The 126,207-nt window shown below is 48.2% G+C and overlaps 8 protein-coding genes and 1 long non-coding RNA gene across 17 annotated transcripts; 5 read left to right on the top strand and 4 right to left on the bottom strand.

Annotated features, from left to right (window-relative positions):
- Nucleotides 1-19,397: 19,397 nt before the first annotated feature.
- Nucleotides 19,398-23,099, bottom strand: LOC136713542 (taste receptor type 1 member 2-like). The gene is made up of 5 exons (XM_066690660.1): nucleotides 22,832-23,099; nucleotides 21,909-22,610; nucleotides 21,563-21,781; nucleotides 21,189-21,306; nucleotides 19,398-20,353 (listed from the first exon to the last, which is right to left on the bottom strand). The coding sequence occupies exons 1-5, from the start codon at nucleotides 23,093-23,095 to the stop codon at nucleotides 19,434-19,436; spliced, it is 2,223 nt and encodes a 740-aa protein (XP_066546757.1). The 5' UTR covers nucleotides 23,096-23,099; the 3' UTR covers nucleotides 19,398-19,433.
- A 3,948-nt stretch (nucleotides 23,100-27,047) lies between these two features.
- tas1r3 (taste receptor, type 1, member 3) lies at nucleotides 27,048-35,017 on the top strand. Its single transcript, XM_066690661.1, has 8 exons — nucleotides 27,048-27,238; nucleotides 30,065-30,365; nucleotides 30,589-30,945; nucleotides 31,259-31,684; nucleotides 31,928-32,134; nucleotides 32,490-32,610; nucleotides 32,736-33,106; nucleotides 34,397-35,017. The coding sequence occupies exons 1-8, from the start codon at nucleotides 27,048-27,050 to the stop codon at nucleotides 35,012-35,014; spliced, it is 2,592 nt and encodes an 863-aa protein (XP_066546758.1). The 3' UTR covers nucleotides 35,015-35,017.
- Nucleotides 35,018-35,794: 777 nt separating this feature from the next.
- odad1 (outer dynein arm docking complex subunit 1) lies at nucleotides 35,795-44,378 on the top strand. Of its 2 annotated transcripts, none has more exons than XM_066691504.1 (15): nucleotides 35,795-35,888; nucleotides 37,002-37,090; nucleotides 37,568-37,664; nucleotides 39,282-39,471; nucleotides 39,604-39,729; nucleotides 39,883-39,996; nucleotides 40,214-40,281; nucleotides 40,385-40,572; nucleotides 40,944-41,078; nucleotides 41,219-41,301; nucleotides 41,415-41,583; nucleotides 41,773-41,936; nucleotides 42,042-42,145; nucleotides 42,461-42,551; nucleotides 43,102-44,378. In XM_066691504.1, the coding sequence occupies exons 2-15, from the start codon at nucleotides 37,024-37,026 to the stop codon at nucleotides 43,204-43,206; spliced, it is 1,701 nt and encodes a 566-aa protein (XP_066547601.1). In that variant the 5' UTR covers nucleotides 35,795-35,888; nucleotides 37,002-37,023; the 3' UTR covers nucleotides 43,207-44,378. The 2 variants fall into 2 exon arrangements, with proteins under 2 accessions (XP_066547601.1, XP_066547600.1); XM_066691503.1 differs by having other exon boundaries at nucleotides 35,796-35,888; nucleotides 37,565-37,664.
- A 248-nt stretch (nucleotides 44,379-44,626) lies between these two features.
- LOC136714181 (putative oxidoreductase YteT) lies at nucleotides 44,627-65,772 on the bottom strand. Of its 6 annotated transcripts, XM_066691506.1 has the most exons (16): nucleotides 65,560-65,771; nucleotides 65,224-65,367; nucleotides 63,565-63,636; nucleotides 62,309-62,501; nucleotides 60,371-60,455; nucleotides 59,960-60,033; nucleotides 59,277-59,336; nucleotides 58,813-58,920; nucleotides 55,770-55,826; nucleotides 55,549-55,679; nucleotides 55,141-55,195; nucleotides 54,827-54,919; nucleotides 52,720-52,854; nucleotides 52,506-52,607; nucleotides 45,615-45,779; nucleotides 44,627-45,439 (listed from the first exon to the last, which is right to left on the bottom strand). In XM_066691506.1, exons 4-16 carry the CDS (start codon nucleotides 62,399-62,401, stop codon nucleotides 45,314-45,316), a joined length of 1,284 nt encoding a protein of 427 aa, XP_066547603.1. In that variant the 5' UTR covers nucleotides 62,402-62,501; nucleotides 63,565-63,636; nucleotides 65,224-65,367; nucleotides 65,560-65,771; the 3' UTR covers nucleotides 44,627-45,313. The 6 variants fall into 6 exon arrangements, with proteins under 6 accessions (XP_066547603.1, XP_066547604.1, XP_066547602.1 ...); XM_066691507.1 differs by lacking the exon at nucleotides 65,224-65,367; XM_066691505.1 differs by having other exon boundaries at nucleotides 65,224-65,771.
- A 3,319-nt stretch (nucleotides 65,773-69,091) lies between these two features.
- Nucleotides 69,092-72,274, top strand: LOC136713416 (parathymosin). The gene is made up of 5 exons (XM_066690483.1): nucleotides 69,092-69,296; nucleotides 70,431-70,544; nucleotides 70,771-70,831; nucleotides 71,004-71,089; nucleotides 71,261-72,274. Exons 1-5 carry the CDS (start codon nucleotides 69,243-69,245, stop codon nucleotides 71,330-71,332), a joined length of 387 nt encoding a protein of 128 aa, XP_066546580.1. The 5' UTR covers nucleotides 69,092-69,242; the 3' UTR covers nucleotides 71,333-72,274.
- Nucleotides 72,275-74,054: 1,780 nt separating this feature from the next.
- Nucleotides 74,055-83,125, bottom strand: slc45a1 (solute carrier family 45 member 1). The gene is made up of 9 exons (XM_066691083.1): nucleotides 82,975-83,125; nucleotides 81,283-81,705; nucleotides 80,876-80,968; nucleotides 80,461-80,685; nucleotides 78,490-79,250; nucleotides 78,123-78,276; nucleotides 77,629-77,805; nucleotides 77,032-77,237; nucleotides 74,055-76,763 (listed from the first exon to the last, which is right to left on the bottom strand). Exons 2-9 carry the CDS (start codon nucleotides 81,695-81,697, stop codon nucleotides 76,500-76,502), a joined length of 2,295 nt encoding a protein of 764 aa, XP_066547180.1. The 5' UTR covers nucleotides 81,698-81,705; nucleotides 82,975-83,125; the 3' UTR covers nucleotides 74,055-76,499.
- A 675-nt stretch (nucleotides 83,126-83,800) lies between these two features.
- Nucleotides 83,801-92,353, top strand: prxl2b (peroxiredoxin like 2B). Of its 3 annotated transcripts, none has more exons than XM_066691462.1 (7): nucleotides 83,801-83,971; nucleotides 84,947-85,151; nucleotides 86,042-86,093; nucleotides 86,429-86,492; nucleotides 86,922-86,997; nucleotides 87,352-87,562; nucleotides 91,850-92,032. In XM_066691462.1, exons 1-7 carry the CDS (start codon nucleotides 83,909-83,911, stop codon nucleotides 91,881-91,883), a joined length of 705 nt encoding a protein of 234 aa, XP_066547559.1. In that variant the 5' UTR covers nucleotides 83,801-83,908; the 3' UTR covers nucleotides 91,884-92,032. The 3 variants fall into 3 exon arrangements, with proteins under 3 accessions (XP_066547559.1, XP_066547558.1, XP_066547560.1); XM_066691461.1 differs by having other exon boundaries at nucleotides 83,802-83,971; nucleotides 87,407-87,562; nucleotides 91,850-92,353; XM_066691463.1 differs by having other exon boundaries at nucleotides 83,804-83,971; nucleotides 87,444-87,562; nucleotides 91,850-92,012.
- A 664-nt stretch (nucleotides 92,354-93,017) lies between these two features.
- On the bottom strand, nucleotides 93,018-115,713 carry mmel1 (membrane metallo-endopeptidase-like 1). The gene is made up of 23 exons (XM_066691460.1): nucleotides 115,584-115,713; nucleotides 115,152-115,318; nucleotides 111,298-111,357; nucleotides 110,388-110,549; nucleotides 109,971-110,051; nucleotides 109,519-109,614; nucleotides 108,624-108,742; nucleotides 108,361-108,426; nucleotides 108,080-108,214; nucleotides 105,949-106,038; nucleotides 105,642-105,778; nucleotides 105,127-105,220; nucleotides 104,861-104,989; nucleotides 104,583-104,681; nucleotides 103,919-104,002; nucleotides 103,530-103,633; nucleotides 103,008-103,066; nucleotides 102,483-102,602; nucleotides 101,936-102,069; nucleotides 101,377-101,442; nucleotides 101,115-101,210; nucleotides 99,874-99,950; nucleotides 93,018-99,770 (listed from the first exon to the last, which is right to left on the bottom strand). The coding sequence occupies exons 1-23, from the start codon at nucleotides 115,643-115,645 to the stop codon at nucleotides 99,671-99,673; spliced, it is 2,337 nt and encodes a 778-aa protein (XP_066547557.1). The 5' UTR covers nucleotides 115,646-115,713; the 3' UTR covers nucleotides 93,018-99,670.
- On the top strand, nucleotides 103,627-115,220 carry LOC136714146 (uncharacterized). Its single transcript, XR_010805012.1, has 5 exons — nucleotides 103,627-103,725; nucleotides 105,928-106,107; nucleotides 108,053-108,199; nucleotides 111,650-111,753; nucleotides 115,087-115,220. It is a non-coding gene; the product is annotated as an uncharacterized LOC136714146 (long non-coding RNA).
- Nucleotides 115,714-126,207: the final 10,494 nt, after the last annotated feature.

A 126,207-nucleotide genomic window follows, 5' to 3' on the forward strand; every position in this document is an offset into this window, starting at 1 on the left:
AGCCGCAGAGAAGGACAGCTAATTAATTGGAGGCCTGATGGAGGGTCAGTGTGCATCTCAACAGCTGCAAACAAGGGCTATTCATTCAGCCGCTGAGCTCCGGCCCTGACAGCCCACGGTCTGCTGGAGTCGTTTCACCACACGGAGGCCGAGATGAAAGAGCTGCGCCGCCTTTGTACAGCACAGGCACCTTGTCTGAGACCGGGAAACCATTCCAGCGCAGCAGGGGAGCTTCCTGTAACCTTGGTCTGACTCTCTCCCCTCACCCCGCTGCTCGTTTAATGGGTCACTTGTTAGAGAACACAACACCTCCTGCAGCCTCTCTGTCCTGGAGCACAAGCTGAGTGATAAAAAGGCCACTTCCGTTTCGCTGTGTGAATTATTCCCGTGCTCAGTGTTGACCAGTGTTGACCAGTCTTCTGCTCCAGAAGGCGTGTCTGACTGGAAACCTCCACGACTTCCACATACACATGATAGCAGGGACTACAAACTGAAGATATATCCAACAGGACTGGACTCCTTTGTCAAATCATTCAAGACACTGCATGAACGGCATCTCATCTATAAACTCTTCACTGGACACCTATTCAAGCTTGGACCCAATCTAAGATCTCTTATGCTCCCATCTCCCATCCCTGGTCTCTCTTTGTAACCCTTCTGTTGCCTCTGCACTCATCCTCTTCTGGCCACTTGGCTGTACCTTCCCATCGCTCTTCCACCTTGCCTAGTCATTCTCCTCCCTTCCCCTAACAGTAAATAAACAGCTTGCAATGACCATTAGGAGTGCACCATGGGCAAGTTCTGGGGCTTCCTGTAAACCCAACAGCACAGACTCTACCCATCTCTCCCCAGACTCTACACACCATCATTTATTTACTATTCAAAGCTCAGGAGAGAGCCAATGGATTTGAATTAGTCTGATTAGTACACATAAACCAATGCCTTAATTGTCTGTTTCACACTGCCCACTACTTAGGATCAGATCACACACACCTTCACAAGATGTTATGTCTCAGTTAAATCATAAGCACACTTTGAAACGTATCAGATTGCAGTCACATTATCTGTTGTAGTCGCAGCATCTTGTTTTTTGCTTCCCTTTAACTTCTTCTAAATAAAACACTTTTTGATTTGCTGCCTAACCTCTTTTGCACATGTCAATTACACACTGTCTTGTAGAAGACAGCAGTGTAAATACTGTAGACCTCAGGGGCTGGAACAGAGCGTGGCTGATAGATGATAAAGGTGTGCCGCAATTATGTAAACAACCGGAACTTCCATTATTCCAGGAAACGTTTATTTCAATAAATCAGATTCCTCTGAAAATGGCACAGATGTAGTAACCGCATCCTACACAGGTGAAGAAGATGGTATTAATGATTTCCCAAAAGGGGAGCTCCATATTCCGGCAATTTGAATGTAAGTTTGTTTAAATAACTTCAACATGTTTGTAAGCAAGCTGGTGGGATCTTTGTAAGGAAGAAGCGGTTAAACAATCATTTGGGCAGGCTGTGCGTCAGATTCTGGTGGTGGCCTAGACCGACGGGCAATACCATGTGACGGGGGGGCTTTTCCATCTCAGAGTTATCCAGGGAGAGAGAAAAGACAGATCACCTAAAAAAAAAAAAACATAAACCCGAAATAAACCTTGCACAGCGTCCAGCCGGTCCCTGGCCAGGGTTCTGCACAGCTCACGATTAGATATAAATAGGCCGCCAAATGGAGGAAGCAGCTGTACTGTTAGTCTTGGCCTGCCCTCAACGTGCTACCTTTCACTGGCTCCAGTGTTTTACACCTCGGAGATACTGCATCATAAACAGCTGCTATTTCCGACCTGGCTCCTTGAGGAAGCATCCCTCAGCAGCTTGCGTGGATGAAGACCTTAGCAGCCCCCTCTCTGTCCCCTGTTAGACCGCACCTCAGTAAATCACACTTTCCCTCTGCTCTTTAGAGTAATGTTGCTTCTGCATTCTCCTGTTTACTGTGTTTCCATTAAAGTAGACAAAGACAACCATATCCTACCTGTGGAGAAGGTGCATCGGCGTAGAGCTACACCCCTCACAAAGGTTTACAGGGGGAGATTGTAGTTTTATCATTGTCGTGTGTAGTAAAGGGCAGTGCAAGCCTCACACATGGAGTAATAGCATGGTAAATGAGTGTTAAATTAAGGTAGACCATGTTAAAGTCCAAAAGTGTTGCACCTCCATGAAGGAGTGTTACGATCAGGACAGACTTGGAATGAAAACACAGCTTTGGGCGCCGGTACCCTATAACGCAAGTGTAACAACATCTGGCTGCATTTTGTAGGATCCGGGTGCTCTGGGTTTGGTGGAGAAGCAGCACAATGATGGTCTCACACCCACGCAGCTGCGCTCTGTTATTAAGCGTTTGTTCAGATTTCTTCTTTTTGTTCCACAGCAGTAAAAAAAAAAAAAAACAACATAAAGGATCTGTTCCCTGACCAGACTGGCTCCGGCAGAGGGCTGCAGTGTAGTGATGTCCTAAAGCTTCCCAGCAGGGGCGTGGGGACCTTATGGTGCCAAGACCGGACAAGATCTACCGGAGGGACCATCGAGAGGGTGACAGAGATGCGTTTCAACACATCGTGACAGACTGCGGGGGTCCAGGACAGGTCTGTCAGATACTGGACTGTACTGCAAACCAGCAGGTAAAAACCCTGCGCCCGAAGGGCTGGCAATCCATCGGTGTGTGTCTGCTTGTACTAAAGGCTTGCTTTGTCAGCACATTGAGAGGCGCAAGGCCAAACGGTACAAGAATAAACCCCCATCTGAAAAACAGTCGTCTGGATTTTTGTGTGAGGGAAAGAAGATATTTCTCGATGCCATACAGGATTACAGAGAACCCAAAGATAATTACAGTGCAGCAGAGAACTCTATCTCTGATCCCAGGAGATGTGGGAGAAGAATGGAAGTGTCTGCTATCGCGATGAAACCTATGCAGGTTGTGTTTCACTCCACAAATCCTGTACAGCATAGAGGCGCAGGAATATATCATTAATTAAAAAGGTATAATTTAATCCAATACACTATTTTCAACTTAGAAGGGCCAAAGCAGATTGTATTAGACGTTGTCAACTTATCTTTGTTGGTAGTGTCGTGCTTTTCAGTGTGTCAAGAGGTTCCAGTGTGTTCGCTCAGTTTAAGATGTAAAACGGTAGAAAGAGAAAGGGGGAGGATATCTCAATGCTGCTGGGGAGATCTGCGCTGCACCTCAGCTGAAAAGCCAGGCTTGGTCCTTCCCAACGCTCAGGAGACACACAGCTGTTGGAAAAGAGATACCTGGAGGAATCCCGAACCCAGTCACCCCACCATCCTATTTCTCAGAAACCCGGAGAGCTTCTTCCCGACATTCTACATTTAGTAATTTCCACCACCCACCCGGCCCACCCGCCAGCCCCGAGAGAGGGCCGAGAGCGTGAATGAGCCGCGGCAGAGAGTGAATGAACGGAGACTGACAGAGAAGCCGCTCTGAGTCAGCAGCTGCATTCCACAGGAGTCAACCACTAACATTAACCCTCCGCCCCCTCGCTCCCTCCCTCAGACACAGTCTCCTACTCTCTGCTTTCCTCCCTGGCGTTTCCCCCCTTCTGTCCCTTCTCCTCTCACCCTCTTCTTCTCTCCCCCCATTTCTGAATCAACATCCTATTCATCACGCCACAAGAATTGTAGGATAATAATAATAATAACAATCACAATAACGCTTACACACAGCGAGGGCCCTGTACGAGTCATTTTCCTAAAGAGAGACCCACTGATTGGAGCAGAACAGACAACACAAACACACAATCGCCACTGTCTGAAACAGCCATAGTGTTTCACCACCTGAACACATCAGCGATGCAGGTAATCCAGTGCTTCATGCTCAGTGTCGGCTGGTTAATACGAGTTAATAAGCCACGATTACAAAGAGGTCTGTTGCAAATCAGACTTATGTGGAGGAAATGAACTCATATCGTGGTACAGGTAATGCTTTTCTGTTTGTGTATTGTCTCAGGCAACCCCACACTGGCCTGCCCTACTGGTTCCTATTCTTCATGTATCGTAACAGACACCACATCTCAGCTCCGGCATGTCAGCCTGGCGGTGTCATCGGCCCGGCGCACAAAGAGGGCTCTGTGTCCCCCTTCAACTTCAGCCCGGCGGGTCACAGCAGGGTCACACTGAGCGAGCCGCTTTCCGACACCGTATCAAATGTGTTCGACTGGCTGTGTGTTTGTGTTTTCTGCATTGTGTGACAGATGTCCTTGAAAAGCAAGGAATAACAACAACACTAATGCTGCCTGACATAATACAGAAATACTAAAAGACACATTATTTGTCGTCGTCCCCAATGAAGTGTGGATCTGCCAAGGCTCTGTCAACATCCTGGATATCAAACTATAGACCTTCCCAAGCGTTCTGCGAAACGTTGGCCTGGCTTTGTCCATTGAAGAGCCTGATTGTAAAAGTGCATTTGATGTGGTGACAAACTTGCGAGGCTGTCATTGTTCAACCCTGATGCTGGATTGCTCCTCACCAGAGGAATGCAGCAGACACCAGCCTAGCCATGACTTCCCTGCAGGGCACGGAAGTGAATAAGGCACATTCGTCTACTCCCCTCCCTCCTAAGAAATGAATAAGAGAAAAGGCAGGTGACATCCCGGGCTCTCCTCCAATGAGGAGACAATGGCAGAGAGGCCTAAGACATGAGTCAGGGCCTTGGGCGTCACAGATGGATGCCGCTAGCCCTGGTCCCGATGTGTGACTAAACTGACCACAGCCACCGTGGCTGTAACCCAATCCCGGGGAGCCCACTCCAGCACTGGGGCTTCCTGTGAGTTTTTCCACACTACTCATCCCAGCCATAGATGTAGTAAATCACTGCTGTTCCGAGAAGCCCTCTCAAAGGCAATAAACTGTCGAGGGCCGTGACAGTACAACTTCTGCAACTGCCACTTGGCCCCCTGCCACCCCCTCTGACTCACTTTATTTATATCACATCGCATTAGGGTCCATTCTTCATTTCCCTGCTCGAGTGTGAGAGAGAGAGGGAGAGAGAGAGAGAGAAAACACTTTCCTGGTGACTCCAGCACCGATGTGAGAGCGGCGGTCAATGAGGCCTGGAGGATTGAGTGAGGAGGGCCGGAGGGGGCCACAGTCAGTCGTGCACCATCCGCCTGATGGACAGCAGGGGCTCTACTGACCTCCTCGAAGAAGATGAGGGCCAGTGGCACTAGAGGCGATAGTCAGACAGTGTGCTAATGATACCAGTCTAGATGGGAATAAGAAAGGAGAAGCTATTTGTTAAAAAGGTGTGCTGCTTCCTGCCCTGCCTGTCACACTACCACGTTTATGGACAGTCAGTCTTAGTTTTACTTAGTAAATATGAACAAATAATAATCCTACTGGTCTGCACACACCTAATTTAGAAGCCATGATATCATTTCTATCCTCCCATTTCATTTTCTCCCTGTGTTCACATGCTGATTTTTCCCCAACAGGTTTCTTTTTATTCCCCAGGTCTTTAAAGTGTCTCCGACTGGTTCTTCTAAGTGTTGCCAGCACGGTGTATAAATAGCTCTTTCATCCAGCGTGTGTCCAATTCGTTCTGAATCTATCCATGACAGATCAGTCGAACAACAGATGTTATAATAAGTGTGGAGGTTGGCTGTGAATCAGCAGTCAAATCAGGTCGTTCTTTCTCAATGCCTCCGATGCCTACCCCACAACAGACCTTTTCCTTTTTTGGCTACTGCTCATCGGGGTTGTGGTAAATTCCCCAAATTGACAAGCAGATCATTTAAATCACAATTACCACCACTAGGGATTGAGGCCGGCCATTGTGAGTGTAGTTAATTACTTGTCAGCATGAGTAATTGCAATCATTATTGACCACCTCCCTGAAACACGCCTTCCCACTACTCAGATCCCTCTCGCAGAGTCACCGAATCAATGGCATCCAGTCTGGGAAGAATTTATAAACATCACTCAACCACTCCGTCATTCCTTCACTACAACACTCAGGCACTGTTAATTAAGGAAGTATCCTCACATGCTCAACAATACAGATCCTCCTGCTCACACCCAAACTCGTTGATTACAAACTCTTCCTGTCAGAATAATAATAAATCGACATTCGGATTTATTCTCCCCCAGTGACAGAGATTATATTAATGTCCCAAAACTTTTAAAAATCACTACAACATGAACTATCAGACCTGTGGTCAGGCTGGGTGTGCTCTGAGGTTACTGTTACTTTCTGAATCAGAACAACAGCTGAGAGGAAATCTGTCACCGAGCCTTTGTCAGGAGCTAATTGATGGACCAATCATCACGGGTGTTGGAAGAGATTCCTGATGTGTGAATGGCAACATCTCTCCATGGTTACTTGGCATCCTCTGGGCTTGGCTCTCTGTGGGTTTTGATTAATGTTCGTTGAGTCAGCTGCAGGTGTTTTGCAAGGTATTTATCACCTTCTTCGTATGCTACTTTCCACTCTGTTTAATGACAGGCAACTCTGACAAGCCTCTTCACACGCAATGGCCACCCGCAGAAAAACAACAAAAACAACAGCTTCAATAATCATGTTCTTTCCAATTCCGTCCCTCATGTGTGACCAGGCTCAGAGTTTATGAACCCATTACTTTGACATCATTCGTCTCAAATTGGTAGAGCATTCAAACACCCCCAGGTGATCGGCCTGTCACCTAGTTGGGGCTGTACGGATCGGGCGTTTGGAGATGAGCTTGAGACACCGGTTCTAATTCAAGCAGGGGTGTGTGACCGCATAGATGATATGTCGGAGGATGTCCCCTGAACACGAGACTGAGGGTCTGTTTTTCCATGGTCTCTCAAAGTCAAATTTCAATAAGGAGAACGGGACGAGCAAATTCCATCCATGGAAGCATCTCTGATCTACGTCCGCGCCCATCTCAACCCAACAGAGTAAAATGAAGGTCTCTCTGGCCAACACAGCTGTCCTACTTTCCAATTCCTCGTCTGGATCCTGTCCCGACACATCACACATGGGAAGACGATGATAGGGATGGCTATGACAGCCACCGTCATTCAGCTCCAGGTGTTGCAATGTGGATATTCCTGTAATGTGGCTACCCTGTGACGTGCCGTGATTTCATTATTCACTCTGAGCTGCTTCAGAGGCGTTAAAGGATGATTGATTGATTGATTGATTAATTGTGGCATGCCTTGTCAAAAGAGGGCAGATCTTCCTTTAAACAATAATGCAACCAGCTGATTCAAGAGGATTGAGTCATCAAAAAATAAATTTGTTCCTCTTCATCTTGTCACATTAGGAGCATTCCTCCGCTCAATGCAGACTGCGGTCCTTAAGCTGAATATATGAACGCCCCATGCACTCCCACTGAGTTCTGATGTTGATCACATGTATAAACCCCAACCCCAAACCCAGTCTGTCACCCTGACCCTATTATACATGTGATTAACAGCAGAGCACAGATGAAGTACTTAAGGTGCTCATGTGTTATTCATACATCAGTTCATTGCATATATACACCCATTATTGCAAAGTGTGACCTCAAAAAGTGCATCAAACATTGGATTTCCTACAGGGACATAATTTAATGAGTAAAGAAATAACTGGGTCAGGCATTCCAGTTACAAATATGAGCATTAACTATTTGCAGTCACAAATAAGAATTTTAAAGGGAAAGACTGGGTAATGAACATGCCTTAAGCAGTGTATTTTAGCCTAACAAGGAGTATCACACTCCAGGATATTCCAGTTCCAAGTGGTTCAGTCACTCAGGGGTCAAATAATCAGTGTGGTTTAAACTGGGACCACCATCATCAAGCAAGTGGCCCCGGCGTGTCACACTGGCACTCGCCCACACGGTCTAGGGCAAAACAAGAACACACAGCATCAGCGTCGGGTGAATCGCTGTGGGTGCGAACAGAGTCTCGGTACTAGCAGCATGGGAAACCCTGTCGCCATCCCTCTCAGCATGCACTTCCCCTTTGCGGGCTTTCCGCCCAACCTTTCGGTCTCTCTTTCTATTCTGCTCCCTTTCTTTCTCTTCCTCTCTCACCCACTCTCAGGCCCTCAGGCTCCAGCTGTTAACAGCGGTGTGGGACGGGTGAACATGTTGCCAGCTGTAACTCGTCTTCTTTCAAATTAAAACAACAATATGTCGAAAAGGTAGGAGAAAAAGCCAGCAGGAAAGTTTACCTTTGCAACACAATTATGGTCCGACACTGCAGTGTTCATCCCGTGTGGTGAAATGCACATGCACAGGTAATGAGGGTAAAATCAATTTGTTCTATTAAACCGAAAGGTAACTGTGGTAGATGAAAACATATTCCCAGATTCAATATGCTTTACACATCTTTCTCAAGGAAGCATGTTACATAGATTATACAGTATATATATACAGTGAGGGGAAAAAAGTATTTGATCCCCTGCTGATCTTGTACGTTTGCCCACTGACAAATAAATGATCAGTCTATAATTTTAATGATAGGTGTATTTTAACAGTGAGAGACAGAATAACAGCAAAAAAATCCAGAAAAACGCATTTCAAAAAAGTTATACATTGATTTGCATGTTAATGAGTGAAATAAGTATTTGATCCCCTATCAATCAGCAAGATTTCTGGCTCCCAGGTGTCTTTTATACAGGTAACGAGCTGAGACTCTCTTAAAGGGACTCTCCTAATCTCAGCTCGTTACCTGTATAAAATACACCTGTCCACAGAACAATCAATCAATCAGATTCCAAACTCTCCACCATGGCCAAGACCAAAGAGCTGTCCAAGGTTGTCAGGGACAAGATTGTAGACCTACACAAGGCTGGAATGGGCTACAAGACCATCGCCAAGCAGCTTGGTGAGAAGGTGACAACAGTTGGTGCGATTATTCGCAAATGGAAGAAACACAAAATAACTGTCAGTCTCCCTCGGTCTGGGGCTCCATGCAAGATCTCACCTCGCGGAGTTTCAATGATCATGAAAACGGTGAGGAATCAGCCCAGAACTACACGGGAGGATCTTGTTAATGATCTCAAGGCAACTGGGACCATAGTCACCAAGAAAACAATTGGTAACACACTAACACACTACGCCATGAAGGACTGAAATCCTGCAGCGCCCGCAAGGTTCCCCTGCTCAAGAAAGCACATGTACCGGCCCGTCTGAAGTTTGCCAATGAACATCTGAATGATTCAGAGGAGAACTGGGTGAAAGTGTTGTGGTCAGATGAGACCAAAATCGAGCTCTTTGGCATCAACTCAACTCGCCGTGTTTGGAGGAGGAGGAATGATCCCAAGAACACCATCCCCACCGTCAAACATGGAGGTGGAAACATTATGCTTTGGGGGTGTTTTTCTGCTAAGGGGACAGGACAACTGCACCGCATCAAAGGGACGATGGACGGGGCCGTGTACCGTCAGATCTTGGGTGAGAACCTCCTTCCCTCAGCCAGGGCATTGAAAATGGGTCGTGGATGGGTATTCCAGCATGACAATGACCCAAAACATACAGCCAAGGCAACAAAGGAGTGGCTCAAGAAGAAGCACATTAAGGTCCTGGAGTGGCCTAGCCAGTCTCCAGACCTCAATCCCATAGAAAATCTGTGGAGGGAGCTGAAGGTTCGAGTTGCCAAACGTCAGCCTCGAAACCTTAATGACTTGGGGAGGATCTGCAAAGAGGAGTGGGACAAAATCCCTCCTGAGATGTGTGTAAACCTGGTGGCCAACTACAAGAAACGTCTGACCTCTGTGATTGCCATGAAAGGGTTTTGCCACCAAGTACTAAGTCGAAGGGGTCAAATACTTATTTCCCTCATTAACATGCAAATCAATTTATAACTTTTTTGAAATGCGTTTTTCTGGATATTTTTGTTGTTATTCTGTCTCTCACTGTTAAAATACACCTACCATTAAAATTATAGACTGATCATTTCTTTGTCAGTGGGCAAACATACAAAATCAGCAGGGGATCAAATACTTTTTTCCCCTCACTGTATGTTTTCTAATCAAGACTACCTGCCAGGTTTTGTTTGAGTTAAAGTCAGCAGGGGATTCTTGGCTCTCTGCACAGCATTCACTCGCTATCAACAAGAGCACTCTGCTGGCCTATGATCTACACCAACTGTTTTCTGATGTATGGAGAAGATCAAGTCACTTCCTTCAATGCACATGTGAAGGACAATTCAATATTTATATTTACAGCTATTGCATACTCTGTATCGTATGTCTTCTATATGGTATGGTGCTCTGGTTTTATTTCTACAGATTAAAGCTATTCATGGTTTCTACTCCACCTTGAATGTGCCAAATAAGCAACCTGCATACATGTATAAGTGACACTGAGGTGAAATACTACAGGTTTGGTTTATTCAATGTGCACCAGTGTGAAAAGACATTAGAGCTAAGCTACAGTTGTAAAAATAGATTCCTTTTTCCCTTTTAAACAGATGCCACCCCCCGCCTCCCTTGTCTTTAATTAAAAGTAATTAAATGAGTCAGATGGAAGACAGCTTATTCTTACTAATTATGAACTGTATTTATTATCATCCGGAGTATGAGCCAGGCTGACTCAAGGATGGGTCAGAGAGTGGCTCGGCCCCAGCAGCCTGACAGGAACCTCGCTGTCTGTCCCCACAGGGGCCAGCCCTGGCCGGGGGTTGATTCACCGCATCTCTGATAACCTACTCACCTCAGGAAACCAGAGTTCAAACACAGCCACATTTTGCACCCACTGAAAGCCGGAATCGGGTCCCTGAGGCAGTAAACCCCCCAGAGACAATACAGGTAACCACACGTGTGGGTGTTCAAGTACAGACCCGTGCTCTTTTGAGTTTTTGGCTCACGGACAAACCGATCAAAAGCAGAAGGTACCGTGGCCGACTTCTACGGCATTGAGGCACAGCAGCCATGGCAAACGTCCAACAGAAGGATAAATAAAGACTGAATAAGATTTAGATCCAAAAAACGTAACTTGTCTGACCATTAAAATGCTAGAATTCCCACCCACTCCAAAACATCAAACGCAAAACCGATTACTGGAGATCCCCGAGTACAGTCTGGTAGCTGCAGTCCCCTAGAGGCGTCTTGGCAGCGCTGTATCGGAGGGTCACACGCAATGGGGGCGCCATGACACCTGTACCCCCCGAATCATGCCTGAAGCCAAAAGCTGTGTCAAGCACCCCTCAGCCTCTTATATAAGCCTGGCCAAATTCCACAGCAGCCCTTCCTAGCAATCTCTGTCCTCCCTGTGGCACCAGAATGCCTTTCTCTTCTGCTGGGACGAAAACCACCTCTTCGGTCAAGCAGGCATTGAGATCTACAGATCTACGGATCAACGCAGGAATCCCAGCTATTGTCCCCTGATTCCATCCCTCCCGTTTGATCCCAGATATAAACTACTGAGAACAATGATTTCCTTTCATGTTTCCTCACAGAGAAATCTGATGTTTTCTTGTCTACCCTGTTCAATTCTATAATTTGTCACTTTTAACACTGCCAACGGAGAGCTGTCCGGTGTGTCACAATGTGATGTTCAACTCTTTTCCGAATAGCAGAGAAGAATACAAGACCTACAAGGACTGGCAATCTGCAGCAAATATCTTACCAGGTCCTCGGATTCATAATTGTGTGTGTGTTTTCCAACCTAGTAAAAGTAACCAATGGCAACTGATATATATTTTAAACGAAATCCAAACCGCTTTGGAATATCAAATTTTATCTCTTCACAGGAAAACCATATAGTTTCCACAGAGCTTAGTCATAGACCTGAAAAGGATGATTGCAGTCACCTGCTGCTTGTAAACACAGAAGCAGAAACCCCACAGTGAACGTGCAGACCCGGGCATGCTTCTCAAATGTATTATTCGTATATAAAACGATATCTGAATAATTACCTAAACCCTTCCGTATCTGCCTACAGCAAAAGCCCGCGACTGCAGTGACGCAAGAGGGAGGTTCGCATCTCGGCGGCAGGACAGCGTGTATCATTAGGAGGCTGCAATTAGGTGTTCAGTCTGTCACATTCCTCCCACGTTGTAATTATACAACAGACAGAGAAAAAACCCAGCCTGGCGAGAAACCATATCTGACAGCTCAGCACAGAACACACTATTTTTATTCTTAGACCTAACCGGCAAGCTCTGATTTGTATCACTGTTGCATAATGGAAACCAGACATGTCAATCTGTGTATCCTTCTAGTCTGAAGCGCATGAGAGAATAATAAAATGTAAATGTATGGAAATATTGGCCTGTCAGCATAAACACTTTGAGTTCCAGTTCCAAATACTGTGCTTTAACTGCGAGTATTATAATGCAAACTACAGCAATACCACTCCACAAGTTTACTGTGGTATCGGGCCAGTACAAAATGTGTCCTGCAACAGACGGGTTCAAGGGCAACACTCAGCCGAAGGGTTAAATGTAGCGCGTTGTGTCTCAATGTGGGGTGTGATGAGAAAAGCAATTGCTTGCACAACACAGAATTCGAGGGCCTTGGGACAGTGCACTCAGAGCAGCACTTCCTGTGCCTGCAGTTTGCACAGGGGCGATAACCTGAGGCCTCCCACGCAATGTGGACACAGCAAACATGGCAGGAGGACAGCGCTCGAGACAGCGGCCCCTGATCTGTTCTCCCGCGGTCACTGACTCCGAAAGGTGGGTGGCCCGGGGGTCAGGGGCCGTGGCTGTTATATCTATTTTGAAAATCAAATAAAGTGTAATCTCGGATCCCACGCCGCCTTGTTCTCCCTTGCTGCAAATGCACCGGCTGGATTTTTCCTGGCTCTCTCTACACCTCAGCACGTATTGGAGGGTGTCCACTGGTGCTTTCCTTCTCCCTGAGCTGAAAAACCACATGGGCTCCACTCAGGATAGCTTATCTCACATAACCCCAGCACGAGAAACACTCACTTTGGGTCCAGTGGCATAAATCCACCTCACTCTTCTCAACACATTCTCCCGCGTTTCTGCAGAATGAGTTTGTCCGTGAAACCCGTTCTCTGGGCCTTGGCTGCAATCTAGACAAGGGGGTGGGATAACGCAGCAATGGCCTTTCAGTTCCTTCTCTACAAGTTAGCTAAGACTTCAAAATACATTTCATTTCAACAAACATCTGGAGAAATAGGAGGTGGACAGGGCCAGTTACTGTGCAATGCAAATATGGTCAGTTCAGGGACATTAACTTGTTCTTATGCAGGGAATGTGGTAAATTGTTTGATGTAAGTGATGTAATGTGTAACTAAGAGGAACACTCCCCGTCTCCGTTCTCATTGGCTCACAGCTCACATCGGAGCTGCCTGTCACATACATGTTGAGCTCTCAGGCCCTAGTTGGGACAACACAACTGAAGTATACTTGGAGGACAGCTTTCGACTCGACTGGCCGGTACAGCTTGCCCTAGATTTTCCACCTCTATGTGCCGGAAAAGCAGTGTCTGTTTGCATTGCATGTGGTTTCCCAAACATGTATGTGGACACTGACACAGCCTAGAGTCCAACCACTCAGGACAAACTGTACACTCTCTTCTTGAAACAGTAGGTCAGGTTAGCCAAGGGAGTGACTGGTTTGTGATGCAATCTGCTTTCAGAAAAAACATGGCTTTGTGTGAGAGTGTGTGAGTGCGTGTGCGTGTGTGTGTTTGTGTGTGCCTGTGTGTGTTTGCTTTGCAGAAGAAGAAAAAACAAAACACACTGTGGTACAGAGCATGCCTAGTTCTCGTCTCCGAGTCGCCGAACAGCTGAGCACACTCAGACACACACTGGGCCGGAAGAACAGGTTGGACTGCAAGAGTCTGAAGCAGGAAAGGGCAAGTCAGGGTTCACCCTTTTGGGAGACTGGCAGAGGAGCAAAACACAGAAAAGCCACCGAAAGACACAATACTATTGCATTCCTGGTCCTCCTGCAGAAGAGCCTGAACCATCACAACACTGAAACCATCGGACTTCTACTACAGTAAAGTCCAAACCCAAGTCCTTATTCTCTAAACGAGAGAGATGTCATTAAAATAGCTTTGACTGGCGTCTTTCTACAGATACAAGATGAGGGTTGTAGTGATCCGATTGTGCAATTACTAATGTAACAACTTGTCTCACTGGGCCTCCTGATTTTCAAACAATGACATAGGGTCATTTTTAGGTAGTAAACATTTAATTTACAGTCGACACAGAAACCAAGAGGAGCAAAACTGTAAGCCAAAAAGCCAGAGACATCCTGAGTCACTTGGTGAACAGTTTTTTTGTTTACTCTTTTTGCAAAGTAACACATGCAGGTAGCAGGAAAATGTTAAAAAAAATATTATAAATGTACCTATAGATAGATGTATGTTTTTATATTTGTCCTCGTCCGCATCTAGACAATGTGTGGGAGTGAGAAAAAGGTAAACAAGATGCCTGTTTGGGTAATAACTACACACTGCACATTGTGGGTCAAATAAAAGAGACCACAACCACTCCTGCTCTCAAAATGAAGCCGTGCACAGATGGACGGAAGGAACTGAATCTCTTCAGTCTGAAACAGAGGTGTAAGCAGTTGTGCAGAGAAACACAGAGACAGTACAGTACAGAACGGCACAGCTCGGGTGAAGACGTGCGTGCAGTCACAAGCTTTGACACTGGACCCCCCTCTGACCACCACTGAGCTCAGTTTGCACATTGTCTCTGTGGCTTTGTTGTCGGGTGAGGAAAGTGGATCCCACACTCCCAACTCTCCCCCCTACACACACACCCTCTCCTTCTCGGCCCCCGAAGGAGACAGATCGCAAAACGTCCACTGGCAGACGATCCTGTCTTTTAGTATTCCGCAGACTGTCTGCCTTCCCCCTGCGGAGAGGCGAGTTAATAATTTGTCAGCAGCCCTGGCTTATCTGGCCGCTGTGTTGACAATGGGCTCAGTGTTTCTCTGCTCAGTGATGAAGATTAGTGTGGGGCTGATGGGGAGCCAGACCTGCTCGAGAAATTCTCAGGCTAAGGAGAGAGAGAGAGAAAGAGCGAAAAAGGAGGGGAAAAAAAACAAACCCTAATCCTATTTCTCTAAAAGGACCTTGAAAGAATGAAAAGTGCTTAGCCCGGCAATCCAGGGAGAAAGGAGGGATGGATAGCAGAGGATCACATGATATCAGCTCTCTCCATTCCCCAAACACACACACACACACACACATTCAAACACTAAGGCTACTCTGGGAAAGGGGAAATCAAATCCATCCATTTTTAAATTTATTTACTTCATGTAGATTAATCAAAATCTGAAATGCATGCATAAATCAATCTCGGGGAATGGGGGGTGAAAAACACGAAATCTCATTTAATGGCGAGAACATTTGTGCATATCATCGTTTTTAATCCACTCCTGACACACAAATTGATTTACAGCTTTGCATCATTTCACAGAAGCCTGGTGTTTCTTGTTGTTGGTAAACCTGTTGTATCTTGTTGTTACAAAAGCCATCAGGAGATTATTTATAACACCACTAATTACAGCCAGCACAAACAAAAAAGAAAGCTCTGGCAACTACTCAGAGAGGAACAGCCAGTAATGATATTCCGAGGGAGTATTATCTCAGTCTCAGCCAATCATCTTCACATCGTTCCTCAAGCCATGGCGGACTGCTGATGTAAGAGCCGTCTTTATTGACAGAACCGGCACCACAAACAAACAATAACGCCTCCCTCCCGTTTGGCTCTCCAATCTGTTCACGAGAACGGTCGGGAACGTTTGTACCGAGTTCGAACTCTTCCAGGGATGCAGGTACGCTGACCTCTCTTATCAGCCCCCCCCCAAGCTCGCTCCCACACTCTAAACCCTAAACCAAAAACGACATTTTCATCCGGTTCCCAACTGCAGACTTTTGCCTTAACCCCCTCGATGAGAAAACATGTAATTAAGAGAACAATCCCCATGATTCAATACCCATTTCATTCAATACACTGACTCACACAGAGCTGCTGCTGACATCTAGTGGCTGAAACCCATGACAGATCGAGAGTGGTCCTTCTCCTAACTAAGCCAAAGGGCAGATTCGAGAGGCCCTGATCTGAAAACCTCACACGAATGTGGGTGGCATCTCCAGCTGGGTGTCGCGAAGCCAAAGCAAGACTGAGCCCAAGTACAGACTTTTTTTTTGTATTATTGTATCCTCTAACACGTGAGTCCACTGTCCTCCAGAACATGGTTTACTGCAGTAAAGCTGTATTTATTTGATTTACAGCATCGCACAGAGATTCACAAGCATAACACTACATTGAGGAAGCATTTGGGAGTTGATGGGTGTTTTATTTTGTAATAAATATACTGACAAATACCAGCCATCAGACAAGATAATCGCCCTGCTTCAGGTCATGATAATGTCATCTAATGAAGTATATAGACTGCAGGTCGGGTATGTAAATAATAACAGCTGTTTCCAGTCTTCCACAGCCTTTGACATACTGTACCAAGTTCATATTTTGATTCATTAAAAATGCTGTACATTAACCTGCAAAGATTAATCGAGAACATCTGGATTTCGTTTTGGTTTTTGGACCATATTGCTCGATTGTCAACAGCAGGTATGAAAAGAAAACGTAAGAATGTTTTATAATTTGTATTTGTATTTCTACTCGTGTTATTGTCACATTGAAGAGGCCACACCAGTCTTATACATTACAGTTTTGTTTTAGTATTTATTGTGATGAATTGTGAGCTCGAACCCCATCACCTGCCCGGGTCGGGTTCATGCCAGCACACATTCGGCCGCTCACGCTTTCCTGTTTGTGTTTATTTGTTTGTCTTCCTTGTGCGATCAGTTCTTGTGAAAGGTTACAACAGCACTGACTCAAAACAGCCTCCAGAGACACGGGCTGATTAGAAATCTGGAGATCTAAACACAAGCTTTCTTCTCCCTGGATCCAGAAAATGACTGGACAAGCACAAGTCTATATGCCTGGAGTTCGGATTAAAACTAATCATTTCACTGGGTCTGTTGGCGTTCTTCCCCGTGTTGACAAAGTAAAAGTTCAAATCCATCAACAAAGGCAGGGATGTGACAGTTCCCCCCTCGGGGTAGGCTGGTAAAATGTGAAATGGCTTTTCAACACCGTGTTGTCACTGTTGTGCTGATAAGCGCTGGATCCCAGCCAGGGAGCCTTGCTGACGTAAAGGTGCGTGCCTGGAGACACCCTACCTGCCTGTTATCAGCCAGCATCGCAGCCGGGTTGGCTGTCGTGGGACCGAGCGCTCACCTCTGCACACTCGGGTGCACAACTCCCCCGAGCAACTCCCCGTCTGCCCCGGCATCGTGAGCCCGGCATCGTGAGCCCGGCATCGTGAGCCCGTCCTCTGGCTGCGGTCGGACTGACAGATCCTTATCGGCTGCATGCGCGCCTGATGAGGGCCCTGGACCGGTTGGATCTGTATCTGCTTACCCACTGAAATTAAATATATGCCAGGTCAGATCAAGAAAGCCTGATCTATCCTGCATAATTATCAGCACATCTGAGTTTCTGCTCACAGGGATATGAAGCTTTTGCACAAGTCAGTAGAGTTACTAGTATTTTCACATTGGTAAAACTGGTAGTTTCAGATTTCCAGGTGGCCCTGTAGTTGTGTGTATATACTCAAATGTTTACTCAAAATACATGGCTTATTAGCATGCAAAACTGAATGATTAGTAAACCATCTGTTTGCATTGCTTTTCCAATTGGTGGGGAGGAAAACTGATTGTTTGGCAGAAAATATAAATGGAAACCATTATCACAAGGATATGACAAAAGTCGAATCACAGCTATACAAAAAAGCAGTAATTTTATTTTCAAGTTTGTTAGACTTGAATAATTCAAGTTAAATGGACTTGAATTCTCCAGGAATCTGGAAGTTACACAATTTAAAAGCTCAAAATAAGCAAATTATTACTTTAATGTTTCAATAAAGTAAATCTGAAAGCAGCTAAAACAAAAACCAGCAGGACAGCATCCCCCCCACCTGTGCTACATGTGAACACACAGCATGTTTCTGAAAAATGCATCCTTCTGGAAAAGGCACAGCCCAAACTGCTTTGCCTAAACAAATCCCTCCCTCTGTGTGGGTCCTGCAGGCATCTCTCTCTCAGTCCACAGCTCCGGTCACGCAATACTTTTGTATCACCAGAAGCCTAATGTTAACACTGAGCGCATCATTTTAAACTAATCCATAGGCAAACAAGCAAACCCATGACAACTGCCAGGCTTTCGTTACAGAAGCCCCTGAGCGATGTGTAACTAACATTTGATGCAGAGCTCATTAATAATCAGAAACTGGGCATCATTAAAATGGATTGCTTGGCAGTGTGGTTAATGCCAGTTTCCCACAGCCTGGCACAGGCCCCAGAGATAAGAGCTGTGAGGGCAGAGATCTGGCAGGGAGTTAAGTTTGCGCCAGTCATATGTGAAAGGCATGTGAAAGGAGTTTACTTTAGACAGAGATGTAAGAGAGAGAGCCGTAGCATTATGTGGCAGCCTTGCTTATGTTGCCAATATAATAAGTTCGTTGAACCACACTCAAAACTGCATAACTACCCACACAGCAATTTCAGGTTGGGTCAATGTTGGCCCATGTTTAGCTTGCTAACCATAGACCAACGCTGGGGCAACTTAGTTTGCTGCCTGGGCACACAACAGGAGCCAGACGTGCACACCCCACACACTCACAGCGATGCTTTAATTGACCCCGCACTATCTGAATCAGCTCATTGTCTCCACCTGCTGGTTGGTCGAGTTATTGCCAATCATTTTCATTGTTTAACTAAAAACCTTAATACAATTTAATTTACACAATTCATCTGCTGGTCAAATGTATCATGTAAAACAAAGTTACGTATTGAAAAAATACGTGTGTTTATTAAATGTCTGCAAAATAACGAGGTATAGATATACATAATACAAATATCTAGATTCAATTCAAAACAAAAACAATATATTTACCTTTTCTCGTCCTGTTTACCTCTTTTCTCCGTCAAACGTCAAAGTGCTGTTATTGTAATTCGGCTTCCGGTGTCAATCATTACATTGACACATACAGTTAAAATAGTCTATTATAGTAGTAGTAGTAGTAGTAGTAGTAGTAGTAGTAGTAGTATGCACACAAGCAAGGCGTTATTGCCCTCATTGCGTCACAAGTATTCAAATTTACCAGTCAATATAATCGACTTTCGATATAGTCGAGTTGAGGGAAAAATAATGTGAATTATTCAATTAAGCAATTAGTTATAGCGAAGTCAGTTTTATAAAACACATTAAGTTTCAATCTCCCTTATCAGGTAAGATCTGACATTTCCATATTGTTTTACACATCTTTTCAAACATACTTTGCCTCTGGCTAGATTTTGCTTATTTGTAGACTGAAAATAAGTGCATCAGTAAACAAGCAGTTGTCTTTTCCTTCGGGATGAAGGCTTGGACAGTCGGCCTGCCCAGCTCCCAACCCCTAATGGCCACTCATGGTGTACTCCTGGATCATGCTCTGGAAGTAGGCTGTGGTGTTCTGCTCCGGGTGAAACAGGATGATGAAGCAGCGCTGCAGGAAGTAGCCGGCGCTGATGCCCATGAGGCTGACCAGCATGCCCGCCACCTGCAGGGCCGCTGAGATGGTGCCGCTCTCCATGAAGTGCGTGGTCAGGTATGTGATCCAGCCCACGATGAAGATGAGGGAGGAGAAGGCGATGTACTTGACCTCGCTGTAGGCCCTGGGCAGCCCCTTGCCCATGTAGGAGAGGGAGAAGGCCAGCATGGCGATCAGGAGCTTAAAGATACTGTCTGCCCACTGCTGATCCTGGTTGCACATGAGAATGGTGGCGTTCGAGAAGGTGTCCTCAGCCTCCATGACCTTGGGCGGAAGGCAGAGGAGCTGAGCGCCCTGGATGAGCGTGGCCAGCAGTGTGAGCCCCAGCACGGTCAGCGGGGGGCCGTGGTTCTTCACCCAGTAGCTGTAGAAGTGGGGCAGGCGGGTGGAGTACTTGAAGATGCAGAGGATCTGGATGGACTTCACCACCATGCAGGACAGGGACACAGAGACGCATATGGAGAAGAGGGTGATCCCGACGGCACAGGAGACTTGGGTCGGACGTCTAAAGCTATAGGCCAGGATGCTGCTGTAGGCCACGATGAGCGAGACCAGCATGGCCAGGCTCATGCACCCCCCCGCCGCCCGCACCATGGGGCTCTGCCAGTGCAACAGGAAGAGCGCGGCGATGGCCACGTTGAGCAGGAGGGACGTGGACACCACGCACATCAACGCCAGCCCGGCCACGCTGTTCCAGTCCAGATACTCCGTGCTCCTCTGAAGGCAGGCCTCACTGGCTGGGGGCGCCCATTGCCCCGCCGGGCACATCTTACACGAGTACTCGTCTGTAAGACAACACGCCAGCCTCGGTCAGGTCAGACACCACATCCCACACACACACCTGAAGAGATCTCAGCTACGTTTGAACTTGATGACAATTTGTGCATGTTTTTGAACTGCCCCTGAATAGAACATTGCACTGTATTTTTTTCTTGATTTTACTTTACTTTAATTAGGACTGGAACATTTTTTTTTAACTTTACTGTCGTCCTTGGGTAAGGGCTTCCTCCAATAAATTATCATGACACAATAATAATCATGTTGATTGATGGGATAATGTTACATGACTCATTACAATTACAGCACTCGGTCGGACAGTAAAACGTAAGAGAAAAACTTTCTCACAGTTGATAGTAATATGAACAATAAGCTGAGAGCTACAAATTTGCCTACATGGAAATTATGGGCCTCTGTGTCATTAATCAAATGTGTTTTTTATTACCATCATTAAACCTGTCTAGGTTGGCTGTTAATACTGAAGAACGTTGTGTCCGACACCAGTTTGGTTGACTTGTGTGTGTGATTTATAGAGAACGTGTGATTGCCCAGAACTGGTTGTTAGCAAACACTGCTGACAGGCTTAAGAAGTTGAATACAAGGAAGCCACAGTGACGGCTGGTGTTTAAACAGCTGCCCACACTGGCAGCACAGTCTACCCAAACGGAAATCTTACCATATTAGCTCTCATATTCAAGCCCTGAATTTGCCTCTCATTTTATTGCTTCTTCTGTGATCTGAGCTCTCTGATGCTTATTCTGTAGATTGATATTTGTTATACAAATGTTCCACTACCTGGAAAAAATATGTACGTATACAATATAACCCGCACGTGGCGCTCACCCGTGTAGTTGAGGTAGGTCCCCCAGGAGCAGGGATCACACAGGAAGCAGCAATGATGGGTGCCTAGGATTTTTCTCTCACCCGACCGGCACTCTTGTGAACAGACCGACATTGGCACCTGTGGGCACAGTGTGACAAACACCATGAGGCCAGGGCACTCACACCGGCTGAGAACCGGCACGTGCACAACTTAAGTGACTAAAGTAAGCTGTTGAGAAAGAGGAAAGAGAAGCTGCATCTCGTTCAAGCTCCTGCAAAGGTATATATGTTATTGTTAGTGTACCAGATTTGTTTTTCGGTCCGAGACAACCTTAAGAACTTGTTGGAAAATAAATAAATGTCTCCACGCAGGAGCAGGCGGCTTTGTGCCGTACCTTTGATCCAAGGACCCCCCCCCAGGCAATCTCCCCCTTGTGGAGTTGCAGGTCCTTGGACCCGGTGTGGTAATGCCCCACGGTGGTCGCAGACACGGTGCCGTCACTCTTCCACACCCACGACACCAGAGACAGCCTTGCTTCCATGGTCCCGCTAACCCCAAATTTGATAACGTGGTCCCCAATGGAGAAGTTGATTCTCTCCACGGCTTCCATCACCTGCACACAGACAGACACACACACACAAACACACAGAAGAAAACACAAAGCTCTTTACCGAACAGAAAGGTGAAAGGCAGTGCATGATCTGGGTAACCCCCTCCCCAAGAAAGGACAAAGACGGTACTGGCACCTCTTTGGGGTAGACAGGCCCTGGGTCACAGGCAGACCTCTGGCAGCCCAGGGCGAAGTGCAGGGCCTGGGCTGCGGAGTGGACAGCCGCATACACACTGAAGGCCCCCTGCGTCCCCGTCATGTTCAGGATCTTCCCCGCATCAGAACCCTGGCAGTCAGAGGGGGAGGCTGTTGTAGAGAGTGGAGGCTGATTGGGGAGAGAGGCCTGCAAGAAATCCTGAAACCCGGGCAGACTGGTGCCCCACTCGCCCACCCCCAGCACCGTTCCTATGCTACTGGGCACCGACACCTCCTGGAAAGCGGAGGACCAGGAGCTGCTGGCCACCCACACTTTGCCTGTCACGTTCTGCTCCATGACCCCAGCGAAGAAGGCTCTCACCGTCTCCGGCTCGGCCAAGATCACGGTGACGTTGACACGGGTGTCCACAATCTTGCTGATGATCGGGCCCACCTCTGTATCGTTGATGGTACCGAAATATGCCACACAGATGTCCTCACCCGTGACCTGACTGTACAGAGTCCTGATGTTCTCCTGTCCGTAATTGGTCTTGCTGCCAACAATCGCCACCCACCGCCAGCCCAGGTCCAGCAGCAAGGCCTGGATGGCAAGGAGCTGGTTCTCCATAGCTGGCACCACACTGAAGAGGGTGCGGTACCTCGCCATCAGGGTGAGCGGCACCGAATAGTAACTGATCTGTGAAATTAAGCCCAATCATACTTTAATTGATTTAATTTAAAATCTCAGTCTAATATAAATTCCATATTTTATCAGGTTATTCTATAAGTAGGAACATATTCTGTGGAGTGAGCTTATCATGTCCAGCTCATCTGGTTTAAGGCACCTGGCCTGAAAGAAAGATTCTGCGGTACAGAGGATACAATGTAAAAGACAAAGCTGCAGAAAAGAGGACTCACCACGGGGACTTGCACTATCTGGTGCAGCCCAGTCATGGCATCGTCCAGTGGCTTCATCCCCTGTCCGATGATGGCAACGGCGTTGGGCTGCAGCTCTGAAAAGTTCCTCTGCAGGTCAAGCACTGTGGTGTCTTGTGGAGACAGGAAGTGCAGCATGGAGTGGATGCCCCAGGCGTCACTGCAGCTGTCCAGCATTCTGTAGCCCAGTCGGACATTGGGCAGCAGGGTGGTGGAGTTGTTGATCTCCTGCATAGCAAACCTCATTGCCTCTGCCATCACAAATCCAGGCAGCATGGCACTGTGGGGAGAAAGAGAGGGCCGGTATCACAGAGTGAAGATTTCGCTCCATCACCATTACGACCGTCTCTTCTCTATTTCAGTTTAACACAGGGATCTGAGATCCCTGCCTGAGGGAGAACCTCACAGCTTGGACGTGAGCCACTCTCCAGATTAGCTCAACAGCTGTCGGAAGTCCTGAGAAAGAGACAAGACTGAGGACAGGGAGACAGGATGGACAGTGACACACATCCAGTCTACATTGCTGCGGTCAGAGACTCACCACTTGTCTAGATTCTTGTCTAGATGCTCAACTGGAAATATGCCTCCAATGTAGTAATCTCCCTTTGACTCAACCCAGATGTCCTCCAGCATGCTAGAGTCCACAAGGCCGAGACAAAGACAGCAGAGCGGCAGCCCCCACATTATCCCCACAGGGCTGGAGGTTGAGATCACCGGTCTACTACTGCTAGTCCAGATGAAGGCAAGCAACTGCAAACAAGAAGATCCTTCCAGTGTGAAGGAGATCCTCGACTGATTCAGTGATAACGCAACCCCGGGTTTTAAGTTTTTCGATCATTATCTACACACCTGGGACGGAAACGGACGAACCCAATGGGCGTTCCAAACACCTAAAGAGGTCATTAATATTCCTCTAATTATCACCGCAGTGTTGACAGTTCTCACCCACAAGCCCAAACCACTGGCCACATGGCTTCCTGCCCAATTCCTCGTCCCTCACCACACAGACAATCCTCGACCCCGTTCACCAGACGCCCCCCACACCACACACACAGAGTGCCTGCTGCTTACTCAGCCCATACTAGGGCTGCTGATGAAAGTTTCCATTGTCCCTAAATCAAGACATGGTTTACACCAGTCCCCCACTATCTCCCCAATCTCTTTAAGTGAAAACCCACTTTGTAGGTTGATATCATGTAATGCCTGAAAAGGAGTTTATCATTGTATTATGTTGACACAGCAGACTTGCAGAAGCTGTAATCCATGTTTTACATGATTAGATGGAAAATTACTTGTATACAGATACAGATAAAGCCAAATGAAAGACTGCGAAAGACCTTGAGAGGAGTTCCATCTGGCCAGAGAGAGGAACTTAATGGGTGGAGGGGAAATTATATGTATCTTTTACAAGTGATAAATGGTGTAACTTATTTAATGAATATAATTGATTCAGTGCATCTGACTTTCACAGGCCATTCTGGGTCGGCACCCAGGAGGCGGAAACAGAATTAAAGTAAAGCAAAACACATGCTGGCCAATAAGTCAATTAAGCCTCCCAGACCAGTACACGACTTACGACTTACAGAGGGTATTTCTTTATACAAAGGGTTTTGGGGAATGACTGAACGAACCCAGAAACCAGCCTTCACACCTCCTCATTTCTAACTTTTCACTTTTTAGGAAATAACAGGATCAGCTGCTGCAGATCTACAGCAAATCCGTTGCACTACGTCCGGATCCATGCAAATGTCTCCAGATTTTTTTTTGTCGTTGCCGTCAGTCATCAGGAACACAGCGATTCATTTCAATACATTTCCCTGAGGAGGGAAGCTGGAGCTGCACAGGGGCTGTGGCCGGCTGCAGGGAAATGCTATGAAAATTGGGACACGGTCTAGGGCTGCTCGCTGAAGGACATGTATTCGAGTCTGAATGTGAACTTCTGGAGCGATGGGGATCAGATCAGGCCTTTTACTTGGAAGATCTCTTCCCCCTAGTGAGGAAACTAATTCTAGCAATAACATTAGTATCTTGTGCAAGGGTGTATCATCGTAGACCACAGCAAAACTGAGGACAAGACAGTATGACCTCTGTATTGACTTGCCTTGTCTTGACGAATCTGCTTTCTGATCCACAGAGACACTGCACAACCTCTTGTAAACTGCAGTTTGTCCGCGCTCAGCCCCTTGAATGTCACTTAACTAAGTGCTGAAGCTGCAGCAAAATATAACACTACACAAGGAGCAGGACCACACATTTTTACCAATACATTTCTTTTTACCATGGTTCTGAAAAATATCACCAAGGACACAATTTACTTAACATTCTGGCACAAAGCCTTCTGGGAATTTTTTCACAAAGTCATACATCTGTTTATGAATCAGATTTGATAACTAATAACAGCTGCATTTTAATCCTTAAACTAGCAAATTGACCAATTAAGCACAATATATCTATCTATCTAAAGAGAAGAATTGTAGAAAAGCAACATTTTCATGATTTTCAACACAAAACTCTGATGATGAACGCGGTCGGGGTGTATGGACCTCGGGGGCGATTTGGCCGCGTCTGTTCGGAAAGGCCCACGGAGTCGGTCACCGGTCACTCTTCCCAGGGTCACGGCCTCGATTTGAATCAGAGACGCGAGGAGGATTTGAATTTCTACCTCCATTTAACGTAAGCAGGAACACGTCTGCAGCATGCAAAGTGACCGCCAGGATTTACATGTAATTGGAGCCGCTGTTTTCACACGTCTCGCACCGTACAGAGGATCAGCAGACATAGCCCACGGCAGCTCGCCAGCATGACACATTACAGCCCCGGTTATCAGCAGATGAATTAACCGCAGTGCCAGCCACCTTTATGGGCACTGTGTTTGATTCTTTCGTGATTTTCAGCCCCAATCGAGACCAACGTCCTATTAAGTCTTACCCCCTTCTGCCCCATTTCTGTGGCCCTTGGTCGGAACATACTTTGTCAAAGTTTGTATGCCATCGCTTATAACTATGTAGCTCCAATGTATCAGTTTTCCTACTGTAAAACTGGAAAAACACCGCACAAGTGGTGGCACAATCTTCTAAGAGTACCTAGAGGCAGATAACTATATATATATATATATATATATATAAATATTGTTAATGGTTTAACTGTACACAGTTGCTAGGTCCAGTGAGTGTCGTGCGTTCAGGCCTGGTGACTGTGTTTGATGATGTCCAGTTTGTTTGTAGGTGACACCTGAACTTTCCACAACTTTCTACTACTCATTACTGGACAAAAGCATGGAGTTCATTCCTCCCCTGTTTACACCAAGCGCAGACCCTCTCCCAAATTCTGCAACGGCATACAGGTATAACAGCAAGGTCTGCTGCACTGAGAAAGAAGCAGAAAAAAGAAAACTATGCAAAGCAAGAGCCAGTGTGAGAGAACTCTTTATCATTAAGGCATGCCTCATTTCCATAGGCAGTTTTATTTTCACATTACTACTATATCCCGGGCTCCCTGTAAGCATGTGAGCGTGCAGAACCGCTGATTTGAGTATCCTGCTCTGGGCTACCTGTTTGGAAAGAGAGGGCACCTGGAGAGAGACAAAGGGAGGGAGAGGGAGAGAGGGAGGGAGACAGAGAGAGAGAAGGAGGCACTCTGCTCGGCTGGCTGGACGTCTCTGCTCTCTCTGACCTTGGGAGAAACCAGGCAACAGGGATTGGTGCTCTTGGACTGGGTCTGTCTGCCTGCAGCTGCATCTATCATCTAAACAAGGTAGGTCTGTCTGCATCGCTTTCTCGGCCACTCTGGAGCTGTATCTGTTGTTCTTGGACCTCTCTATGTATCCTGACTGGGCTTACTTCATCTGTTCAACCCCTGCCTTCCTTCTCCCCTCCTCAGGTGCTCTCTCCCTCTCTCTCTATCAAACTGACCTAATCCCCCCACTTCCCCTTCAACCCCCAGTCTCTCCCTCCACCACAGGTCAGTTATCTAACCTTTCTCCACCCGTCTCTCTCTCTCCTCCCTCCCTGACAGTGTGTCCATTTATGTCCCTGCACTCATGAAGAGCATAAGAAATAAATGAAGTCACTATGTCTCTTCCCCTTCTTCCCCTCTTCCACCTGATTTGCTTCACCTTGTCCCCTTCTTCAATGAAGGCACATCTCCCCTCTCTGTCCCTCTCACACAGCGGTCAGTGAGAATGCAGTGGGTGTTGAGGATGCTGCTGTTGAGCAGCGTTCTCAGTCCCGGCCACGCTGAGGACGGCTTCCCAGCGTGGTTTAAAAACATCTCCACCGACCTGTTTTGGTCCAAAGGGGACATCATGCTGGGGGGGATCTTTCCCATCAATGAACTCGGCAACTCCAGCTCGAGCCAGCGGGAGCAGCCCGACGACGTACACTGCGACAGGTAACCACTCACCTGCCCATGCCGACAGCTCCAGGGAAGGGGGTCTGGCAGTCTTCAGACCTGACCACATGTCAGTAAACCTCAAGCGTGCCACCCTAAGCCCTAAACAGATTCCTACTGCTGGAACAATTAAAAAATGTGGGGGAAAAAAGTATTTGATCCCCTGCTGATTTTGTACGTTTGCCCACTGACAAAGAAATGATCAGTCTATCATTTTAATGGTAGGTGTATTTTAACAGTGAGAGACAGAATAACAACAACAAAAATCCAGAAAAACGCATTTCAAAAAAGTTATACATTGATTTGCATGTTAATGAGGGAAATAAGTATTTGACCCCTTCGACTTAGTACTTGTGGCAAAACCCTTTCATGGCAATCACAGAGGTCAGACGTTTCTTGTAGTTGGCCACCAGGTTTACACACATCTCAGAGGGATTTTGTCCCACTCCTCTTTGCAGATCCTCTCCAAGTCATTAAGGTTTCGAGGCTGACGTTTGGCAACTCGAACCTTCAGCTCCTTCCACAGATTTTCTATGGGATTAAGGTCTGGAGACTGGCTAGGCCACTCCAGGACCTTAATGTGCTTCTTCTTGAGCCACTCCTTTGTTGCCTTGGCTGTGTGTTTTGGGTCATTGTCATGCTGGAATACCAATCCACGACCCATTTTCAATGCCCTGGCTGAGGGAAGGAGGTTCTCACCCAAGATCTGACGGTACATGGCCCCATCCATCGTCCCTTTGATGCGGTGCAGTTGTCCTGTCCCCTTAGCAGAAAAACACCCCCAAAGCATAATGTTTCCACCTCCATGTTTGACGGTGGGGATGGTGTTCTTGGGGTCATTCCTCCTCCTCCAAACACAGCGAGTTGAGTTGATGCCAAAGAGCTCGATTTTGGTCTCATCTGACCACAACACTTTCACCCAGTTCACCATTCAGATGTTGGCAAACTTCAGACGGGCCTGTACATGTGCTTTCTTGAGCAGGGGAACCTTGCGGGCGCTGCAGGATTTCAGTCCTTCATGGCGTAGTGTGTTAGTGTGTTACCAATTGTTTTCTTGGTGACTATGGTCCCAGCTGCCTTGAGATCATTAACAAGATCCTCCCGTGTAGTTCTGGGCTGATTCCTCACCGTTCTCATGATCATTGAAACTCCACAAGGTGAGATCTTGCATGGAGCCCCAGACCGAGGGAGACTGACAGTTATTTTGCGTTTCTTCCATTTGCGAATAATCACACCAACTGTTGTCACCTTCTCACCAAGCTGCTTGGCGATGCTCTTGTAGCCCATTCCAGCCTTGTGTAGGTCTACAATCTTGTCCCTGACATCCATGGACAGCTCTTTGGTCTTGGCCATGGTGGAGAGTTTGGAATCTGATTGATTGATTGTTCTGTGGACAGGTGTCTTTTATACAGGTAACGAGCTGAGATTAGGAGCACTCCCTTTAAGAGAGTCTCAGCTCGTTACCTGTATAAAAGACACCTGGGAGCCAGAAATCTTGCTGATTGATAGGGGATCAAATACTTATTTCCCTCATTAACATGAAAATCAATTTATAACTTTTTTGAAATGCGTTTTTCTGGATTTTTTTGCTGTTATTCTGTCTCTCACTGTCAGTGGGCAAAATCAGCAGGGGATCAAATACTTTTTTCCCCCACTGTACATAGTAGACATGCTTTTTATGTTCGTGTTTTTAAAATAAAAACATTCTATAAAATGCCTGCTGCTTCAAATACCAAGATGCTGATGTAGAAGCAGTGTGAAAAGCTTGGGGTTTTCATTTAGTAGACTGTTGTCAATGAGAGGGGACAAACCCAACCATATTTTTTTGTTTGTTGGTTTTAAATGAGCATATGGTTCACCTCAATGTGGAAGCGGGCGAGTTCTGAAAACATTAGATTTCCTTAATGATGCTCTGGTTGATATAAGACATACAGACGGGTGACAAATTCAATGAAAAACCTGAATGAATGAGTGGAGGAACATAACGAATGCAGATGCCTCCAAACAGGTGTACTGCATGGTACAATTAAGCAATTAACATCCGGTCACGCTCTATGGCATGTATACAAATGCTGAGCAGGCACAGTTGACCTCAATTTTGGACCAAGATGGCAAGAGGAAAGGATCTAAGTGCCTGTGAAAGATGGGTCATTATTGGGGCACGAATGGCAGGAGCTTCAGTTACACAGATACTCAACTGGCTCGTGTTCTGGACAAGTGGGTGAGTGCATGTGTGGGACACCAAGAGAACGGGACAGGCCTGACTGCTGGACCCCTACAGTGAGGGGGTCCAGAGGCTCTATTATGCTGTGGGGGGCATTTTCCTGGCATGCTTTGGGTCCACTTGTCCCCTTAGAGGGAAGGGTCACTGCAAATCATTACACAGTTATTCTGAGTGATCACCTCTATCCTGATGGGAGTGGTCTCTTACAGGATGACAATGCCCCATCCACAGGGCACGAGGTCTCACTGAATGGTCTGACGAATATGAAAATGATGTGACTCATATGCTATGGCCTTCGCAGTCACCAGATCTCAACCCAGTTGAACACCTATGGGACACATTCAGGATCAGATTTTCAGATCAGTTGGTAAATTATTTACTTGTTAAACCAGCAGTGTAGGATGTTTTGAGCTTGTTGTCGATGTGCGCGGTGTTCTTGTCCCCGCTCTGTGTGGGCGTCACTGTTGACTGATGACTGAATTGCACTCACGCTGTGTTCCGGGGGCATGTTGTGGTCTGCAGCTCGACCCATCATAATTCATGCTCTCGCCACGGTCGTCTCCGCTCCCAGAGCGCTGTAACCCTGTCTCCCCCGATGGCAGGGTCCTGTCCTACGGCGTGAGCCAGGTGCTGGTGATGAAGTTTGCAGTGGACGAGATCAACTCCTCTCCCCTCGTGCTCCCTGATACCAGTCTGGGCTTCGAAATCTATGACTCGTGCCGACAGCCCTCGGTCATCATGCAGCCGGCCATGCTGTTCCTGAGCGAGGGGAAGTCCCAAAGCATTCGTGTGCTGTGCAATTACACGGGCTACAGCACACGCGTGGCGGCTGTCATCGGGCCCTCCACCTCCGAGATGGTCTCCATCACGGGCAAACTCTTCAGCTTCTTCCTCATGCCACAGGTAGGCATAGCCACATAAGTTTCTCAGCAACACTCCCAAGCACAGCATCTGGGCAACACTGAATTCCTCCGACCACTGTCATGCTGTTACACCTCCACAACAACAGCTCCACAGCCCAAGGTCATTGCCCGATCCCCTGACTAGGCAGAGGACAGTAACAGATGAGCCCCTGGAGAACTGACCACAGTCCTGAAAGGCTTGGCTTTTTCCTTCCCTCTTGCAGATCAGCTACTCAGCCACGAGCGACAAGTTCAGCGACAAGAAGCAGTTCCCGTCCTTCCTGCGCACCGTGCCCAGTGACCGGCGCCAGGCCGAGGCCATGGTGCAGCTGGTGCTGCGGTTCGAATGGAACTGGATCGCGGTGGTGGGCAGCGAGGATGAGTACGGCAAACAGGGCCTGCGGCAGTTCTCGTTGCTGGCCAGCCAGCAGTCCATCTGCATCGCCTACGAGGCCTTGATCCCTGTCTACACCTCCTCGAAGGCCACCATCAAGGACATCCTGCAACGCATCAACCAGACCGACGTGGGCGTGGTGGTGCTGTTTGCCCTGCCCAGTGCGGCCATGGACTTCTTCTCTATGGTGAGTGAGCCCAGGACCGCCGCTCCAGTGGGCTCTGACACTGTAATCAGGGATAGCAGAGACACAAAATATTGGTTGCTGGTTTATAAAACGAGAGTTACACAAAATTAATTGAATTCTGAGAGCCATTATTGGCAGAGCACTTTTCTGACAAAGGAAAGCAGGGTGACGAAAACAGTCAGTTTGTACCCTGATACATTTGTGCCACTCTCTAAAATTCTGCTGTGTTCTGTGACGAGGTGTCAACTCTCTCTGCACCGAGAGAGCGATGGCTCCGCTTCTCAGGAACTGTGGTTTTGTCTACTTTCTGCAGGTGATCAGCAGTAAGATGCAGAAGGTGTGGGTGGGCAGCACCGCCTGGGCCCTGGACAAGAATTTAGTCTCCATGGAGGGCATCCGAACGGTGGGCACAGTGCTGGCCTTCGCCGATAGGAACCAGAAGCTGGAGCTCTTCGAGAACTACACCTACGCCTTCTTATCCCGGCTGGAGCGCGAGCAGCTCAACGGCACCTCCAATGCCAACAGCACCAAAACTGTGGACTTCCCCTTGGCTGATCCTTGTCCCTCCTGCCGGGGCCTGACTCTGCAGAACATATCCATGGCCACGGATGCCCGGCTGCAGCGCACAGCCTTCAGCGTGTACACGGCGGTCTACAGCGTGGCCCACGCCCTGCACAAGCTGCTCAAGTGCAACCAAACACGCTGCCTGAAGAAGGGCTCGGTGCTCTATTCCTGGCAGGTTAGTACCGTCCTGACCTGAGTTTAAGATGGCTACCTGCCTTTTCACAGATGAGACACTTTAAAAATGACAAAGATGTGCTGAGCTTGAATCGGTAGGTGGTCTTGTTCTAAAAGGAGACACCAAGCCAACCTCCTGTGTACAGGACAGCTTGATGTGCCTGCCTGCCCCCACACTGTCCTCTCTGTGTCGTTTCAATGAGGCGTGAGCATAACCTCCCCCTGCTCTCATCCCCCTTTAAAGCTGCTGGAAGTGCTGAAGACCATTTCTTTTGACATCAATGGCACTCAGTTCAAGTTCAACGAAGAGGGGAACCCCAGCATCGGGTACACGGTGCTCACATGGATATGGGGCAAAGACCAGGTCGAATTCCAGGACATCGGCAGCTATGTGGAAAAGTTGGAACTGAAGAAGGAGCTCATCAAGTGGCATCAGAGCACGTCTAATGAGGTACGCCTGCTGCTTTAAGGCTAGGACCTCATTGCACACACACACACACACACACACACACACACACACACACACACACACACACACACACACATAAACTGCACCGTCTTTGGCTAATGTATTCCATCTCCCTAAATAACGTGTGATGCAGTTGCTAGTGTCCAATATGTTGTGAACCTGCCACTATTTCACAGTGATCCACCCAAAGCCAGGGTAAGAGTGGAAGTGCTGACAACTATCACCTTATCCTTGTCCTTTGTGAACTCATTCTTGCTGTCATTATTGCTGTGATTACCACACCGTATGTCCCTTGTCCTGTCCTGTCCCCTCCCCTGTGGGGCTGCTCTGTCCTCAGGTCCCAAAGTCCACCTGCTCTGCCAACTGTCAAACTGGCCAGGTGCGCCGAGTGAAAGGATTCCACTCCTGCTGCTTTGACTGCATTGACTGCAATGAGGGGACTTTCCAGAACCGCACAGGTGGGTCAGCGGCTTTGCACCCACCACCCGTCACATGCACATTCTTACCCTGCTCGCTTTCCCCTCTCTGTGTTTCTCTCTCCATCTAACTCTCCATCCCTCTTGCTCCCCCTCTCACCTGCCAGAGGACTTCCAGTGCACAGACTGTCCGGTCGGCCAGTGGTCGACCCCGCGGAGCAACCAGTGCATAGATCCCACCTTCCACTACCTGGAGTGGAATCAGAACGAGTCCCTGGGGCTGGTGCTGGGCGCGGTGGTGGTGCTGGCCTGCCATGCGGCCGTGGGGTGGCTGTTCCTACGGCACTGGGGGTCCCCGCTGGTGTGCGCCTCGGGGGGGAGTCTCAGCGCCCTGGCCCTGCTCAGCCTGTCGGGGGGGTGTGCCAGCCTCTCCCTCTTTCTGGGCCAGCCGGGGGACGTGGTGTGCCGTCTGCAGCAGCCCCTCAATGCCATCTTCCCCACCTTCGCCCTCGCCACTGTCCTGGCCATCTCACTGCAGGTATGAGACTGGAGCCGCTCCACGCGATGAAGCTGGGAGCAGACATGGGGGTACAAATGTTATTGCAATGCTCTTCAAATACTTACAAGACTGTGTTTCAGGTGAGTATGAACAGGGTGTGAGGGAAGAAGGGGCAGCACAACACAATCTTAAAAGTATTTGAAGAGCACCGCAAAGGCATTTGACTCCATGTCGGGCTGTGAGGTGTCATGTAAGTCTTCCACAACTGTTTCTGTAGGCAGTTTAAACATTTTGCTTTTGGATCTTGTCACATCTGGAGTTTTCTTGCTCTAAAACGTATTCTAGCACCCTGGGTTTGCAGCACTTATTCTTCAAACAAATTCCTGATATTCGAAAAACATCAGGACACTGGGAAAATGAGCTTAAGTGACTCAGGTCACTTTTATTATGTTGTGTGATCTGATTTCACATGGTGGTGAAAGTTTTATGTGTGTAACTCTACATCTGTTGACAGGTTCATGTTGATGAGATTGGTATTCGCCAAAGTATACACTAATTGAAAGTTAATAGCTGACAGTCTGACTTGTACAAGAACAACAACATACACTAAAGCAGGGGTCTCCAACCCTGGTCCTGGAGAGCCCCAATCCAGTTTATCTTATAGGTCACCCTAAAGCACCAATTTCTAAATCCTAGGAACACATGTGAGTTATTAATCAATTAAGCAAATCAACCAAGGGAGCTCTTGCTCAGAGAGGCTGCAGGTATTCTGATAATTGCTTCAATGGTTTCTAAATTACTGAATTTACCAAACCACAGCTTCACTGATCTGACTGAAATACTTCCAGGTGTTTATAAATTGGCAATAGAAGGGTGACCTCCAAAATCTGCTGGATAGGGACACTCCAGGACCAGGGTTGGAGACCCCTGCACTAAAGAAATCGGGTGTAAACAGTGTAATTTAGGGTTTCCTTTCTTTTCTTCTAGTCCAGCAATTCAGTAACTCTATATTCAGTATAATTTAGGTCTGGAGCAAATCAGAACTTGGACCTACCTGCAAATCATGACATAACCTATTGTGCTTGTATTAATAAGAAGTGGAAAGTGACTTCTTATAATACATTTAGCCCAGACTGGAAACAGGTTTATAATGTGCGATTCGTGGGTTGGTCAAAGTTTTGATTTGGTCTGGGCCTAAACAATAACAAAGAACATGTTAGTGGGCCAGTCCAGTCAAACCCCCCCGGGAGTTTCTCAGCGCTGGGCTGCGAGTAGCGATATGTCATTAACGGCTGGCATTGCCTCGCCCGCTCCTTCCCCCCCTGGCAGGTGATCTACGTGACGGAGTTCCCCGGGGCCACCCCCTCGAGGCTGGAGTCCCTGCGTGGGTTGGGCAGCTGGCTGGTGGTGCTGGCAGTGTGCAGCGTGCAGGCCGGGCTGTGCGGCTGGTTCGTGGAAGAGGGGCAACCCCACTCCCAGTACGTGGCCAGAATGAAGGTCAACTTTGTGGAGAGCTTCCTGCGATGCGAGGTGGAGCCCATGGTCGGCTTCGGTCTGATGTACGGCTTCAACGGGCTGCTGGCTCTCGTCTCCTTCATGTGCACTTTCATGGCGCAAAAGCCAGCCAAGCAGTACAACCTGGCACGGGACATCACTTTCTCCACCCTGGCCTACTGCGTGGTGTGGGTGGTCTTCATCCCCATCTACACCGGCCTGCAGGAGAAGACCAAGTCCCTGGCCCAGATGGCAGCCATCTTGCTCAGCAATCTAGGGCTGCTGGCCGCCTACTTCTTCCCCAAGTGCCACCTGCTGCTGACCACCCCCGACCTCAACACACTAGACTACTTCCGCACATACCTAGAGGGCGCCCCCCTAAAACAGGAGGACAGTCAGGAGAACCAGGGTGACCAGGGGGGAGCAAATGGGCAGGGGGCCCAAGAGAAGTAGACTCCACACACACACACACACACACACACTGTCAACTGTACAATTCCCATTGTAAATGTCCCACTTCCATCACAAAGCCATAGTCCATCCTGCAGGACAGAAGACATCTGAATCCCCACCGGAGCAGAAGGAGAGACTGTTTTCACTCAACCGGAGCTGAAACACCAATCTAAATAAATGCCTCCACAAACAAATGTAATGCTGAGTTGATATTTTGCCTGCTGTGAGGAACTATGTCAGCTACTGTCGGATTCTCACGAGGGCCCTGTGAAAAGTTTGAGAGAGTGAGAGATCAAATATTCAAATATTTTGTTGTTAGAAATAATGCTTATTAGTTGTGTTTGGGTTTGTTTCTGTTTGGTTTACAATGCTTCTGTGCTATCCTATACCTAGTTAGGCTTCCCGCAAGGTTTCTCCTCAGTGTAATACACAGGAGACACATTTATTATTTAATCTAGTATAAAATAAAATAATCGTAAGCCACAGACCAAGTGTGTGTCGTTGCTCAAAACCACAAATCATATCTTTCCAAAATATCTTGTGGCTAGTTCTAGTACTACACTTGTTTTTCATTGTAAAATGAGTAGCATTATTACAGTCTAGATTCAACACAAAGGATTAATAACACGTTTCCTTGCTCTGGCAATATTCAGAGAGACTGACTGCAGCGTCTGTCCTCAGGCAAACTACATGCAGGCTATTGAGTGACAGGTGCAGAGATGGTCCCGCCTCCCGGGCTAGCGATTGGCTGCCCAAATGCTCCTGGAGACGGTTGCTAAAAACTTCTCTGCAAAGTAAACAAGGCAGTAAAGTGCAGCTCTGCCGGACCCGGGCTGCCGCAGTACAGCGAGCACAGCTTAATCCTCGCAGACAGGTAATAAAACGCGTTATTGCCTTTATTTCCGCTGTTGCGTCTATAAATACAATTGCACGCCAGTCAAGGCCTCCAAAAAACACTGGCAACAAAGTAGCGCAGATTGGCTACTTTGCAATGCGCTGTAAATCACCAGAAATAAACCTGGATTGTGTGTGAGCGGTAAATAGATTCAAAACTGCAGTTTACACGTTTGTACTTTTCTCTTGGCTGCTGTCCACCACGAATACGTGTGTTTTGTTTCAATTGTTTGATTAAAAACATGTTAATTGCGCTATGCAGCAACATGCTACATATTAGTTACACAAGCTTTTCCAAGAGACACAATGTAATCTGTATATCATGTTATAATCCCTCTTATCTGTGTGTTATAATGTGCTGTTTACTGTGACCCCTGACGTGCTGTGTTGTTCTTTATCTCAATGATGTGGACATTAACGATCGCAGATATAGACTTGCTATGGTAGACGGGTATTAAGCCATACAATAAAACAACGACACGTTTGATTGCTTTGCCGTGCATGTAATCAAAATAATGTTGATATTGTTTGAATTTACAGCTGGAGAAAACAATACTGTATTACTTGGCACGACTTACTGAGCAAAGTACTGTTATAATCCAGACTGATGCAAAATAAATTAATAATACATTAACCAAGTGATATAGAGTATATTTTTACACAATAGGTCGTGGCATAACTATATAGACATTGCATTTGCTTTTTCCACTACAAAATATAGGAGAAAATGTTTGGCTACGAATTGTTATTAACTTGCTTTATTTGGTTATCTCTGTAATTACCAGTAGAGGGCATTTTAAATGTACTGCTCTCTAACACCGAGACACCTATCTGTAGGAACATGTCAGAAACAAATCCTACTAAATTATCCGATCAGACGCAAACAAAACAAGCAGGTACGTAATTATCTATTTCTATTAAGTGTCTGTTGAGCACTCAGTAAAGTCCACAACGCCCTCTGCCGAGTATCTCCGGTACTGCAGTGGCCTGCCTTTTATAGCGCCTTGCTAATGGCTCAGTAGGGTTTAGTCTTCCCTTCATCTCTCTCCCCCTCTCCCTCTCTCCCTCTCTCCCTCTGTTCTCTGGTCTATAGACAGTAAGGGACAGTGACGACGATGCCCCGGGGACGATCAGCCACTAGTGTCCACTCAGACAGCAGTGAGATGGACATTGACGGAATCGGTAGGTGATTGGCACAGGATAGACACCCGACTGAATACGAAACACGTTTTGCTAGTATTTCTAAGAATTCCTGCCTGATTTGTATACATTTTATTGTAGTCATCTGTATTTTACGAAGCTTTTTAATTCACAATGACAGAAATGCATTCACACAATTCATGATACACAGTTCATGAATCATATGGCCAAACACCAAAAATAAAACGCCCTATCATTCTGCCCTGTTACAGTGAAAGACCGCACAGTGGGGTCTGTGTCTTTGTTAAATCAGCTTTGTTCAGTGAGAGCGGGGGGTAATTCTATTCGGATAACCGAGCCCTGGCTGCTTCATTCTGCAGAAGTGCTGCACTTTTTTTCCCCTCAGTGATACAGTGATTATTTAACTCATTTATGTGGGCGGACTTAAGTATGTTCATCAGACAGAAGGTTCGAACACAGAACGGCAGGACCACAGTCTATTGGTTTGCGTTGCAGCAGAGTCAGAGCTGGCGAAGCTACAGAGACAGTTTCGCATCATGGAGGGGGATCGGCAGGCCTATGGGGTCGAGTCCCAGGACTTAATTAACCGGCAGCTGTAAGTCTCCCCACTGCTTCCTCATCCTCACAGCCTCCTCCACACTGCCTCCTCCTCCTCACTGCCTCCTCCCCACTTTCCCCAGCGCTGTGCAGCAGCAGCACCTCCAGTGCAGCTTCAAGCAGTTCACAGCATCCTCGGTCAGATATGTTATGATTTTAGCGATTCTAAGAAAGGGTCCCAAATTTAGTCTCTTCAGTGTGTCTATACATGTTGTTTTGCCACCCCCAAAACAACCGAAATTAATTTCTGACTTTCTAAAAAGACTTTTAAAAATTGCACAAAAATCACACAACAGCACTGTACAGAACACGCATCAGTTAGGAAACTCAGAAAACAGTTAACAGAGACCCTCAAGTGATACAGGGCTGTGTGGGTAACTTTGTGTGTGTGTGTGTGTGTCTCTCTGTGCGTGTGTCTCTCTGTGCGCGTCTCTCTGTCCGCATGTGTCTCTCTGTGTGCGTGGGTCTCTCTGTGTGTGTGTGTCTCTCTGTGCGTGTGTCTCTCTGTGCGCGTCTCTCTGTGTGCGTGGGTCTCTCTGTGTGTGTGCGTCTCTCTGTGTGTGTGCATCTCCCTGTGCGCGCGTGTCTCTGTGTGCGTGGGTCTCTCTGTGTGTGTGCGTCTCTCTGTGTGCGTGGGTCTCTCTGTGTGTGTGCGTCTCTCTGTGTGTGTGCATCTCCCTGTGCGCGCGTGTCTCTGTGTGCGTGGGTCTCTCTGTGTGTGTGCGTCTCTCTGTGTGCGTGGGTCTCTCTGTGTGTGTGCGTCTCTCTGTCCGCATGTGTCTCTCTGCGTGTGTGTCTCTCTGCGTGTGTGTCTCTCTGTGTGCGTCTCTCTGTCCGCATGTGTCTCTCTGTCCGCATGTGTCTCTCTGTGTGCGTGGGTCTCTCTGTCCGCATGTGTCTCTCTGTCCGCATGTGTCTCTCTGTGTGCGTGGGTCTCTCTGTGTGTGTGCGTCTCTCTGTGTGTGTGCATCTCCCTGTGCGCGCGTGTCTCTGTGTGCGTGGGTCTCTCTGTGTGTGTGCGTCTCTCTGTGTGCGTGGGTCTCTCTGTGTGTGTGCGTCTCTCTGTGTGTGTGCATCTCCCTGTGCGCGCGTGTCTCTGTGTGCGTGGGTCTCTCTGTGTGTGTGCGTCTCTCTGTGTGCGTGGGTCTCTCTGTGTGTGTGCGTCTCTCTGTCCGCATGTGTCTCTCTGCGTGTGTGTCTCTCTGCGTGTGTGTCTCTCTGTGTGCGTGGGTCTCTCTGTGTGTGTGCGTCTCTCTGTGTGCGTGGGTCTCTCTGTGTGTGTGCATCTCCCTGTGCGCGCGTGTCTCTCTGCGTGTGTGTCTCTCTGTGTGCGTGGGTCTCTCTGTGTGTGTGCGTCTCTCTGTCCGCATGTGTCTCTCTGTGTGCGTGGGTCTCTCTGTGTGTGTGCGTCTCTCTGTGTGCGTGGGTCTCTCTGTGTGTGTGCATCTCCCTGTGCGCGCGTGTCTCTCTGCGTGTGTGTCTCTCTGTGCGTGTGCGTGCGCATGTCTCTCTGTGCGCGCGTGTCTCTCTGTGCGCGCATGTCTCTCTGTGCGCGCGTGTCTCTGTGCGTGTGTGTCTCTCTGTGCGTGTGCGTGTGCATGCACATGCGGTGCAGGGCGGAGATCGAGAAGCTGCAGCAGGACCAGGAGGAGCTGCAGAGGAGCCTGCGTGTGTCCGAGAGCCGCGCCCATCGCAAGCGGGACCAGGGGGTCACCCAGAGCCTGCAGGCGGCGCTGGAGCACAAACAGCAGGTGGAGGAGCAGCTGAGGGCCGAGAAACTCTGCGTGGTCCAGCTGGAACAGGAGGTACCCCCGACCACCCCAGCACCGGACCCCCGATTACACACAGCACCACGCTGATGATAACACACAACAGACTTCTCCCCCTAGGGGACAGTCTCTGTTGGGGTTCCTTAACGTGTGTTCCCTCTGTAACAGATCGCCGACCTGGAGCGGAAGCTGTCCAATCAGAGGCGGGGGGGTGGCAGTGCCACACGGAGCCAGAAACCCCCGGCCCGGAAGACCCAGAAAGCCTGCCGCACCCTGGAGAACAAACTGGAGCGGGTGAGCTCCCTCCGGGACAATGTCTGTGTTTGGTTCGTCACAACGGGGACCCGTATGATTGTGACGGTGACTTCTGGACACGTATGTGCCAGCGACTGGTCTGGCATAAAGCACGCATTAAACGCACACGTTCCATTCCCTCTGTCTTTGCAGGCCCTGACGCGGTTCAACGAGCAGCTGACCAAGAACGGCAACTTGCGGGAGGAGCTGGACACGCTGTGGGGGGAGCAGGCCAGGTTCCAGCAGCTGTTCCGCAGACTGGACAAGGTCAGGCCCGTCTCCGCCCGGTGGACGCTGTGTGGCACTAACGACTATGGCATATCCGACCCAAGCCGGAACCGGGCTGGTAAAATAACGCGCGGCACTCGAAAACAACCTGTCACACGTTATTTTACCAGCCCGTTCCAGCTCGGGTCTGTGGGAACGGGGTTTTGGCGAGCGGTGCTTGTGGGTGCACCGTCACCTTATCTTCTTGGTCTTTCAGGAGCTGCAGGAGATCCGCAAGGAGATCGGCGCCATGATTGACACCTCCACGGCCGCCTACGATGCCAGGTGAGTGGGCACTGTGGACCCTGCCCTTGCCACACTGTGTCGGAAGTGTGTTGTTGTTGGTGTGTGTGTGTCCTACTAAGATGGCATGACGATGTGTGTCAAGGGTGGAGTCGCAGTCCAAGATCGTGCTGCTGAAGGAGAAGGCGGTGAAGGACCTGGCCCAGTACAGCGCCGAGATGAAGGAGCTGGAGAGGGTCATTGCACACGATCGGCTGCTCAAGGAGTTCATGACCACCAAGAGCCACGAGAGGACGGACCAGGACGAGGGCCGGGACACGCAGCGCAGGCCGGGTGAGACACCGCCACGCTTAAACACGCACCGCCACACGCCGCCAGGGCCCACACCGACACCAGAGTCGGGCACGTTGTGTTACGGTCATCACGTGCACGGCTGTGCATGCCCCTTTTACTGGGCAAGCGTGCCGCCTGCGTTGTGTAGATACATCTTGCTGGGTATGAAGGGTACTGAAGCATTGTGGGTATTATTATAATAACAGCAGGCAGAGAAAGTGCAGCCAAGCTAAACTGGCCTATCCAAAATGGTCGAACCGTCACCAGATCTCGACCACGGTGCCGTATGGTAGGGACGTTGGCAGAGGGGGTGCTGCAGGGTGAGTCCACAGCAGGCCGGTGCTGGGAGTAACCTGTGTGTGTGTCCGCAGCGTCGGAGGAGAAGGAGCGCCGGAAGGCCGATCCCCGGGAGGACACGCCCGAGACCATGGAGGCGGCCTACCAGCACATCCAAAGCATAACCAGAGAGAAGGACCTGGATATCCTAGTCAAGGGGTTCATAGAGGGTGAGTCACTCGCTGACACACACACAAGATGAGAGATGACATTGCCCACACTTATCTGTCTCTGTGTGTTTCAAACTCGCGTACGCCAGCTTTCCCGCGGATATCAGTTGTTATCGTCCGGTCTTTGTTTCATTCCGCAGTCGAGGACCGGAACTTCGCGCTCTTCAACTACGTGAACGAGCAGAACAACGAGGCCGAGACCCTGCAGGACTCGATTGGCCAGGTCTGTAGTTTATTATTTCTTCCCTTAACGATAGCCTCAGACCTCTCAGAGCGAGTCCAGTGAGGTCAGCCATGTGGCCCAGTCAGGTGGTGAGTGCCGTGTCTGTGTCCCAGATCCAGCAGGAGATGGAGCACTTCCGGTCCCAAGGGCAGCGGCAGCAGGAGGAACACAGGGCCCTAATGAGGGACATCGAGCAGCGGCAGAGAGACACGCAGGTGCAGATGCAGGACTTCGAGCACCGGGCCACAGCGGCCAGCAAGGCCCTGGACCAGCTCAAGACAGGTACCCAGACGCCGATTCCCCCCCCGAGGACAGGGACTGACCGAGGGAGAGTAGAGATGGGACGCCAAGCGGAGCTCAGACCGCGGGGGACTGGAATGGGGGGTTGGGGGCCTGTACTGCACCGTGTCTCCGGGGCAGGGAGGGACACGCGTGTGACGGTGTGCTCAGGGTGAGGTTTCTCACCCGCAGGAGTGGACGGCATGTTCCAGAAGATGGAGTGCGACCGCTCGGTCATCGAGGACATGCTGGGCTCGTCGGCTGGGATCAGGGACACCAACGTCATGACCTTCCTGGGGCTCGTGGAGCAGAAGACCAGCGAGCTGCTCACGGTGCAGTCTTACCTCAACTCCAAGGTACTTTAATTGGTTGGCGTGTGACAAGTACCGCATCTCATTCACAGTCCTGGCACACAATAGAGACACTAACACCCCCCCTCCCCCCCGTCTCCTGGCCTGCAGGACTACGACAAGGAGTACGACCCGAAGGAAGTGGCCCGGGTCCTGCTGGGTCAGAGCCAAGAACTCCCCATCCAGTACCTGTCCATCCAGCCCCCATCCACTGGGTATGTCCCCACCACTGGGAGCGTTTCTCCGGGGACAGTGTCTGAGAACAGTGTGTGTGAACCTCAGCGCAGCGTATAAAGACAGTGTCAAAGCTCCCGGGTGTCGTCTGTGTCGTTGTGTCCTGCATGTGAGGGAGAGGTAGTCAGGGTGTGCGTCCGTGTCTGCGGTGTTTTAAACTGCTGCTCTCGTGTTTCACCCTGGTTTTGTGTGTGTCTGTGTGTGTGTGTATCTGTGTATCTGTGTGTATGTGTGTATGTGTGTGTGTGTGTACATGTGTGTGTGCGTGTGCATGCGTGTGTGTGTGTGGGTTTCAGAGAGGACTATGACACCGAAGACTCTCCGCTCACAGACGAGGAGGAGCGACCTCTGACCCAGACCGAGCTCCGCCAGCGAATCATGAAAGGGGTGAGACACCTGCCACACACAGCATACTGCACTGACAGTGTTTTATATTCGAATACATTGATCTATAAACCATAAACACATAATTATTGATGAACAAGGTTCCCGGGGGAATGACAGTAAATAAATAAATCAATATAAAGGGCCTGACGTTTGCCTGCCTGAGCAAAGACATTAGGTGGGTGGGTTTGAGTGACACTGCTGGGAAGCTCGGGTCGATGAGTCAGCGAGTCGATTAATTGTTCAAACCAGCACTTTTGAACTTCTGCTAAACCTTTGGCGGGCTGCGTGTTCAGAGCACGTTTGTGGAAGTTTGATGCGTGTTCTGTAACGTGTTGTTCCTTAAATCTGTTGAGCTTGTGACTGCAAAACTGCACATACTGTCCGCGTGTGAACTGGAATATCGTACTGCCTTCTACATGTATAGATACTTGATCACAACATGTTACCTTCAGAGAAATATGTCAGCCACATAAAACAGTAGTAGTGTAGTAGTGATAGTGGTAACACAACACTGAGTCTCAGTCCATTAAAAGTGCCCCCCCGCCCCTAGGTGTTGCGCAAGGAGAAGGCCGTTCATCCCGACGGAGGGAAGGAGGTCAAAGCCTCCAAGACCAGCGTGGCATCCAACAGCAAGAGGCGCTCCCAGGAGGCCTGACTCCACGTCCCGGGACACCTCCCGCTGGCTCGCCCTCGCCACGCAGAACCGGACCGCCATCTGCACAGCACGGACGGGTCTGTGACTCTCCGAACCCCAACCAGCGTCTCGCGAATACTTTAAATTGTGTACATTTATTGTGTTTCTTTGCAATAACAAAAAGGGACATTTGCTTTTCTACCACAGAGCAGAGGCTGCAGATGAAAGATCGGTGTTTTTACTCAGGTACAGGGGTTCCCAAAGTGTGGCCTCAAGGAGGTTTGGTGTGGCTCCCCAAACCCAACATTTTTAAGTTACAAATTAACAATTAAAGTTAATAAATGTTCCCTAACAGAAATGTATAGGAAATAAAATCGGTGGATCATTTTCTACTGCGGCCCCCCCATCCCATACAACCTCGGGAAATTGGCCCCCCATCACCAGACATTGGGAACCCCTGCTCTGGTAGGTGTGATTGCAAGCTGATCTTCCTTCACAGACCACAAGCTCTTAATAATCAGGGGTTAGAGAGGAACCTCAACTGAAAATAACCTCTGTGTTGTTTTGGGTTGTGAGACACAGCAGCATTCCTGCCACACATTTGTTCGTTCATTGGAGCGACTGAAACGGGTCCCAGGTCAGACGAGGGGAGGACTCTCGGCTCAGCTCAGCTCCGGTCTCAGGGCAATGTTTTCATAACCGTTTCCTCCCTGTCGAGTGCCAGGATGTCTGGTTGTTTCTGCCGAGTAACAGCAGGGGGCAGCAGAGTCCGGGAAATGGCCGGAGCCCAGGTTCAAACACAGACTCGCTCGTTTCATTGATTGATGAAGGGCTGGGGGTGACATAACTAACCTATTCCTCACAGAAAACTATAATCCTCTTACACCAAGTCAGACTCGGTGGTTTGTCGTCACGTCGGCCCTCAAAGACTCGCCCCCATGGAAACATCGTAAATGATGACACTTTGTATTCGTGATCATATTTTGTATTTAATAAGCACCATCTGATTTCCACATGTTGTACAAACAGCACAGCGAAGATCAAAGCCGTTTCCCACACAAGGAGTGTAAAGCGGTTCAGTGTGACAGCAGTGTGAGCTACATTGATTGTATGATTGTGTTTCTGTTTGGGGCAATTTGTGTTCAATCAGGTGGCCCAGTAGCACACCCTTACATTAAAAATATGAAAACCTCTGCTGTGATCCTAGCGTTTTTTCTTCATGGAAATATCACTACTTTACTAATCTTCTCTGCTAAATATTCAAAGTACGATCTGTACATTCATTCGTCCTTTTATTCGTGTTTTAAGATAATGTGCACTGTGCGATCAAAGAGTTTCATCAGGAAACAACACCACCACCTCGTTAAAGATTGGTCTTAGAAACAACAGTTACATTTTCAACGACAATGATCCCTTTGCAGCAAAAATTTAAAGATAGCAATTACGATAAAACATTAAAACACTTAGCCTTTTTTATTTTATTTTTTGGTGATTTAATTACATCTGTATCTTCACTGCTAGTTTTGTCCTCTTTTTATTTTGGTCCATTTGAACCTACAACCTAAACCCACCGATGCCCCTCAGACCCATAACTGTGCGACTGGAGGTTCTGCAGATAAAGCGACAGTGCGGCTCGACGATGAAACAAGTATCGCGTTCGGCGCTGGTTCCTTTCCTTGAGCCACTGGCAGTGTGGAGAAACGATTTGCAGTCCCCCCCACCTGTTTCCTTCAGAACCACACAGAGAGAGGGAGATGGATGTACTGTTCAATGTGTTTGGTTTGAAAATCTGGCAGATGCACCCTGGGAAGACACAGAGACGCAGTTCCCCCGGCGCTGAGCTCTTGCACCTGTGCTGAGCTGTGTGTGCGTGACGTTGAGCTCGTTTACATACGGCAACGGTTTTGTGTCGCAGTAAGTGCTCAAAAAACAAGAAAGGAAACTGTTTATCTGACATAGACAGGAAGAGAGTGGATGGAAACAGCAGCCTGGCACAGTGCCGAGTGCTTGTCACCAGTGTGTGTGAGAGGTGAGAACACTTGTGATCGGCCCTCCAACCCGTGTGGCGGACCAGTGATAGTGTCACTCCCTGGCCCCCCAGCTGCTGGTCCCGTCTCCCTCGGTCCCCCTAGTCCTCCTCCGCTCCACAGAACACCACCCTGCTCTCCCTGCGCGCGCGCTCTGCCTCGAACACCAGCCGGTGACTGGACAGGGTCTCCTCGGGGCCGGAGCGGATCAGCGATGGGTCCCCACACTGCAAACACACACACAGAGAGAGGTTACGACTCTCGCTGGGTCAGAGGATGTTTCGAGTGACTGTTTACACACACAACGGCTTTCCGTCTGTGAAAATGTGAGAAGCCGTCAAAAAAGGATGGACTACTAGACGGACCGTCCTCTCCAGGTCAGCGTCTTTGCCCCGTACTCACGGCCACGGCAGAGATGAAGCTGTCTATGAGGTGGTAGTCGGCTCCCCCGTGCCCAACAAGGCTGAAGTTCCCCGGGACCTTGGATTCTGCGTTGTGCTGCGTGGTGCGCTGGCTCAGGAAGTCAAACACTTGAACCTGAGACCCCCCGTTCCAGCAGAGCTCCCCCTGCAGGAACACACACACACACATGGGTACGTCACAGTTTGTCTCCCTCACTCCTAAACCGTCAAGACCACAGCCCTGAGCTTGCCAGCCTTCCCACCCTGACCTGATCCCCGACAGCGCCAGCCCATATGCCAAAACACCAGTACACGAAGCCGACGGCGCTCCGAGCCGGGCTGCAATCTATTAGCCCGCACTCCGTAGATGACGTCTCATTTCCATCCGACAGATTGGGCCTTCGCATCCAGAATAATCTGATTTCATCACTGTCTGTGGTCGTGCTGGCGCTGCCTCTGTTTTCCATCAGCTGGCGTCGACTCTGCCCGCTACCAGATGTCTGCTGTCGAACTCACGAGGGGCCCCGTTGCTTAATTTGCATTTCTAAATCTCTGTTTTTGTTTTCCTCCCTCCAAAGACAAAATATAACAGCAACAGCAGATTTGAAAGTCGACGTTTGGTCCCCCCCCCCCACACACACAACCCATTGGGGAGAGGCAGTGGGATCTGGGCTGGGGATGGACTTGGCCAGCCGCCATTGTTCAGCCAGTGGGTGTGAGAGTCTATATTTACATGTTTATACACACGGGGCTATTTTAATCTGCCTATTCAAACACCAGATTTAGATCCCGGTAGGAACAATGGATCTGATAAACCTACAGCCGCCGAAACTGAGCCCAAACAATGGAGCGACTGTAAAAAGGAATGGTGAAGAAAAAAAAAAAGAAATCCAGTTCAGCCACAGACTTTACTTTGCTTTCGGCCCCGGTCCCATCCCGTACAAACGCAGATCTGTTTAGCTGTAAGCGTGGCGCGCAGCCATGGGTAATGCGTCTGATCTCAGCTCGCTGGAGCTAAACTTAACACGGTCGAGCCAGGCGGGAGCTGGAGAGTCCAGGGAGAAACAGACATTGACATCACTGCCCGTGCCGTCTGATGGCTGGGGCCCGTTAAGTGCGAGACAAGGGAACGCCAAGGCGAATGGGCCCGTCCTCACCGAAGACGGATTTGAACTCACACCAGAGCAGTAGTTTGTTTCTCCACAGATGTCCCGGTCGAGGGTTTAAGGTTGTGCGGCTGATTTATAACACGTGCGGCAGTGTAGTTCGTGCCGTTACTTCAAACGCTGATTGTGTTTCAGGTTTGCCAACGCTCAACACAAACACACTGTGGGTTTACTGCGCAGCCCCAGACGGCAATACGGGAGCTGAGAAAAAGGCGGTAAATGACTCCAGGGACCCCTGTGTGACGGGGCCGTTTGGATCTGGACTGTTTCAACGCGCTGTGACGGTGTTCTGTCCGAAGACATGCACCAGTATCAGTTTGTGTCCCAGTGAGGGGAATATACCGTTTTTTATTCACTTCAATTAAAGGTCCTCTAAACCAAACTGAGACTGCCCGAGTCGAGCACTGTGCGACCCATAATGCTGGCATAATGTCCATCTCAGCTGAGTCACGGGATGCCCGTTTTTCTCCAGGTTCTTCATTATTATAGATTGGGTAGACCAATAATAACAACAATACAGTCTGAATTTACCAAAAAGCAGGAGAGACAGACAGAACACATACAGACACAGCAATCCAGATCACAGTCAAAAGACTCACATTGAAAGACCGAGGTCCTTCGAGGAGCAGAGAAATATACAGACTGCGACAGAGACAGATCTAGACAGACAGACGGACGGATGCACGGAGGAACAGTCTCGGTCGTGTCCAGGTCTGACGCTGAACGCACAGGAGACGCAGGGAAGTGAAACTGTAGCAGCCCGTGTCAGTTATGGCTTTAATTTATTTGCACAAGATAATCTTCTGTGAAGCTGGCTTTACTGGGTGATTCTAAGCACAGATTGTGACAGGAAAGGGGAGGGGGAGGGGGAGAGAGAGAGAGCGAGAGAGAGAGAGAGAGAGAGCAGAAGGGGGTCGGTTGCCTTTGAAACTCGACCCTTGCTTCATCCCCCCCCCTCCCTCACTCTGCACACGGCTCTTTCCGTTGCCATGGAAGCGCTCCCTTTAATCACATTGGAATCTCATTTCCTTCGGTTGTCTTGGCAACGGCACTCGGTCGCCCACTGAGACCGCCGGCACCAATCGGCAGCCGGCGCGGCGGAGACAGCCGGCCCCCCTCGGATAACCCCGCCCACGGACAGCCCTTTATTTTTTTCTCTGAGCGTGTTCTCTACCGCCCTCCCTCTCTCCTTTCCTCCCCCTTTGTCTCTGACCTTCTATCTCTCCCTCCTGAGTAATTCATCCCCTCTGTGTCCCTCCCTCTCTCTCTCCGTGTGCCCTCTCTACCTCCCACGACTCTCTCTGCCTCCATTCTCTCTCTGTTACCTTCTATTCCTCCGCCCCTCGACATACTCCCGCCAGAATTCTTACTGCCCGTTTCTCATCCTGTGTGATTCTGGGTTTTACTTTTTGGCTTCCAGACTCTTTTCAATGGGTTTGTATCCCAACTGGCACATCCGCCTCCACGCACTGTCCAGCCTGACACAGAGACGAGCCTCTGAACAGCAGCGTTAGGAGGCCGCATGTCTGTCAGCTTTGGTCTTCTGGACTCTTTCACTCAAGAACATCTCTCTACGAGCTGGTCATTTTTAAAGTTTGGTGACTGGAGTTGTGGGCAGTGCGTTGCATGGGGAACCAGACATCTGGACCGCTGCCCAGCTCTGAGAGACAGGGGACAGGAAGCAGACAGTTGCTAGCTTTGCATGTTTTTTTGGGGGTTAAAGCCACCCCCGACCCCAACAAAAAGCTTTCCATTTCTAAAAATACCTAAACAGAAAGATAACAAATATGAATTAGTCAGCCTTAACATCCCTGAGGCAGATCTCAGATTAAATCATCTCCTGCAAAAAAGTGAAATAGCTGCCGCTGTGTTTAAAGTGCACGTCCACCCCGGGATCGATACACACCGGCCCAGCTGTCCCGGTTCCCTCTGCCCACCCACAGCGAGACCCCGCTGTAGCGTTCACACGCCCTGTGCATGTCTGACTACAGCACCGTGTGTCTTTGCCGGGCGACACTTGCACGTGTCAGACCACAGACTCCAGAGCAACCCAGACCCGAGGAGACACTGTCTTGCAGTCTGCGCGGGTTACTCTAAATGGTCCCAGAGCAGACATGTGAAAACACGATAACTTGTCATGCTTCAGCACACATTTGGTGGGGTCATACAGAGCTCAGCTGGGGGGAAGAGAAAGGAAGGAAAAGCACAGTTGCAGCCCCCTGAACCAGAGACTCTGGACACGTGTGTCGGGCACTTCGGCTGCACTTTAAAAAGGTGCGTTGAGGAAGGCAAAGGGAGAAGGGAGCCACGATCGTGACCCTGATTGCCACAGTCGGGTTTCGGTGGCGCGGCCTACTGATTGTCAGCGGATCCCAATCGTGCACATGCCACCCTGGCGGCGCCCCCCCGCACACAGCCCGTGTGAACACGTGCAGCCAGACCCGGCTCCCACACACAGGCATGCTCTGACACACAGACCGAGATGGTGGGGCACATGCAACGCACACTGTCGCATGAGCGCGCACACAAACACACACACGCGCGCGCTGGCTCATATCTCACCCCGCTCACCCCGAGCCCATATCCTGTTCGTTTGCTATCTCTATCTTACTCACTGCGTCTCTCGATCTCCCTCCCTCTAGTCAATATCCTGTTCAGTTAATTACTCTTCTTCTTCTCTTTCCTTCCTTATCTCTGTTCCTCCCTTTCTCTCTCTAATCTCTCTCTCTCTCTCTCTCTCTCTCTCCCCCTCTGGCTGCTCTCATGTTCATTTCTACCCTCTATTTCTCTGTACTTCTCCTCTCTCTCTCTCTCTTTCTCTCTCTCTGTGCGTCTGTGTACTTATCGTTCACAGCAGAAAAATGTATCCAGTCCAGGGAGCTGTCAAATGTATCTGGAGAAAAGTGTTTGTTAAGTCCATCTGTCTGTCTGTCCATCAGTCAGAATCCCACAACAAAACTGCCTGTTTTTAAGGAAAAGCATTTGAAAGCACCTGCAGTGTGTGTCCCTAATAACATACCTGACTAAAAGTGCAGCACAGTAAAACATAAGCATCGTATTTCGGCGGGCGCGTCTGAACCAGTTCCCGGCCGAGTTAATCTCGACCCGACGAAGCTTTGTGTTAAACTGCTGGGTTCAGAGGTATTGGGGCCACTCGGCAGTGCCGGAACGATACAACAAGGTGAGAATCTGAAGAGGCCCGGTTTAGCACAGGTAAAATCGAAGACCCTCTTTGGACTTGGAAGAAAGAAAGAACGAAAGAAAGAACGAAAGAAAGTCCGCGGGGATGTGACGTCAGCGAGGCGAAGCTCGAGAGAACAGGAGCGCGGTGGGTTTCCAAGTAACTATGCCGGCCTTTGTTCAGACTTGCACGCTGTATAAGGCGTATCGAGTTACCTAATTGCTATTTACAGAGCCTCCACTTCATCTGGACGAGACAGTTGATACGATGACACGCCCCACTAGACAACAGCACCCCCCCGTAGATTAGACCTGCGCTGCTCCAGCTGAGGGGCAGAGCGTGGTGTTGTGTTGTTGTTCAAATCTGACCTTCTGCTGATGTCTCTGCTGGGTTTGCGTTGCAACATGCAGGAGCAAGAGAGTGCAGCCGTTGATTTATTCTGTTGCCCTGGCTGGTGTACACTAGCAGGCTAACTAGGAGACCAACTAGCAGGGTTATTTCAATCTGGGCTTCCACTCTCTCATATCAACGGGTTCTTATCTGGCCCTGTTGCCCCTTTACCGTCCTTCTGCCCTGCCTTTTTCTGGTCTTCTGCCCTTATCGCCCCTTCCATCTCCGACACCCAGTGCTTGTCTTTAACCTCCCCTGGCCGTGGTTACGCTCTCCGCCTGGCCACCCATGCGCACTGCGTCACTTTCTTTTGCCAAGAGGACCAAGAAGAAGGGAATAGCCAGGAGACAGTCTTGTAGGGCCACAGTGGTCCCAGGGCTGAGTCTCGGACCAGGGCCGGGCAGATCTGTGAAACTCAGTCTCTACACTGTATTAGAGAACGGCTGCTTCGACACACCTGGACGCAGAGGTTGGTTTTAAGAGCTTGTTGACACTTTGAGTCATCTGTCCCTCAAGCCAGTGGGTCGCAGATCTACCCCATATGGTGTGTAGTGCCAGGATGCCAGGCTGATATCTTGACGTTGTTTTGACAGAAGTGTCGGACAGCTCTACTGCATTTTGCCCCTTTTGTATAAAATGTATATATTATCATTTGGTATTATAACTGCCTAGTCTCCAGTTTTATATTTATACATATTTCAGCAACCGTTTTCTTCTTGCCAAACATGGCACTCATAAGTCCTGGTAGGAACTGGTTTGTCAGTTCTGGTAACAAGTCCGTCCCGTGTTTCACTTTCTCTCCTTCCACCTCCACATTAGTGCCGCCTCTCCTCGCCTGCGCTCGCTCTCCCGGGCTCCGGGTTAATGGCCCAGTGTGTTTGTTTAGGCGCGGAGCCGGGTGTTTTCCTGCCCGGCCTGCCTGTCTCTCCGGCTCCCGACTCCAGCCTCCTCCCAGCGCCACCTCCCATCCCCCTCCCACAGGCCCATCCAGCCAATCGGGGCTCTGTGTTTATTTTCAAACAGGTAGAGAACATGAGGCGACAGAGTACCTGCGAGAGCCGCACATTCCAGTCTCTGTATGGGACTGAAATATTGGACACCACAAATGCAGCAGAACATCTGTGCTGTTCAGTCTGGCTGCACACAGGCACCTACATGTATAAGTATTACTAGCAAGTCTTTTTTGCAGACTTAAAGGATCCTCTTGTGACTCGAGAGGCTTCATTTAAAAAGAGGGGTGCAAAGACATTTTAAAATGGAATGGTGACAATAGTCCGAGCACCAGAGGTGCAGTGCCGAGTTTAAACTCCATGCCGTGTGTAGGATTAGGTAGAACTATTCTCCTTCGGTAAATTATTGGTTTAAAGAAAACGGTCTTTCATTTTCTAATGGATGCATTGATTAGCGATCGCACGGACCAAAACCAGGCCCCAATACCTTAATTAAAACAACAGACAGGTCGTTTAGGGGATTAGTTCATTGATATTGTTAGTTTGAGGTTCATAATTCAATCACGAAACCGAGGTGCAGAGAAATCACTGAGGCAGGGTGCGGTTCCCTCGTTCTACCACTGGAGGGCGGTGCTCACTATTCAACCGCAGCTCCGATACAAAGACGAACTCCAGCTGCTTCCACTCTTATTGCTCCGCGGTTGTAAACACTTCTTTACACAAAGAGTTGTAGGTGATTTATGAAACTATCCAGCCTGTAAACGCTGATCAAAAAGCTACAGCAAAGCTACTGAGCAAGCAGAGGTCTATAGCGTTCTCTGCTCTGTAATCTGCATCTTTTTATTAAAACTTTCGCTTTGTCCAGGGTAGTATTTCTGCCCCGCACACTCACTCGTCTCTGGCTTGTTTGTCAGCTACTTCATCAGAAAGGAAACGTGTGTCACAGTAACAGACAAGTGGGCGTTTCGAAGGGAGGTGCTAGCCTTGGTCTCTAACAGCCTTTTCACACTTTATTTGACCTACAACAAAAATAGCAACAAAATAAAAAGGGGACATCCTCATATCTTAGAAACCAAAACTCAAAGATTACAGGGGGTGGGGGGGGAGTAAAAGCAGGGCTCGCTGCTAAAAAAAAAACAAGAAATGAAAAAGGATGCGTAGTATGGCTGATACGGCGAGAGGACAGTGGGGTGGCCAGGTCCTACCTTGCTGCCATGGATGGTGGTCTTGCGATTGCAGATCTCCTCCGTGAAGGCCACCATGGAGAAAGCGGCCGTGACGCCTCCTTCGAACTCCATATTGACGACCTGGGGGGGGACAGTCATCCATGAGTTTTGATGGTCATCCATGGTTGGTGTCTTGACCGGAGTTCTCAATCAGGTCCGGTGTGATTGGCTGAGGGAGGGCGGCCGCTCTCACCTGATTGGAGCAGACATCGTTGTCGCACTGGTAGACGCAGCGGCCGTACGGACCGGTCCGCAGGGCCTCGGTCACAGACTCGATGTCGGGGATGGAGCTCGGGCACACGACAGACACTGGCCAGCCCACCGCCCCCTGAGAGAGGGAGAGAGAGAGAGAGAGAGAGGTAGGCTGAGACAAATGAGGAAAATACATCCTTTTTCCTTTACATACCTCATACACAAGGGACTTATTAATGTATCCTTCAGTTCACTGTATACATTGTGCGTGTGTGCGTGTGTGTGTTTGTCTTGTAATGAGGATTAATCTGTTTTGTAATTGCTCTGGCAATACATATTCTTGCTAATATTGCACCGATCTGGAAGTGAGAGAGAGAGAGAGAGAGAGAGAGAGAGAGAGAGAGGGAGAGGGAGAGAGAGAGAGAGAGCGGGAGAGCTGTGAACTGGGAGAGTGGAAACAGATGTACATTTTGTTCCCCTGCTCTACATACACACAAGAAAGGGCGGCCGAATCAAATCTGCCAGGCAGGTGACAGACTGCAGAGTCCCCACGGAAACTGACCAGCCATTTCGCAGAGGGAGAAAAGAGATCGGACCCCACACTGGCTCAGCGTCGGACTGAGAAATCATATTCGGGCAGCACGCTCTGATCAGATATTGTTCTGGTCGCTGTCAACATGAGAAATACGAAGGCCGGGGAGGGGGATTGTGTCTGTCTATCTCTGGGATTTCTGTCTGACAAGTGTGCTATACTGGACTAGACAAAACGCGGTTGATCATGTCAAGCCAATAGTGCTTTCCCTGAAACTCAATCTCAGTCAATATTAGTTGGAGTGTGTGAAGGAACGGAGTGCAGGAATACAGCAGCCACTCACAACCACAGAGAGAGAGGGTTCAGAGTCATTCAGCACCGAGAGGATGGATGTGCACAAGCTACCGAGGCGGTGTTTTGTGGAGAAATCTTCTTTAAATGTTCCCTTTGTCAAACCGTTTGCATATTGCATTATGTTTTAGTGTGTTGCAACACTGTTCTGTAACTGCTTTGGCACAATATCTCTCTTAAACCTGCCAATACATAAATCTTTCATATGATTTCTACTAAAAAGGAGGAGGGAGGGAAATCAAAGAAGAGGGAATGAAGAACGATATTAGCACACAGATGCACAGGATGCTTCAACACAGAGAGAAACACCAGAGAGACACCCACACCCTGGTCTATACCACGGAGAATCGATTCACCATCACTGACACACACACACACACACACAATCCGTAATTGCAGTTGCCCCTAATAAAAACACACACAAAATTGCTCTCCAACTTTCTCCTCCTCCCTCTCCCTCCATCCTCCACTCCCTCTGTCCCTCACGGTCTCCCCCTCTCCCTTCGCTAACCCTATTTTTACCCTCCACTTTCACCCACCGGCTCCCCTTCCCCCCCTCTCCCTCTCCCTCACCCTCCCTCGTCCCATTCCCTCTCTCTGGCCCCCACCCCCCACACTTGTGTCTCTCCCTCCCTCCCTTGATAATGCACCTCCCCATGCTTCTGTTTAATAAGTCTCTTAGTTCCCATCTCCTCATTTCCTCTTCCCCTCTCTCTCTCCCTCTCCCTCTCTCTCTCTGCCCCCCCACAGCATTCTATACCCCTCTTTCTTCCCATGTTCCTTTCTTTCTCCCTCTCTTTTTCTGCCCTCTCCTTGCCCTCCCCTCCCCCTCCCCCTCCCCGTCTCTGGCCTGGCCGCAGTGCAGATGGCTCTTTGTTGGCGTGTGAACAGTGTGACAATGAGGGCCGAGGTCAGTCTGGCCTGCCACCGATACACCGTCCCCAGTGGAGCTCCCTCCCTCCCTCCCTCCTTCACAGCCTGCCTCTCCATCTCCCCAAGTCTCATTTCTGTCCTCCCCTCCTCCCCCTCTTCAATTCTCTCTCTCTCTCTCTCTTTGTCTCCCCGTCTTTCTGTTCCTTCCGATCGTCCTCGCGCGTGTCAAGCGTACGTGCGCCTCTGACACAGCGCCAGGTCATGCGTGAGTCTGAGTGTGTGTGTGCGGGGTAGTGCACACAAGCGCGTCAGTGTGTGTGTATGTGTGTGCGTGCGTGTCTGTTTGACTAACCTGTTTGACTCGGTCCAAGTAGATCTTGCTTGCGGAGTACGGGCAGCTTCCCTCTACAGGACAGTCCAGGCAGCGTTCTGTTGCCTCCGGGGGCTGGGGGACAAGAAAGACACCAGAAAGACTGAGCGAAGGACAGTTTTGTAGCACGCAAACACACTCTCACATCACACAGAGGTGTGAGATAATGCTCATTTCTCCAAGGACTCTATAACCCCTGCGGCCTCTGCTTCACACTAACCAGAAATCTCTAAGAATAATGTCTAATACGCTACACTAGATGTACACAGACACACACACACACACACGGGACACACCTTGTTCTCTTTGGTGAAGTGGCTGAGAGATCCAAACGATGAGACCTTAATACACCTGGTGGGGGAAAGCATTCCCTCATGATTAGTATCAACACAAAAGAGTGGCGCTGTGAGATCACCGGTCCCTCGGCACCAGCTGCCGAATTACAGAGCCTCGAATGCCGTCTCAGCTCTAAATGGCAGCCTAGGGTTAGATGAAGCTGGGCTTCTCCACACTATAGCCTGCTACCCAAGAGCACTAAAATAATTAAAGATTAGTTGGACGAAAAAAAAAGGCAATTAAATGAAAAGGAAGAACCAAAAAGGTTGCACCCGCACCGGCTCCACATTGCCCATACACTGCCCCAACACTACCACTCTTTCAAACCCCCGCCTCCAGTGCCAGCTGCACAATGCGATTGGCTTCACCTCCGACCGCCGGCCCAATGGTGAATGAGGTCGAGGTCGTGGCAGGACTTGGCCAACAGGGAGAAGGAGCTTTCCTCCTCGTTCCGCCAGTTCCCCCGTACAAACGAGTGGGCGAAGTGATAGAACCCCACCTGGATGAAGAAAGAGAGAGAGAGAATGAATTGAGGAAAGTGTTGAAGAGTATACTGCCAAACTCTCCAGGTCAGGTCACTGTCACTCACCGGCTCCAAATGTTGAATGTGAACAACATCGCCGATCGCACCACAGCCAATCAGCTCCTGCAGAAACACAGAGGCGTCACCACAGACCTCACCCTCAGCCAATCGATTTGCAGCACCACCACGGAACGAGCCAAGCAGATCTTTCTCCAAACACCGAAGGAAGGGAGATTTGAATTCAGTTGGCCTGCAAATAAGACCTCAGATCTCGTCACCAGAGTCAACAGCCTTCCCATAGGACCTGATTTAAGCCATGAGTCACCCTGCCTGAGTTGCAGTGATGCAGACAAGTTTTGCGGCCCTCTGTGTTGTTTTACGGCAGTACGTCGATGGCTTGGCATTTCAGTCACTGCAGAAGAGAGACATTGAAGATCCTGCGTGCAGACTGGGTTCAAACGGACCCATCTTAAAATACATACCGGGTGAGGCCCTGCACAGCACAAATGAAACTCACGTGTAGTTCCGTTTGATGACACACAGCTGCATCAAACTAAACGATCTGGGAGAGGAACTAACTCGAAACAGAACAGCTTGTTTAAAAGCTAGATGAAGAGCAGGCCATTTTTATTTGTAAATAGTTTAATCAGACACATTAGGCACGTGGAGGCCATGGCTTCTAGAGGGCTCCCTTCAATTACAGTTGAACCATCGTGGAAGGCATAGTAGGTCATCTGTTGTCCAGTCCCTCTTCTCTGAATAATGTTACATGGCCCTCCCCAAGCAAGGTGAACTAAAATAATATGGAAGAAATAATCATCAAAATTTTCGATCAGTCGAATGTTTGGATTAACCAGTATGGGATTGTTTGATCGAAATTCTCCCTAGATGAGTTCGGCCCAATCAGAATCCATACTGCCAATCTGTTCTTGGGCTGAAAACGTACCAACAGGCTGCTATTTTCAACTCAAAATCTCACGCAACTGCCTCAGCCAATCCGCAGCTGTCTGGAGCCCGCCAGGAAAGGCCGATAACGAATCAGCGAGCGAAGGGAGGCTCCCAACCAATAAGAGATGACTGAAGTGAGAGGTCTCAGACTGGCAGCCAACTGGGCGGCTGGGTTGCGAGAGCAGGGAGTCTGTAGCCAAATGAAGTGGCCGTCCGTCTCCGTCAGTGCTGAGAAGTGCCTGCCCTCGGAGTTACTGGAAATTTCCACTGGAGAGGCAGGGGGGGGTGGGTGAGTGAGTTCACAGTGGAGGTACTGCACACGCGTAAAGGAAAGGGCTGTTCTCTCTCGTTCTCTCCCTCCCTCACTTCAGTCTCCCTCCCTCACCCCCTGTCTCTCTCGAGGGAGGAGGACGAGGTGTGGGGGGGGGGGGGACAACATCACCAAGAATAGCACTAAGGAGAAGTCTCAGGTTACAATAACTAACAGGCTGCACACACTCCACTTACCCGCCCGCCCTCCCTCGCTCTCTCTCTCTCCCTCTAATTGTCTGCCTCCACCGACTGTTTACCAAAATGTCAGTTCGTTCGTTTACAATTAATCTGCCTCTCTGCTTTCCTGCTGTCAGTCTTCCAGGAGACGCGCTGCTCCCGGCGGCCGCCTGTGTGGTCTGGCCAGTGGACTCTGGAGTCGGGGACGCACTGAGAGGAGAGGAACAGCCTCATTGTTCGGACTCGGCAAGCCTGGCCCAATAACCACGCCACCAAACTCATGCATCTGATCAGTGACTTCAGCTGTGTTTTTTCAGAGAGGTCAGACGATAAATTAATTTGCTGCAGCTCCACACACATACAGGCAACCCCTGCACGTATGACCTGATTGGTTCCTGGGAGCCGTCATGAGTCGAACGTATTTCCCAGATTCCTGATCCCGGAAACCAATTTCATACCATACAAATACCATACCATAATCGACTACAGAAATGGAGTAAAACTAAATAAAACAGTAATGTGTGTTTAAACATTTATGGACTAAAACCAAACACTTTATTATACATATACATATATATATATATATATATATATATACATATATATATTTGATTGGTGAAGGGGATCACTTTTCCGTTTCTCAAACATGGCAAACAGCAACAATAGTTCCAATTACGCACAACAACAACTATGACGTGAAAGTCGGACTGACGTTGTGCGTTTCCTGTTTCGGGACGATACGTCATACGCCGTCGTAAATTCAAGCAGCGGACATAAATTGCGGGCATTTTAGGGGTGATCTCACATTTGAAAAGGTCGTAAATGTGGGGGGTTGCCCATTTGATTATAAGACACATCACTCTAAAACAAGCCTAGACAGACTCTCCTCTCTGGGCAGAGCAGAGCGCCGTCACCGGTACCTGTTGCCCACTCTGATCAGCTTATCATAACAAAGCAATTCCCCCCCCCCCCGATGCACATCAGCCTTTCCCCTGCGCTAAGCATTGCTAAGCTAATGACCGTGTGGAGGACCATGAAAAACCAATTCAAAGGTGGACGGACACCGCGGTGAGGGACAAAAGAGTTTATCATCGCCTGGACCAAGAGCACCCCCCCCCCCCGGTCTTTCAATCAGTGTGACCCTTCCCCTCCTAATCCTGACCTTTGATCCCTCCCCCTCTCCCCTTCCAGCACAGACATTCCTCGGGTCAGGTTACATATCTTTTTCTTTTCTTTTTCCAGGTGTTTCTCTGCATATCTTCCACTGTGTAGGTGCTGATGTGTCCTATGTTCTCCAATAGTGTACCTGCAGCCTAATCTCCCGGTGCACTTTTTTATTATCATTAAACTACACTGCCTCACGCTCCTGTTTACTTATGTATTGTTAGCACTTCTATCATGTTACTGTAACTTCTCCTACACACACCCTACCCTTCAGCACATTCCTGGGACTTAACTGTATTTGTCTGCACTTGTTAGCTCATTTGTACTAGGATGTGTGCTTATTGTGTAGCGTACATTTACTTTGCACTTTGTAATTCTTGGAAAAAGTTCCTTGTGAAAACTGGGTGAGCGTGTCTGCTAAGAAATAAAATAATAATAATAGTAGTAGTAGAGTGGGGAGACCTGGGAGAAACGTCTACTTCACAATATCCTGGGAAGAGGAGGTTACCTTTATCTTGCGGACAGCCGGGTCGTATCGGAGCACATGACACACTGCCAGCATCACCGCGCTCTGAGCACAGGCCGACACGATCTCTGAGCAGTCTGCCGCAGTCACCTGAAACACACACACACATGCATGCATGCACACACACACACACACACACACACACACACACACGCACGCACACATAAAGAAACAACATTAGAGACACGAAAATAACCATGAGCCTTAAAACCACATGTATATACAGACTCTGATAGGCGCAAAGAGACACGGCATGCAGCAGCAAGACAGGAACACACACACACACGAACACACAGGCACAGAAACAGACAGGCACCGACACAGACCAAACACGCGTGCTTCCGTCGAGGGCCTCACGCAGCCTGGCTCTCTGCACACACAAGCACAGACCCAGCTACACACAGTGCAATCATGAGAACTCAATCGCAACAACAAGACCCACTGACCGCCATGGGCTTCTCCAGGAGGACGTGATACCCTCTGCGGGCAAAGGCCACCGCCGGGTCCTGGGGAAACACAACACCAGCCCCAGGTTACACTGCCAGCATACCTGTGCACGGCTGCCATCACTAAACAGACCCATCACTCTGCAAGGGCGAGTTTCTGCACCTGAGCAAAGTCTGCTTCTCAAATTAAGTGCCAAAGTTGAAAGACACATACCTTACAGGCAGGCAATGCATGTACGACGAAGAAAAAGACAAAATAAAACAAAACACGTGGAGAATAATTGTTTTCATTGCAGGGAAAAGCTTTGAAAGTCGTGATGTTTAAGGTAGTATTTTTGTGTTTTATTGTCATAGTAAAGCATAAGTCCTAATCGGTTGCAGTGTCGTGGTAGAAAAGACACAATAATAATAGTTGGATTATTGTGTGTTAGTTTGTGTGAATGCAAGACTAGTTTCCGATGGCAAGGGATTTGTAGACAGGGTTCTGGTCCTGTAGAGATGCAGGTTCTCCAACCGAGTCCGCAAAGACTTCACGGGTACAGTTAACACATTCATTAGCCGGGTCAAGCTATCCACAGGACCCGCGGGGCGAGGTTTCTCCGGGGGGTAAGGTGGCAGAGACCTAACACGTGTGTGTCTCCGGCCTAGGACTCCCAGAATTAAGAGTATTTGCTCAGACCTACCTTGTGAAGGCGGTCGGGGGTGGCGATGATGACGGCATCAGCAAATTTCTCCCTCTCGGCCACAATGCGCCAGTCTGACAGGCACAAAGAAGAAGAGGTCCATAAAAGGACTTGCCATAAAAGGTCTTACTGTCAGTAGGCAGTTTAAAAGCAGAGGTCTGGGAAACACTACCAGTGGCGACAGACATTTCACTGAAACTCTCGAAGCACATGAATGCTGGCTCTTCCATGCCAAGGGGAACCAGTGATCGACTAGGTTTGTCTTTCCAGCCCATTTCTCCAGTCATTCACCCTCCTCCCTCACATATCCGGCAAATGAAACAATAGTAATTCCAGGTAAGGATCTAGGAGTGCATATACAGAACATGAATAAGTGATCGTCCACGAGGGCTCTGAAATCGGTCCACATACCCTCAAAGGTGTTGCTCTCCGCGATCTGGTGCTGTTCCCGTAGTTTCTCACGGGCAAAGGGTTTGGGGTCGGCAACTCCCACCACCTGGAACGGCAACCATGTCCACATCCATCTACTTTCAGTTGTCCGAACATAAAAAATAAATAAAAGGTCCCTGTTTTGTATGAGCGCATGGATGCTTCGGTGCAAGGTATGAAAAGCACAGTGACAAGACTGTGAGAGCGAATGTGGTGGGGGTGCTTTAACTAAATAATAAAAAGAAGACGAGGTTAGAAACCAAATAAAAAATGAACACAACCGATATCCCGTTCAACAGCCTAGTGAGAAACCACAGAGAACTCCCCATTCCGGCCAGCACAGCTGTTCAGGTGTTTTTGTGGTATTTCTTCTTTTTTTAACCCTTAAAATAGTTTCATTTCTGTACACATGCTTTACAAAGACGGCGCACGTGGGGATGTGAACGTCTCTGCAACAATGAGCATATGTGTGACAGTGTGTGTGTGTGTGTGTGTGTGTGTGCGTCTGGCTGACTGGATACGTCCTTGGTATTCCGTCTGTGCGTCTCTGTGAGCAGCGGTTGTGCGAGGGATGCTGGGAGATCCTGTGTGTCGGTGGTTCTTCAGCTACCAGGTTTAACGTCTTCGGTGGCTACGGTATTGTCTCGTCTCTCTCATAGGCCATGCTGTTGTGAGCATCTACAGTACCTCCAGTTCACTCTGCGGTTCTGACGCGTGGCTGTGATCATGTAATCGTGAGTCCGTACCCTGACTCCCCGTGTGAGATTCAGACCGCGCTCTCTGTGGGCCGAGCGTGTGTGTTTCTGTGTTTGTGAGTTTGTCTGGCCCAGTGCAGACTTCTCAGCTGCCCATGTGATCCGAGTTCTGCTGCAAGGCTCACGAAGACAGGACCTCAGAAGTGTGTGCCCCTGGTTCCCTGTCTCAACTATCAACACGGCATCTCCTCACGACAAACCTTCTCAGCAAACAATTCAATACTTTCAGCCTAAAACCCTGAACAGGACTATAAAAAAACAAAACAATCAGCACTACTCATTCTCTCCTCCCTCCTCTACTCTCCCTCCCTCCCTCTCCTCCCTCGCTCACTCTCTCTCCCCTCCCCCCCCCCTCGAGCCCACTAGAGACCAGCCGGCAATTTTTGGAGGAGGTCCAGTATCCACGGCAACCAGCCAAGGCAGCAGGCTGACCAAAAAAAAAAAAAAAGGTAAAAAAAAAAAAAATAACATAAGAAATAACAGGAAATGACTTCACAAAGACCCCCCCCACCACCACTAAACACACACCCTCCCACCACCTCTCTCTCTCCTCCACCACCCCCCTCTCTGTTCTCTCGCTCATTTTCCAGTCACAGAGAATGAGTAATGCTTGGACAGTCTCTCTAGTTTTCTTTTTTTTCCCGTACGAAAGGAATATATATATTTATCCGACCGCCGCTGGCCTGGAGACGGAGCCAGATTCCCAAGCGCAGATATTTGTTTCCCTGTTTGGCTGCGGTAACTCCCCAGTTTTCCCAACTCCTTTTCCTCTTCCCAGCATGCCTTTCACCTACGAGGCCACCTTAACCCAGGCTCAAATGGAAGAACACCAGCATCTTAACATTTTCTCCTCAGATTTGTGTTTTCCGCTTTGGTGCAGATTTAAGAAAGTGTTTGAAGGAAAGCAATGCCGTCTCAGCGTCAGTCTTTTTCAGCTTCACTTAATGGATGCCAATTCTACGCTCTAACTCAAGCTGGTGTGTGGAGACGGCTCTGATTGGCTGGCTCGGGGGAATTATGGTTCAGGATTGGCCAGTTATTTTTCTGGTTCTGTTTTGGCTAATCTGCAGTTCAGATTGCTATCACTCTAGGTCTTTTCTGATTTTTTGGTCAGTGTGAGTATGGAGGATGAGAGGGGCTGCCCAAGGGAATAGGCTGGTCTTACCCTCATACGCTGGGGGTGCAGGAGGGCGAAGCGGGCGTATGTCTCCCCACGGTTCCCTGCGCCCACCACAATCACATCCACGCGTGGCAGCATGGCAGCGGCCGCGCTGGGCTCGGGGCAGGGAGCAGCCGGTGCAGAGGGCTCCCCCGGTGACGCTTGCCTGGTCTCCCCCCGGTCCCGACAGCACAACACTCTGCAGTCATGGAGTTAATTAGGAAATCCCACTGTTACAATGTTTTTCCCCCTTGTTTGTCATGAATTTGCTTGAATTATGATCTATATTATTAGGTCAAATGTGACAGAAGTAGACACTTTAAGCTTGAGTTCTATAAGCACAGTATCAAATTATTATTATTGATTCTTCTGCATATATTTATCATTCACACTTATTTAAAAGCTGTCACACATTAGTGAGACAAATGAGGCTGTTACAAAGTCACATGGATTCCAGTAAAGCAGTTAGAATCAGCTTTATTTTCCCGGCTCTGTCCTTTATTTCTAATTATATTTCTTACTACGGAAGGTGTTCAGCTCTGGCCCCAGAGAGCGTCTTTTGCTGTTGTTTTTGACAAGCTCTTAGTTACTTAACGGACTGAATGATTGGGCAGGGACCTATTAACTCCAGGGACAGAGCTGGACACCATCGGTTCAGATCAAACCAAACCCTGAAGACACTGGGTATCCCCAGGACCAAGGTTTAGCCACAGCCCTCGTCAGTCCAGCCCACCAGAGGAAATCCACTCCAGATCTTTCACTGCACCTGTTTCTGCAGAGGAGCTGATAAAACAATAGGGCCGGTCTGGCAACACTGCGTGACAGGAGCCCACACCATCTGTGTGCACTGAGCGGCCTTTGTTATGAAGCTCAGCACACAAAATCGCAAAGATCAGCCCAAAGATAAGACCGATACTGTCGAGTCTGGCTCTGTACCTGGCTGAGAGGGCGATGGGCACGGCACAGTGAAAATACACCGCCGCCTTCTGGAGGAAGAAAGAAACTGCAGGAACTCACAGTAAAGACTAGCGAGGGAGAGAAAAAAGCGAAAGGGCAATGCATCCTATCAATAGGGACACAGCTGCCGCTATTTAAAAACATGTGTGGGAGATGTAGGTTCTCATTTTAAACATGAATGCTTGTCATTGTTATTTTATTTTCCCCATTCATATTTCATTCAAAACAGCCACACTTTCCACTCTGCACTCTCTCCTGAACGCAGTCTGACACACAGGTCACACAGTTCACAGGACAGAGCTCACCTCAGGCGACCTCGGCCTTTGCGTCACTGACGTGTGTGTCTGTCCCAGTCTGCTGTGTAAACTCAGCACTGGCTGTCAAAGCAAGGAAAGAGAACTTTCAAAAGGCAGAAAAGGACTGTGTCTGAGAGGTACCAAGATGAGGTAAAGTAAGCAGTAACAATAAAACAATCACTAATCACTGTAAAGTTCAGAAAATACTAATGGGCTGTGCATCTCTGTGAGTCGGGGCTGTGGGGGGGTAGAAGGATGCCCCGAGGGTGGCTGGGGGGGTTGGGGTTGGTGAGAGAGATGAAGAGATTAAAGAGTGCGGGCCTGCATTGTGTTGAATGGAACAGCTGCCCGGTTCAGCTCCATCTGCAACACAAAGGCTCTACACAACATGCTAATGAAACAGCGCCTGTAAACAAAGACTCAAAGCGCCTCGCCGTGTGGAGCGGCTCCGCCACTGACGCAGGCGCACAACACACTGATGATGATGATGATGATGATAATTTCAGTACTTTTAATTTGAAATCTAAATTCAGTATTGTTAAAATCAAGACCCCAAATCCATCTGAATGTGTGGAAGTCAACGCTTCTGTACAGATGAAGTGTCTCCGCTCTCTATCTGGCAGCCCAGTGGTGGTTTTGTTTGCTATTTCTCTCGTTTAATCTCAGAGCCTTTCTGTCTTTTCACGCAGTTAAATCGCCTGCACTGTAATTCCGCACCGTTATAATTCAGACGCGCTAATCTGCGCACGGAACGGCCGGGGCGGGAGACAAATGAGGCGCAATGGAGGAGCAATGTTTCCACGGCCGTCTTCATTCGTCTTTTCCTTTCCCTTTACAGTTCTGGTCGGTGATCTTTTATCCAGAGCCAGTGCATTAGCGATCTGCTTATGTTTTCTATTTAAACTTTATTCTTACTATTTTGTTGTAATGTTTTTTTTAAGATTTAAATATTCGGACTTTCCGCACTAAACTATGATAGGCTAATTGCAATTTTTAATTGATGCAGTATATGATTAACCCTTAACAAAAGCGATTAACACGTTCACACAGAATTCAAACTATTAATTATAAGCTTTTTTTAATGATTAGCATTACGAAGTGCTTTGATCACGTTCTTGGCGCAGATGTCCGCAGGTCTGCGCAGAGCTACACAATCCCACCGATCCCATTGGCGGAGCAGAGCAGACGCACGCAGAGCTGCGCACATCTGTTGTTACACTGTGTTGCGAGCGAAAAGTAACGCCTACCGACCTGTAACAGTGTTGCCTGCCTGTCTGCTAATGATTCACAGGATACAAAAATGTAACAAAATGAAACTTCCTCAAACTGGAGAAATGAGGAAACAATGTATTTCCCGCGTTTATTATTATTTTGTACGTATCTGCACCTCTATATAGGACAGTAAGATTTGACAGACGCATTAAAAAGAATAATAAGGTGTTTATTACGTATTCGTGGCATTATAAGCTGATTTCCCGTCCACAGTAAACGGAGGGCTGTACGTGTCCACTGTGTACTGAAGATCATGATTTTCTATTCGCGCACAATTGCATTGAAGTGCCTCCTATTGACACGGCGCCCAATTGTGATTTTCACTTCCGTGTGTCTGTTAATTAGTAATATTAACGACGTTTTCTTCTCCGTGATACAAAAGTGCGCTTTTCCTACCTGCGCTGTGACAGCCTTCGCCCGGCGCTCCTCTGCCTTCGCCTGCGCACCTGAACTCGGCGAGCTGCAGCAGGAATGACCGCGGACTCGCCTCGGCCTCGCACTTCAGTCCTGGTTTGAATTCATTTCAATCCCCCAAAGGCGCTTAATATCAATAAACCAGAACGAAATGCTCATAACGTTTTGCGTAAACTCTTTTTTTTATGTTGTTACACTGTATAAATAAATAAAAATAACTCGATTTATTGAATATAATATTTATAGCCTAGTATTACAATTGTAACTATTTATTAGTGTATTAATTTGTGTAGTGTAGTTTGCATATTTGATATTTACCTCATATTTTGAGACATTTTTAAATGTCAGACTGTTTTAAGCAAAGTTTTTCTAGTCATGCTAAAGCTGGGCTGATCTGTTCGCGTCCGTCGAGGTGGGTGGGGTTAAATGCATGACTCGCATTGTCAGAAATGACCGCACATGGCCTCTGTGTGCGGCTTTATGCGGTTTATGATCTCAGCTGGACTTTAACCCTACAGTCGGCTCTTATCAGTCCACCTGCCTCCAGCTCTTAACCGGCACTCGGAGCACAAATCCACCCACTTAAGTCTGAATAGAATTAAAACAAAAGTGTGTGTGTACTTTCAATAGACAACAGCATCCCTTTAGCTTACAAATACTAGTAATAATACTAACTTTTACAACGTTATTTCCTGCCATCAGACACACTCACTGGGAAAGAGGCAGGGCAGTTGTCTACAGTTACCACTGGGGGGTGGCTATTGTGCCCACAGTCACACTGCCTCCATCTCTCTGACTATGGTCACAATACTGACCCCCCCAGTGGTAAATCTACACAACTGCCCTGCCTCTTTCCCCATCCCTCAGCTCTAACTGATCGGCCTTTACTTCCACCTCTCTTTGTAACCGCTAGGGCCACCGTTGGCTTTGATAATTAAGAAATACAATCCTCCTGCCCTGGTTTTGCTATATGTCTGTTCTAATTTTGAAAATGACTCCCAGATGCAGGAGCCCATAGACCCGTGCATCTGGAGAGCCGAGGATTCTGGGTCTGATTTAAAAAGCCAAAGACCTGAATTTCAGTTCAGAGGCAGATAACTGTATATGTTTATTTCTCTCTCTCTCTCTCTCTCTCTCTCTCTATATATATATATATATATATATATATATCAGTGTTTTATTGTTTTTGTGTCTGTTTTTAATAGTGAAGCATTTTAACATATACAGTTGAATGGTATATATCTTATCAATTGTGTATTTCTTGCCTCCGTGTGATAGACAGTATGTGTTCAGCTGGTTCAGTGTGCATCACCTGTTACCCCAATATCTGGCACATTGTTGGCCATGTTTTTGATCACGCTAAACTCCAGATGATAAAACGACTGGGTCCCTTTAGGCCATGTAGGCTAAGGAGATAACAAAACTAAAATATGTAAAGTGTAAAATCAATAAGCAGCTTATCAGCACAGAGACAGTTGAGATCACAATCCTGTACAACACTGAAAACAGTATTTAGATCATCTGCAAAAAAAGAATGGAACTCATGCACTAAAATCAAACGTAGACAATTTAAATTTTACAAGGCTTTTCTGTATTCTTGAACGTTACATCTAGGAACTGCACAATGTGGTTTCTACCTACCACAAGATATCTTTGAGGTTTATTTCTCTCAGAATGAACTATGCAAAGGCAGACCTTTTAATGAATAAAGGTACCTCATTGATGTTTGAAGTTTCCTCTATTGTCCTTCCACTGTGCTGCTTGACCTATAGGCACACATAATATATCAGGATACAGCACGCTCTCTCTAGACAAAATACCAGATTTCTCCCAGAAAAGATCCACTCTGCTTTTGCCTGGAAACTGCAAGATGGACCAGACTGTAACTTTCTTATTGGCTCCCCCCTAAGATTGGACAGTTCCTTCTCCCCTGACGTGGTTAACCCCCCAACGTCCTCTGATGGTGACGCAGTGTGCCAAGACAAAAGCCAGTGGCCGGGGATTCTGCCGAATGGTCTTGTTTAAAATGCCGGTGCGCAGGGCTTGTGCTTTTCTTTCTTATCTCCCCAATGAAGTGGGAGCCTGCAGGGTCGATTGCTCCGTGTTACCATGAGAATGGCTCGGCCTGACCTCCTGCCGCTCCCTCCCCTGCCCTCGGTGCTGCCATGGCGCTCCTGTGAACGGGGCAGCCTGATTGATGTTGCCACGAACTGCCCTCCTCAACACCCATGGCCTGCACTTCCCCTGTCTCTGCCTCCCTTGTTTACTTCCCATCTCTCACGTTTTTTTTTCTTCTGTGTTAAACAGATCAGTCAGTTGCAGGTCAGTGGGTGTCCCCTCAGACCGAGGCCATAATGATGCTTTTCTTGTCACATTTTTGGTGACCCCCGCCACACACCCTCCAAACCACCTCTTCATGCACATCTTTGGGCACGCAGAAGGCCTCGAGCAACTAAGGGACGAGTGCATTGATCAAGAACAAAGTTTTCACAGCTTGTTTCTTTTCAGTATTGTTTTCCTTTAAACTCTCGAACGTCTTAAGGAAATACAAGAGAACTGAAATCAACGCCCAACAAGCGTACATCCCTCAAGGATGTCAATGTAAGAGCTGAAATCGATGGAAACATAACGATGGAGAACCTGTTTCGCTTCAGACACTAGGCCTAGATTTTGACTGTCCAAAGAGCAGACCCCACTAGTTGGCTTCATCTCTCGGCCCTTTACCACAATTTGTGTAGACACTAGGGGAGATGTGTATTCAGGGAATGAAGTTGCTCTTTTTTCCAGAGTTTCGAAGCACAATGATATAAATTAAAGATACAGACTGCTACATGCTTATACTTACAGTTAATTGTAAAGCACAACCAAATGTTCAGAAGCTGTATAATAGGAAAAACACATAAGACATGTACAGAAGCTCTGTATTCAATATAATAAACAATATGCGTCAATACTAATTATTTGTTTATTTGCATGAAGAATTGTTTTGGAGGAGAAAAATGAAAAGGCGCAAAGTGTTTAATACAATTCAAGGACGGGCCAAGAGAGAGGAGGAGCTCCCTTATGAAATAGTTAACCTGGCCCGCGTTGAAACCCGACACCGCACTTCCCAAAACTGCCAACAGAAAAGAGAGCGAATGAGCAACAAAGACACGACAACGTGCACTTGGGTGAACTCTCAATGCATGATGCACGAAACCAGTTACACATGAAAAAGCCAAGAAAAAATACAAAATCAAATATATAAATCTCATTCGTTTTCATTTCACAGTCTTAAGTCAAAAGCGACGAAAACAACCCCCCGTCCGATCAGAGTTGATGCATTAGGCAATCTAACGAGCGTAGGGAAATAAAGTCAGATATATAATATATCAGAGCTCCGTGCACCGAGCTGCAGATGCAATGTGCGGCTCTTCACGGGGGAGGACGCGTCAACCTCATGTCAACATTACTACCGTGTTTACGAGAGCCGCGCATCAATGAATAATAAACTGTATACTAAATATATATGTATCTATTTCTTATTGACGCATCCGATACCCAATAGAGACAAAGGGAACAGTTTCTCTTGTGTAGACGAGAGGGTATTGTTCAGCGATGACCGACATTTGAATTAGCCAATGAGAAGCTCGAAAAGGGGCATCGTTTTGCTGTTAATGAGGGGGCGTGTCCTTGCATGTACATCGACGAATAGACAATAAATATACACAGGGGGCGTGTCCTAGAAGGCGGGACTCTGGGGCGTGATCGACGTGCGAGTCCTCCAATGGGCGCAGGCGAAAGTCCCGTCCACCAATCCCGAGCCGCCTCGACCTGCCCCCTCAGGAGGACGCTATTTAATTCTCAGGTTTGAAGCGCCGTGTTTCACTCCTCTCCTCGCCTCCGAGTCGCCAGTTTCCCATCCGAGACAGGGGTCGCTGCCTTCCGTACACCCGAAGAAAAGAAACCATTAATTACCACCTTCTTCTGTCTGGGAGGCTTGTTTTCTTCGTCCGCACACAATGGCTGATACCGCAGTTGACACGACCACCGCCACCCCCGAGGTTACCCCAAAGGTGAGTGCAGTTTTGGGCTCATTGCGCGGCTTGTGACCCGGGCTCGGGGCTCTTTGTCTCCGCCGCCTCCTCGGCGCTACACGCGGGTCTGGGTTTGGGGGACTCGGGGTCGGCAGGCGCCTCTCCACCGCCGGCGATGCCCGCTTTTGTTCCGTTGGGTGACGGGCCACCTTACCGGGCAGCCCCCGGTCCCTTAGTGTGCGGGTTTAATTGCGTTTTGGGTTTTGCCGGTGGTCTGCGCGGTTTGGCTGAGTTCGGCTCCGGCGGCCGGGGTGAGAGCCGCAACGCAGCCGGGCTGTGGGTGGGAATCGGAGCTTTTTGTTCCCGGTTTGAGATGACCGAAAACCCCACGTTTGCGCTTCCCCTTTAAGCCTGGGGGGGACTTTCCACACGGGTGGATGGGCGCCTCTGCGGGGGTGGCCCCGGTGTCTCCCCGCCGCTCCGCTGCTCTGGCCGGTCCGCGGCTCCGGGCGGCTCGTATTTATACCCGCGCGGGAGCCGGGGCTGCGCGAAACGGCGGGAAGCGCGTGCGTGCGTGCGCGTGCGGCGCGCGTGCACGAGAGCGCGCGCCACGTGTCTCCGGATTCTTTTGTCTGCTCGCCGGGCGCGCGCGCCAGCCCTTCACCGCATCATCATCATCATTATTATTCTGCCCCCCCACTCCCACGCCTGTGCTCTGTTGCCCCGGATGCTTGTCCAGTGTGGTTTAACCGCGGACTCTGTTGCCCCAGGACCGGGCTGATCCCCCAACTGCCCCCCATCCCCGGGCACCACCTGCCGGCCACCTTCCCCCCCCCGTAGCCGCCGAGAAGTAGCTCTTGTTAATCTACTTGCCCCAATCCCTGCCGAGCCGCCTTCGCCCCGGATCCCCGGCTCTTGTTCGGCGGCCTGCGGGCGGGGGTGCGAGGAGTGGAGGCTCGGGAGCCGCGGGACGGGAGCCGCTCTGATTGGTTCTGCTCGGTGCTCGACTTTGTTTAGGTCTTTTTTGTGCGTTGAATGGAGATGTTGTTCGGGGCTGTCAAATGTCAGGCAGCGTGGGGGGGTGGAAAAACAGCGCGTCTGTTACTCAGTGTTTCCAACCCCAAGAGTGGGGGTGTAGTACTGCTCCAGCCTCACTTCATGTTTCGTTTCCAGGACCTGAAGGAGAAGAAGGAGGTTGCCAAGGAGGAAGTGGAGAAGACTGAGGAGAAGAAGGAGGAGAAGAAGGAAGAGAAGAACGGCAGCGCAGACGCACCTGCCAACGGCACGGTGAGTGACTCCCGGCGCCCCCCCGGCCTTTGTCTGCCCTCGCCGCGCAGGTGTGCGCTGCCCCTCCCCCCCGGCCCAGCCTTTGTGGAGGGGGTGAAGGGGCACGGCTGGCATTGTTTACCCCCCCGATGAACTCGATCTCTCGAGTCCTTACACAGAAGATCAAAGGCCCCTATCAGTGATCGCTGGCCTGATGCCAGTTCCTCACCATGTCCTTCCCTTGTAGGAGGCGAACGGTGCCGACCACGGCGAGGAAACCCCTGAGGATGAGGAGGAAGACGAGGAGGGTGAGCTGCTGTTTTGAGTCTCTACCCGCGGGGGGGGTGGGGGAGTGTTTTGAATCGGTCGCACTTCAGCGCACAGGGCGGATGTGTTCAGATGCCACCCATGCGGGGACTCGTCTTGTGACGTGCGTGTCGCTCTCGGTGCCGTCAGTGATGGGTTTTCTGTCCCCTGCAGCCGAGGGAGAGGGAGAGGAGGACGAGGCAGAGGATGGCGCTGACGAAGAGGCCGAGCACCCTGTGAAGCGCCCGGCTGAGGAGGAGGTGAGCCGGGTTGTGTAGATGTACACACACACACACACGAGATTTCAACACGCACGCCCTGGTTTTATTTAAAAGCAGACTGGCTGAATTAAGACCTGCTGTTTCACTCGGACCGTCCCTCGGTGTCTGGACTCTAATCGATTTATTCTCTGTTCCTCCCCCCGCCACCAGGAAAAAGTGGAAACCGCAAAAAAGCAGAAGACGGAAAACGGCGACTCCACAGAGGCCGAAGCGAAAGCCTAGAGCCCGGCCCGCCCTCGCCGCCCGCTCTGTCCGCCTGGTCACCCCGACCCAGTAGAGGTTGTGCTTTTGTGAACGTTTTTTATCATTTTTAAACTTCTGTATGCGCACTGGAGTCCTGTAACACCACAACCCTCCTTTTGTAAAGTGTTATTTATTGGTCGCTGACCAGTTTGTACTGATTGCTGCAAATAGGGCCCGTTTATAAGATCAGAGTGTTGGCTTTTTTTGTCCCTGTACCCCCGCCCCGGTCTCCAACCTTTTATACATGTATGAAGCACACTTTCTACTTTGTTACCTGACCAGCAGATACACACGAGCAGCTCTTTGTAAGAAACTATTCAGATTTTTTTTTTTTATTTTATTTTTTATGGTGACCTCTCAAACCCAGTGAAGACCAAAGATATAGGAGTTAAGTGGGGGGTAATAGGACTCGAGCGTCCCGGTCTGTAGTCGGTCCTGCCGAGGAGGATTGTGCGGTTAAACGCCGGCCGCATATTTGCCCGGCGAAGCTCCAGTACGACTGCATGGATGGCGAACGCGGCCACGAGGGTCTCTGCCTCGCAACAAGCGAAACCCGCCCAGTCCAGAGACCCCGGCCGCGTCTATTAACCCCTCTTAAGTCTGAAGGTTTTGGTCGTTGTTCTGTATGAGTTCCTCGGATATTTTTTTTTTTTCTCTGTACAGTTTAAGTTGAGATTTCCGTGGTCTGAACGCCCCGGGTTTAGACTCCCAGCAGCCTCCTCTCGGACGGTTCTGATTAGCGTGACCGCAGCGGCGTCTCCTGGGGGTCCCGGCCGGTATGGGCGGCCACCCGCTTCACGCGCAGCCTCTCCTTCGGAGCGAGGTTTTTACAAAGTCTTTATTTTTCTGTTTTTTGGTTGCCTGACCACTGCTTTGTATATTCTGGTTCTCGATTATAAATAAAACAGTCTTGTCTTTTTATTCGGCGTGTTGCGTTGTCCCTGTGTGTGAACGTCACTGCTACACCCTCTCCACTGCAGTCCATCTGCATGCCTTTCAAGTGGACTTGTGTGAATTTGACACCGCATCACGCCCCCCCCAGCCCCACAAGCTCTCCTTTCATATTAGACCTGCCATCTCCCAGCTTTCCAGTCCTGCTTGCACAGGGACTCATCCCCCCTTTCCAAGAGCCCATCAAATCTAAACCGAGTGATCCTGTAGGCTTCAGCCCAAGCCCTCAAACCACCAACTGTCTTATTTGGCCAGATGACCCTTCACAGACCCTCTAAACCCGGCTGGAGCAGCGGTGCGGTCCCAGATCACCTGGCTGCTGAGCTCTCTTTAATTGAGCCTTTAAGTTGTCTAATGGGAGCGTCTTAATTTTAAGCTGTGGGGGGGATGTGAGCAGCTGCGACACTTGCTCGATTGCTGTGAATTAAAGCGCTTGCTTACACATTAAGAATTTAGTTCCAGTGAATTTGCATTAAGACTTCAAAGTTCTGGTGGTTGAAATTTAAGCGCGGTGAGGAGGGGCCCCGGACCAGCGCCGGAGGTGTTGAAGGGTCTGTTCTGCACGCCTGATCCAGGTTTATTGTGGAGGACACGGCCTCATGGGGTGAATAGCAGGCGCAGGAATGGAGGAGGTGGTTAGCGTGATGCACGGCTAGTGTGTGTGTGTAAAGGGCTCCTGTCACGATGAAATGGGAGACGCATCCATTCACTTTAATTCAATGAAATGGCGCTATAGTGGAGCAGCAGAAACGTGGTCCGGGGGGAGTGTCGCCCTCTGCTGGCGAGAGGAGGGGAGGCGGTGCCTGAGCTCTGCGGGTGAGAGGTGCGTTAAGGACAGCGGCGGCAGGGAAATAACGGCCTGGTGTTTTAGTGTTTGAATCCTGTGCAAACTCGGCTTTATAGCGGACTAAAGCATGCCTTTGAGCGGCGGGGGGCCTTTTCTTCGGTGTCAGAGGAGCTTTATTCTCGCTTCTCCCGAGATGTGAGAGAATTGCACCGGGCGGCTGGCAGTGGCTGTTTGTCGCCCCCTGTTGGCCACTGGACATCACAGCACAGCCCTGCACAGCAAAGTGACAATGTTTGCGAGAATCTGCCCATATTAGGTCAGCTGCGCGCTTGACAAAGAACACAAGTCTTGATTACAGGAACGACTGGGCCCGGACTCGGATTTCACTTGTTTGTGCTGAAGCTCTTTTCCGTCAAAACGTGGACATTGCACCCAAGCCAATAGGAAACCCTGTTCCCAGAGGGATCGTTTGTAAAAGCCACACTGACAGACTGTCTCTGTAATCCCTGACTTAAAAGTATTTATAGTACAGTAAAACAAATGCAAGGTTTACTCTTTCATGCAGTAACTAATTTCACCCACAATCACCTGCAACAACAACACAGCTGGCCCTATCCTTTCTCTTGCTTATTTTTTAAAATTGTCCTTTAGTTTTACAATAAGGGTGTGGACCGGTCACCAAAATCTCACCTGTTTGTTTTTGTATCAGGTAAACAACTTACTTACAAAGTTAATATAAAATACATGCTGTTGACAAGCTGGTGTATAATAATACATCCTTTGCAACAGCAATATATGTATGTTAATCAGCCGATCCCTGGAACGAACCATTAAATGTGTAATCTATTATAGCAGAACAATACTGAAGCGGGGTCTCGGGGTCAGGGTGGAGCAGGAGATACTGCTGCTTTTTTAGTGGGACCCTGGGAACCACATTGCCTTAGCGTAACGCACTTCCCCTGCCTCTCTTTCTGTTCCCTAAAGCCCGTATTAATCTGCAAAAAAGAAACCTTGCTGTTTCAGGCGTTCACATGTTTTTTTGCGTACATTACACTGAATGAAGCATTGTCAGGTCATGTCACACTTTAAAAGACCGAGAGGGTGCTACACAAATCCAATCGAGCTCATAATTAGATATATTCTTCTGTAAAAAGGAAAACCAGAAGACCCTTGAGACCCTTTCCCCGAGTGAGCGCCTCTCCTCTCCTCCCTCACTTCTCACCTCTTGCCCTCATCAGTCGGTTTCTGTCCGGAAGGCGGCGATTGACAACAACACAGCTCGGCTTTTCTTAAACCACTATCAGTCTTTTATTGTTTTGAATATCGTTATTTTAAATAAGTTCTGAAACCAAAATAAGTCAAATAAATACAGAAAATATCATCTGTGTATCCCAAAATAATAGATTCATAGCAGTAATATGGATAAGAAAATAAGAAAGCAACTGTTTGAATAAAAACGAAATATAAAAACAAAGAGAAACAAAGCAAAGGTCTTCGGACAAACAAATAAAAAAACAGTCTGATCCAAACAATGGCTTAATAGAGACAGATTTTAAGGAATGTTTATAGAGTTTGTGTTCCAAAGTTTGTTTTGATTACTGCAATACAGACGGCATTATCCAGAAACCCCACTCCCGGAATAAGAAGCTAAATCACTGAACCTCTTTCTTTTATTATTATTAATTCAATGAAACATTCCTTAAAGACAGACATTTCATGAAAGCGATGCGTGCGCAGTGAAAGCCGTGGAGAGTGTGGCGCTGGGAGCTTCGGGGATGGCGATGGCGGCGATTGAGGCCCCCGGGTACAGGGCCTGGGAAAACGGCACGGCACCATCTGCAGTCCCTTACGGTGCCGTGCCAAGATTTCCAGACGGGCCTCGGAGCGTGCCGGCGCAGCCCCCTTCCCTCGGGTGTGTGGCTGCGGCGGCAGCTTGCGATTCGGGAGCCAGACATATTCAGAAATCTGCCTTTGCCTCGTTTACATTCTCCTACCACAGAAGGGAATCTCAGGCCAGTGTCAGGATTCTGCATTTTTGGCAACGAGGGATCCGTCTGAAGCAGGAAGCAGATACAGTTCAATACACGACAGCCGGGAGACGTTTTCAGAAAGTGCTTTCCCACGTCTTTGCAAAGACAACCTACATTCATCTTGGTGCCTGGTACAGCTCACCTGGGGCGGCAGCAGCTTATGTTCGGGGGGGGGAATAATGTCATATGCAGTATGAACAGACAGGACGTGAGGGCCAGCTGGGGTCAGGGGTCAGGGGTCACTGGGGCTCCGGACAGGAACACACACAGATCAGGTCTAAGCGTTCAGGATCTGAAGGTCCAAAATGTCCCCTCGATTGGACCACAGCTGTGATTGGATGAGTTCCCTGGGAGACGTCAGTGCCACTACTTTAGCTGCGGTGTGCCTTTCATACAGAAGACTCAAAGACTTGTGCGTTTGTGTGTCTGTAAGTATGTATGTGTGTCAATGTCTTTGGTGTCTGTGTGTGTCTGTTTATGTTTATGGGCTGCTATGTGTGAGTGTGTGTGTCTGTAAACGTGTGCATTTTTAATTGTCGGTCTGTGAACGCGTGCCTATGTGCGTGTTTGTGCGTGTTTGTGAACACGTGCATATTTATGTGTGTCTAGGTGTATGAATGCTCTTCTATGTGTTCAGTCCAGAGCCAGATGTGCACAGTGCCTTGCAACGCAGGAGACCAGCTATTGAAATGCACAAACATGTCAGAGCCAGACAGACCGACAGACAGACTGACACACAGACTGACAGCCCAGAGTTCTGCACCGTATCAGTCGATATGTTAGTGAAGGACACGCAGCAATGACTGGGGGAGCTCAGAGACGACTTCCTGTTTCAGTGCCCTGGATGTGATCTGCGTGACGTCCTTTTCACTATTGGAGCAAATAAGGGTTTATGTACATGTGAATATAAATACTGGGGGCGTTTTATTTTGCTGACAAACAACGGGGAGTCACAGAGCACTGCCAGGCACCCCGCTAAACCCAACTGGAGGAAAGATGAAAGATAATAGAATATTTCATCTCTCAACCATCTGAACAGCTACGAAATGACACCCTGCTCTCTTTCGATACGATCTGGTGAAAAGAGGAGAAAGAATTCGAGGACCAGAAGGGCTGTGTGAAACTAGCTCACTGCATTTCACAGGTGTGCACCAAGTCACAAAAATAATGTCACCCCGACACTTTAATTACATCAGCCCGGGTATTGCTTTGAAGCGTGGTGAGAACTCTGGACGGACAGAGACACACACACACAGACGGACACAGACGGACACAGACGGACACAGACGGACACAGACGGACAAAGACGGACAAAGACGGACAAAGACGGACACAGTGGTCGGTGCGATGAGATGTTTGGCTTGCCGTCTTCCCCTCTCTAGATCTGTATGAGCAGGGGCTGCGTCTCTGTGTCGCTGTCCGGCGGGGGCAGCTGGTACACCACGCAGAGCGAGGAGTACAGGCAGCCCACGAACGACATCACGCTGGAAAAGTACATCACGCCCCGCGCCCCGCCCACCAGCGAGGTCAGGGGGCCCATCACCACAGAGACCAGGATCTGCGCCAGGAAGTACTGGCAGCTCAGCAGGGAGATGTCCACGCCCATCCCGCGGCGCGTGCCGTCCTCCGAGGAGCCTGTGAACTGCGCCGACACAGGAACACGCATTAAGAGCACTGTAACACGTGTCCAACTACACACACACACTACCTCACACATGTAGAAGTCTTTTTGTGTAAACGGTTATGCTCTGATGTGTTATTAACTACGCCCTGCTCGTCGACCGTCACCCATTTGTGAAAGATTTGAGATGTCGTTCAAGTGCTTGCTTGAATTTAAATACACACAGTCACACACTCACTCACACACACGCACACGCAAGCACACACACGGCGGCCCTTGGCGGTCTGACCTGCGGGCTCTGGTAGTATTCGCAGAGCAGGGAGTAGGGCAGGGTGCACAGTGAGGAGAACAGGATGCCGTAGGTGACGCAAAGGGACAGGATCACGTACAGGTTGGTGGAGAGGGTGGCCAGGCCGGTGCCCAGGCCGAACGCCAGGTAGGCGAAGAAGTAGAGCGAGCGGAGGGAGAAACGCTCCTCCAGCTTCTCCAGGATCGCTGAGTGAAGGGGGGAGAGAGAGAGAGAAAAGGAGGGAGGAGGAGGAGGAGAGAGGGGCAGGGGGCAGGGATCAGGGAGCAGGGGAACAGAAAGGCAGAGGGAGAGAGAGAGAGGAAAAGAGTATGGAAGGGAGAGACGGTTAAAACAGAGGGGGTGAAAAGAGGAAGGTGGGAGCAAAGATAGAGAGGGGGCCAAAGAGGAGAGAGATGGAGAGAGGGAGACGGGGGTTAGTCAGTGAGAAGACCGTTTCACCATCTGAATACTCTGTACAGCGGACACGTCCCCGTCTGTTCCTCAAGCTGCGTGTGTGGATTTGTGTGAGTGTGCCTGCCCCGTGTGTCTTTCATTTCCCCAGTGCCTTGTGTGTGCGTGTGCGTGTGTGTGTCTTACCCGAGTAGAAGGCCGCACTGAAGGCGTAGATGCACATGCCCCAGCAGCCCATGGTCACTCCAGAATTGTACAGCTTGTAGGCTTCCGAGTCATGGGGTGCCTTGGGGTCGCCCCCAAACACCACCTCCCCCATGAAGTCGGTGTAAAAGAGCAGCATCCCCTCAAAAGACAGCCACCCTGCGGGACAGACAGGACAGACAGCGGCTGTGAGCTCGTCCACTCTTTGACAAACTGAAGAAGACAAATTCTGACGCACACTCTGACACATTGAGGAACACTGTCACACTGAGACACACACTCTCTGACACACTCTGCGGTACACTCTAATGCACTGAGACACACTCGGACACTCTGACACACTCTGATGTACACTCTGACACACTGACACACATTCTGTCATGCTGACACACTCTGAGACACACTCGGAAACCCTCTGAGGTACACTCTTACACACACTCAGACATGCTGTGACACACACATGGTGTGATATTGACCCAGGAAGTGGTTGGTGCAGAGGCTGCACAGTGGGGGGGGCATCCTGTAGATGGCGTTGCAGAGCAGCCGCATGGACAGCTGATTGTCGGTGCCGTCCGTGGTGTCGCTCAGATCGCTGTCGTAGCGCACGCCGTTCAGCAGGATATTGGCCACCTGGGAGGGGGGCAAGAGAGAGAGAGAGGGAGACAGGCGGGGAGGGATCAGTGTCCGGGGTCCTAAAGCCAAAACACTTAAGAGAGTTTGAATCTTTTGAATGGCCGTGCTCTGGTGCACTTCAGCCGAGGCGTTTCCCACTCGCGTTTCAGAGCAATAAGGGCCTCTAAGACATGTGCTCAATCACGCTGTCCACCACCCCCCAACACTCACCTGCTGCCGGAAGGTGACCGTCCTCCTGCGCCCGCTCTCCACGCCGGGGCCGGGGGCCAGCAGGGTGTCGTCCAGCAGGGCCAGACTCTGGGGCCGTTTCAGAATCCCGGAGCCCCCTCCTTTCAGCGGCGCTCCCCCGGCACCAAGGGTGGGCGGGGTGTCCCTGTGGGGCAGCAGCGGGGCGGTGGCGGAGTCGGGGTCCAGGGGCTGGGGGGTCTGCTGCCCTGTGTAGCAGTCGATCAGCACACTGTCGATGTAGGACGTGCCGAAGGACGAGGCGAACTCGTTGATGCCCGTCAGGGAGCTGTCGCGGCTGATGAAGCTGCCGTACTTGGGGGTGAGGGGACTGAGGGGCGAGAGGGGGCTGGTGAGGCCAGTGTAGAGCCGGGCGTTGGCGCTGGCAGAGTACGCCAGGGGGTCAGGCTGGCAGGGGTGCGGGTCGTAGCACTGGTAGCTCAGGGGATCCTCCTCCGCAGCGAACCCCTCCCCGTCGTCCCCGTGCTCCCCTTGCCCCGGTGGCACCGGGGGTGAGGGCGGCAGCGCCAGGCTGGGGCTCTTCAGTGTGTTCCTGGGGCGCTTGGCGGCTTGTGCCTGTGCCAGGGGCCGCTCCGGAATGCTGGTGAGGGTCATGGCCGTGGCGATGGCGAGGGTGATGCTGGTGAAGAGGTAGATGACCCTCAGCTGACCCCCCAGCGACCTCCCGAACTCTGTGTGGTCCCAGTTGATGCCGCCCACCACGTAGCCAAAGCCGCCGCCCAACCCTGCAGGGAGAAACAGCCTGGTGAGGGTCAGGGGGCACAGGCGTGCGACTGCGGCTGGCATCACAGCTTACAGCTAATTATAATTCACAAACCCAGTAACTGATGTCTGTAGCATTTGCCATCGGGTAATTTCTTGAGTGGACAGGTCAAGAGTTTAATTAAATCCTGGTACCAATGGCAACCCCGGCCCCCTCCTTAGACACACGCCTGCCTTGTACGGTTTCTGTGTGAATTGGAGGTGATGTTATTTCAATGAAAGGTACAGTAGTAGCCACAAACAAAACCTTTAGCTCAACACAAAACACACAGAGCAGCCCACAGCACTGCTGACCGCGCTGGGGTGAACGCAGACAGAGAGAGGGGGAATGCACAAGGACACACTTATTTTCTCAGGCCACTGATTGACTATGAGTTTTTGATCATTCTGATGATAAAATGCATTCGTCAATACAGGCTGTTTTTGAAAGAGATTAACCTACACTCTTGCTAACTTGGTTAATGTCTTTGACCGTCTTGTAAAATGAATCAGAATCACATTCTTCTGCGCTTGTCCCGCTTCTGAAATGAATATTTTAAACTGGCACTGTTAACTATTAAAAGTTTGTTGTGCCATTAGCCTAGCTGAAATAGTTCCGCCCAAGGACAGCCTGAAGATTTCACCAGAATTGCAGCATTTTGTACTTGCTCGCTTGAACAGCCAGTTACAGTAAGAAAAACTGAAAATATTTTGTAAATGATTAATTTTATTTGATTACTGCAATTGATAATCTGAACTGTCAAGACATCTAGCTTTATAGCCTAACGTTACCCTTTGTAACTGAACAGAAATGAAAGAAATGTCCAGACCTGTGCCTGAATTACATTTATTTTCGTTGGACGTGGTTTAATTCAAGATAAAATCGAGGAACAGTTAAAATACCTTGTTTGTTTGAATAAAATGTTGGATTAAAACATCAAATGAATCTCGTGTGCCCTTTATAAAGTTCACACACAAACACATGCACATTCACTTTATTGCTAAAATCACAATATTTACTTTTGGTACTTCACTACACTTGAAAGTAAATACTTAGAGTAGTTTTACTCAAGTGTAACTTCTGACTACTTTTTACACCGCTGATGGAGAAACACAGAGAGATGTATAGAGAGACGCAGGGAGGTGAGCCAGGGTTACAGCCTGGCATGGGACCGGGGGCGGGGTGTCCCTGACCTGCCAGCAGAGCGTGGATGTTGAGTCCACGATCCTGGTCCTCGGGGCTGCAGACGTCCATCATGTAGGCGTGGCTGGGGTTGTCTGCCGAGTCGGCGCTGAAGTCCATCAGAACCACGCCACACACCGTCAGCACAATCCCCCACTTGTGATTGGCTGCCGTGTCTGCCAGGGCGGTCCCGATATCCCGCCCATTCAGGACCAGCGTCAGACCAAGCAGCGCTCCTGCCGGTGAGAAAAAGAAAAGCAGATGATCCTGACAGGCTTTTAGCACAAGCCACAGAATTGCATTTGCAGAATCTGAATAAACTACTGATGTGAGGAGAACCGGAGTCATCATTTCCACCCAGAGGCTTCTCTTCTCCCCTGTTCTTGTGCCACAGAGCGGGGGGCGGAGGACGGGCGTGTTTCTCACCGATGGCAAGAACCAGGATGAAGGGCCGGCGACGGCCGAAGCGGGAGGTGCAGCGGTCGCTCCAGGCGCCCAGGATCGGCTGGACGAGGAACCCTGAGGACACCGGGGGGGGTGGAGAGGGGCAGAGAGTGAGGGAGGATAGGGGGATGAGGGGATGAGAGAGAAAGTTTTAAAAAGAGCAACATCCATGTACATATATAGAGATACTCTATTGGCGTGTTTTGTATGTTGACATGTTTGTACGTCTGCAGTTCTCTTAAACATGTCGGCAATTGCTTTATTGAAGCCCAGGGGAAGGATGCTGTGGCTTTTATGCCCTACGTGATTGACTCTCTTTCCTTTCTAAACTCAAGAGATTTCTCCCTAACTCCCCCCGGCGCCCAGTGAGTTGGACGGCTCTTCCTCACCCAATATGGGGCTGATGAACCACACCAGGCTGTAGAACTGGTCGGGCAGGCCCATCTGCAGCAGCACCGGCGTGACGTAGGCCGTCTCCATCGCATAGCTGAACTCGATACCGAACAGGATGCAGCCGTTGAAGAGCAGCTCGGGGAAGGTGCGCCGGGGGGGCAGCTCGCTCAGGTCCAGCTGGTCCAGGGGGCAGGGGGTGTTGGGGGGCGGCGGCGGCGAGGGCCGGATCAGCTTCCGCCGCTTGGGGTGCCGCTTGAAGTTGTTGGCGCGGTGGCTGAGGTGGCGGGTGGTGGAGGATGGGAAGGTGGAGGTCTTGGGGATGGAGCCCGCTTTCCAGGCACTGTCCTGGACCCCCCCCGGACTGGGCAGGAGGGGATCGCTGGGGGTGCCCGGCCCAGGGGAAGACATCATCGTTGCTGCTTTTGGGCACGAACAAAATAATCATATTAATAATAATAACACAGAAGCACACCGCAATAAATGGCTGTATTTGTTTTATTTTTTCTTCCTTGAAGTGAATGACATCAATAGGAACATGGTGAGAAGAAAACAGACACACGGCCAGTCCCCAAATAAAGCCGAGGAAGTCCCTCTATATGTTTATCAGATGTTTATTATGTTCTTTTCTTTTGTAAAACAATTCTGGTAAATTCTTACACCGAACTCTGTGTATTCGATTCAAACAGCTTAGATTCACACTGAGCTGCTGCAGTTGATAATGGCAATAGTAGTTCACCAACGCAAATCTACAGGAGAGGTACACCCCAAATAACTTCACAAATATCGAAACAATAGTGGGTTTTCATTTCAGGCTTATTTGTTTGTTTTGGTTATTGAAGACAGGAGCACATCAATGTCTGGGAAGCGGTTCATCTACTTTTATCAGCTGTACACCCACCTTCCGCTTGCTTTTTCATCAATGGACATAAATATCATGTTCATTACATAATCACATATGCAATCAAACTAAATCTAAGAATGTAAGCTACACGCTTTTGGGTTCATTCATGTTATGAATAACGGATGTATTATCGACACCGGAAGCACCTGCATCATCAGGATGAAACTGCACATTTGACCAGGATTTTGTCCTCCACGACAGGCGACGCATGCAAACCGGCAAACAATAGCAGGCATCGCCCCATGCGGCTGCTGGCCTCTTAAATTGCTCTAAAGCATGGATGCTCACCTGCCAATATTTACGGCTCGTGTGGAGGTGCGCCAATCCCATGTGCTCACATGCGCTGAGCCCAGCAGTTTCCACTGCGCCAAATGCATACTGTTTTATAATAGCGCTATGATCATACACTTTCATTATGAACCGGGTGCTTACTTGTGATTGAATTATCATGACACTAAATGAATGAGAGAGAGAAAACCAGTACTGCCGCAGGACTGGAAAAATATCGTAACAGCTTTAAAATATCTGTCAATATCATATTTATATACATACTGTGTCACATGCACGGAAGAACCCGCAGTCACAGTGCTGGAGTGGAACAGGCGCTGCTCTGGTTAGGTGTGTCTGCGTGTAGTTCTGCAGGCCATTGCAAACAGCTCTGCTTGCTCCGTGACTGTTTGCTCGTTTTGTATTGCGACGTGAACACGAGTCAAGCGGAGCTATGCGCTCTGTTCTGGAACAGGACAAAGCGTGCAAATGAAACATACATGAAGGAAAGAAAGATTACCTTTTCAGGGGCTCGGGTCTTTTATTACAGCATACTCTGTTTTATGCACAGATATATCCTACTTATTTAGATTTGCAGTGTTATTTACGCATTGAGATTTGCCTCCCCGTGTCTTTGATGCAGTCATTTCTCAGCTTTCATCCTCCGTCCCTCATCCTCTCAACCTCTTCTCTTTCCTTCCCTCCCCCCTTCCTTTACTCCCTCTGTCTCCAAGGTGACGTCAGGCCCCCCCATCCCCGACTCGCTCCTTGCATCCCTCTCTCTCCCTCTCTCCCTCTCTCCTGCAGCATCAGCATCACTCCCGCCGTGCGCGCTCCCGCCCCGGTGCCGTGCGCGCTCCGCTCTCGACCCCCCCCCTCTGGTTACCATAACAGCCGGCTCTCCGGTTTAACGGGTAGCGGATTTTAATTCAATTCACTGCCCGTGTATTTTGCACCGCAGTCAGTCTCCAGATGCACAAGCCTGGTTGATGCACATGGGATGAAGCGTATTTTCTATTATGCGTCTCAGTCCAGTTGTTACCGGTGCGCTGCACAGCTGCCTACAGCGCATGACCACGACTTTGAAGATTATAAAGCGATACGGCAGCAGCAGCAGGTTAATGACAAAACTCAAGCCGCCAGTACCGACCTTGCACCCTAACCACGCCCAACTGTACGAGACCACGCCCATTAGGAACTTTATGCAACAGGACACGCCTCAATTCGCCTTTATATGGATAGACACGCCTCCCTCGCTCCGTGATTGGTTCCCTCAATTCGACATGCGAGTTGTAATTGGACACCGGTGTAGTAGGGGGCGTGGTTACTGCGGCTCTTCCCACTACGCGTGTGAGACAGACACAGCAGGAAGGTTGTTAGAAGCGTTTTGCTGTAACATTCATAGATTTTAATTGTATGTATATATATATATATATATATTTAATTGAAGAAAAATGAGCGCTGTAGACCTGGCTAAAATCGGCGCGAATGTGCTGAAGAATGCTGCGACTGGAGAGGTTTGTGGAAATGCGATGCATTATAAAACTTGTAGTCGGTGTTTTCTGTGTAACTTTGCAACAAGAGACAGGTCGGGTGATACTTAGTTATTATTCTGCAAATGAACGCGTTTTCTTCAGAGGGACAGCAAAATGATCGGTTGATTAAGTATAGCAATGTACTAACAAATTAACGGGTCATCAGTCAGTTTACAGCAAATTACCTTTACAGCCATTTTACTATAGTATCTGTCCGTTTTTTTAATTTGTGTGTGTGTTTGATTGACTTGAATCCCATTAAATGATGTCTGACTTATTTATTTATTTTATTCTCATTAATACTGCATACAATCATGTGTTTATTGCCATGTAGACGGCTATATAAGTGACCCCCGAGTAAAGTGCTTTCCCAGGATCCCATACCGTCCCACTGATAAATATGACCCATCCACTCGGCTGTGGTTTATTATTGTGAGTTAAGTTGGTTAACGATTTACACACACAGGCACAGTGCTCTAGTCATTGTACTTATCGGTCATAATCAGTGTTATTAGTTAGTTGCCCCATGTGACTGACATTGCCCTTTACACAATTCACGGCTGATTTGCCTTAAATGAAATGTGGATAGATCTGCCTTTTGTGCATTGATTGTATCAGGGCTGAGGACATGTGTGTAACATCTCTGCCCTTTGTCTCATCAGTTTTCCTGGCTGTTTTTTTCTTTGCCCCCATTCCTCTCCATCTCTTCCCTCTCTTCTGTCCCTTTTTCTGTGTTGTTCTGTCTTCTGCCTCTGTCCCTCCGTCCCCTGCTATCCCTGCTACTTGTCTTGTCTGTCCATCTCTCCATTTGAATTCAGAGCTTTTACATACGGAGTTGCTCGTTGTACCAATTCTACAGTTTCTAATTAGGTAAAATTTCTGTGTCACTCCTGAAAAACAAAAAAGAAAACGGGGGGGAAAGCTGTGGATGTTAAAGTTTCTCTCTGTCTCTCTCAGATGGTGCAGCTGCAGTCTCTGTGGCAGGACCAGGCCGTCGTCCTGTTTTTCTTGCGTCGGTTCGGCTGCCAGATCTGCCGCTGGACGGCCGCGGAGGTCAGCAAGCTGAAGGAGGACCTGAGTGAGAACGGCGTGGCGCTGGTGGGCATCGGGCCCGAGGAGACCGGCCTTCGGGAGTTCAAGGAGGGAGGCTTCTTCAAGGGCGGTGAGTCTGGTGAAATGTAAGATGTGTTTTGAGTTTGCACTGTTCAAGGGTCGCACAGCCTCGGTGCTGCTCGTAGGATCAGGATTTAAATCTGTTGTATGTTGACGTGAATGCAACTATCTGTGGAATAAACACCTCACTGTACTGCAACACTTCCATATCATTAAACGGTGCATCGTCAAATCTGTTGCACACAAACAAAACCTAGTGTTGCTTAATCTGAACTGTGCTTTGTTAATGATCATTTAAAAACAAAAAATGGGAAAGCTGGTGACACTCTTTATCCTTCGCCTATTACATTTAATTGCCTTCAACATGATAGTGACTAAGACAGTGAAATCTATTTATTGCATCACAGTCTTTAGAAACACTAACCGTCTCCCCCTGTAGAATGCCTGGCTTGAGAAATCCACCAGTCATTACCTCGTTATATGAACGCCTTCCCAGCGTTACACAACATGACTTGTGTATATAACAGCGAGGGAGAGGCGGAGCAGGAGGTGTGTTTTACTGCTTAACTGCTGCATGGAAAGGCCTCTGTACGTCTTTCTTCATATTAAAGGTCTTATGGAAACAATGTGCCTCACTAAATGATGGTAATATGATCGTGCAGTGCAGTAAAGGCCTTGCAGTTGTGATCAAAACATGGAAGAACTTAGGGAAGCATTGTGAAAGCAGGGTACACCAGATAACAAAGTAACGGTATAACATTATGTGCAGTAATGTAGTTTTCTCCCAGGCTGGGCGCAGACCGCCAGGTGGAGAAAGTCTCCCTGCGGGCTGCGGAGTCTGTGAGGGGAATGTAGAATTCAGAAACGGAGGAAGAAAGCCCCCCAAAAAAAGCCTCAGAAGCTGGAATATGATGTCTTTTTACCTCTCTGTCCTTCTAGACGTGTACATTGATGAGAAGAAGCAGTGCTACAAGGATCTGGGCTTCAAAAGGTGAGTTCTCCGGCGTTCTCTTCTTCTCCTCTTCTCACACATGCATGGGAAAAGAAGAAACACTTTTTCATCTGAGCACATCAATCGCTCCTCTGAAACCTGTGCGCAGTCCTGACACGACCCGTCTCATGGGGTCTTCTCTTTCATCTCCTTGGGTATTGTGAACCGGACTGTGTGTGGCGGTGCTTTTTTTTTTTTAAAGATTCTCTACCAAAGCTTCAGACCGGTCTGTCGAACTCCTCGGCCTTCCAAGGTGGTTCTGTGACTGTGACTGTGACTGTGACTGTGACCGCCGGTTGTCTCGGCCTTTCACCTCCTTGTGTCTCTCTCTCCAGGTACGGTGCCCTGAGCGTGGTGCCGGCGGCCCTGGGGAAGAAAGTGCGCGACGTTGCCACCAAGGTAAAGCTCGGGCCTGTTCCCGTAGATCGTGGTCACATGGGTTTAATTCTAACTGAGGGAGAGGCGCGCTAGCAGTAGATTGATTAGGAGTGTGACGTTAACCGTTGAGAGAATGAGCAACATCTTACACCTGTGGGTGGATTCTCCTCCACTCGCTTTGGCAGTTATATTTTTATTAATAATATAGTTATGTATCAGATGCCCTTACCGAGAGCGCACACGGGATTTGATTAGCCGATTACAAAGCAAACTAGACGACCCGTGACGTGCCACACACCTCCGATCACCGGATTGTGAGATGCAGGGAGCGTGTGTGTGCCGCCACTGATGTTTGCCAGGCTGGCACCGTCTGGCATCTGGCGTCTGACCGCACTTAAGATCTCTGTTCTGACCTCAGCCGGGTTTAATGGGCGTCTCGTGTGTCTCCAGGCGAACGCCCAGGGAATCCAGGGAAATTTCTCTGGCGATCTGCTGCAGAGTGGAGGCATGCTCATCGTGGACCGAGGTAAACAAAAGGACACAACTGAGTTACGCTGAGAAATCTGTAAATCCTCACAGCTGCAGTATTTTAACTTATGGCATCAACTTATTTTATTACTGTTGGCTTCAGGCTTGTATTTGAAGTATTTTGTGTTGGAACCCCCACCCAATCCTCTTCCATGTTCTGTTTGAAGTGTTTTTGAATATAAACATGACACAGAAAAGATGCTCAGTGTAGCCGTTGACTAAACTGATATAGATCAGCCACCAGGGAGCAGTGTTGTACCTCACAGTACACAATAACAAATCGTATCATTTACTAATAAGGAGTATAGTTTGTGCGAATGCCAGTTTCTGTCCCCGTCTTTGTCTTTCAAAGCCTCTCTCTCTATGTGGGGGTCAAAGTGCTTCTCTCTGTCCCCCACCCGGCCCAGCCTGGCGTCTCTCATGCTACACTGTCTGCACCCCCAGGTGGGGAGAAGGTCCTGCTGCACTTTGTCCAGGACTCCCCCGGAGATCATGTCCCCCTGGAGACCATCGTCCAGACTCTGGGCATCTCCGCCGAGGTGCAGCCAGGCCAGAGACCTCAGGTGAGGCAGGGAGACAGGTCCGGGGTGGGGGTGAGAGGGTGTGAATACTTGTGCAAGGGGAGAGAAAAGAGAAGCTCGCTCTCTCACTGCCTTGGGGTTTGATTTGGGCAGGGGCTGCTTTAAGGAAACTCACATAGACAGACGTGGCTTCTAGTTCAGGCCCAGAGGTGCAGAGGGAAGGTGGAGGCTCGTCTCAGTGTGGACAGCAGGGGGAGTTCACAGTAGTGTGTTGGTTTTCACTGGCGATATTTATTTATGTTTGATGGATGGTGAACCTCATTGCTTTACCCCAATAGCCAGGGCTTTCTGTGCACTCGGACCCTGGCCAACAAATGGGACACGCGGGGCAAGAGAGAGAGAAAACTAAGAAGGCAGGCAGAGACAGAGAGGGCTGACGGACAACCCTCCCTTTCCTCTCGAGTTTCTGTGTTTTAAAACCCGCACGGGATAGTGGCGGACAAGTACCGGAGTATTAATAGCAATGGCAGACAGTGCTCTCCATTGTGCGCTTCTCTTTGTTATGACACGCAGAGAGCCCGTTTCTGGGCCTTTCAGATTTTGTGGACAGCTCCAAAGTGGGGCGCAAAAAGTCACGCTTCCGACAGAGCTGAGGAAAGCACAGAGATCTGAATACGTTAAATGTAGATGCATAATAATAATAATAATAATAATAATAATAATAATAATTACACCTTTACTACGATAAAACACGAATTCGGAGAGAGTGCAGTAAAGCAAAAATGGTTCTGAAAGACGAAAAACACAAAGCCGAGCGTATTTACAGCATTTTTAAACTCACTCCGATATTCACTGAATTAAAAAAAGTCTTGTTTGCAAGTCTTAATCAAAATTTTTACATTGACAGTTAAATCCGTTGAATACTTTACCTTTCTGAGCTTCAGTTTAACCTTTTCTCTAAGTAGGAACTCCTTCTCCGGGATGTTTTCACACTATCTAATAGTTAACCGTTAATATTATTTCACCACCTATGTATTACAGCATTGTGTGAGTGAGAAAGTGGCTTGTGGTCCTGTTTGCTAAAATTCTCAAATCCTGTTTTACAACATTTTGTGAGGATGTGTCATTAAAAGCGTTTTCTGGTATGTTATGTGAATTTAGCATGTTCCTAAGCGTGACACACAGAGCAGCGATTTGTGTTGATGAAACTGAGCCCACATGGCTGCATCGAGCAGTGTGTAGTGCTGGTGTTATTAATATGCTGTATCTATTATATAACGCACTTTCACCTATAACATGGTGAGATTTTTTGGCTCCTGAGGACTGTTCTATCGGGGTAGAGGTGTGTAATGATGATTAATTACCAAATTGATTGATTAATTTAAAATCTTGAGCCGTATTTCCTCTCTGGACCCGGGATCGCGAGGCCCTGACTTGGCTGGCGCCTCGATCCGTCTCCCTCACTCTGTCAAACTTGTTCTCTGCACCAGGAAACAGGCAGTCCTAATGTCTTTGGATTTCTTTAGAATTTGCTAATTTCCTCCTTCCTCTGGTGTATTTTTAACACATCACCATGTTTGTTTTAGTTCTTTTTAGTTGTTTTTCTGGTGGTTTTGTTTTTAGTTGACCTTTTCGTTTTTCTTCCACTTGGTGCTTCTCAAAATATGACAGAAAGCAAAACAAACGGCAAGACGCAAACCCGCCCTCGCTCCCGCGGGGATTTTGTTTTTAATTCTTCTTTGTAAATCAATTTTTCACTTTGGACCGAGTAGTGGGGGTTTGGCCTCGTCAGGACAGGAGCTGGAGGCTGAGCTGTAGAGTCGCTTGGTTGTTTGTAACTCTTTGCCCAGTTTGGTCTCAAAGAGGTTCCCCAAGCCATGCCAGCTCTGCGATTAAATAATTACCTGAAAATGAATCCCAGGAGAACCCTTCTCTCGTCAGTGTATGTATTATTATTTTTAACTCCTTCTTACCCTTAATGTCAACAGCTGTTGTAGAAGTACAGCTCGAGGCTAATATAGTGCAAATTTGAATACAATTGGAAAATACCCTGTGTAAAATAGATTTTCATTCAGAATCTCCTCTCAGAGCTTTGTCAATCCAGCTGGGTCTTGCAGTAAGATTCAGCTGAGACGTGTGTGTGTGTGTGTGTGTGTGTATGAGTACAAACAGGTCCGTGTACATCCATTAACTGTGTGTACGTCTGCTTTCAATTACTGTGAGCCCCCAATCTGTCCAGTGTGTGTGTGTTGACCCTCACGTGTCCGGCCAAAGAGGGGCCGCTCGCTCCCAGCCCCAGCTATTCACGCCGCCTCGAGAGGCCCCCGTCTCGCACATCTCTGCAGTCACAGAGGCTGGGGGTGTGGGGTGTTTTGTAACGAGTGTATTCTGTTCCTCATCCCGTACCACCTTTTATAGAAACCACACAAAGTGCTTCCCACGACCACCCGTCACATCGTTCTCAGGAATTAAAATAATTGGAAGGAGAAGCCAAATGAAGCCCCAGGATGAACTCCTGCCCGACTGGAGCCTCTCCCCGCTCGGGCCTGGGCGTGTGTCTGGCTGTCTGGAGCGGCGCACTGTAAACAAGGTGTCACTCAGGCGGCCCTTATCGGGGGTACGGATCTGGGGTGGAAATCATAAACTTCTTCTTGACGGATCTCCTCCAGCCCCGGGCAGCTGGGTCAACAATGTGGGCCCGGGCTGGGGCCTCTGGCACCGGGGGTATTGTACAATCTCCCTCTCTCTCCCGCTCCCTCAGGAAGGAAGGACAAGTTGCCGTTACTTCAGCACTCTTGCTATTTGTCAGGAGATATTTCAACAGGATAGACATTTTGCGGCCTCCTCCTCCTCCTCCTCTCCGTCAGTTGAAAACACTGGACTGCCTGGCACAAGCAAACCCGAAAATATAGTGTTTTTTGATTTAATTTATGTTTTTGGCTGCGTACTGTTTACTTTGTCCTTTGTCTAACTTTGTTGCTCCAGTGCCAGGTCTTGGTGCTTCCTTACTTCAGTTTTTGCTGTCGTTATTTCAGCTTTTGTTTCAGATTTGTGTTCTGATTTGAAGTCGCTTGCCCCCCCCAACTGCCATAACTTAGAAAAAACATCCTTCGTTATTAACAGCCTCCCTTACATCTCATTTCAGCGAGCTGTAACACTATAACGTGTCTGAAGCTTCTTGATCTGAAACCCAATTTGATTTCTTTTTAGTATTTTGTTATATATTTCCCACACACTTGCAGTGTCCCCTTTTCGTTCTTTTTTTTAGCAAACCCCCGAGGCTATACAGGTTTCTCCGAGTGGTGAATAAATGAAAGAGGCCCCTTCGCTGTGAATGTCGAACACCGCCTCCTTCCTAAGGAGACAAAAGCGATAGGCTGCAGCTGTTGAACCTCTGAAAAACAATCTTGCAGCATGAAGTGCAGGAGTATCTCTGAGTAACTGCAGTGCTGTTGCTGTGAAGTGCCTTTCCCCAGAGGACGGACATGGGGTGTGACAAGTTGTGGCCCTCCGTGCTCTTGTCACATTGTGTCGTAGCAGTTGATCGGTCGGTCTTGGGGAGAGGGCTGTGTGTAATGGGGACTGAGGGTTAATTAGCACAGATCTAATGATCTAATCGCACCGTGACCTTCTCCCTCTCCAGTGGTGGCCTTCTGGTCTCGTTACAGAGCCGTGCCTCACAGAAAGATTGTGCCGTCTGCTGGCTGTGGACACAATACTGATCTCTGGACACTGTCCCTCCCAGAGACGCACTGTCACCCGCTAATTCGCTCTGTCGCCCCCGGGGTGATGAGAGAGAGAGAGAGAGAGAGAGAGAGAGAGAGACCCTCGCTCACTTCTCCTTCCAGCAGTGATGTTCAATTCAGCCACATCCGCCCTGTTGTTCCTCTGGATGTCCTTGACTGGCCCCTCCAGCCTCCCTGCTGTCTGTGCCCGGTCTCAGTCCTGCGGTGCGGGGACGAGGATTGATCCTGGCATCCCTGGTAACCACCGCTTAAAGGTGACTGAAGCTCGGCAGGGAGCGTGTAATTGGACTGTCAGACCTGTGGAGCCCAGCCAGCCAGCCAGTGGAGCAGAAACACACCTGACCTAACGAGCTCGTTATCGTCCCTCCGCCTAACGAGCAGGTTCTTGGAAGAGTGGGATCTGGGCTGCATGGCGAGGCGCGGTGAGAGTGGAGGCTGGGAGGCAGTGGGGGTTTATGGGAGTCTTTATGGAGTTCCCTTCTCGTGTTAAATTGAAGGATCTTTCTATCTGAATGATTATCGTATGATTATGATGTGTCGGGCAGACATTCGGAATTTGAATTTTCTGTTCATTGTCTTCCAGTGCAACGACGATGTGTGCACACGATAAGAGCTGATGCCCAGACGGCGCTGTGTGGAGGACACCTCGTTCCCCAGCTGCGTGGAGCCGCTGTGAGGCCGGGCTGCACTCATTCCCGAAGGAAGGACAACTGGGCTTCCCTTACATTTTCTTTCTACTATTATATATTTGATGCTCATCCATGACTTTGATAATGTTCTTACAAAATGGTGGTTACTTAGATTGGGGCTTTTGGAATTAATCAAAAGATAACGTGCGGTATTTATAGAAATCAGTATAACCTGGTTAGGAATCCGTTAGTTTCCTTGTACCTGATTGGTTGGGAAAGAGTGAATGGAATTGTGGCCTCTCATTTGAAGAACAGAACCGGTCCTTTTTGCTGGTCAGCTCACTGCCAAGAAACAAAGTGAACATGAGAGCTCTACATAACTGCTCTGCGGTGCTAATATAAGGACGTGTGTACAGATAACAGTTATAACGAATTAAAGTGATGCACTAACAAGACAATCATTTTATTTTTCCACTGTTTGGGATGCGTTTGACCATCAAGTCAACGCTCCCACGTCCAAGAGGCTCTGAATGCTTCTGTGAACAAATCCGGTGTGCAGATCTGTTTGGGTCCCTGACTCACGGCTTCAGCTCGTGCCAAGGAGAGTGATGGCGTCGTCGCGTTTGGGGTTTGCCGGCTGGCCGTGCATACACTTCAATTGCAGGGACCGAGCAACCAATGCGAATGAGACAAATAAAAGGAACGAACATAAGAAACCCATTTCTCACTGGCTGAGTGTGTCCTGTCTCCCACAACCTCCGGGGAGGCGGCCTGTGTTTCAGGTCTCTGTAATCTGTCTCACTTACAGGCTGGAGGCCCAGTGCCAACCCCCCCCCATTCTCTGATTTTGGCGGTTAATTTTTAACTCTTCAGCTCCATGTTTAACCGCTTTACAAATGTGATTGTAAAATAATGTAATAAAGGGGACAGGAGCAGGGGATTGTGGGACACTGCTGGGAATAAATTTCATATTCCACAACTAATTTCATGCAGCAAATGCATACATAGTATCTATTTGTACTTCTTAAGCATACATATTTACAAGCTTACCAGAACACACACACACACACACACACACACACACGACTCGCAGAATGAGAGGCTCGAGTTGTTTTGACTATTTGTCTTTATTGGCAGGACACACGGTACACAGTGGTTAAATAGCAAAAGCTGATTTGTCAAAGCAGTTGTTTTTTTACATAATAATCTGAATAAAAAACACTGAATAGTAGAAACCAGAAATCGGTAGTTAAGATGTTAATATAATTATATAATAATCACAATGATAACAGTTTTAAAAGCAAGAAAGAAACCAAACCGCTTTTCTTTTTCTCTTTAAATGTCTATAAACAGTCCGCAGGCAGAGATCTCGATGGAGTGACAATAGAATAAACTCGACGGTCGGTCACGTAGTCCGTTATTACAGAAAACTATCTCTTGTCAACATCCCTTTTTCCAAACTGAAGGCTTAATTTACACTGCACTTTCGGGGGTACTCTTATCATCACCCCACTGCATCATGGGTGATGTCAGCCGTGCCCAACAGAGGGGCTCGGTGGAGGGAAACCTATAAAAAAGATCTGGATGCAATTTCAGGGTGCCGATATTTGAAGCAGCTGTTCTCTTTGTGAAGATACTGACGTGTCGTGTTATTTTATTCCACTGCTCATTAAAGGGGAGGCCCCCCCCACCACTGCTCAACCGAAGGCAGGGGCTGGCGTATTAACCGAGTGCTGGCCGACCCTGCTGATGAAGACTCCTGTTAAGACCGGCAACGGCATGGGACATGAGTACCGAGACATCCCAGAGTTTCTTCTATTAATAAGACGGCGCAAAACCGCCCCGTTGGGATCTCTGCCCATCCTTTGAAGATACTCTCAATAAAGCAATAGCAGATATTCACATTCATAGACACTGTACAGGTTATTCATCGGACAAAGTACAGAAAGAGGAGGATTGTTGAGCAGAGAGGAACTGGTGGAGCAGACTGAGCCTTTAAACTGGGAGCTTTAGAGAGTGGAGCCACAATGTCAGGCTAAAAATGTTTAGCCTTTTCCCTCGTAAGCCTCTGCGGGGAAAATAGCAACCGATCACCCGAAGAAGTGGTTTGGGTTCATCTACAGTGACATCCTCTTCTGTTGCCCATCCTCTACTGTTCATTTGCCATTAAGGTGGGACTGTGTTATTGTGTGTAAGTATGTGGAAGGGTTTGCTCCCAGTCTTGACACGGTTTCCTCTCCCTGTCCCAGACCCACCAGTTGAGCTCCCAGTACAATCAGCAGAGGTCACTTGTACAAGCTGTGAGGACCGACTACAGTAGCGGGAAGAGGGAGAGGGAAAGAAACCCGAACACCGAGGATACAGAGAGAGAGAGAGAGCATGCAAGTCTGTACATTCAGTAAGTTGGCATCTCGGCGAGGAGAGATAACAGTCTGGCTCCGAAGCCCAAGGCTGCCTGGAGTTGACAGCCTCTGCACCAAACTCCTGGCCCTGCAATCCCTGCCTTTGATCTGCTCGTTTCGGAGCTCGTTTGATCTTTCTATTCTGTGTGTGTCTCTTTTGATTTATGTGGCAGTTCTACTCTAGATCCAAAAGAAAAACATACCTCTATGTATGGTGCAAAATTCACATTACAGGTTACCCTACTCCCTGTTTTTGTCCTCATATACTGCATGCAACATCTAGTCTCCCCTCTTTCGTTTTTTTGTGTTTTTTTTTTCACCGCTGTGGTTGTGGCACACTCTGACAAATGTGCCTGCAGTGTTCAGGCATCGCTGCTGAGGTGCATTATGGGTGCCAGGATTGATTTCATGGCTCTAGTTTCAATATGGGTTGTTTGGCTCCTATGATCTGGTGACAGTTGGGGAGACAGATAAGGGAAGATTTATTTCCCATCTATCAACATGCATTAGGGTGGAATATTGCAGAAACGGGCGTGAAGGCAAGGTTTAAAAGTCTTTTTTAAGCATAAAGGGAGATTTTAGCGGCAAGGCGGTTTAATTGTTTATAGTCTCCACTTGGAGGGCTAATTTGGTCCTATAATGCAGACATTAGTGGATTGGTGGGTGGTGGGAATTGGCTGTGTTTCGGGTGGGCGTGAGAGCCGTTAGTCCTCCTTACAGCGCCCTAATTCGGCTGCTTTTTAAGGCCGAGTAAACGTGCGGCCATTAGAGAGGACGCATGGATGCCTCTCCACAGGGAGTTTGGGCGGGCAAGGCAGGGCTCTGAATACGTTCAATGCAATATCAATGTTACACTTAGACAGTAACATACGATTCTCGTCTTTAAACTGCCAACGCTTGCCCGCTAACATCTGGAGCAGGGATGTCGCTATGTCAGACAGGATGCCCTGTACGCAAAAGCACCGTAGATTCCCAGAATCCTTGACGAACTCAACACAATCCAGACTGGCATCAGGTCGGTCCTGCACACGTCAAATCAGTCAGTCAGTTGGGTTTTGTTTGGTTTAGAGCTCTTCCCAGATTTCCCACCGTCTTGGTAAACACAAGCTACATGTCGCAAGTAATATGATTATTGTTCTATTTTTTTGTGTGGATGCGATTGCCACTTATTTTTAGCTGGGCTTCCTTCCTGTGCTGACAAAGATCCGTCTTGTTTTGCCAGGTGGGAACTGAGGCATGGCACTTATAATCGGCAACACCTTCGCCCTCTGGTCGCTCCTGCCACGGCTGCCAAAACCCGCAGGGGTGTCGATAAGAAATTGTGCCTCGCCTCAGCGTTAGGTGAAGCAGGTCGCTAGCCATCAACCCACTCTCTCGTCCGATGAGGGATGGCCAATTATAAACACACAGAAGGATTTTGGTTTTGAATATCATCTCGGTTGCTGTGCAGTGGCAGTAGCAGAGTTTGCCAGGCCAGGGACCTCGGTGCAGACGCTGCCGTTAATTTGAAATACATATTTATTTTTCTAGAAATAACAGTCTTCATGTGGAACTAAAGGCTAGCGTTTCGCCGTGGAAAACAGACTGACTGACAGACAGCACTTATCGTCCAGTGACAGAGGTCGGGGGTCATCTCGGAAGGAACTTTTAAATCATTGAGAATATCTATATCTTTCATAAATATCTCTGTTTCAGGGTGTCACAGAAAACCCAAGCCCCCAGAAGAGTCTGGAGAATGAACCTGTGCAACAGTAAGGTAGTCCGGGTTTCATTTGATCTTTAAGATGGTGTTCGTGTGATCCTTATACTTGTCATCTGCCAACATTGACCCCTTTTGTGTTTATTTAAATACATTCATAATTATAGTCTGGAAACAACAAGTTGAAAATATATGGCAGAACTGAACTTCACCACATCTTTTGAACATAAACATAAATATAAGGATTACAGACTAAAATATAGACGTGCTCAAATTTGTTGGTACCCTTACAGCTCATTGAAATAATGCTTCATTCCTCTTGAAAAGTGATGAAATTAAAAGCCATTGCATTGTGTATACTTGCATGCCTTTGGTATGTCATAGAATAAAGCAAAGAAGCTGTGAAAAGAGATTAATTATTGCTCATTCTACAAAGATATTCTAAAATGGCCTGGACACATTTGTCGGTACCCCTTAGAAAAGATAATAAATAATTGGATTATAATGATAGTCCAAACCAATTTGTTTCTTTAATTAGTATCACACATCATGTCTCCAATCTTGTAATCAGTCATTCAGCCTATTTAAATGGAGGAAAGTAGTCACTGTGCCGTTTGGTCTCATTGTGTGCACCACACTGAACATGGACCAGATAAAGCAAAGGAGAGAGCTGTCTGAGGAGATCAGGAAGAAAATAATAGACAAGCATGGTGAAGGTAAAGGCTACAAGACTATCTCCAAGCAGCTTGATGCTCCTATGACAACAGTTGCAAATATGATTAAGAAGTTCAAGGTCCATGGAACCGTAGCCAACCTCCCTGGGCGGCCGCAAGAGGAACATCAACCCCAGATTGAACAGAAGGATAGTGCGAATGGCAGAAAAAGAACCAAGGTTAACTGCCAATGAGATACAAACTGAACTCCAAGGTGAAGGTACGTCAGTTTCTGATCGCACCATCCATTTTTTTCAAGTCACATCAGCTCTATGTTCGCAGACAAAAAAAATGAAGCTTTCAAAGAAAACACCATACCTACAGTGAAACATGGAGGAGGCTCGGTTATGTTGTGGGGCTGCTCTGCTGCGCCTGGCACAGGATGCCTTGAATCTGTGCAGGGCACAATGAAATCTCAAGACTGTCAAGGCATTCTGGAGCGAAACATACTGCCCAGTGTAAGAAAGCTCTGTCTCAGTCGCAGGTCATGGGTCCTCCAACAGGATAATGACCCAAAACACACAGCTAAAAGCACCCAAGAATGGATAAGAACAAAACAGTGGACTGTTCTGAAGTGGCCTTCTATGAGTCCTGATCTGAATCCTATCAAACATCTATGGAAAGAGCTGAAACTTGCAGTCTGGAGAAGCACCCATCAAACCCGAGACAGCTGGAGCAGTTTGCTCAGGAAGAGTGGGCCAAACTACCTGTGAACAGGTGCAGACGTCTCACAGAGCCACAGAAAACATTTGATTGCAGTGATTGTCTCTAAAGGTTGTGCAACAAAATATTAAATTGAGGGTCCCATCATTTGTCCATGCCATTTTCATTTGTTTTATTATTTACAATATTATGTTGAAAAACAAAATCTAAAGCAAAGTCTGATTTCTATTAAATATGGAATAAACAATGGTGGATGCCAATTACTTTTTTCAGTTTCAAGTTATTTCAGAGGAAATTGTGCATTCTTCGTTTTTTGTGGAGGGGTACCAACACATTTGAGCATGTCTGTACATTTCAAATCCCCCTAAAACTACAAAGGGTAAAGTGCTGGTAAATGAAAAAATATAAGGATCATATGTCATCTACAATATATTATAAATATATTGTTATCATATGGATAAAAGCATTCAGGTGTGGCCAGAGATGGGCAGTGTCAGCTGGCAGTGTCGTATGCTTTTGTTTGAAAGCATCCTGATTTAGTTTTGTGAGAGATTTTTTCACAGAGAATGATAACTGTTGGCAGTAAAGTACTCTACAGTGCTCTGCTCAACAGCAGTTACATTCCTGACAGTAATGGCAGCTTCAGAGAGAGATTCTGGCGCAGAATGAGGCTTGGGGACACAATTCCCCACAAGGCGTCTGTCTGTTAGTCTGTTCGTGTTGCTTGAGCAGCAAAGATCATAATAAAGAGAGCCATCGGTACATTGACAGCTCATTCAGAAGTCTTCACACATTTACTGATTAACCCTAATAATAATAATAACAGTAATAATCAACAACAGATTCATCATCTTTAACATATTGACAAGTCCTTGGCACTCGTATCATATTCTACCTTACAGATTAAGTACTGAATATATAAATAGATGTCATAGACTTTTTCCCTATAGCTTTATATACAGATACACTTATAAAGAAAGTTAAATGCTATATAAGTAGAGACACATAGAGCGCTGTGGCTTTTCTTTCTTGGCAGTGGATTGAAACCCATTGAAGCATCTTTGGCTGTTTGGGGCACACTGGCATTTGCTAATCTGTCGTTCCGGGACGGCACTTCTCAATCCTTTTTTTTTCTCAAAGGCCTCTCTCTCAAGATAAACAGAGTTACAGTACCTGGGTTTGAGTAAACTCTTGCGAGGACGGGGGACAGGGGTTCAGGAGATGTAAAATTGCCTTTTTTTAAAGCCACGCTCTGAAAAAAACATTCATTACAATCTGAACCGAAAAAACAATGAAATGCCACTGATTATTATAAAATGATACACTTGAAACGCATGTATTTAATGCTACAACATGGTATTATTATTTAACAGTACTTGTAACGTCAGGCGTAAGTTTCTTGGCATCCTTGGCTCTTAGACAGAACACGGCATTACAACCCACCTGAATTAATGTTCTGGTTCAATAAAAGCAAGCACAAGTTAACAGTCTGTCAGCAATGTGTCGATGCAGCCAGTAACAGTCTTCCTTTTCCCTGACTGGGTGACTCAACATTAATTTCTAGTTGACTCATATCCTGTAGTATGTATGTTTATCCTGCAATCAATTGAATTTGCAGTAAATATATATATAGGCACCAATACAAGTTATTTTCAGAGCTGAGAGAGAGGAAGTGAAGTGAGGGAAATGGTATCTGTGTCGCAGTATCTGTGTCGCACAAAACAGTGTGCGTCCTTTACAGTCCTCCCCCCCTCACCGCCTTCCAGACAGTGCTAAAAAATCCTATTTCGAAGCCTTGTGGAAAAGAAAACGTACCACGAGATAGTAAGCATAAAACAAGCAATAGAAATTACTCCATTATAAGAATGCCAAATTAAATATTTTATACAGGGGTTAGAAGCCCTAGACTGCCCCGAGTGCTTCCCAATTGCTACAGGTGCGTAAAACATGTTTTACAAATTTGCACAAGCGCAAACAATAACACAACAAGCCCAACGACAACCACAGCTGGCCTTGCAAGCCGACTTTGAAATACAGTTGAGGCAATCACACAACGTGCCCTGTTGTAGGCTGCGTGGCTCTACTTCCTGCTAGGGTGACATCCAGACTGGTTCCCTACCCTCCCTGGTGTACGAGTCCTTATGTTTATTTCCCCCACGTCACGTCACACTCTGGGATTGGCTGCAGCGAAGCCGCCACCGCGAGGCATGGGCGGGACACAAAAAGTGTATGGTCAGGCACGCGATTGGCCGAACGCGGCCCCAATCGATGAGCGGCGGCCTGGCGGCAGAGCAGGGTCTACCATACCCGGCACTTCACCTCTGGGTGCATGGGGCTGCCCCGCGTACAGTGGAAGGCCTCCGCGAACGCCCCGAAATTTTGCAGAGAGCCGATCACTCTGTGGGACAGAGATAGAGAGAGAGAGAGAGATTCTACAGAACATCCTTTTCTGAGAACAGACGGGAAAGGGTAAGTACCCGGCTCTGGGTGCTGTGCCATACCTGTACTCCAGGGGGCTGTGTGAGTCCGTCTTGATAGACTGGCTGGCGTATTCGGGCCGGTAGGAGCCACACCACACCTGCGGATGAGAGAGACGGTCGGATTAAATACGGCACATCGCTGTCACCTATATTCATAATAGACGTGTTCCATTTCATGATCGGGTCATTGTTTGATTCTCAGACAATCGCCCGTCTCAGCGAGCCTCTCGTTGTCCTCAGGAGTCACATGGTCCAGGTAGACACGGACTGGACTGGTCATCCTTTGATCTCCTGACTGAAGTTGTTATTTTAGAGATTTTAGGAATTGCTGCTGAAGGTACAGTAGGTGGGGTGAAGTGTTCTCTCTGCCGGTGGAACAATCTGATCGGGTTCCTGTTCCTGGGATGTTCAGATGCCGTTCGCACTCCAGGGGTGAAATCGGCAATTGGACACAGAAGAGAAGAATAAAGCACGGCAAATGCTCTGCAATTGGGGCTGAGGAAATGTCTTTTCCAATACAAGTCATTGTGATCTTATCTCATTGGAGAGACACAGATAACACAGACCCCCCCCCCGTGCATGTGACTTGTGTTTCACTACAGAACAGAGAGATGCTGTTATATGTCAGGGGAATGATCCAGAACAGTGCAGTACAGCATGCTAGTGCTGATACTGTTCATGAGCAGGTAACCACCCAACATAATCAAACACTCCAAAAACACCTCCCAAATCCAGACTGTTCTCAGTTACAACAATGGTCCAACAATGGCATTTGCTGGCAGGCGCAGTGCCTTTTATTGCAGCCTGCACAGGGTTAAACGACGCTGCAGCTGTTAATTGCCCAGTGGAAACACTGACCTTGCTTTCCTTCTCAAAACTGTTTTCCAAGCCAAGGCCCGATATTTACCCGCTGCCTATTTTGTTTTCATGCTGTGCTTTAATTTATTTTGGCACAAGCACTCCTACGGCCTCCTCAGAGCCCCGGGGGGAGACATTTCCTGGAGACTGTCAGCTTTTCCCTGTGACTGTTCTTCACCTTGCTCTCTGTGTAGATTGTGTAGCTCTTTTACTTTTAAGACAGCAAAAAGCAACAAATGGTTTTGCGTCGAGAGTGCTCGTGTCTGGGTGCCGAGGACTGGGCCGGTCTGACAGCCAGGCGTTTCTGATTATTTAGACACTCAGATGTCCGTTGAGTCTGTGCAGTTCAAATCCCACCTGTGGATAAAGATGCCACGGGCAGCCCATGACGCCCTCCCTTTTACCTGTGCGAAATTGAGGAAGAACAGCTGCTTGTGGTCGAGGTTCAAGCCGGGCAGATGTGGCTCCTCCCCCTCTCTCTCCACCCACTTGAGGTAGGCCTGGGCGATAGACACACGGTGACACAAACACACACACACATAGATTGAGAAGCTTCTAATAATAGTCACAATAATATCATAGCAATTCTAATAACAATACTGTAATCTGTATGACCAGAGACGGCTTCCATGTTATCTGGGACAGTTGTTTATGAGGAAACATTACCTTATAGGCTTGTCGGACTCCTCCGTTGTCAGCGATGTTTTCTCCCAGCGTGCTGATCCCACTGACCTGCCGGACCAGAGCACATTGCATTGCTGTGAGCCAGATGCTTCCCCTACCCGTCAGGAGGGATTGGCCCCCTGTTTGACGCTGTCCACACAGGGCCCAGATGGGAGCTCCTGTTTATCGAGCTCGTGGGACTGTTGTCTTTTTTCGTGGCCACCTGTGCCACTGTCCCTCCAGCCAGCAGGGGTCACCCGAAACACTGTCACCCTCCGACAGACCCTTGTCACTCAGAGACGGCCTGATAGCGAAGTGGATTCTGTCTGTGGTGATTCTTCAGAAGTGGTTCATGTTTAAATGGCTCACACTTCACTCCCGGCCTTCTTAAACCACTTGTAAAACTGGGATTTCTCCTCAGAAAAGACTGCTACACCCTGGAACAACGGGGCTCATGCTGATGGACAAATTTACATGGCCATTTACTACAGAGAGCATAAAGACAGCCTTCCGCCCTCTCCTTCCCTCTACCCCCCCTTCCCCAAATCACTTGACGACTCACGTTTTGTCCTCCGGCCAACTTCCAGCTGAAGTTTCCGTACTGGTTGACCATGCACTGGGACTGGTCCTTGAAGTGCATGGCGGAATAGTTGCTCCACCAATCAAACATGTTCCCGTCCTTGTCGAAATTCCTCCCTGTTTTTGAGACACAGCAGGATTTGATTTTTGCACCTTGAACCACCAGGAATGTTGCTTTACAACTGGCGGATGAATGAAGGGACTGTCGGTCACTTCTTTATAACTCAACAGGACAGCCAATGAGAGTCGGGACAGATTGCTTGGAATGAAAGAGGAGGAGAAGTGTGAGGAAGATGATGAGGAGAAGAGTGAGAGAGTGGGGTTGCTGGAATTTAGATAATTTTTTTCCTTGGTCAACAGACCTGTCTCTCCACACACTGAGCTGAACCCCCGCCCCCGCTTGTTGACTACCTCTGTAGCTATAGAGCACAGAACAGCAGAGAAGGGAAGTGAAGTGAGGGAGTCGTGGAAGTGAATGAGAGAGAACGTGATGGGGGCGGAGGTGTCGGGGGGTGTGGGTTTTTGGGTACCATTGTCATCGAAGCCATGGATGATCTCGTGACCAATCACCATGCCGATCCCGCCGAAATTCAGGGCCTGGAGCTGCTGCTGGCTGAAGAAGGGAGGCTGCAGGATGCCAGCTGGGAAAACTGAATCAGAGAGAGAGAGAGAGAGAGAGAGAGTGAAGAAATGTCAGACTGATACAGAGACATAGAGAAAGGGCGAAAGGTAGACATGGAGGGAGAGGGGGATCGAATGATGCCAATCGGAAGAACGAACGATCGAGAGGGTCTCGAGTGATGGAGAGGAATTGTTGGTGAGAGAGAGAGGGAACGATAGAGGAACTGGGGAGGGACTCAGAGAAGGAAGAGCTGAAACAGGGAGGGAATTAGAGACTGCGAGCGACGAGGGGAAGGGAAAACAAACAGGGAAGCTGGGTGTGAGGCTGAGTGGACAGGCTAGGGGATGGGACCCAGAATGGGACACAAAGACGCACAGAAATCCCTCTCACGTAAACAGTCGTCTCTACACCCACTCCTGTCTTCACTGCTCACCTATCTGGTTTCTGTTGGGGGAGTAGAAGGCGTTGACCACAGCGGCTCCGATAATCCACCTGCAAACCACACCAGAGACCAGGGGACACAGGTGAGTCCTCTAACTCTCTGACACCCACTCCCATCTTTCACTTCACCTGATACAGCTTGGTAGAAACGAAAGCTAAGATCATCAAACTGGAGTCACAGGTGTCTGTATGAACCTTTGCAAATCCCCCCTAAACTTAAACTTCCTTGGCCCGGCTGTAGACTCATAGCCAACACATGTGCTGAGCATGCAGGCGTAAGAGTGCTACCCTTGTATTATCACCTGTGAAGCTCTCTATAGCATGTTTACTGTCTCCTAAGATAGTCACAGCTTTTCGAATGGTTTCATTTTCTCTTTCTTGGAACCCTATGAAGTGTGTGCTTTGCCACACTATTTTGTTTCTCTTGTTGGGTTTGGCAAACCTCTTAAATGTGAACCCTAGCTCTAGCTGTTCAGGTGTTGGGAAAGTCGGTGTGCGGTGTCGTGTCTCTCACAGGTCTGGGTCCACCCGCTCTCTCAGCTTCCTCAGGCTCTTCTGGGCCCCGGCGTGCAGGTTCTGCAGGATGTTCTCGAAGTAGTTCTCCTCACTGAAGTTCAGCTGCACGGGGAGGCAGTCAGTGTCACGATACAAGAGCAGCAAATCAAGTCCCGGCAACCTCTATTCTAGTGCCGCCTGCTTGTGTCTTTTAAGTAAGTAACTTTTAAATATTTTTTTTTACATTCCTATCGCCTGGCCCTGAGGGATCTAGCTTTAATGCTCCAATAGTAACTTACCTTTTCCACCAGCAGTGCAAACAAACAAACAAACAAACTACAGCTACTGAAGGCATGCACAATCCCCAGTGGGAAAACGACAACAACAGGGTTTTGTTGCTCTGCTCACATGTGCGTACTCCTGGTCCAGCTTGTGGTTCTGCTCCTCGAGGATGTGGTCGGGATAGCCGATCTGCTCTTTGATTGCCAGAGCCTGCGGACACACAGCACAGATCCACGGTATAGCGCCGTACCACTGCCTCCCCCCCACACTGCCTCCTCCGCACGGCACGGGATCAGGAGCCGCCCACGCGTTGCTTTGTACAGGGGTGACGTGCGGGGCCACGTTCCAAAACATCTCTGGGGCGATCTGTCTATAAGCGGTTTCTGTTTGTGTAACATCGACTGTTTGTTTGTTTTCTCTGCCTTCATGGTGGGAGATAGTGCTGTGTGAGGATGGCCTGTGGCATCTTAAACGAAGAGCTAAAAATGTATTCTTTCTTATTTATTTTTTATTTACTGTATAGATAATTTTTTTTTTAACCTTCGGTTTCCGCACAGAGCTACTTCACTTGGTCTTGCAGCTTTACACGAGTTTGGGCACGGTGTTACAGTCAAAGTGGAGATTCAGAGATTGGTATTTTACTTGGTTGATTAATTTGGCAGGTCTGCACCACAGGCACAGGGGTTTGTGGTGAGGTGCACTTTCAGTAAAGCGTGGTTTGTACAAAGGGGTGCAGTGTTTGTGTGTATAATGTGTTTATTAGATATAAAAAGGAAGTACATTAATTTACCTTTTCTCTTGCCTTCTCCTTGGATTGATCATCCATCCAGCGCAGTTCGTCCAGCGTCTCCACAAACGCTTCCTGGATCTTACTGATCAGCTCGCTCATCTGGCCACAGGACACACACACACACACACACACACACACACACAGTCATTACCGGTCTATACTCAGTATAAGCTGTACAATAAAAAGTGTCTGTGAACCTTCCTGCCACACGAACGTAACTGACTGTGCGTGCCCGTGTGTTGTGGAAGCGCGGTGGGGTTTGGTTCAGTCTCTCTCACCATGCGCTTGCTCTCTCCGGCAAAGGTCTCCCGGACGTACAGGGCGCCCACCGCATTCTCCATGTTGCTCTTGACGTAGCGCACACAGTCCCGCCAGCGGGCCTCCTCCACGGTCGTCCCGTCCAGTGCCTGACCCGAACACACAGTGACAGCACTGGTTCACTCAGATCAAACCTGTGTGTGGTTGCTCTGCCATTATGCCAGTCTACCCTGCTAAATGGACATATTTTTGTGTTTTTAACCTGGTTTTATGAGGCCAGTCTCACCTTCCTGTAGTGGGCCCTGGCATCTTTGAAGCGACGGCTCAGGCTGCTGACCCTGTCGATGATGAGCTGCCAGGTCAGATAGTTCTGCAGAGTCCTGGGAGATACAGAACACAGGCCGGGCCTCAGACACACGTGTCCTCTTCTCCCAGTAGCAGTTTTGATAAAGGACATGATTCTTCATACCACCCAGTTTGGTATGGTATTTACTCACGATTAAGGGCAGTGTATTTGTGTATTACTGTTACTGTAACATACTTACATACACAACAGCACCAACACATTTACTTAAAACTGCTGGTCTTCCTCATAAATACATATTATATCAGCTTTAGAGAGACAGGGTTCAAGGTATGCAGAGAGCATGCTTTTTGGGCACTACCAGCAGACGTCTCTTCTCTTGCTGTCATGCTAAAGGCACAAACAAAGCAAAACAGAGATATCGTGTACAGGGCTAAGGGGATGGGACTTGGGAAGGACTTGGCTGCAGCCGCTGCGATAGCAATGGCCTCTCTCACCTGACAGGGTGTCTGGAGAGGACGTCTCCCAGTTTCTGTAGGTAGGGGGCGCCATACACCACCACTTCCTCCTGGGCCTGCACATCGATACTGACACTGGACAGCACGCCCTGGACAAACTTCGTCCAGTTAAAGGCCTGTATAGCAATAAAGTGACAGAGAGAGATAGAGGGAGAGATGCATATAAAAATACAGATGAGACTCAATGTATATAGTTTATTTATAGGCAGATTTCCGCCTTCTTGTTAAAGTGTTCCTGGTCTTCTCTCCACCACTGTGTCACCAGTCGCCGTGGGTTTGGACTCACGTTCAGGTGGAAGCGCTCCTGCACCTCACTGAGGGACATCTTGTGGTAGAGCAGGGTGATGTCGTGCCGCTCCTCTGCCGGCGAGGTGGCCTGCGAACAGAGGGCAGATTTCAGTGTTGGGGGATGGGCCTGGACTGGCCACCCAATGTGCCAATCACTGTGAGTATCTGCAGGATCTGTTCCAATCACTGTGAGTGTCTGCAGGATCTCCACCAGTCACTATGAGTGTCTGCTGGATCTCGAACAATCACTGTGAGTATCTGCTGCATTTCTACCAATCATGGTGAGTGTCTGCAGGATCTCCATCAATCACTGTGAGTGTCTGCAGGATCTCGACCAATCACTGTGAGGAACCATACGCTCCCAGCTTGGTGGCCAATTTTCCAAAGTTGCTAAGGGACTTTACAGTATTTTAAGCAAGGGCAGTATGTATGTTGATTACTGTAACATATGTAAATGCTTATCTACGGTGGCAAACAACCTGCAAGATTGTCCTCATTTGATAACCTGCAAAATATAAGAAATCCTATTAAAAAGGCTCATCAGTAAGTCTTGTTCCAGCTTTGGAAAGTCTTGCTGTGTTATCACAGTGACAGGTGTACAGGCCTTCACTTTAGATCTCTTTCAATGCTGGCTGTACACTGCTGTCCAAAGTGTGTACTGTTATGCACAGTTTGTTTTGCACAAGATAAAACTCTACAAAGCCCATTGCTGTTGCTTGTGTAGTACATCTGTATTTTCAGGTATAAAACATATCGTCTAAAGAATAGTTTGGTCGGAAACAAAAGCAAGAAGAATGCAGGGGCCCCCTCCACAGGTGTAACCAAGCAACCATGAGTGTTTCTGGATGGGGGAGAGATGGAGAAAGAGAAATCTGACCGTTCTCACCCCAGCGATGAAGAGGGGAGATGAGAGGGGGAGACGGGATGCTCTGCCTTTGAAATCTGAAACCGTGTCTTTGGCAATGAGCAACTGAGGGGGGCTTTTTTTTCTCAGGTTGGGACAAAGGAGAATAAATTACCCGCCTGCATCTCTCCTACAACCAACTTCCCTATTTGGGGGGATGGGGAATCAGGGAGAGAAAGATCGTGAAAGATCTTCTCGTGTGGATGGCCCACAAGCCCCCCCAGACATCCTAGGACGGTCCTGGCTCGTGTGATCGTTGAGAAGGAGGATTGCATGGATCTGGGGCTGACACTACCTAAGGCAGACAGGAAGTTGGAGCAGACAGAGCTGGAAACGGGCCATGAGTGGGCCGCCGGCACCTCCTCCTAACTGTCAGAGTCGTGGGAGGCAGTGCAGGATGGTGAAAGATTAATATCGTATTCGTGTTCTGCCTCAACTTACCACCAGCGATTACTGCGGTACTGATGAGAGGAGCCTGGGACTGTAATTGCTTGCTTGAATTATTTTATCGTTACTGACATGATTATTGACTTATTGACCTCTGAATGTAATTATAACTACATAAACCCCCCCCCACCCCCAGCCTTATGAAAATACAATATAATAAATCCTGCAGGTGCAGTCAGTACTACCCAGACAGCCTTGCAGTGCCAAAGTGCTTTTCTGGATGGAAATGAAAACTAGATCTTTGGTTTGCTTTCTCAATAACAGCTATTGGGTAACAGATACGGGTCCTTGAGAGACAACAAATGCAATCATGAAACATCTGTAGATAGGTTCCAAGACCTTTACAGGATTACTTCATCGATTTTACAGTGCCATTGTTATTTTGTAATTCCAGTTCAACTGCAGCAATTTGTTTCCAAAACTGTTTAAGTGAAAAATATTTCCCCTGCAAGTGTTGGTTTATTTAAACCTCTCAGCTTTTAAAGGTTCGTTCAGGAAATGGGTAAAAATAAAAAACGAGCTGTTGCAGCAGTAGCACTTTACAATAATGGCCACAGATTCCTGGTATGACTACACACGGATGGCTTTTGCACTTCCTGTGAGCTCTGACACTAAGTCTAACCGCTAAGTCTATACATCAGAGGAGGAATGGAGGCGTGGTTCCTGTGGTACTCTGTGGCCATTACCGTGAAGTGTGTCCAGTGTTATAAACCCAGGGGCCTTGATTTAATTACAAGTTTTTGTTTTACAGGACTTTTGGAGTCGGCCTGTCACTCACGCTGGCGATGTCGGTCTCCAGCTCCAGCACGCCGGTCAGCTCCTCCAGAACCAGCTCCTCGTCTTGTGTCAGGTTCCTGTCCTCGCGGGCCATGCGTGCGATCGACACCATGAACTGCAGGTAGGCGTCACGCACCTGGGACGTACGCACACACGGACATCACACAGACACATAGACAGCATGGGTGCCAATGGCCTCCCAATGTTCTGCTACTTTTACTACTTTTCTCCAACTTTTAAGGAGACCATTTTAGGAGAGGCTTCACATTGTGAAGTAATTACCCGCTTGTAGTTCCCGTCGTTGAAGTAGTAATCCCGGGACGGCATTCCCAATCCAGGCTGGTCGATCTGGGAACACAGCAGAGAGACACTGTTACAGCTCCGCACTGTGGGGCAGCTGGGGAACAAGTTGACACGATGAAAAGAGAGACGTGAAATGAAAGAGGTGCCTCTAATGCAGGTATAGACATTATTACACACACACAGGGAAAAAAGAACTCTTGTCAAGTGATTTATAATCAAAAGGGGCAGAGCGCCTTCCTTACGTAGATGATGTGGCGGCTGGAGTCGCGGTCATCCGTCCACACGAACAGGTCCACCAGCACCTTCTTGTGGAAGCGGGCGTTCAGAGTGGCCAGGGTGTCCTCCAGACTCCACTGCTCTTCTGTGTGGTACAGAGACACAAGAGCGCTTGGCACACACGGGCACAGAGCAGATGGCACTGACAGACACTGGCGCAGACCAGGTGTGAAAGCACAGTGTTTGCCAGAATATGTGGCTCTACACTGACACACACTATTACACAGCCCTCAGATAAAGACCCAGGAGTCCCACATGTTGGCTGACACATGTGACCTCCGTACCAGACACACGGACACGCCGCAGGCAAGGCGCAGAGAACTTCTTCCACTGGATCTGGGTGGGATTGTGAGCTGGCCTGGAGCTCGCCAGGGTGCATAGACTTCCTGCCAGAGACCACATTCATCCCTCTCTGACTGATCAGCTGACTGCTAAGCACCCCGGTGAGACCAGGCCATATGTCTTGGTGTGCTCTATAGTGACATGCACTCTCTCTCAGCTAATTACATTTTAATGCTCATCTAAAAGGAAGGGCAATTAACGGTGCTGACGGTGAAATTGCCACCCGGAGAACAACGCTTTGAAGAGCTGCTCAGTCCTTTAAATACTTCATATTGTTGAACAGACATGACTTTTACATTTAAGATGTAAGTAAGATTCGTGTCAAACCTTTTTCAAGAACTGGTGAGGTGTCATTTGTTTTTAAACCGATATTCACGCTATGGACACAGTAATAGGGCCAGGTGAATTGTGTGTGGTTAGATAGTGGACCCTGGCTTCATCTCAACACATATAGATTAGTTAATGCAGCACTCGTTTCCAGATCTCTGCCAGCTTGGACCGGTTATGTGTGGTGTGTACCTGTGGTGCTGTTCCAGTCCTCGGAGGCCACGGGCCATCCTCCAATGGCATCGATGAGCTTCATCAGTGGCAGCGAGTCACGCTTCTCTATAAGACCTGCAGCAAGACATAAATAAAACCACAGCCATCTGCAGTCACCGCCACTGTGAAACCCGAGCCCGGCCCCGGGGAATTCCCCTCCTGTGTGTCTGTGCAGCCGCAACACCTGTGCCTGTGTTTTTGTTGTGTCTCGGTGCGGCAGACTCTCGATATGTCATTGTGCCTGTGTCTGTTTATGACTCTGTCTCGGAGTCCCAGGCGGACCGTGTCTCTGTGTCTATTTTTGTCTCAGTGTCCCAGGCGGTCAGTGTCTCTGTGTCTGTTTATGTCTCGGTGTCCCAAGCGGTCAGGATGTGCGTTTGACTGCATCTCGGTGTCCCAGGCGGTCAGGGTGTGTCGCGGCACAGACTCACTCTCGTTCATGCAGGAGTGGTACAGAGTCTTGGCTTTCCTGAAGGCCTCCCTGTCCTGGTCACTCTCTGTTTCCAGCACCCCTGCCAGGAAAGAACACAGGACACTCGGAAAACCAATGGAATTTCATTCAATAGAGATTTGCTCGGCACCACATTATCTGTTTTCCCCAACACCCAGAAATATATATATATAAATATTTACTGGTCAATGAATTCAGAATACAGTGGCTGTAAAAGTTATAAAAAGACCTGAGAGTGTTCCAGGTGCATCTACACCACTGATACCTGTGGGCACATACTCGACCTGCTATGATTGTCTATTGCCACACAAACCTACGCACTGTATTTGAAAGATAGATAGATAGATCAGAGGAGAAGCGCTTCCTGTTCAGTGTGCTCATCTATCTAAGTGCTCACCCTTCAGGATGATCTCCAGCTCGTCTCCCAGGATGTCAAAGACGCTGTAACGGGAGCTGGTCTCGGGGATGACGTGGTGGTTCAGCCAGCCCCCGCAGGCATACTGGTAAAAGTTCTGGCACGGTTCGGCCCCGGGGTCCATGTTCTGGATGAGCCTGGCAGCTGGAGCGGGGCATGCGGGGAGAGGGGTTGGCGGGAGGTTTGGAGGGTAAACAGGCAGGGCTGATTATTTGAAAACAAGGACAACTGAGGTCTCATGTTTGCAAGCAGTGAGAAGCTGACAGAAGCAAAAACAAAAACAGGGGCTGTTTGTGAGCAACATTAAGCTCTAAAATTAAGTTAGAGCTCATCTGGATACTGTGGACAGTTCTGGGCTCCTCACTTCAAGAAAGATATCGCTGCTCTAGAGGCAGTTCAGAGGAGAGCAACCAGACTTATTCCAGGTCTGAAGGGAATGTCCTACTGAGAGACTGAGGGACCTGAACCTTTTCACCCTGGAACAGAGGAGACTACGTGGGGACTTGATCCAAGTCTTCAAAATCATGAAAGGCATCGACCACATCAAACCAGAGGAGCTTTTCCAGATCAGCAGGGACACACGCACCCGGGACACAAATGGAAATTGGGCTTCAAGGCATTCAAGACAGAAAACAGGAGACACTTCTTCACACAGAGAGGCGTCACAATCTGAACAAACTCCCCAGCGATGTGGCTGAAGAGACATTTTGGGAACATTCAAAAACAGACTGGATAGGATCCTTGATCACTTAGTTATTAATGGACACCAAACGAGCACGATGGGGCAAATGGCCTCCTCTCAAATGGACACTGTCTTATGTTCTAAGGACTGACTTTCTCAAGAGCAGTAACACGTTGATGACTTTATACCAGCAGAGAGACGGTAACCCACCTGCAGTGACGCAGCCTGGCGTTGTGCACACATTATTCACGCTGGCACGGTACGTGGGCTCTGAAGGGACAAAAAGCATAGGATCACTGCAGCAGATGACGCCTCTGTCCCTCTAGAAGAGTACTGGTTTGCCACTTCTGGACTGGTTTTGGGATTGCAGTCATTTCAGTCTTGTCTCCAACAGGATAATTAATACCACCTAACTAAGAATCCTGCCAGACTGGTTCGGCCTATTAAGGACTATCATTAAGAACCCTTTGTGTGTTGGTGGCCTCAATGGCCCTTGGGGACAGACTGGTTAGAAACCAGTGCACAGCTCTGAGTGATGCTGCTCTCTCTGCCTCCCAAACAGTGCTGGTGTTTTCTGGGTGAAGTCAATTGGAAACCTGTGCACAAGCTGCTGGGGTCCTGGTGGCATTTGGCCGGCTGTGGTGAGGAAGAAATCGCAGATGACAGGTTGGAAAAAGCGGAGGGGTGGTCCAGGGAACTGTCTTCCTCTCCTCCCCTCCCTCTCTCACTTTTTATTTCTTTCTCTCTCTCTGTTGCTCTTCTTCCTGTTGGAATGCTGTGTTTTGCTTTTCCATCATGATGATTTGGGGGGAGTTTGGGCTCTTTCAAACTTGGCAGGCAAAATAGTAAAACAGGGAGAGGAGGAGGGGGTCAGGGCTATTAGGATTGGTGGGAGGGGAGGAGTTTTCTATCAACACACTGGTCCTTACTCTAATGGCTAATGACTAATTTAGTACGCCCAGCATCCTACCAAAACAAATCGATAATCATAATTTCACTGCTTGACTGAATTAACTTAATTCAGGTTGTAGTCAGAGATTAATGCAAATAAAAAGTTTTTTTCTCTTTGTTTGATTCCAGTAGTTACTTTCAAATGATTTTCAGCACTGGTCTCTAGGGGCAAACACACGACAATACAGGGCGGAGGCATTGTGCATTGTCAGATAGTCAACCGAGGGGCACCGTTGGAACTGGGGAGGCGTTTCAACATCCGAGATGATGAAACCCTCATGCCTTGGTAGCTGCCGGCCCACAGCTGTGATTGATTCCAAAACTTTTGTTGTCCTTCCAGTATAAAATGTGCTCTGGATTTCCACAAAGGCAGTAAACAAGCAAGAAATACCTTCAGGTCAGGCAGCATGAAATCAGTGGAAGTCTAGGATACGTGCTTATTTACACAATGGGCTTTTGTATAATTATAAAATACTGCTATTGCTACTACAAATAATAATAATAATAATAATAATAATAATAATAATAATAATAATAAACGGTGGTTGCAAAGCAATTTCTAAAACCTCATTTAGATCAACTCTAACAATGGTTTAATATCAAATGTATTCACTTTATATATCTTTTATCTGGTCATCTCTTGATCCGACAATGTGCTGGTTTCACTAGCAAAGCAGGCTAAACCCCTTTCAAACAACAGACTAATAAAGACACAATGTTTTCTGTTCGAAAATAATCTGTCCTTCACCACATGATAAGAACAGAATTAAAAATTAATTGGTGGGAAACGACTATAAAATAAAACAAACATAATTGCATAACGTCTCTCGCTGACCCCCCTGCCGATTTAAACGACCTGTCACCGGCGGTTCATTTCACGTTTGACCGCCCCCACTTCCCCCCGCACCCCATTGAGCATGCGCACAGGAGTACGCGTCTTCTAAGAGTGCTGCCCATTTCAATTAGATGCTCATTTATCTTTATTTTGTCCAGTAACTTCAACTCTAACAAGAACAACAATCATGAGAAAAACGAACAGCATCTCATTTAGTAGCCAGTAACTTATACAATAAAATAATAACCCAGCGTCTGGGACAACATTAATCAGTGCTATCAGTTCAAGGGCAGGCAGTGCCACGTTTGCTTCAAAGTGATAACTAATATCTAACTAAAACATGGATGGCATAACATAGCCACGTGTATAAAAATGAAACAGCTGTATTCCTATTTACAGCAGCCTTTTAATGCAATGCAATATGCTTCACCTGTCAGTAAATAGGGTATGCACTGTGAAGTTGTTTGTTTGACGGGTTTAAGTCTTATGAGATAAAAGCGCTTTGCCTTTGTGGCCACAACCATTCGCCCATACAGGAAACATGACATCCGTGAAATCCAAGACCTGGGATTCGTGCTGAGATGGAAACACTCCTAAACGGATGACAGGCGACGATAATAACCTTTTCTGTCTTTCGTATTATACCCGAGTCTGGCACTCACTGAGTGACGCTTAATTTACAGGGGCCAATTAAGCATTAATTGAATCACTGCCAAAGAAATCTGTGTCTTTCTGTGCATCAGTGTCAGCATTGTATTTACTTCGGAGAAACTGCAAGTTCAATAATTGTACTAAAAGGCAGAGATTGCATGAAAACGATACCTGCCATAGGCCGGCTGAATGGTATTCTAATATTTAAAAACGAATGAGAATAGTCACAATAATGAGAAATATGAAGACATTTTATTTTTATCAGTGGAAACATCACTTGGTCTTCTGTTTTTCCGTTTTTTATTTAGTTTTTCAATTTTTTTTTAGCCCTTGTATCGCGATTTGATTTTTACTTCATTTTAAAATAATATGACATGGTTCCACAGGCTCAGCTTAGCTCTTGGAGCAATGTTATTAGTGCTAAGTGCTAACCAAGGTCTGAAATGAACTGATAGAGTTTTAAACATGTATAGGCTAGATGTGTTTTCGTTCCATTTTTCATTTTTTTTTATTTACTTTATCTATCTATCTATCTATCTATCTATCTATCTATCTATCTATCTATCTATCTATCTATCTATCTATCTATCTATCTATCTACTATATATCTATGTAACCTATCTATACGTGTGTGAGTGTCTATGTATCTGTTTATCACAAGTCGGCTTTATTATCCGCTCAGTGATAACAACAGTTTACTCTCAGGTGAATAACTATGATATTGTGGTTTTGCTTTAACTAGCTTTATATGGTCTATGATGTGAACAAAGCAGGTGGATCCCGTTTATGAGTATTATGAATATATGTTTAGCCGTGAAGGTATAATAAATTAATCAGTTTTAGTTTTCGACCCTGAGAAATAAATGGCCCAATGGTACAAAGGTCACTTGAGATCAATTTAAATAATTACAAAATACATAATTCCCATTTATCTTTAGAAGATAATTCCCAGTATCACACTGATAAATTAATGTGTGCATATACAGTTATTATTATTATTATTATTATTATTATTATTATTATTATTATTATTATTATTATTATTGTCAGTTTTCTCATTAATGTAATTGCTCTTTATTGATCCAGCAAATATAGTTTAGGTATAAGAATATAGACTCTTAACGTTAATGAGACCATCGTCCCCAGACTCTGAAGGCGGTGTTCCCCTCTCCACAGTCAGTAAATGCGCAGGACTTTCCCACTGATAAATGGTTTATTTGGTCTTCATGAGCCAAACGCATATATGGATGTCATGGGATTTCAGGTTAAGTTCTAAGTAATCAAGTTTCAGATTTTACTGCTTTTACATATAACGGCATATGGCAAGACACCGCCAGGGAACAACAACAACAATAATAATAATAATAATAATAATTAAGTATTGTTATATAAACAATCATACAAGTAGTAAGATCATGTTCATCTAATAATGGCGATTGCTATTGCATTTTGCTCCCTATCACCAATAACAGTTCAACTACTACTATTACTAGGTTGCTAGTGATACTATTAGGATTTGTATTGATTTTGACTGCCGCTCCTGTTTCTGTGTCCCTCGCCAGGCAGTGATGCATTAAAGCCCCCAGGCGGGGAGAGAATCGGGGTGCGCTGCGGCCCCCAGCCCTACCTCTTGTGGCCGCAGTGTAGAGCAGCAGCAGTCCGGCCAGCGCGCCGCTCGCCAGCAGCAGCAGCACCGAGAGCCCGATCTCCGCCGCGCTGCAGCGCCGCCTGCCCGCCCTGCGCGATTTCTCCACGATGTCCATCTGGCTTTCCGATTTACCCATTATTGTCACTCTGAAGAGAGAGAGAGAGAGAGAAAAGTGGTCGAGGGGTGAACTAGACTGAGAGACAGAGCAGAGCCGGACAGGACAGGTAGATCTGCGCTCCTGCAGGCTCTGCCGCTCACTTTGACCATCAAGGCAACTTGCTGCAGCATATCAACAGACCACATTAGCATAACGCATTGTCCAAATCTGCTTGCAAGAAATATTACAGCAGCAAACACAACAGAGCCACAATGGAAACTTAATTGCATTTCAGAAGGGTTCGCATTGATTACACGTATTTGTCTGTCGTTGGGTCCCCTCCCGTTGGTGCGTGATTAGCCGGCTCGTCTGGCATCTCCAGTGAAGTCTCCCCGGCGCACCCGCGTCCTGCACTGGCGTTATTTTCGGCCGCTCCGGAGGAGTGTGTGTCGGGGGCCGGAGGCAGGCAGCGGGGAGGGTTTTCGTCCCGTTAAAATCATCCTAAAGGGTTTCCAACACTGGGCTTCCCCGGTGGCGACGCATCCACTTCAAATTGCTCAAGAACTATCCCCACTTGGCATCAACTACATCAGCATATCAGCATTGAAACAGTGAGGCTCCAGACAGCTGTGCAGTTGTGGATGCAAGCGCAGAGTTCGTGCGTCGAGGCGCACTGAGGAGACTCCTCTCCTCTCCTCCTCTCCTGAAGCAGCTCCGCATCCAGCGTGCGCAAAAAGCACGGCAGCCTGGCATCAGTTGTGTATAAAAAATACCGCACCTTTGAACGGCTGCCTTTTAAGACAACATGCATTTATTTTCCAAGTGTCTTCCGTGAAATTGCATCATTTGAGTGGGTAGGGCAGAGGGGTGATTTAGGAGGGAGGAAATACACAAAAGTTGATATTTATAAACGCAGTTTTAGTATTGGCATTATTATCATTATCATGATCATTATTATTATTATTATTATTATTATTATTATTATTATTATTATTATTATTATTATTATTATTATGTAAGCTTACCGTGGTAAATTCGAAAGGAAAACGGAATACCCTGTTGACTCTGGGAAAGCGTTAACTTCCCCGAGCCTTGTCAAGTTAATGACTTCTTGGCTTTAATTAAAGGGCACAATTGTGACGGGCGTTATGCAAGACAGTGGGACAGATGCTGCGGCCGTGGCCGGGCGTGCAGGAATCTGTCGGAGAGCACGCTGCTGTGGCGCTAATGCTCCGAGACTCTGCACACAAACCACCTTTCGCTTTTAGTGGTTTTCCGTGCGCAGGGTTGGTTTCAGTGAAGGTTTGAAGATGCAGTGGGGTTAGGCGTGCGTGTGCAATTCACATTAACAGTGTTGCGACTTGACGTTTGTTGCATCTTCTTGACAACCGAGCGTGCAGTGCTGCTGTATGTCCATTTAAAAAGCAGCGCAATGGCCGTCTGTTGGCGCTATTGGCGCCTGTGTGCGTAATTTGACGTCAGACGGCGGGAGCTCCTGCAGGAGGAGGGTGGGCAGCCGGGCACCGGCAGGTAACCAGGCCAGGATGAAACAAACGCCCCTTGACAAAATACAGCCATTGAAGTGGCATCCAATGCGTTGCATATTATACATATGTATATTTTAGTGCATCAGCGCCGCTTACATTTAATAAGAAACACACGGCTGTTTGTGGCAGGCCTACTGCTGAGAGCTGCAGCAACACATTGCGACGAATTGTATTAAGTGTTTTCGGTCACTTTTCTCAAATTTGAATAAAACTGTCATGAAAGTTAAAATATATAAGTCACTGACAAAGGAGTCCACATTAGTGTAAACATGGACTGCTCCTATGTCCCGTTTTCCGCTTATGAAGTGAAAATATTACAATTTAAATGTGAATAATTACCAGAAACAGTAAAACAATGTTAGTGTGTAACAATCGCACAATAAAAGACCGGAAGGTACTTTATTCGATAGGATCGATGCTCTGTGCCAAGTTGAGTTGAAACACATACAAAAAAAAAAAAAAACATTGAAATTGAAACGACTTTGAAAAGAATGAAAAATAAAAAACACACACACGGGGACGGAGTGTTGATTCAGTTTAACTGACCTGTGTGACGATATTTCAAGTTTTATTAGAGCCCAGTGCAGCGATATTTAATTCACGCACGGCTGTAGTACACGCTTGTGGACAGTAGAGGGCAGAAGCGCCCAGGACTTGTTGAGATTATGAAGATCTTTGGCTTGATTGGCTCCCATATAGCGAACAGTTTCCTTATTCCCTGTTTTACTGCGCACTGCTGAGCGAAATGATTTATGTTGTACCTGCTACTTGAACAACCAATATAGTCCACACACACAGTAATATAGTCCACACACAAACCAGTGTAGTATGCAAGTAAACCGATGTGCTACACTCGCTAATGATGAATGATGTCCTATTTGGCCCTCCATAGATATATAATGTTTGGCCCTCCATAGTTAAGTAAACTGAAGACAGGTGGTCCGTTTCCTTCAAATTAACATTCAATTCTTAATTAATACTGACATTTATTTCAGGTATTTGTATATTTGTGGAAAGTCTAAATTCTGGAATGAGGAAGACAACATTATTTTAGGTAAACGTGCCCATCTTTCAATCAATATAAATGCATTTTATTAACATTGATGTGGAGTAGTGCCAGTAAGTATTACAGCATTAGCCCGCTAGGACAGGTTTTTGGAGTAAAGTTACCCCAAGTGCCGGAAACACTGAAAAGCATTAAACTTCAGGTGTAAACTGGATCAAAGGGAAAGGTCTATTTCTGTATTTGAATCATATTGGAGCAGGTGAAATAAACCGTGTGTCATCTCAGGCTCGATGTGAGATCAGATTAGCTGACTTGTGCTTTCCTCTGTGTATTCAAATTTCCATCAGATCTCGTCAGTCGCACAGTGGCGGCTGAGCTGAAGATAAAACTCCAGTCTGCTGGAGGGTTCAAGGAGACCTGAGCGCTGCTGGACCATCGCCCTCTTAGGCAGGAGTTGGGCGCCCCCTGCTGGGTGGTCTCTCACAATCTCCCCCTCGTTCCCCAGACATAAGGACCTTAAATATTGTGGTGCACTGAGTTGCACTGTCCTGTGTGTGACTCTTCTAAGGGCATGGACCCGTCTGTATTGTGTCACCCTTGAGGGATTAACTGGGAGTGTTGGCACTGCAGTCCCCAGTGCAAAGGTTACGGCTGCAAAAGGCCAACTTTTCAGCCTGTTCTGATTCTGCTCAGTCCTGTGGGAGCGAGTTTGCATTTAATCCACTTATTCATGTTGGAAACCAGTGTGTCCAGTAGAGAGTTTCACTCCAATCTATGACCCTCTGGCCATCTCTGGTGCATTCTCTACCCAGTTCAGAGGAGTGACATCACCGTAACAATCCCACACTCTCTGAGTCCCGTTCCCTCAAGGCGGAGTGGCAGATCACATTACTCTCCTCAGCCCGGGGAGGCGGAGGCCACAGTTTGTGTTCTCTGATGCTCCGGCCAACATCAGCAGCTGCTCCTGATGGGAAATCCACCTCCTGGACCTGCAGCCAAACCCAGACACTGTGGAAGCTCATATTTGAAATCTGCAAATTCGTTAGTATTATTAGTATTAGTATTAGTGAACAATACAGTGCTTTGGTAGATGTTTCTCAAGCTGCACAGGAACACAGACGCCCGTCCTCCACCTGTGTCCCGGCCCACTCGCCACTTGCTCTGGAGACGGGAGCAGCAGATGATGGGCGATAACTGCTGCTGCGTGATGTTGGGCTGCGGGGGCGTCCTCGTTAGCCCTACCTGATGAATGCACGCCAGCACACACCTGCCGTGGCCCTGATGGATGTACCGTCTCCGCCGCACGTCCAGAACATCGCACGGCCCAGCCTGCACGCTCTGTTCCGGACCCCTGTGACTTCCCGCATCCATCACCCCTGTCAGCATCTCTCCTGCGAATCCGTTCCGTACCCACAATCCCCCTGTAGTGTGCCGCAGCAATGTCATCTCAGGATGAGCGTAAAGTGTTTAACCCATTGCTGGAGGAATGACACCGTATTCCCATAATTGTCTTTGAAAAGGATTGCAGAGGTTACTAAGGCCTCAGCAATCCTGATTCTGAGCGATGCAGACCGACAGCAGGCGAGGGTTTGCTTGTCACTCACGCCATGGGTCTGTGGGGTTGTTGACCTCATGCTATCTCCTACTTTCTATTGACTCCCCTCCATCAGCCCCGTATACGAGCTGTATATAATTTTTTTCTGTTATGAGAATAATCAATAGCACCCATCGTCTGAGTGTATTGGGGGCAAGCAGACACTGCGATAACATCATTGCATATTTCCCTGTGAACAGTCAAAATACCTCTGCAGAAATGGTTTCTATTCGCTCGGCCGCAACATTGATTCATCGCACTAACCGGGTTTAGTTCGAACAGATGATACAGTCTGAACGCAGAACAACAACGCTGCCAGACAAAGACATACTGGAGTGTTTCCCGAAAATAAAATCAAACCTCATTGACCAGATTGGGGGAGATCTATGGGAATTTGGCAGTATGACCTCATGTCAGAACAATCCTTGTCTGGACATTCCAGTTAATCAAATAATTAAGGTGATCAGGAAGATAATCAGGTCAGACAATGTTCGGGAGGGAGGGTAAAACAATGCTCTTCTCTAAACAGAACTAATAATCAGGGATCAGTACTAGGGCCTGTGTTTTTTCTAATCTATATTCATGATCTGGTAGTTAGCAAACTTGTCAAATTTGCAGATGATACTAAAATAGGCGGCTCAGCAGATACAATCTCGGCAGCACAGGCTATTCAGAGGGACTCAGATAATATTCAGTTGTGGGCGACACCTGGCAGATGAAATTCAATGTGGACAAGTGCAAGGTAATACATGCAGGTAACAGAAATGTCCACTATAATTACACTATGGGAGGAATAGATCTAGATGAAGTAACGCATGAGAAAGACCTAGGAGTCTATGTGGACTCCTCACTTTCTCCATCCAAACAATGTGGGGAAGCAATAAAAAAGGCCAACACAATGCTAGGGTATATTGTCAAAAGTGTAGAACTGAGAACAAGGGCAGTGATGTTCAGACTGTACAATGCACTAGTTAGAGCTCATCTGGATACTGTGGACAGTTCTGGGCTCCACACTTCAAGAAAGATATCGCTGCTCTAGAGGCAGTTCAGAGGAGAGCAACCAGACTTATTCCAGGTCTGAAGGGAATGTCCTACTGAGAGACTGAGGACCTGAACCTTTTCACCCTGGAACAGAGGAGACTACGTGGGGACTCGATCCAAGTCTTCAAAATCATGAAAGGCATCGACCACATCAAACCAGAGGAGCTTTTCCAGATCAGCAGGGACACACGCACCCGGGACACAAATGGAAATTGGGCTTCAAGGCATTCAAGACAGAAAACAGGAGACACTTCTTCACACAGAGAGGCGTCACAATCTGAACAAACTCCCCAGCGATGTGGCTGAAGAGACAATTTGGGAACATTCAAAAACAGACTGGATAGGATCCTTGATCACTTAGTTATTAATGGACACCAAACGAGCACGATGGGTCGAACGGCCTCCTCTCGATTGGACACTGTCTTATGTTCTTATGAATGTATGAACACAAGGAATGTTACAAAGGAGACGAGAAGATTCAGTCCAACGCGTGCGGTTGGGTAACTCACAGCCCGTCTCAGTCTAACTCTGGACTCTGTGAGTTTACACGTATATAACAACACTGACTATATCTGGGGTCTGCAGTCCTGGTCCCAGAGAGCCCAAGTCCAGCAGCAATTCACAGGAACTTTACCTGATCTATGAGCAGAGACAGGGAAATGTCCTCACTTCTCCCAAACTCAGAAAGGGTTCCTATTATTTCATTCATGGTTTAACTTCAGTAAACCCAGAAGAACACGTGGCTTCCTGTGATGCATGCGTGTCACAGATGTGGGCTTAACAGTTCACACTTTAACATGTAAATAATGATTCTCTTTTAATAAAATACCCCATAGAGACAAGTGTTTATGTCCTGTTTATGTTTATCTGTTTTTTGCTGACTTCATATTGAAAAGGGTACCTTTGACCTAGCTCAGCAGGGGTAGTTTTTGGCACTGTGTGGTTAAATGTTTCAAACTATTCCTAATAACTTCTCTTTTTGTCTTTCCTCTTTTTAATTAGTTTTTCACCCTTCGTTATCGACCGCCCGACTCCGTGAGCAGGGGCACGTGCTCAACCAACCTGTTGACTGTTGTCTTCCGTGAAGCAGACTGATACCTCGATTACTCCTCAGCTAATGAATAGATCAATTCATGGTCTGAGAAACAATTCAAACCCCACTGTTTATTTAATTTTCTTTCTGGAAAGCGTGCCAGATAACGGCTTCACACTTTGTTCCTCCAGTCACAACTCTCAGGCGCGTGTGGACAGCTGGTCTCTCCATTAGTATTTCCCGCTCGTCCTCGGCTGTTGACTCTGCCCTGATTACCGCAACTGGGGGGATGAGGGATGGCTGTTGTTACACTATTTGCTCGCCTGACAGGACGTTTTTCACATCGTGATTTTACTTGAGATGAAGCTGTAATCTAGCAGTGATGGATGTGACATGCTGTGGTATGGAGGTACGGTGTCATTCATTAGATTAAATCAGAGGTGTCAAAAGCCAAGAATATAAGTATATATGTTTATGCCCAAGAAAAGTGTGAAAGCAATGTTCCTAATTCTGTGCAGCGAGTGAAACACAATATAGTTAAGCGCATTTACAGTCAGTGCATTTACTTATTTTTATATATATATTTCATAGAGAACTGCAAGCACAGAAACGGAAGCTGCTTCATTTTGTTTGCATTTGTTTAGTATTTTCTCAATTTGCTGTCAAAATATGATCAATATCTACTTAGGAAATAGATTTTTCTGCATGATAAATCTGCTCGGTCTGAATCCTAGAGGGACCAGAAATTGCTGTACAGGGACTAACTGAATCAGGCAGGACACTGAACAGAGCTGGGCCGCAGACACACGGTTAATTTGCTGAATCGGACAGAGGGGCAGTGGATTTCCTGACCCTTTAAAGCTGGTTAGTCGTTATTGAGTTATTTATTAGACTGCCAGTGACTGCTTATTGGAGAAGGTGCAAGTCACAGTGTTGCCGGCTGGCGGGGGGCACACACACAAATGGACTTGGCTGTGTTCCTCTTGTTCCAGGGACGACAAAAAACGTTTGCCTTAACCCCCAAATGTAAAGACTAATAAAATCATGACTGTGATGTCACAACACAACGACTCCATGTCCTTCTCTAAACACGGTGGCAGTCTATTGTGAAACCTTTACATTTTCAAACTAAATGTGTTCCAGAAAGCTGTCATAACAACTGAACAAGAAACTGCAGTTTTACAGGCGTCCAATACTGAATATATATTCTACACATTTGCACAAACTGACATAATATTCAGATAATACCAACAGCAATGCCCTAATTTGCCACCAGCTGTTATGTAACACACATAAGCTTGTTGTTTTTGTTGTGGTTAAAATCTGTTTCTTGTGAAATAATGAATAATGTTCCTGTTCCTGTTTATCAGAAATTATATGCAGGATACAGATTGTCGTGGAAAGGCTTAAGTGGGATTTTTATTTTGTGTCTTGTTGAGCTATATCTATACATACTGGTATATAACTATATATTTGTACTAATACAGTACTAATTCAGTATACAGAGATTTTTTTTTATGTTTACACATTTGTATTAGGCACGCCTGCATTTTGTGCCTTTTGTGTACAATATACCAATGATTCACATTCATGGGAATGTGCGGCTTTTTTCCCCTGAAATATTTTTAACATATTAAATGTAATGGTATTTTTTGGTTTCTCTTCTTCATTATAATTCAGGTATGGAAAGTAAATTTAGTTTATATTGTTTGTGGGGGGGTGATGGCGTACCCTGCGCTGTGTCCACTGATATCGATTCCCGCTCACCGTGATAGTGAACTGGATGAAGCGCTTGTTGAAAATGGATGGATGACGGCTTTGTTGAAACCCTTATTATTATGAACCCTTAAAATGAGTTGCTCAATTTAGCAAAAGTGAGCTTAGCTCCTGTCGAGAGCTATCGTTTCTTTCTCTGCTGACCACCGCTGTTTTTTAAACGAGAGTCCTCGGTTTGTGACATCATAGTTATCTTAACACTTATGTGTTAAGGAGATGTTCTTCCAGGGACAGCTCTTGTGTTGTCTCTGCAACCAGATCAACACGGTGTGATCAGGTGGTGCGGGGGGGTTGGTCACGCTCTGAAATGCTCTTCCACTCCATGTGTCCTTCAGGTTTGAGTGCCGAGCTGAACGCCCATCACGCTCTCGCTCACTGGCTTGTGACGAGGATATGGGTCTGATGGCTCCCTCTGTGCTTCCACATCTTCACCCTCCACTTTCTACGGCACTACCATATAAAAGTGTGTTTGAATTTATTTAGTTCATTCCACTTCTCTTCAACCAGGAGGTCCCTTTGCGATGAAGACCTCTTTCCAAGGGCACTCTGAGAGGAGTGGGTAGACCAGAAAACAGGCTTTGATGGATGGCTACAGTAATTCTATACCATTCCCACTCTCATCTTGCAAAGTTAAGGGCAGCAAGAGAATTGGCACACTGTCTGTCTCTCACTGCTTTGCCATTCCAGTACATCCCAGCTGTGTTCTATAGGACTGGGGTCAGGCCTCCCAAAAGGCCATGACATGATTGTACAAGCTCACCCTAGACCTCCATCCCCGAGAGCAGGACACTGTTGTCCAGGACGTCTCGATACACAGACCAGACCCATCGATAGCACCCCTACACAGCAACTGACCTCTGGTACGATCCTTGACTGACAGAGGGTTTGCACATTCCTGGGCAATATGGCCTAGAACCGACAAGGACACACACACCATGCCAGGCTGGGCCCCACAATGAAATAATTGAACAGACCCACTGTACCCTTATTTGCAGTCGTGCCCCACTGCCAAATTCTCACTCTACACGTACACACTGAATGCTTATTCTTGCCAAGTGCCAACCGACCAATGCTGGTGAGCAGGAGTTTCACTGGATCTGTGTCACCCTGAGCAAGCTGCTGGGCATCTCTCTGCTCCAGCCTTGCAAAACTGAGGTCCTTTGGTTTATTTCAATGCCATAGTCAACCCCCCTACCTCCGAGAGTGTCTCCATGAGAGTCCTGAATAGTAAACATTAAGGTTTCATCCATCACTGCCTGCTTGTTACATTTTATCTTCGACTTACATTTGTTTTTTCCTGTCTACGTACTGTGCACAGCATTGATAAACATCTCGATTTGGATAGTTTTTTTCTTCCTTATGATTATAAAAACCGAGCAGACTGCCCTGGGGGAGTGAAGCTGAAGTTCCCTTACCTGCCTGCTGTGCGCCCAACTCCTCCCCGAGACCGGCCAGACGCACACGCGCGCCTCCGACGGGTTCGGAAGGTCCCCCGGCCCCCTGTCCTCGGCTACATGTTTGCTGGCGGCCGGACGGCAGGAGCAGGCGAGGCGGCCGGCGTGTGTGCGAGGGCGCCGGGCTGCGGGAGCGCTGTGTGTGTCGCCTGGGCTCTGGTGAGTGAGAGAGTGTGAAAGCGAGACTGAGCCTCTTCTTCCACGCTCTGAGATCCAGTGTGATGGTGATAGTGAGGATAAGTAGTCATGAAGCGCCTGCTGTTTGAGGGAAGAGTGGAGGGAGGGATGCAGGGGAAGGGAGAGAGATGGGAGGGGGTGAGGTGGGGGGCTGTGAGAGGTGATGCTCGTTTGATGCCTCGCTCTTTCTCTGTTTCCCCTCTTGCTCTGCCTCTCTTTCACGCACACACACACACACACGCACACACACGTGCGCATTCACCGGGGGGATCAGTGCAATTTCTGGGTTTGCGAGCGGAGGGCAAGAGAGAAGGTGAGACGAATAGAGAGCGAGAAGAGAAAAGGGGTTTTCTGAGGAGGATATGGAGAGGAAGAGGGGCATAGAAGAGAGAGGAAGAGAGGAGAGCACAGGGGGATGGAAAAAATAGAGAAGCCAGAGAGCGAGAGAGACAGACAGACAGTAGGGCAGCCCTGAAGCTCACAGAGTGGCAGTCACAGAAACTAAAGATATTAATGCCGATCGGAGACCACGACTCTCCTCCTCCTCCTCCTTGTCCTCCGTAGCCCAGTGAAGCGAAGCCTTGGCAGTAATTGCCAGTGCCCCGGCTGCGTGGCTCAGACATTAACCCCACCCAGGTGTGAGATTGAGATGGCATGGTGCCCGCTCTCGAACGCTGCCGCAGAATTTCAGCTCATTAGGACGTTTATTAGCCACTGTAATTAGTTCCCATTAGAGAGCTGAGGGGCTGCCGGAGCTGGCTGCTCGTTAACATTGTTAGTGTCTTGGGGGGCTGTGTGTGTGTGTGTGTGTGTGTGTGGTGGGCATTGGCCGTCTCCTAATGGCACTGCGTCTCTGTTACTATCCCCCACCGCAGCTCTGTTTCTGCAGATCTCTAATAGCTGCTGGTTGTCTGAGCTGCTCTTCGAGGCTCGGGGGGTGGTACCGGTGCAGGAATGTGATCATAATACACAAGTAACATCTCTTCACAGGCGCGGCCTGTTGGTGGATGCTTGTTCTTCACCGGCACAGGGGACTCACACACGGTTTCAGCCGCTCAGTGCTTTACGGTTTCACTCCTCAGTTTAGGTAGTCTAAGAAAAGCACTGAGATATCCCAAAAGCCCATGGGGCATTGCCAAACACAACAGCCGCCTGTCTCCTGGCCTGGTTTGAGCACCAGCATTTATTTCCTTCCCCCCCCCCAAGAGAAAGGGCCACAATCGCCATCTTCCACCATCAATTCGGAAACACAGATGGCCCAGGAGGTGAGTTTGGACTCCAGGCAAAGTAGCCACTTCGATTAAACCGCA

Source organism: Amia ocellicauda, chromosome 18, assembly GCF_036373705.1.
Source record: "Amia ocellicauda isolate fAmiCal2 chromosome 18, fAmiCal2.hap1, whole genome shotgun sequence".
NCBI lineage: Eukaryota > Metazoa > Chordata > Actinopteri > Amiiformes > Amiidae > Amia > Amia ocellicauda.

Excerpts from the sequence above, each read along its gene's own strand:
- LOC136713542 (XM_066690660.1), bottom strand. The coding sequence starts at position 23,095 with ATGAGGTTTGCTATGCAGGAGATCAACAACTCCACCACCCTGCTGCCC. Across the intron at positions 22,611-22,831 it reads AGATAGTGCAAGTCCCCGTG|ATCAGTTACTATTCGGTGCC; the intron begins GTGAGTCCTCTT and ends TTAATTTCACAG. Across the intron at positions 21,307-21,562 it reads GGGGGGTCCTTGGATCAAAG|GTGCCAATGTCGGTCTGTTC; the intron begins GTACGGCACAAA and ends CTGTGCCCACAG.
- tas1r3 (XM_066690661.1), top strand. The coding sequence starts at position 27,048 with ATGCTGCTGTTGAGCAGCGTTCTCAGTCCCGGCCACGCTGAGGACGGC. Across the intron at positions 32,611-32,735 it reads GACTTTCCAGAACCGCACAG|AGGACTTCCAGTGCACAGAC; the intron begins GTGGGTCAGCGG and ends CTCACCTGCCAG. Across the intron at positions 33,107-34,396 it reads TCCTGGCCATCTCACTGCAG|GTGATCTACGTGACGGAGTT; the intron begins GTATGAGACTGG and ends CCCCCCTGGCAG.
- odad1 (XM_066691503.1), top strand. The coding sequence starts at position 37,024 with ATGCCCCGGGGACGATCAGCCACTAGTGTCCACTCAGACAGCAGTGAG. Across the intron at positions 37,091-37,564 it reads GATGGACATTGACGGAATCG|CAGAGTCAGAGCTGGCGAAG; the intron begins GTAGGTGATTGG and ends TTTGCGTTGCAG. Across the intron at positions 37,665-39,281 it reads GACTTAATTAACCGGCAGCT|GGCGGAGATCGAGAAGCTGC; the intron begins GTAAGTCTCCCC and ends CATGCGGTGCAG.
- LOC136714181 (XM_066691507.1), bottom strand. The coding sequence starts at position 62,401 with ATGCTGCCACGCGTGGATGTGATTGTGGTGGGCGCAGGGAACCGTGGG. Across the intron at positions 58,921-59,276 it reads TCCTGGAGAAGCCCATGGCG|GTGACTGCGGCAGACTGCTC; the intron begins GTCAGTGGGTCT and ends TGTGTGTTTCAG. Across the intron at positions 45,780-52,505 it reads CCACCATCCATGGCAGCAAG|GGGGAGCTCTGCTGGAACGG; the intron begins GTAGGACCTGGC and ends GTGTTCCTGCAG.
- LOC136713416 (XM_066690483.1), top strand. The coding sequence starts at position 69,243 with ATGGCTGATACCGCAGTTGACACGACCACCGCCACCCCCGAGGTTACC. Across the intron at positions 70,832-71,003 it reads TGAGGAGGAAGACGAGGAGG|CCGAGGGAGAGGGAGAGGAG; the intron begins GTGAGCTGCTGT and ends TGTCCCCTGCAG. Across the intron at positions 71,090-71,260 it reads AGCGCCCGGCTGAGGAGGAG|GAAAAAGTGGAAACCGCAAA; the intron begins GTGAGCCGGGTT and ends CCCCGCCACCAG.
- slc45a1 (XM_066691083.1), bottom strand. The coding sequence starts at position 81,697 with ATGATGTCTTCCCCTGGGCCGGGCACCCCCAGCGATCCCCTCCTGCCC. Across the intron at positions 79,251-80,460 it reads CATCCACGCTCTGCTGGCAG|GGTTGGGCGGCGGCTTTGGC; the intron begins GTCAGGGACACC and ends TTCTCCCTGCAG. Across the intron at positions 78,277-78,489 it reads CGGTCACCTTCCGGCAGCAG|GTGGCCAATATCCTGCTGAA; the intron begins GTGAGTGTTGGG and ends CCCCCCTCCCAG.
- prxl2b (XM_066691461.1), top strand. The coding sequence starts at position 83,909 with ATGAGCGCTGTAGACCTGGCTAAAATCGGCGCGAATGTGCTGAAGAAT. Across the intron at positions 86,493-86,921 it reads TGCGCGACGTTGCCACCAAG|GCGAACGCCCAGGGAATCCA; the intron begins GTAAAGCTCGGG and ends GTGTGTCTCCAG. Across the intron at positions 87,563-91,849 it reads AGCCAGGCCAGAGACCTCAG|TGCAACGACGATGTGTGCAC; the intron begins GTGAGGCAGGGA and ends ATTGTCTTCCAG.
- mmel1 (XM_066691460.1), bottom strand. The coding sequence starts at position 115,645 with ATGCCAGACGAGCCGGCTAATCACGCACCAACGGGAGGGGACCCAACG. Across the intron at positions 108,743-109,518 it reads GGACTGGAACAGCACCACAG|AAGAGCAGTGGAGTCTGGAG; the intron begins GTACACACCACA and ends TGTACCACACAG. Across the intron at positions 99,771-99,873 it reads CACAGCCCCCTGGAGTACAG|AGTGATCGGCTCTCTGCAAA; the intron begins GTATGGCACAGC and ends TCTGTCCCACAG.